This window comes from Lytechinus pictus, chromosome 2, assembly GCF_037042905.1.
Source record: "Lytechinus pictus isolate F3 Inbred chromosome 2, Lp3.0, whole genome shotgun sequence".
In the NCBI taxonomy this organism is placed as follows: Eukaryota; Metazoa; Echinodermata; class Echinoidea; order Temnopleuroida; family Toxopneustidae; genus Lytechinus; species Lytechinus pictus.
The window spans coordinates 26,631,151-26,747,886 of NC_087246.1; the positions used below are offsets into that span (position 1 = coordinate 26,631,151).

Here is a 116,736-nt window from a genome sequence, read left to right on the forward strand (position 1 = left end):
AACGTGGACGCAGTTTGGGGGCAATTTACGGATTTAAGTTCAATTACTCTTCCAAGATTCCTGGGAAAAGATGGGTAGACTTGAACAAGATTTTTAATGGTAGGTTGGGGAAGTTGACTACAGGAAATAAAAAAAGACAATTAATATAACCCAAAATTAGGTTGATGGGATAAAGATATTGTCGAGTTTACGAACTTTTTTTTTATTTATTTGGAGTGTAACAATTACTATAAAAAGGAAAGGAAAACATGATTTTAAAATCTCAATATTTTTACACATAGTCACATATTACAGTATCAGTTGAATAATTTGAACAGGCTACGACTTTATTATTAAATCATCATTAAAATACTAGTACTTAATATATCTTTTATGATTTCTTGACTTCATGTAGATTTTCTCTCTATCACACCGAATCCTCATTTTAATCTTGTTCACTGCAAAAACTGGTGTTGATTTAACACCAGCCCGGGATCTATAGACCAGAGAAGAGTTAAACAACACCAGTTTTGTTTTGGTCTAACTCCAGATAGGTGTTTATACAACACCAATTAGTATTAAAACAGCATCGGTTTGATTCCAAACTGGTGTTGTTTCAATACTTTTCTTGTGTAGACATATATAGATTCTGGGCTGGTGTTAAATCAACACCAGAATTTTTGCAGTATTCATCTCAGACAATTCTCTAATCTTTTCCACCTTGCTTTGCATTTCCTTTACACCAGTCCTTATAATTATGTTCCTCTCTCCTCTAAAAAATAATTCTGATTCTTGCTTTCTCCTCTCTATAAGAATCTGTCTTTCTACTGTATGATTTCTCTTTCATCTGTACAGACTTATTTTTTGCCTTGTTTGGTCATAAGACGATGGTATGCTGGAATCACTAAGTATGACAAATGTGCATATTCTACTCCTAAGCATCCCCTAAATTGAGCTAATGCTCAGGGCGTTTTCTCGGAGTTTATGCTTGTTAATCAGGCAGGTTTCTACCTGAGCAAAGGGGGGTTATCTCTCAGAGGTAAAAAATCCAAAGACTCCAGAAACCAACTATCCATCAAACTTATGAATATTAGATCAAGAGATGACATACACGTGTCCGTGATGCATCCATCATTAATAGCATATTGAAGTCTGTATGGTATCAAATTAAGATATAAATGAACAAAAATATTTTTAAAAGGGTTCAATAGTTGTAATGAATGGACATCATGCGCACGGATGATAATCTTTTAATTTTCATGTTTCTTTTCTTTTTTATTATTGAATGCATAATTCAAACTTTGAAATATTGAGTGAGAAGCCTAATTTGAAATAGTTAAATGGTTAAGAATGTTTCATGCAGACCAAAGATCAAAAATACATAATTGATGTTAACTGCTGAATTCCATGTACATGATAAATTTTCCCAAAATCTGTCAAATGCACAGGTAATACTTAATGTAATGTATTATGATGTTAAGTGTAAAGTGATTATATATTAGAATGTACATTATAGGATACAAGCAGTTCTGTATAGCCCCTTTCCCCTTTAACCCAAACCATCCTTGCCCTGGCCCATGAAAATAATATTCTTTTGAATCAATTAGAAGCCTAAAACTTAAAATTATGCAATATACTGTACGTATCAAAATACCAATTATTGACTATTCATGATCATAGATTAAATTTACTATCAAGGAAAATATATCAATTCAAATGAAATTTACATTATTTGATATCAAAGTGCATGTTTTGAAATATATACAACTTCATAAATCAAATCACCTCAAAATGTCAAGCACTTATACAAGATGTAAATGGGTAAATGAATTATGACAGAAATTAGACTGCAAACAGCGCAGACTGATAAAAAAGGTTAAAGTATAAAATATATTGCACTTTTTGTCTTTACAATAGAAATTACATTTTGGAATTATAATACTTTAAATCCATATACTTTTTGAATATCATAACATGATTACTAATACTCTATTTTGGGTTGATTTCGTCTAGACATGAATGAAGACAAAACAATGTGAGACAAAAACACCAGATATAAAAGACAATACATTGCGTTTAAATTTGATTAGCCTCAAACATATAATAACAATTGCAGTATTGACATTACTTGAATTCAATTAAAAAGACATAATAACATGTACACAGAAGGATCATGTGCAATTATTTCTTTAAACAGCTGGTGAGGTATAGTTTGCTGAGGGTTGATGTCTAAATGCTGTACATTGTTCAAGATATGACAAATACTTACTTGTTTTTTTAATGATTACTTGTCAATACAAATCAAATCAAGAGAAATCAATTTCTACAATCTTTATGAATTCATATATTTTCAAAGCACTTTGATGAAAAGAAGCTAATTTCATTTTGTTCGATTTAGTTTTTGAATATAATTATTGTAAACATTATTCATACTGGATTAAGGCACTTTTTCACCTGTTCATACATGTATATCGCATTATTACTGAAATAATGCAGTATTTTGACCGATGATCGATGTGTATCTAGATCAACAGGGCTCAGCCAGAATGCCATATCTGCACACAGCCAATGTGCATCTTCTACCAAAACCAGAGCATCATTCCTTAACACCACAAATGAAATGATGGTGCATCATAATAGTGATCTTGCATATAAAGTGAGAGCATATTGTTTATCTGCAAAAAAGCTACCACATTTGCATCATGTCAAATGGCATATATAAAAAGGATATGATTTTTCTTTAGTAACAGTATTTTGTTGTAGGAGCTATCCACAAAATAGCAGCAAAATAAGCGTGGAAAGGAGTAAGCAAAATACAGGTAAATTCATTGATTCCCATTCATACATACACAAACAACAGACTACATCTGTAAATTAGCCACAACATTTACAGTTTTTTTATCGGTATCATGTTGAATAGGTAATGTCAACAGCAGCTAAGTACTAGTGAACTAATCTCATTAATTGAAAAGAATAATTTTTCCAAATATAAGGAAAACAATGGAGTGTTATGGCTTCATACTTGTAAATCATCAACGTCATGGCACAAGGGCACTTACGATTCAAATAGTTCATAAATTTGTTGGGCTGCTAGACTTGGACCTATTTTGTTTGTCATCTCTTGAGGAGCTGGAGAGCAGTCTCTGACTTAGATTGCCCAGGAGTTCTTGAATCACCGTAAAGGTATCCATCAGGACTGGGTCCTTTCAAACTTGGTAACGACTTGGGCTTCTTCTTGTTCTGTTTAAGTGAATCATTCTCCTCCTTAAGAACGTTCATTTCTCGTCTCATCTGAACGAATTCCCTGAATCCCACCCTCTCTGGAACAACTAATTGCTTCTCCTGATGCCTCGAAGCAAGCTCTTCTTTCAATCTCCTGCATTCCTCCTGCAATTGCTGCAAGAAGATCAACAGTTTCTCCTTGGTAGAAGCCTCTTGATCCCGCTGACTAGTTCTTTCACCAAGTTCTTTCCTGAGGTCACTCACCATATCCTCAAGCTCCATAATCTGCTTCTGGTAGCCTGCGATCTCCTTGCCAGCCTGCTCCAGTTGGTGTCTAAGTTTTGACTTCGCGGAATGTCTCTCCTTGGTTTGTTGACCAACAGCACTCAACTCTTCCTCCAGGACCTTCACCCGGAGCTCAAACTCTCTCAGTCTCTGCTGGACTTCTTGAAGTTCCAGCTCCAATGTCTCCTTCTCCCGTTCCACCCGCTCGATCTTCTCCAGGTAGGTTGAAGCCTGGTTGTTCTCCTTCTCCTGGAGCTGCTCTATCTGTAGGTTCAGCTGCTTGTTAGTTTCCTTCAGCTCTATCATCTCTCTCAAGGATTGATCAAGGCGCTGATTAACTACCTTAAAATATAGAAAATTGAAGAAGATGAAAGGGTATGCACATTTTTATCAGGGGGAGAGGGGGGGGGGGGGGCAAACCATACGAATACTTGCAAATGGGGACATATGACCTAACATGCCTTGATAAGGGTTGCATCATACTACAGGGCTTATACACTTGGTAAGGGCATAAAAATTACAAAGAAATTACAAGAGGATACATGATATATGAATAGGGTTATTACATTATCTGAAGAATTATACACACTCAGGGGCAGATGGATTTGTAAAAGCTGTGGTGATGAATGTGCCCGGGGGGGGGGGGCAGCCATGGAGGGGACCCCTATTTTTACACTTAAATTTCCTTTCCAAGGCATAGCATTTTTGTCTTATTGAGAAAAAGAACAAAGAAAGCCGCTCCAAAGCAAAGCATTTTCTTCTTATCGAGAAAAAAGAAGAAAGAAATCCACTCCAAAGCTTCGCATATTTTTCGTTACGCCGTTCCGGTCGCATTGATATGCTACAATGAGCTGCAATTTTGGTGAAAAGCGGCCGCAGAGCGCTGTCCGACCATCGCCTCTGCGCGAGCGCACCCAGCGGCCGTGCCGCCGGGCTAGCTGCATCATTCACGCATGCCCGTTCCATAGGGATGCATACGCACTCACACGCTGGCAATCCGTTCCAAAGACCCCCGTTTTCACAAACATTTGTAGTTCCGAGGACCCTCCTTTTTACAATAAGCCCGCTCCAAGGCCCCCGTTTTTTGTCTCGCCTGCGGCACACCCCTACCACTTTTTTGGTCGAGTACCCCCCCCCCCCCGGGTGTATGTGTACACCAATATGGGGAATGCCCCTTTCCCCATCTTGAATATCAGTTCACTTTGGAGTTGAATGGAACAAATATGGAAAGACCAAATACAAACCTGATAGCTGATCTGAATAAGTTGACCTAATAAGTAATAATTTATCAGATTTTTTTACATTTGATTTCTAAAAGGTAAAATGTCAAATGATCATGCTTATAATGTTCACTTAGCATCACAATCTTGACTTCAAAACTCAAAAGAAATCAGAAAATGAATGTCGAACTATTTTGAACATGTACCCGACTCTATGGAGATACAATTTACAGTTTGGTTGGAGATGGGTTGCCTATTAAGAGCCTGTATTGTTTTTCTTGAAGCTGTAAGTTACAGATGCTTGTTGGATTTTTCTCTTTTTATTCAAATTAACGTTTTGTTGGGGTTGGACTTGTCCTTTAATATACCGGCGAGTGAACTTACATCTATTTTTATATCATGTTTCTTCAGTGCTTCTAGCTGGTCAGTTAAAACTGCATTCTGCTTTTCATACTGCTCTACAAGCTGCTGAAACTGTATAAAGAAATCATAGAAACAAGAAAAGAAAATGATAAATTTAATTGAAAAATTTGCTTTTTCATTCAACACAGACGTTTTTTATATATAATTTTTTATTTGAATACTTTGGAATAATAGTTTTTTACCATAATACACTACATAAAACCAATCCAAAGACTGGATAATCAATGTATTTTTACTTAAAAAAGAATGGCTGTTGTCTTCCAAGTTCAAGAATGGACCTCTGCGTGCCTGATACAAATGGTTGGTGAGAAAGGTGGTAATTCTAGTTGAATCAAATATCTTATTACTCATCCATGAAGCTGGTTCTGTTTTGCATTAAAATTCTGAATTCACTTGGTAGAAACCGAGAGTATCAAATCAAGAGCGACGATGAACAGCTACAATGATCAAGTTTAGAAAAGAAAGAGACAAATTCCCCATTTTCACGACTGGAAATGAAGAACAATTTGATTTTTTTCAAGAGAAAACATGGAATGGGGTGAATAAAAGTGTTTCCCCTCATTAGTGTCAGTTTTTCCTCCAGATTTCTTGGTGCGGATGAGCCAGAGTCACCTGTGTGCGGGGGTTTCAACTCGTAACAAAGATTGCCAACGTGTTTAGACAATTAAGAGAGGAAAGAACACATGTCACTGGGAGAAGTTTCAAAAGTAGACAACTATCCCATGTCTACTATCTTTACTTTAGATCATATCATAGAGTATCTGGGAAAGACCAAAGCTAGTTAGGACTGGCTGGAGGGTTTCCAAGGAGTGTCTCACTTGATCATCAATTACAAGATTCTCAATTTTGATTTTGTCAATTTTACTACTTAAAAAAAAATAATTTGAAGGAGCTGGATGAATTGTCGGAACATACAAAAAATATGAAGTCATACCAACAACAGAATAATAATAATTATAACACAGCTCTTGTATAGCGCATATCAAATTATGTCATAACGTCCCTAGATGCGCTTCCAAAGGACTTGGATATTATTACCCTGGCTTTAGCCCCGCAGCCTTTTACAGCACGGTGGCATTTCAAGGAATAAATTCCTGCCGGGTACCCATTCACCTCACCTGGGTTGAGTGCAGCACAATGTGGATGAATTTTTTGCTGAAGGAAATTACACCATGGCTGGGATTCGAACCCACGACCCTCTGTTTCAAAGTCAGAAGACTAATCTACTGGGCCATAACGCTCCAGAATATCAGATATTCCAATGAACTTTTTATTTGGTTCATAAATCAAAGAAAGGGGACTTTGGAAAAGAAACATGCTTTGCGATATCGTTACATAAACACGTCTCTCTCGTCAGGTTGCCTGGTAATTCTCATCCCCATGACCTCCACCTGTGGCACTTTTAGATTTTCATGAACATTAATTATTTAATTATTTATATCACACAAAATTCTATTATACATATAGATTCAAGACATTCATATCATTTTCTGTTAAGAAATATGCTTACTAAATTATGCCAACCCTTCAAAGTATTGTTAAGACTGCAATACTTATTACATGCTGTTTCATTCTAGATTTCAATATAAAACCTATACAAAAGAGGGTGCAATTAAGGTGGGAAATGATTCAATCGAGTAACTGGAGTATACTGTTTTGCATAAAGTTGTGCTCAAAAGTTTGTGAACCCCACCACAAAATGCACTCCTTAATGTTGAGTGTTGAATGTACACAACACTGAGCCCAGAGAAACAAACTTTATTGAACATCTTGCATGTAATATTTTACCACCTGACTTCACAATTAAATATCTAAAACATGGCCGATTTTCAACACTTTAAATATGTTCATTTTCTGGTGGGGTTCACCAACTTTTGAGCACCAATTTAAATTGTTAAAAGTTTTTCATCAATGTATACTTTTATTAGCAATCAATTTGAGCTTACTTGCTAATATACAATGTCAACAAGTGTTTTTCCCCCATGCAATCTAATCAGGAGTTTCCATTTATCACACCTTTGCTGAATATTCTCAATTCACAATTTGTCACTCATTTCACGTCAGAGATTTTTTTTCTCAAAATATGACATGAGATTAGAAAATCTTTGAGGCCTCAAGGGAGAAACATAGATCTTGTAGATCAGGAATGAGTGATTATGATCTCTGATCATATCATGTAGGAAAAGGTATGTTCACCGAAAGTAAACAAACACCAACTTATAGATCATGTTCTTGAAGAATGGCGAAAAAATCAGTAATGTGACCTACATTTTACAAAGGACACAGAATATAGTTTTGACAATTAGGCCTACCGTATAAAGAGTTGGAATATCAGTTCTGATAATGAACCTCCTTTAAACTGCTCAGACTACATGTAACAGTTAACTACATATTGTCTAGTTTTGACAATTAGGCCTACCATATAAAGAGTTGGAATATCAGTTCTGATAATGAACCTCCTTTAAACTGCTCAGACTACATGTAACAGTTAACTACATATTGTCTACTTGTATTTCTATTCATTCATATTTGATTTCATAATTGATAAATATCAACTTATTTTGGGGAAGTCATCACATATACACTATAAGTTGTTGATATCGAAAGGAACCTTTTTTGATTAACTTTGACTTCAGCTAATACAAATTTTTATTTCTCTGAAAGCAACTACAAAAATCATTCACACATATTGGCTATTTGGCTTATAACTGATGTAAAGAAGTTGGCCCTCAAACAGTGACAGATTCTCCACACACAAAACCTCCCCTCTCATTTTCGCAAAACCTTGTCAAATTCTAATAAATCATCTAGAGTCTCCGCAAGTGTGAAAGTACAATTTTCACACAAAAAGAAGCCTCCTTATTGTCTAGAACGTCAGAATGTCTGAGAGTTGTACAAACAAAAATATCTTTTGTAAAGCAATCGTAATTGTTCTCTACGGTTCGATGCAATTAAATATTTCTAGAGCTGCTTCCATGTTAATGCTCATTAAAAGTAAGTCTATACCTAAGCAATTTTCACTGTTTTTTGTTTGTTGGGAGTCTATTCTTCAGCTTTACACTCCTCCAAGGACTTTGGGTTCTCAAGAACTTCTTTCTAAACATGGATATTTGGTAGGGGCTTAGGATTAGTACAAATGAAATAAAGGGCGGAGATTATACCTGTAGCACGAGAACGCTTGTTCAGTGGGGATAGAAAGAAAATGAGGTTATTTATAAAGTTTCTTCAAGTGAAATAACAGACCAATCAATCAAGCACAAATCCATCTATGAATGGTTGTCTTTTTGTTATTAGTTTGGAAAGTTATTTCTGTATAAATATTGACTTGACACAAAGATAATACATGTACATGTATTTAAAATGTCTATTACTGGTAGTGAGACTTGATTATCTATCAGATTTAGATATGGCATTCTCTAAATATGTAGGCTACATGGAGAGAAATCACTAAAACAGTTAAAGGGGAAGTTAACCCTGACATAACGTTTATTGTAAAAATTATAGTAGAAAAAAGCTGAAAGTTTGAGGAAAATCCATCAAAGAATAAAAAAGTTATTAGAATTTTGATAATTTGATTTGTGACATCATATGCGAGCAGCTTTCCTATATATGGTAAAAATCAATGAAATGTCATTTTCTCAAAAAACTGGAAAAAAAAATTCTGTACTTTCAATATAACAATAGACAAATTCATCGGGAACCATTATAAAATTGAAATTTATGCATTCCATATTACATAACATATGGGACAGCTGCTCGTTTATGACCTCACAAATCCAAAACTTTAAATTCTAATAACTTTTTTAATCTTTAATGGATTGTCCTCAAACCTTCAACAATTTTTTAAAATCATTTTTTCTGCTATTTTTACAACAAACTTTTTTTCAGGGTGAACTTCCCCTGTAAGAGATTAGAAATGCACACACACATAAACAAGGAAAACAAACTAACAATAAATAAAGGAAAAAATGTCAAGAAATGAAGATTTGTAAATAATACATGAAATCTAATGTGAATTTCTGATATCTGAAGAGCATAATCAATGGTTTGAATAAGTCCATGATATGTTGATTGCACAAAATCTTGTACGAAACATACCTGTTTTGATTGGATATATTCATGCGCACTTGCTTTCCTTGTTCAAAGGTAAGTTTTGTGCAACTCTGACATCTGTTGAAAAAATCCCCAAAGGCTGTGTCTACCAAATTAATTTCTATCAGCTCAAAGCAGAGTACCATGGCCAGGTACTCATACACAAAATATTGCAATCAATCTAAAAATGGCCATAGCCAATGAAGATCATTATTTTGCCCATATTAATCAAGAACCAACGTTTGAGTTTCAAATTGATTGCAAATGTTCATGTTTTGGGGGCTCAAATTTACAACATTCTGCAGCAAAATATCAAACGCAGATCAGTGAACTTTTGTGCTTTCAGGTGGTTCCGTTTAAAATTTACGGCATAGTCAACAATTACACCACTCACAGGAGCATTACTGTTAATGTGCTTAATGGTTCCTAGTTTCATTAATTCTGCCAATTTCCAGACACAATGTGTGGGGTCTTTAAGGATCCAGACTAACATTAATGTATTCTCTCTTTTGTCACCTGTTACAAAATCCAGCGATAGTAAATTACTCCTAAGCTGTTTGAGAGGTCATCTCGAAATTAACATAGAGGGACATTGTTTCTCAAATATCCTCCTGACCTCCCATCAACTTTGGTTTCCTAATAACACTCAATCATGAATGTTTAATAGGGAAACATGGGGGGGGGGGGGGGAGGACACAGTGTCAATAATCACGATAGTCTCAAATATCAGGCAGCATTTACATATTACATATTGATATAACGAGTTGTGATTAAACATATATTCATACAGTGTATACTCAGATATATATACAAATCTATTTTAAATTATAATACAAATCAATGTTAGATACAATCAGCTAGATATTGCATTTTCTATGATTATAATACAAAACTATTATCATTAGAAGACAAGTAGGCTATTAGAGAAAAAATTAGAGTTGAATTTCAAGTGGAAAAATTTCCTCTGGCCAATTTAAATTGATGAGTAGTCATCCACAGCCATATGAAGTATCAAAATGGTATATTTTTATGATTTATATGACTATGAGATGGTCTATAAGCAAATTCATAATAACTGTCATCTTTACAGAATATTTCCTTGTAAAAGTGGCTGATTTTCAAGTGATAATTCCATATGGTTTCATTAAATTCTAATAATAAAACAATGAATTATGAATTATCATTATTTTAAGATATTCGTTATTCCCTAAATATTCTTAAATTCATTATTTAAATATTACATTCAAGGTTCGATCCCCCTGATGTCTGTGGGTTAATATTGGTGCTTATTGGGATTTTTCAAAAATTATTTTCTATCAATAAAATTGTAATCTGTCTAGATTTTACTTGAAACTCTATTTTTCTCACAAATTTTGGATGAACTTGTCTAGAATATTTTTCTTTGTCCAATACATATCTGTATAAGCCGCTTACAAGTGTTCATATTGTTGATTGTTTCTATGCTGAAAAAAAAACAAATTAATCAAACTGAAATGAGCTGATAATTTATTGGTTATGACTGGTAAAGAAACTCACCCGTTCTCTTTCTTCTAACCAATCGGTTTCTGCCTGTAGCTTGGCACTCACAAGTGACATGACCTTTAATTAATTAAATGAGAAAAATGATTAGAAATTGTGTTATTATCATATATATCCGACTGATTATTATGATAGGCTTACACTTCGGTGACAACATTTGCTCTGGGTCTTATTTCTTCTAAGATATAGGTTTAAGGTTGCAAGTTAGGGTTTTATGTTAGGTTTAGGATAGGGTATAGTGTTAAATCCAGGATTGAAGTTGGTCATTCCATATATGTGTGGAATTTACAGCAGAGCAATTGTCGCCAGAGAAAATGTCATGGAATCTACACTTCATCATAATGTACACTGTCGTTCCATTTCATTCAATGTACATATACATTAATTTTAACAATTACTCTTTCAGATAAATATACAAAATTAAACAAATATATATCTAAAAAAAAAAGACTTGTACAATAATATACTTGTATTTCATGGCTCAACACAAGATGGCAGCCTTCTACAAAACTACACAGATCATTCAGAAACATACAGAAACTGCACTGATCTGCACAAGAAAATTAGACAGGTCAGTGACAAATCCTCTTTCTAAATAAAAAATATCACTTTTTACAAATTCATTGAGATTTTAAGAATTCTTTTGTTTTCATTCTATATGCTTGGTCTTGTGTTTTCTATGGATAATCCATTTAACTGGTTTGCTAAAATGCCCCTTCTCTACAATTTTGAAAATCTTTGGTGTCAATTCTAGAAACTATAATATATTGAACACATGATGGCAGCATTCCACATTTATGTTCACTCTTCAACAATATTCAAATCAAAGGAGATCGCTTACATGCCAGAATATAAAAAATCAAACAAATGAGGGTTCAAATCATATGAGGCAAAATGTCATATAAAAATAAAAAAACAGAAATTAAGCATTCATTGTATTTATTTAAATATCTTGAACATGGTGTCAGAATACATGGGCTGATTGCCTTTAATTGTTTTTATGTTGAAGAGTTAAATCTTAGACTTATTGTCAAAATTTTTCATTTTGATGACCTCGTGAAATCTGGTTTGATTCTGGATATACAGTTGGGGATATGAAACCCATTTCATTACATTCTTGAGCTCGGTGAAGCCCTTGATATTATGCAAATCAATAATCACACTCGAACGATGAATATAAATAAGGAATATCTCATCAATACTTCTTGGCTCGCGGATAGTGACAAATGGCTTTACGTGGGGTAATTCGAGACGATTCCTTGAGTACTGACTAAAATGTGTGCATAAACCACGGTGCTGATGAAAAAGGGCTCAACCATGTTGGAACTTCATTGCAATACATAAATTCACTCCATAACTCGGTTGAGAAGGAGAGGGCTGTCGATGGGTCCCGTGTGAGTGTAATTATGCATCATAGTTAATTGACTCACAAATTATCTTGAGTATAGAGTAAACACTCCAAACTTGCCCATTAAAAAATGAAGAGGATGATTCAACGTGAACCGCTTGTGAATAACGTTAATATGAAAGTGCCATCTATTGATTACTTATCAAAATCAACAAAAAATAAAGAATATGTTTTCTTCGTATTTCCACTTGTGAAAATGTAAACATGACCTTTAAAAAGGTAAGTTCACCTTGACAATAAATTGGTATATAAAAGGCAGAAACCAACCTATAATCAGGGTAAACTTCCTGTGTAATTTAAGATTTTTTTCTTCTTTTACCTCTTGACCTCAGAACATATGGTACATGTCTACACTCAAATGTCTGAATAGCAGCGATGGGAAGAAAGTGAAAAAAAATTACCATATGATCATAATATATGTATCGTTTTGTCATGACCACAATTGAAATTACTTTTTTTTCCTTTTTTCCCCCTTCCACAGTAAATAAACATGTATATACATAATTCCCAATACATAGACATATAGTCAAACTGACTTAGTATACAATCAATAAGCTGTCACAGCCAAAGCAAATTTGGCAAGAAAAATAAGAGATCTGATACATATATCTAAGAAATAAATATTGGTAATAATTATGTTTGTTAAGTTGACAGATTGCCAGCTTGTTTGAAAAAGTTTCTGAAACGAAACCATTTCTTTCTGAAATTATTTGCTTTGAAATTTGTTTCATATATATATTTCTCCATTTCATAATATAGTTTTAATGCGGACATAATTGTGGTAAATGAAGGTAACTCTTTTCTTAATTTGGCTAAATATATCTCTTTTCTTACAATCACAATAGCAAGTTATACTAGTTGATCATAATAAATGAATGTTAAGTGCATTTGGATAAGCAAAAAAGAAATGAACTAAAATGCAGTAGCTTGGGTATGCTGTACTATGGTAACATGAAGCCTTCTGCATGGATTGGAATGGATTTGAACTTTCATCAATAATTGTTTTCACAATACATGCATACAAACTTCTCAGGCACAGATCCAAATACATGTACTAGGAGACATGGGGATTCCCCCCCCCCACCCCTTGAATAAGAATTGTACATAGGCCTACTGCTACTCCCTTTTCATCAATAATTGTTTTCACAATACATGCATACGAACTTCTCAGGTACGGATCCAAATACATGTCATGAATATGTGAAATGTCCCCCTATCCTGGTCCTTCTGGAAATGAATTTGCCCCCTTCTCTTGCAGTGAAGAGGCAAATTAAATCTTTTCAATGTTTTTTTCAGTAAAACAAAACCAGAACAATTCCTGCACCCTTAAAAAATTTATGAAATCTTGAACCAATCCTTGGCCCTTGACTTGATAAATTAATGATTGTACTTGTGATGAAAAATGTTACCTCTTCTTTATGTTTCCTGTTCAGTTTTTCACTGTTCCTGTCAATCTTTTTGAGACACTCTTCTTGTGCCTGTTGCTTGAAAGCTTTGGCATCCTTCGCGATCTGATGATATTCTTCACAATGTGACAGTTCATCCTGGTAAGTGTTAAAGATGACAAAACAGATTCAAAGTTGAATTACATATCATTAGAATCAGAATATATTGAAAATAATGACCGACTTTGAATTATTATAGAGTCAGTGAATTTCTTTATACTGGTACATGTATGTGACCAAAAAACAAACTTGATAATGCTACTTCATGTACTACTACTACTACTACGGTACTATTACTACTACTACCACTATTACTACTACTACTACTACTACTACTACTACTACTACTACTACTACTACTACTACTACTACTACTACTACTACTACTACTACCACTATTACTACTACTACCACTACTACTACTACTTCTACTACTTCTACTACTACTACTACTACTACTACTAATTATACTACTACCACTACTAAGTAGGCCTACTACTACTACTACTACTGCTGCTCCTACTTAGTACTACTAGGCCCCTACTAAAAATTATGATGACGATTTTAATAATAAATATGTCAAACGTGTATAGACTATAGTCCACTTTGCAGAGGGCTCAAGGCTGAATGAGGAAATATAAAGGAAACGCAAAATAAGAAAGACTCAGTTTATAGAAAAGCATTTTCACTCTCCAAGTAACTGTATTCATAATATCCATTCATTATTCATTTTTTATCTTCAAACCAAGCTTATTTCTTATTATTCATGTTATTAGCCTTACACAATGATGTTGCAAAGTGGTAGACCGAAAGCGTCAGTCTCTACCTGTGTCGCTGCTGTTTCGCTGAGACTATGGTGTAGCTACACTGTCCATTTCCCTCTCGACATGCAAGATCTCATTGAGTTTTCATTTTTGGTGCACTTAGATTGTTTTATTTTAACTAATTAATGAATTAATTGGCAACCAAAACCTATCATTTTTTGTTTGCTGACATGGCTGTTACTCTATATAATCATGTGATTGTTTAGGCCTTATAATTATAGCAATTACGAGTCACCATCTTATTTGATAAATTGGAGAAACGAAATAAAGCATTTTGACTTAATTTGAGTTTGTTATACACACCTGTAATTGCTTCAGTTCTTTTTTTAGCTCCTCATTTTCCCGATGAATATCTTGCATCAAACTTAAAGCTTGAATATGTCGGTTAGTCAGTCTGTTTTCCTGCTCAATATATTCATCTTGGCTTTGGTTTCTTTTCTTGTTGTAGCAGTTGTCTGACATCTTGAAGACGACAAACGAAGAATGTATTTGGAAGTAACACGGGTATGAATATGTAGGGACTACATGGATTCCCTAAAGTTATATCGCACGCACAGTATATATCATAGGCAAGGTGTATAATACTACTATTGACTATAGCTATTGACCATCAAAAAGCGTCCTTCACAACGGGAATTACCCGGCGTTACCAATGCATCCCGATGTGGTTGTGTTGACATGTGGGAGATGGGAGGTCGACTGGTTTTCACACCACCAAGTGCGTTCAGGCGGACGGTATCGGCGATTGTTGAGTATTCCGTGGTTTCACTACTACAAAATGAAGGTCTATTTGTTGTCCCACATAAAATTTGACAAGCAAAAAAAAAAAAAAAAAAATCCTCAATTGTGAGTGAGCGACATATTCCCATTAAAAATATTTGCATCGACTCTAGTTCAAGGGAGGGGGGGGGGGCACAGTTGTGTATGAACGGCATATATTTACATAAAAAATATTGAATGACTCTCAAGGGGGGGGGGGGCTTAGACCGGATGTGCCCCCTAGATCCGCCACTAAACTGTACATGTGGTATTTATCCAGGCCGAGGGGCCACTTCTTATGACGAGTGGATACCATGCGTGACCATGGGTTTCGAAAAGTATATTCCCTGAATTGACCCCCTCAACAAGTACGACGATATCTTAATTATGTCAGGGACGTGATCACGGAGGTCGGCTTTACCTTGACTTTCATTAGGTTTACCACCCCTCACACCTCGCTAAAATCGGACCCTAAACACGTAGTGTTGTGGCAAAAAGTACATACTTTATAAAGTATTTTAGTCTTTTTATAGCCTCGCAAATTAGACCGTAAACACATGGTTTTCCTAGCGAAATATATACCTTTTTAAAAATATTGTTTTAGTGTTTTTGACACCCTTATTACGTAACATACCCTATCTTGAAAAAAAGAGATCCTTTTTACGTGTTTTTTTTTTTGGTCATGCATGGTATCCACTCTTCAATGGAAGTGCCCCCCCCCCCCCCGATGGCATGTCATATTTAGTAACCATATATCCATATGATTGTGGTGCTTGGGGATGGATGATCATGAAGCATAACTTGGCAACCAAAGGAGGGCTATGAACTAAATTCATTAATAAATAAGTCAGGCGTGTACTCTTCATAGGCCCTACTTCTGTTCTTCAATTTCTCTAATCATATACTGACTAATGCATTGTTTCAATTTAGATATGTAATTTTATTTTGTATTTTTGTCAAATGAACTAACAATGATGATGATTATGATGATAATAATAGTATTAATACATGTTAGTGTTCTAATCTCTGTTTCCGTTACTAAATTATGTTTTCTTTGCCCCTCCACAACTATTCCCCGACCACCATTCTTTCATATCCCTAATTGGTTTTCTTCAACTCTTTGTAGATCAACCATCATATCAGTTTTTGTCTTTAAGAAAATGTTTTGATTTAGATTGAATTATCAAATGAATAAAGAAATTTATACATACACGTACACACATTTTTTTATTGATACCAAACAAGGCACCAATAATATCTATATATATATAGATATATATATACATATATGTAAATATATATATATGTATATAATTGGTGCCTTGTTTGGCATCAATAAATAAAATGTGTGTATGTTTTTTTTTTGGGAAGATAATGAAGAACCAAGTTATTTCAACTGCCATTTACCTTTTCCTCTCTCCAAATGTGCTCGGATACACAGTGTTATTATGTATACGCCTACATGTATAATTGATTGTTATAATTTCTAGTTCAAGTACATATATTAAGTCTTTTTATGCTTCAACCTTGAGGCAATATATAGGATTTTATCAGCAGAATCATGGTCATCAAATAATCATCTCACACAATCACAACTGTCATCAGTTTCTTAGTTATACCATCACATGATCTTCATAAACATATCATCAACAAAATTAATTTATCAACAATTATAATATTATAGCCATCTTTTCAAAGTAGATATATAACCAAATTCACACCATTATTGCCAATATAGTCTAATCATATCCCCATTATCAACATCATAATCACACCGCTATGATAAACCCAAACTATCTCATAATCACCAATACCATTTCATTATCTTCACCATCTTAATCAGGAAGTTAATAATAACCAACATAATCTTATCATTACTAGCATTACCATCATCTTATAACCATTACCATCATCACTACCACCATAAACTCTTTATCACTATCACCATTTTAACATTACCATCACCATCATCATCATCAGAAGTGGATCTAAAAAAAATCCGGGGACCATTTTTTTAAATCTTATCTTTTTTTTTAAACTTGTAATTTTATTTTATTCTATTTCTATGTATTTATTTTTCAAAAATTTTCCCTACTGTGGGAGGGGGGACACCCCCCTCCCCCCTTGCTCGCTCTGCTCGCTTGGACTCGGTCGCTACGCTCCCTCGCATACCACCCCAACCCCCCCCCTTTATAAAAAGCTGGATCCACCCCTGATCATCATCATCAATAATCATCATCATCAATAATCATCATCATCAATTATCATCATCATCATCACCATCATTTTTATTAGAAGCATCAGATTATCCCTGTTATCCTTCCTGCATCCCAAATACACAAGAAACCTTTCATGAAGATACCTAGCGACTGTTTCACATAGCTAGATTACCTAGTTATAAAATTACACCTGACTATCCAAACGACAGGAACTTGTTCTTGATTGCAAAGTGAGATTCTCAATCATTCTTATTCTCATCAGGTATTGTTGAAAAATAATCTTTGGAGATAGATATACTTGTTACGAACAAGCATTTCAATTTTATATTTTCATTTCTAAATACCATTCTTTTAAAATGTAATCAATGGTTACAAGAACACCTGGGGAAATATTAGGGTATCTCATTTAGCAAGTGAACATGGTCCAGCCATTAAGTTATCTGTAACTCTACAGACTGCTTTATGAAAAACCCCTCCTGAGAACTTACATCAAATACAATGAATTTTAGATTTTATTTGATGTTAAAGGTCCCAGGACCATGTAACCTTAAAAGATACGATCAATATTTGCAGTCCATCATCTCTTTAGTATGCTATCCTATAGAACTGTACATGAATACAACGACAACCAATGGACTGCAAATATTCATTGTAATGCTTAAGGTCACACAGCCATGATATGACGTTGAATTCCTAATTCCAGCTCTCTTTATAATTTTCTACAACAAATCAATTTTGGAGATTCAATGACCTTCTGATACTGAGATTCTACAAACAAGAACAACTTCTGGTTATCACATCAATTAATTCGTCTGATACACTGTTTCATTCATTTGTTAATTATCATCTTTAATTTCACATATTCTGTACAGCAAGGACAAGGTTTATCTTTATTCAGTCTTGAACCTGAAATATATTCCATCAGTTAATGTAAAATCAAATCACTGTCACACTTCCTCCACTGTAAGACATATTGCATGACATTTTTTATTTTAAATATGGTGTGGGGAACTATTTTATAGCATAGCACAATGGAGGTAACATTAAATGTCAAAAGTTTCACTCATCCATGACAAATGAATAAATATATGACAAAGAGGTATAGATATATAAAATCACTGCTATCCATATCATGAAATTACGAATACGAACGAGAACACAAGCTATTCCCATTCTATGATAAAATCATTTCACACAAATAGGTATTCTAGACATGTTCTAGACACATATTCTAGTTGATTTGGAATCAACTGTGTGAAAATATCAGAATTGTTTCAAACTGGCACAGTGTAATTCAAATTCACATTGTCAACAATATAAGATAAAAACCTTGTCCTCCAAAAGACACAACTAAATTGACTCTAAAGCTATATTTTGCAGTGATAAAAACAATCATGAAGGAAGGGCTTCCTTGGGAGGAAGTTTTCCTTCTGCTATGAGCTGCCTTTCTTCCTCAACCAGTTGGTCCCATCGTGCTTGCTCCTCCGCTAACCGCTTCTCTCGCCTTGCAAAGTAATAGGGATATCGGGCCTTCTCAATAGGATGCCAGTGGTTCAGAACCTGGACAAGAAAATGGTAAAAAAAATTATGTGATTTATCATATGTGACATGAATAAAAAAAATAAGTGACATGTTGGATGTATTCAATGTCATGATGATGAAATCATTCTTATACTAGTAGTGGAGTATTACGTATAGGATTGAGGGCCAAACACAAAGAAAAAGAGCAATTGCTTGAAAGCTTTTGCTTTCAACACAGGCACAAGCAATACCCGTAGCTTATGCCATACCAATGCACTTGGTTTTGTTCACATCATTGTGACTGTTGATGAACTATCCCCCCCCCCCTCAAAAAAAAAGCTAGCTAAAGGCAACTAACTTGCCTCAGCACAAGCATGCTTACAACATACAAGTTAATTCTACTTCACAATTTGTTTGCCCTGAGCAAAATTTGCTTTTGGCTTTCAAATGTAACGCATTGCAATACAATAAAATGCGTGTGCCATCTGAACTCTGGCAAAAAACAGTTCCTACTGTCATATTGTTATGCAAAATGATTGACCATACGTGTACACTGTGCCCGAGCGCCACCCTTGAGCACACTGCGTGGGTGGCCCAGCAAACTATTACTTGGCACAAAGATACCATGGTCCACATTCTGAAGTCAGGTTTGAATTAGACCACTGTCTAACTCTGTCTTATGAGAAGCCAAATATGTCAATTTTTTTTCCATTGTATGTTTGAATTGTTTACTGTGATCTTCCCCCAAGTCTTTGATGGTGAAGACAACTATCTTGTTTATCTCTCATAAATACTTAAAAAATGATTTGCGAGTCAAATAAGCTGATACATTGAACCTCTACTCATAGGAATTTATGCAACCATTGGCTATCCTTAGCTAAACCACAACTTTAGACCAGGGGCCTGTAACACAAATCTTAGCAATGATCGTAGACACATTTTTATACGATTGATTCCATTGACTACAATGTACGATCAATCAAAAAAATCAAGCATACAATTAATTGCTAACCTCTGTGTTACGGGACCCAGAGTCTAAATTAAACTGGAGTACTGGACTTCAGAATATGGGTGCATGTCTCCCAGAAGAATCCACAATATGGTCATACTAGTACAAGTGCTACAACATGTAGGTTGTACTGTTTTCACGCAATCATAGATATATTGATTATTGACCACTTCGTGTATGAAGTTCTAGCCATTCCTGTCTGACCTAGAGGATTGCAATAATTATTGAATTAGCAGCTAACTTGGTTTTTATTCTAAATCCTGGTGGGTGTTTCATAAAGCTGTTCGTAAGTAAGAGCGACTTTAAGAATAACTGGTGATCCTTTCTTACGCGTTAAATAATCACCAATGAACATTTAATGGTGAATATCATTTGCCACAAGAAAGGATCACAAAATTGGCATTTACACCCACTCTCTTTTAATTTGTTCTCAATACTCACCCACTCTGGAGCAGGTATGTTACGCTCATATCTAGTTCCTCCAAATGAATCAATGACTGCAAAAAGCAATGAAAAATAAAAAATATGTGTTATGATAATCTAATTATGAGCTTGTAAAATGTTGCGTACTCCTATAATTCATTGTCAAATCCATCAATGAGAAATGTGTAAAAAACAATGTATTATTATCATTGAATTCATTTTGAAGATGTAAAATGTAACGTGAAATTCTCCTTCAATTCAGGCCTAACTTGCCATCAATCGCTGATAAATGTAACAACATTTTCTTATAGTAAACTCTTCTTCACACTTAAAACCTCTTTTTTTTTTTCAAGAGTTAATTGCAACACTTTAAAGACCACATCTACTTAATAACCATGGATGCATAAGGTGAAATAAATTTCACACAAAAGATAAACAACTTACATATGTATGGTTGTGGATGTTGCTTCTCCCAGAATTCTTCTTCTCCAGCTTGTAAAATCTGTGCAGCTTTCTGCATGTTGGCCTCATTTTTGTGTTCATCAAATCTTGCACGGAGAACCGTTGCTTCATATCTAAAAGATGGCCTAAAATAAGCATTAAAAAAAGAGTTGTACATAATATAACTTGTTTGTATTTTTTTTCATCGATCATTTTCCAAACAAAGTGACACTCTTTGTCAACCTGGTTTAGAACTTCTGGATTCATTATATAAATCCTAACCAGGTAAACCAGGTACTGAAGTTTTGTTTTATTATTGCCCACTAACTGTTTGTTTTCTTCCAAACGAATTGCATGTGCAAGGTAACAAGTCAGGATGCTAAATATTAAATCACTTGTCTGGAGAAAAAAAATCACTAAAAATAAAATAAATTAACATAGCAGCCATTCCATGTAACTAGACACCCTAGGCTTCTGTTTGAATGAAATTTGGCCCATTTTACTGTATAAAATCATGATAATTTGTTCAACGTATAGTCCAAAATGATACTTGTCATGCGAGTCGCATTTTCAAATGGCAATTGACTCAAAACAAAAAGTCAGGCGTTAATGACTTTTTAACATAATTTTTCCCAGATCTTTCAAAATACTCTCCAGAAAGTTTTATGAGAATCTGGTGAGAATCTTTTGAGGATATTACAGACAAATATAATAAGGTCAGGAATCTTCAATAGTAGGTAGAGGCTCACACAGGTCAGGAATCTTCAATATTAGGTAGGACAAAAAAAGAAAAAAGAAACAGCATTTCTACTAAAATGCATTACCTAATTATATTCTTTATTAGCATTATTATCACAGATATTGCTCAAAACTTACCTAAAAATTTTCTAAATAGTGAAAAATAAGGCTTAAATACTCCATAAAATCATGTATGCATATTGGTCCATCCCTACATGCTATAATGTGTGGGCTAGTGGCTAAAAATCTGCATTTTAAAGTCTTTATGCTGACCTAGGACTGTGTGAGCCTCTGAGAGGAGCCGTGGAAACATGTCACATCAATAGATAGAGTATAATCAACTTGGCTGCCAGATTATGTGAAAATGTCGCTAGTTTAACTTCATTTTTCACTCAAAATATAGAAAGAAAATTTGAGGCCAACTCACCTATTGACTTTTTGGACATATGTCTACAGCACGAATCTAGTGACATTGCCTAGCCTATCAATAGTGTCGCGTCACACGCAGGGGTCACACGAGTTACAACAACTTGAAAAATATCTCTACAAAAACGACTATAGTGAGATCTAGATCTTTTACTAGATCTAAATTCAAAATTTTGGTTGGACAATTATCATTAATACTTTGATTGAAATAAATAGAAAAAACAAGTCTGCAATATATGATTTTCAAGTAATTAACATTGATTGAGAAGTTGAAATTTTGTGTAAATATCAATGCAAGTCACAATCAATGGAATTGGAATGGCTGCTACTGCCAGATTCCCTAGAATTTTTAAAATTTTAATATTATTAATGACTAACACAATGCAATGCAATATTTTTTAACAAAAAAAGGTTTATCTAGGGAGTAGGGGACATAGTCAAGACATGAGCGCTTCTGCCTCAGCTCATGTATCAAGAGCCAAACCTTTTTCTGTTTTTATTTCAACGTCAACATGCAAGTTAGTTGCAGCATTTTGATGGAAGTGGGAGTTGCGTGACAGCCTAGGGAAATCACTGTTTTTGTCCTTTTAAGTTTATTTTTTCCCGTTTTGGTGCATTTCAGGCCAAAACAGAATAATAATCTTTATTCTGGTCCAGTTCCTTTTTATACCCCGTATATATTTTTATGAAATGAAGACAAAAATCGATGAGCCCCGTCGGGGGATTTTGCATTGTTAATCCCCTAATGGCGGCTGCACGATTGCGAGCCGTCTGTGTACGGTACGAGGAGAAATTTAAAAAAATTGAAAATTGAAAAAAAATCCTCGAAACAGACGGCTGGCAGCTGTCTAAGGCTAAGCCATACTCATACTAGCAAGTAGCATAGATAGAATCATAGATAGAGATCGAGCCTTACCCTTACTTAGCACGACAAAATTTGGAATAGGTGGGACAACGTTATTTCCTTTTTATGCAAATTACAATTCAGAGATGGCTAAATTTATTTACTTTTAATGACCTTAGAAACAATCTATTTCTTATGTAGAATGTATCAAAGTATTGATAAATATGTAGAGAGTTCAATTTACCTATCAGGTATCCATGATTCCAAATGCCGTACAGACTTTTTGTACAATCTTAACACTCGTTGAGCGTGTGAAAGAGTTCTGGTAGCCGACATTTTGCATACACAGACTTCGCATAGGCGCAGGCGCATGCGCGACTACGGAAGGGGGGGGGGGGGGAGCTGAGGGCTGATCATATGAAATAAAAATGTAGCTCAACTTAAAATCCGACAGTCACAGGATACATAGCAGGGGCCGCGGAACGGTTTTCAGAGTGGGGGGGGGGGGGGTGCTGACCATGCAAAAAATCACAATCATATGGTCATTTTTACGTTTTTGTACACGGTTTTTGAAAAAAAGTGGGGGAGGGGGGGGGGGGGGGCTGAAGCCCCCAGCCCTCCGCTTCCGCGGCCCCTGCATAGGATAAACGGACTTCAATATTTGTAACCGTCTATAAGCCTACCTTCCCCTAGCTACCATCTTTATCATTTTTTTTTCATAACATCTGGCCAAATTTATCACTAAATTATTTGAATTTAGTGGGTCTCTATTTAGTTACTTTATTTGCTGTAATTTCTCCCACATGCTGTAGGCATATAGGCTATTATGATTATCAGTGTTTAGCATCCTGATTGATTTATATTCCCCTTTTTGAAAAGGGGAATATAATTTGTTACAGACAAAATTAGGTGCTACATGTGAGCACTATCCGCGACCTTAATATTTATTTATATTTACTTGGAAATGGGACACTTTTAATAAGCACAGTTAAAATCAATGAATAAGAAAAGTATTTCACAGAACAAAATAATGCAAGCGCAAATCACGAGCTGACTTTTTTTGTACTAACTTGAAAAGGGTTGAATCCATGGGGTGACACAACAGCTCCTACTATTGCTCTGGTCTCAATATCTCATACAGGGGCCGCGGAAGCGAGGGGGGGGGGGCTGCGGGGCTTCAGCCCCACCTTTTCCAAACCATGTACAAAAACGTAAAAATTACCATAATTATGATTGTAATATTTTGCATGGTCAGCCCCAGTGGCGTACCTAGGATTTTCCACAGGGGGGGCAAAATCGGCCGCCAAAAAATTTGACAACCAAAAAAAAAAAAAAAAAAAAAAAAAAGGTCTTCAATAAAAAAAAAAAAGGTTTTCGTACCAGAAAAAAAATTGACAAAAAAAGGGGGGGGGCAAAAAAGGTCTTTTAAGCTCGTCAGGGGGGGGCAGGTACATGTCTTTTGTATGGGTTGTGGCTCGTCAGGGGGGCAGAGTGCCCCCCTGCCCCCCCCCCGTAGGTACGCTAGTGGTCAGCCCCCCCCCACTTTGAGAATCGTTCCGCGGACCCTGACTTAGGGCACAGGGTTATTTGGGTTGTAATAGAGTTTTGGGTTCAAAAGTATATAAAGATAAGGATTAGGGCTTATTTAGTTTTGGAGGGTAGATTTTATGTTTGGTTGCAATTTTTCTATCTGAGCAATTGTCGCCGGAGCAAATGTCATGGAACCAAGCATGGATCTCACCAAAAATATATATATACATTATTATGGTAGCGCTACGCGAGCTGAAATTTGTTGGTATATAGGCCTATTCCCCCCCCCCCAAAAAAAAAAAAAAATGGTTCATGATGATGATTAAGGAGTGTTTATCTTCATGAACATGATAGGCCCACTTGTCTCATTGATTTATGTTGACACATTGACCCAAAAAAAAGGGAATTAATGAACAGGATACGTATCTCCGAAATGAATATAATGCTAGCGCGAATATAACTGTTTATTCTCTTATTGTTTTATTTTTCCTTTCCTTATTGGGCCCACCTCTGCTGCTCCCCCCCTCACGCAATATTTTTTTTCCCGTTTCTGGGCAAGTGACTACCCCTCCCACTTCTCGTGGTAATAGGCCTATGCTGCGGACTAATAATGGCTATGTCCTTGTCACATAAATACATTTCCTTTATTGGCAGTTGAAATGGAATGCTTATTCGCGCGTGAAGCGCGGGCCAAAATACTCTTCCCAAACCTTTTTCCTTTCCTTCTTTGCATCTTTCCTTTTTTTTTTTTGGGGGGGGGGGAACACTTTGACACGGAGGCGACTGCAACTCCTCTTTTTCGCGTATGCCCCTTATTATATCATTGTGAGAGAATATCTCCCTTCCCAAATTATATCCGAGGAGCGTTTCATCAACATTTCCGTCCGACATGTTGTCAGGGGCCCGTTGCAGAAAGAGTTGCAATCAATCGCAACTCTAAATATCATGCGCAACTTGATTTTCAACCAATCAACAGCGCGCATTTGGGACTTGCAATTGATTTTTTGACTTGCGTTCAAACGCAACTCTTTTAGTAATTGTGTTTTCACTTTCAGTTCCTTTGTTGTTCTTTTTCTGAGATATCTTGTATTTCCCCCTTCTTTCTTAGCGCTTTGAAACTTTTGTATAAAGCGCTCTATAAATTTTGTATATTATTATTATTAACTGTCGGAAGAAACAAGACTTCGGGAAAGACTTGTCGGATAAAACATCTGACAAGTCCTTTCATGAAACACTACCCAGATCTGACAACTTTCCTTGATTTTGATTGGCTGAGAAGCACGGTTACTATGGTAACTGTCGGAAGAAATAAGACTTCGGGCAAGACTTGTCGGATAAAATATTTCATTTCATTTCGTTTATTTCCATTTTCAACAATTACAGTTTGTTTTGTACATTTTGACATATAAATAACAACACATATTTCAAGTATCCATGCACAAAAATTATATTCAAGATTATTACATATCAGGTTGGAAATGGAGGAGGCTGCTAAAAAGCGGAGCTTGTAGAGTGCAGCCTCCTAATAAATATTCTTGTAGTTACATAGCATATAAAAATAAAAATAACAACTTGAGCATAAACCAGTTAGATTAAAAAGAAATGTATGTTCAAAGTTGTCAATAGCTTTTGTCAATAAATTAGAGAGTGGCAGGAGAGGTATTATGTTTTTGGCGAAATTCAAATTGAAAATCAGAAATAATATTATATTTATTCAAAAAATATATCAATCTTGTATAGATCACCCTTTCCATAACTTTAGACGAAGTAGGCAATAAAGCTATCGGTCTATAGTTACATACATTAATTTTTTCTCCTATTTTTGTGCACTGGTATTATCTTTGATATTCATATTGTCAGGCACGACACATTACTTAAAGAAAAGTTAAATATGTATACTAATGGATCAACAATATATTCTATAACTGTTATAGAATATATTGTTGATCCATTAGTATACATATTTAACCTTTCTTTAAGTAATATCTGATAAGTCCTTTCATGAAATACTAAGATGTTTAATTATTTTCTAGGTCTATTTGAGCCCAGTGTATTGATCAACAATTAGGGGGTCATCTTTCTCGATTTGAGTTTTGTCATCTGACGTGCTACTTCGTAGAAATAAACAGTCATAAGTCCATAGGTCAACATATTGTATAGAAGGTCTCCACGTCCATTTTGAGGGTAACCTTACAGGATGACGCTTTATCAGGTAGAACATTCGATCAGATCCAAAGTTTGATGAACTTTACAGGTCATATGTACGAACACAGCTGGTCGCTTGCACCTTCGTGATCGCACTATACAGTTTTACTCCGTGATAATGACCTGACTTATTTTCTGTACTTGGCTGCTGCCAATTTCCGTTATCCTGGGCGATACGTCCTGATCGAACGTTTATATATTTTGTTTATAACTCAGAGGTGTTGTAAAACCGATGGCACTGTTTGGATCACTGTTTCGTTTGCCAAGACGCAGAATGGCGGGAAAACGCATGGTTATTGGAATCTTGTGCACTGTGTGCTTGGTCCCTGGGGTGTACATCAAGTTCTTTAATCACGAATCATCGGATAATCTTCTCTCGGCCAATCGACAATCTGTTCAAGGTGATGACGCCATCGTTGTAGCTGCTAATAAACCAAATTTTCATCGGATAGGAACAAATAATAAGATAAATGAATTAAATAAAGACTTTCACGAATTTGTTTCAAAGGAAAGAGCAGACAATTTTGAAGCGGAAGAAATCTATAAAGATGACACTCGTCAAGGAGATGATGGTGAAAATGTGGTATTAGAAAAAGCAGAGCACAAGGACAACGAAGAAGATGAAGACGTACATGAAGAGAATAAAGAGGATGAAGTGAACGGAGGCAATGAAGAGGAAGGGAATGAAGAGAAGCTAGATGAATGGGCAGACGATCACCAAGAAGAAAATCCAAACGACATCAGGAAAGATGAAACGAAAGACTATCATGATGTCGAAGAACAACCGTTTGATGTCAATAGACCAGTTGAGCGTCTTGAATGGGGAGAAGACGAGGAGGAAGGAGAAGAGCTTCGCAATGCAGGTGGAGATGGGGGTGAACGAAAAGAGGAGGAAGAAGAAGAGGAATGTGATGAGGAGGAAGAAAGAGAGAACAACGCGGATGAGGAGAATAAAGACGAGGAAAAGAAGGACGAAAATGAAGATGCCGTGAAGGATATTGATGAGAAACATACTGGACGTGGTCCACACGGTATAAAACTATTTGACTGGAATAACTGGGTGAAGGAGAACCAGTTTGTGGAGCTTGGAAATGTATGGGGATATTGTGGTAAGTATACGGGTATGTTTACCATCCTCCACCACCACCACTACCACCATCACCATAATCACCACCACCACCACAACCACCATCATCATGCATCATCATCATCATCATCATCGTGCACCATCACCACCACCACCACCATCATCATCACCATTGTCATCATCGTTATCATCAACATCATCATCATTATCACTATCATCATTATCATCATCATTGTCATCATGATCATTGTTATCAACGTCATCATCATTATCATATTCCGCTCTTTCTTCTTCTTCATCATTACGACCACCCCACCAATCTTGCACCACCATCATTGTTATCATCATCATCATCATCATCATCATCATCATCATCATCATCACCACCACCATCATCATCATCACATCATCAATTACTGCATGATAACTATTATTATACAATTATGCGTACGTGTAAATCTACCTTATAGGGCCTTATTGTCACTAAAATATTCACAGGGACATGGAGTCTCCAATCTGACACAGTGGTTCTTATTACACAGAGATGCCTTTGAAAATCCATGTCTATATTGTATGCTAATTCAGTATTCCTGGTAGTTAGTTCCTCACGAAAAATCACAAGGGATTAACAATCATGTTTACCTATTAAAGGGCAAGTATACATTATCGACCAATATGAGTACAAGCCCATGGCATGGATCGGTGTTCCTTTTGTTTTAGTGTATAGGCCTATATAATGTGCACATTTATAAAGGTATTTTGTTTTGTTTCGGTTTTTTTTTTTGCTTTTCGATCTGAAGCATTTTTGTCCTATATATCCGGTGCCTCGAACTTTCCAAATCCCGTGATCTCTATGAGATAAGCTTTCTCACTATATTCCCGGTTATTGTCTGCTGTGGTTTTATTAGTAAGGGCATGGAACTAGGTCCCCTAGATCCATGGTAAGGGGAAGGTGGTGGTGTCGGTTGGGGGGGGGGGGGTGATGAAGTCAGTAATGCTTGTGATTAGAATATATTCACCAACAAAATAGAAAATTGTTTTCAGGTATTTTCCCCGGGAGTATTTTGCTTCCATTATTGATTGAATGTGCGTATGGTTGTAATTCCTGAGGTTCTAATCAGGGTTTCCTGTTCATTTATTAATTTCTAACCAAAACTGATATACCTGGATGTAGCCGTTGCCAACTGGAAAATGGTACAATGCCTTGGGGAATTGCATAATTCAGTACTTCCGCAGGCTTAATGATCTTTATATTTTTTTCCATATACATCCCTACCATGAACATAATTTAGACTTACAATAGGTGTCTTTAAAAGTATTATCTATACAATCTTTGGTTGTCTTGTTCTTGTTTCTGAGCCAGTGGTGGAGTGAGAAAAAACAAACAAGGGGTTGAGTTTTTTAAGTATATACAATGCACTATAACTATTTTTGCGAGTGATCGACGCGAGAGAGCTGGATTAAAAAAAAAATGATTACTTAATTCTGATGTTATAGAATTTATATATAGGCGTATAAAAAAAGTCAGATTGGGAAAACGTGGCAAATATGATCGATTTTAAAAAACACAATCAAATTATTTCCTAACCCTCCATGTTTGTTTGTGATATGGGGGTGGGGTGGGCCGGGGTCAGTCCTTAACTATTTGAATTTATTTATTACCAAATATATCACTGTCAGGTACAATTACAAGGAATAGTACATCACATATAAACAAAACATTTGGTAATTGGAGCTAACATAATAGCAAGATGTTAATCGAGGTTAGCCCCAAATAATGTAATTATTATAGTTTAAACAATAATTTTAACTAAATCTCAATATTGTACATCAAATTCAGTACTAATTCTACTTATTAATGTTGCAGAAATTTCGATCATTTTTAGTGAACATATTTACACTATTTACAAGAAAAAAATATCTTAATTATTCACAAAATCTTTATATAGAATTATTTGTTTTCAGGCAGTATTTTGCCATACCAAATTAATTATAATCTTCCAGCTGCATTAATTTTACCGATTTGCTAAATATCTTGCGACTGGGGGTGTTTCTAATATTACTTGGCAGATGATTTTATAAAGTAGGACCAGAAAATGAAATTGATTGTTTTCCCAAATTGGTATTATTTTTGTCAAGGTTAACATTTCGCTTTTCTCTATTTCTTGTATTGTAAGGATGGTCTATAAATGAAAAATAATCAATAAAACTATGCGGCAACCGATTATTGATTAAATCGTGCACAAATACTCCTAATATTGGTATTGTTTGAAAATATCGAGAATATTTAGATCATCAAATAAAGGAGCAGAGTGATAAGTATGATGGTTGAACGTCATTATTTTAGCTATTCTTAATTGAAGTAATAATATAGGGTTTAGGGTTGTTTTGCACGTCCCACCCCAAACTTCCATACCATACGTTATATGTGGTAAAATAAATGAGTTGTATTCAATTTTCAATTCTTTTATTTCATTTCCATTCAAAACATAATACAAAGTAATATAAAGTAATACAAATCAAGTACAAATTTACAGAATATGTATAACATAACTAAGATTCTCTTTGTTACATAATTCCTCAATATATAAAGTATTCCAATTTTTTTGCTTAGCACATTGCATACAATGTCAACCTGTTTCTTCCATGTAAGGTTTTTGTCGATACATATACCAAGAAATAATGTTGATTTCACACACTCTAGAGTTCCCTTCAGTGACATTGTCCTGATATTAAAACATTTTTCGTCTATTTTCAAACAACATATATTTAGTTTTCGTAACATTGATTGTCAAATTGCTGGCATTGCACCATGCTATTATATTGTTTAAATTGAGACTAATTTCTGATAAATCAATATGTTGTTCATCACAATTGAAAGTATGAAATAAATTTGAGTCATCCGCAAAAAGACGGAAATTGAAATAATTTGATGAGTTTGCCAGATCGTTTATATACAACAAGAACAAAGTTGGACCCAAAACTTATCCTTGTGGAATACCGCATGAAATCGACCTGTATTTGGAATTTGCACCATCATAATTAACAAATTGCTTTCTGTTTCGTAAATAACCATTAAACCATTTTACTGCTTTACCACGAATGCCATAGTGTTCTAGTTTCTTAATGAAAATAGAATGATTAATCGTATCAAAAGCTTTAGCAAACTCGATGAATATTCCTACTGTCACCTTTCCTTCATCAGGATATCTTGTAATTTGATTACTCAGATTTATCAGTGAAAGTTTCGTACTGTATCCTTTTCTAAAACCATATTGGTGTTTATACAATATTTCATTCTTTTCTATGAATTTCATCAATCGTGCATTCACTAATTTTTCAAATATTTTGCTAATCGCGGGTAAAATCGATATTGGTCTATAATTTCCAGGTAATTCTTTATCTCCCTTTTTGAAAACTGGTGTAACTCTTGCAACTTTTAATTTATCTTGAAAAATGCCTGTGGTAAATGATAGATTGAATAAATGCGATAGAGGTTTGCAAATACAATTCATATAGCATATATCAACAGTCGAACTGATATGTCATCATGGTCACTTACTTTAGATTGATCAAGAGTGTATAACATTTCTTTAACTCCTGAACTTGTTATTGGCAGGAAGAAAAATGTTTGAATAATGTATTGACCCATGAACTCTCGGTAATTAACATTTGGCTCCTCAATTTTCTCAGCTAGATTTTCCCAATAGTAGAGAAATAATTGTTGAGTGAATTTACTATATCAACAGATGAAGTAATTTCGGAAGGTTCATTTTCTTGGTTAACAACTAATTTGTTAATTTTTTAATTCAGATTCGATCCACTATTTTTATTCAAAAGTTCATTGATATGACTCCAAGTTTTCTTTTAATCTTTTTTGTCTGCTTCAAACTTATGTTCACAATGCATTTGCTTTGCTTTCCTTTAGACGGTTTTTAACTGATTTCTGTATTTTTTATATTTATTCAAACAATCTTTATTATAATTTGATTTTATAACTTGAGAAAAAAGTTTGTGCTTTGTCGATATTGAACGCTTAATACATCATGTTATCCAGGGTTTATTTTTCTTTTTCTGTTTAACACATTTTGTCTCAATAGGAGCATGTTTATTACAAACAAATAAGAACTGTCTTTGGAAAATATTATAAGCATCATTAGGCTCATACATTCTAAAACGCTTTTCCAAAAATCAGTAGTAACATGTAGATCATTACAAAATGAATCGATTGAAAAGTTATGAAAGTTTCTCCGTGTTACACTATTTTTTCTTTGTTTAACACACTTGAAGTTCTTAAAAACGGAGTAAACTGGGAGATGGTCAGAAATATCTACTTCAATACACCCTGCTTGAATAGGATAAGCATATATATTCATTAGAACTTGTTATTCTTCATGTACTGTTCTTGTTGGACTTGTTATCAACTGACGTAAGCCATAACATTCTGTCATGCGAATAAAATCACGACATCAGTGCATGGTGCTCCGAGGTCTTTCCTCATTGTTTTCCTCGGTTACACTTCGTAATTCCGAAGGTTCTTTTTTCCGAAGGTTCGTAATTCCGAAACACGCAAATTGCCTATACCTCGATGTTCGTTAATCCGAAAACGTAAAAGGGTTCGTTAATCCGAACATTTGTGGCGTTATTCCGAAGGTTCGTTATTCCGAAGGTTCGATAATCCGAAAACGAAATAAGGTTCGATGTTCCAAAGGTTCGTTAATACAAAATAAGGTTCGTTGTTCCGAAGGTTCGTTAATCCGAAAACGAAATAAGGTTCGTTGTTCCGAAGGTTTGTTAGTCCGAAAACGAAATAAGGTTTAGTTAATCATTTAGTTTTCGGACTAACGAACCTTCGGAATTACGAACCTCATTTCTTTTTCGGATTAACGAACCTTCGGAATTACGAACCACATTTCGTTTTCGGACTAACGAACCTTTGGAATTACGAACCTTCGGAAATACGAACCTTCGGAATAACGAACCTTCGGAATATACGAACCTTCGGAATAACGAAGCTTCGGAATTACGAATGTATGCGGTTTTGGTTGATAAATGTCTTCTATGATGTAAAATATAAAGATGATAACAAATAGACCTACTTCCCAAATTATCTGATCCTGATGACATTAATATACGGATGACAAGGTCAAGGTCACAACCATGGTCTTTTGTTGGGAAGATCCTGGGCCCTGGGAACGATTTTTTGAGTGAGGATGCTGAAAATCGAAGTCAAATTGGTCCCGAGCTATTTGATAAGGGGGGGGGGAGGTTTTCACCTTCAAAATGGAGGTCTAATTAGTCCTGGGAAATTTGAAAGCCCTCCTCTAAAAATAGTGATTCATTACAAAATCAAGGTCATTTTGGTTACATTTTTACATTTTACACATTTTCAAGAATTTAGGGGTGCTGCCTATATGCACAATACAATACACGCAGCACCCCAAGGAAATTTTGGGGTGCTTCATCACCCCCAGCACCCCCGCTTCCCAGGGCCATGGAAAGATCTTCAATCAAAGACATGCATAGTACGGTATACAAAACACTAAGCTTATGAATATCTCGTATTTTCTCATAATAGATGATGCAGATCCTCCTGTGATTGGTAAACTGATTCTCCTGGAAGATGAAGAATTGGGAGGCGTCAAAACTATTTTTCTTTTCAATACAACATTAGGTAGGTTCAAAATTTGGAAATTAAATAGTTCATTGAAGACATAGAATTCAATCAGTTAAGACAAATATATACGTAACAATTAAAGAAAATGTCCCAAACTATTTCTTGAGTATAGGCCTCCAATTCGTTTCATTTGTTCTTCTGTGTTAAAATCTGGAATACGCTGTATTTGCGTCCCTTTATTTTTATGTTGATATATGTTTACAACGTTAGCGTCAAATCGGATTTACTTTCGTATAATGTGATAAAGAAATAGATATTAATCTTAATTTATTTGAATTTGCGCTCCTATGATAATAATGCGAACGATCTTAGAAAGTTAGTGTATTGTTTATGGGAATCAAAGAAATGTTCCTTAAACTATCAATTAACATAATACGAATCCATGTAATCTCGACCAAGTAAATGTTTTATAATGTTAAGTGCAATCAGAAGAAGTGAACTTTATATAGATTGCTGTATGTGAATTACAACTTTCGGTACTCTTTGAAATTATTTTGATTTGATTTGATTTAATTTTTATCTATTGTTTCACATTGCACAAAAAACATACATCCTGAGCAAATAATAACATAATGACATTACTTACATTAACTGTTTTACAAAGTTGTAGAATTACTTAAAATTAACTGTTTTACAAGGTAATAGAATGACATGAAAATTCTATTAGAAATCAAAGGTTGTAAACGTAATTATGCGATAGATTTGAATTGATTTTTTATAAAATTATGTTTCTATTCTTGACAGATATAGACGTGTTAATTGGAAAGGTTGAGATTAGCATTGATTATAATGATATGCATTTCTATGAGAAAACATTTAATCTGGAGGACCTAGAAGAACAAGGCGATTTCTTCAAGGCACCAATAGTAAAAGGTATTTATCTCATTAAAAAACTCTGATCCAGTTCCTTAAACAAGTTAAAGGGAAATAAAGCATTTGAAATATGTTAGCTTGTGCGAATAAAAGAACAATCAAAGACTGAATAAGATCAATGAAAATTTGAGAGAAAACGAATTTAAACCAAAAGTTGATTGGATTTAGCAAAAATTTGATTGATAAATTTTATTTCTCAGGAAATAAAAAACAATACAAAATAAATACACGTCAATAATCAAACGTTAGAAATTTAATTAATGACATAACATACGAGTGTATGTATGTGAAATTAATTAATTAGGAAAATATGAGAAATATTGGGGAAAACACCGAAAACTATATACATGTGCAAAGAGCTTGGAAAGGGATTTCCCCAGTATATACGTCGAAATTAGCATTGAATGTCGAAAACGCTTTCACTGATGTGCTTCTTTGAATCTCAAATTAAACTTGATTTTTAAGGATTTCATTCTTCTTTATAATGAGTTAAGATCATTATTATTTTACTCCTTTTTTAATAATGGATGTGTTATTTTGCGATGATGATTGTCGATTTTTATCATAAATTCATAATTCTTTTCAAAAGCAGAGTGGATTTCAACCGTTTTTAAACAATAATTTTTACTTTTCATATTGGAGTGATTTCATCATTAAGAGAACTATTGTGGTTTCTTTAAAAAATGGCGCCCGTTTTTAAATCACTGACAATTATGGTAACTTTATATGACAACTGCCATGGACCATGGTAACAGGGCTCAGCAGCCAATCACAATCATGGTTTCACTGGCTGGTAGTTGCAATAATTAAAATTCACCTAAACTGCTATCAGACCTGATCAGCAGATGCAACATTTTATAATTGATTTTTATGTCACATCGATCCTTAATCTCTTTTGTTTCATTTCTTTGCAGGTGATCACTATTTTGTACGTGAAAAACATATATCAAGATTTGTTCCAAAAGTGAGTATACCCCTTAGTTCTCAATTGTGAAAATTATTTCATTTCAACGATGCTACTTTTATTATGATTTGACTATATAGCAAAGAATACCGGGTATAGCCTCCTTAAGTCTGTAGAACTAAATTCATATTTAAGATTTAGGATAAAATCAACAGATCTTTATACCTCAGAACTCACAAAACAAAACGATGGTTGTGAATGCGAATAGGTAATTAAAAAGTTTAATTTGTATTCAGTATATTCTTCCCAACAACGAATTGTATTTTTGCTCCATTTTGAATTGTGGGGTCAGAGATGTAATCATTCCACTGGATTAATTCTTCTCTGTTTTGTTATTATTCCAGTGTTAAATGTTCATCGCAATGTTTTTATAGTAATAGTTCTCTATTTTTTTGTTATTTGAATATATTTTTACTTTGATTTTTTTTTAGGGCCATTACTACGGGGAAGCGAGAATGACTGATCAAAATGAAAGAGTAATTATATGTTCAACAATGAATCTACATATGAAATGACGAATGTTCAGTCATGTAAACTTGTTTCGAATGAGAGATATATACGAAAAAAAAAGACGTCGGGCGTCTTCATTTTACGGCGATACCGATTACGACGTCGATGATGATGTCGACGGCGATAATGTCGTGCAATATTAAACTTCAATGGAAGCATTTGCATTTCTCCACATACCATATGTCAATATGGATGTCATACCAGTGGCGTATCTATAAGGGGGTGCATGGGGCGGCCCCCTGGAGGAAAAATAATTGGAAACATGGTATTACCATGCTTCATCTGATGTAGTCAGAGGGGGAGGGGGTGGGGTGATTGGAATGAAGTTGTTTTTGTTTTGCTTGCTTGTTAAAATAAATTGGAAGAAAAAAATGACCCCGTTTTGACCATTTCCTATATTAAATCCTGAATATACCGTGTCAAACTACAGGTTTTTGGAAGTCATATATTTTACGTTGTGCCTTACCTGAGTTATTTAACTGCTTTGTAATTTTTCCCATGCACTTTCAGAAAACCCCAAGTCCTTCAGTTGATTAGTATAGCCTATACAACTGTTGATTAAAAAGAACAAAATTGCAACTGCAGATATTTTTCTTATTCAATAAAGGTTAATTAACTTCGTGAAAAAGTTCCCCGAGAGTTCTTGTGGGATTTAAACTAAAAACTAGAAATCCTCTTCAGTGATGTAAAAAAAGGTCCTTTGATGTACTAGTATTCCTCGCTTCAGACGCACAAAGCATTGTCAGAAAGATAGGTATCCTCCCATCCTCACTATCTTGCTATCATCTTTATTTATATTTTGCTGTTTTGTTAGCTAGACGATGTAACCATGCGGTTCATGTTATTGATGGAATAATTCAATTTTTTGATAATGTTCTTTCTTATATTGATAACTGAATATAAGGTGATCATTACACTGTACTAGCATTACTTCGGTGAATCAATATTGCAAGATTGTGAAAATGTTTGTGTGAAGCCATCACACTTGTCTATATTTTCCATTATCTTTTAGTCTTACACAGGGTTTAAACGTAATCAGGTATAACCTTTGTACCCCAAAGATGTGCCTCTTCTGATGGCATCTAGCTCTGATTAAACAGACATCTTTGACTAAATTAGGTTATCTAGTTATGCGCTATTAAGTGGTTATCATTGTTTTATCGTGTCACGCCATGCGACCTTTAACACGAGCTACCTCTGTACATTGTAATTGGTATATGTTTTGTGCTTTAACATCTTTGAATATAATTGTTAGATAATTTTATTTTTGTAGATGAGTTATTACTACAATTCGATTATCATAGTGCATTGGTGATATCGTTTTGTAATATTTGTTAATTTTTTTCATCTTGTTATCATTCTATTGACGAGTGGAAGCCATGCGCGACCCCCAAAACACGTAAAAAGGATGTCTTTTTCAAAAGAGGGCACGTTACATACGTAACGTAATAAGGGTGTCAAAAACCAAATAATGAAAAAAAGGGTATTCATTTCACTGGGAAAGCTACGTGTTTAGGGTCAAATTTGCGAGGGTATAAAAAAGACTAAAAATGTTTTACAAAGGATGTAGGTGTGGGAGGTGGGGCCGTACTTTAAACCGACGTCCGTGACATATAACAAGTAAATTAAATATCGCTGTACTTGTTTAGGGGTTCAATTCAGGGAATACCATCCAAGGGTATCGTTTTGTTTCCACTACTTGTTAAGGGTAGGGTTTCACGTGCCAATACTTGTTAAAGGGTGCATTTTTAGAATTTGGAAAATACTTGTATAGGGTGCTTTTCGAGACCCCATGGTCGCGCATGGTATCCCCTCGTCAATGGAAGTGGCCCCCAGGGATTTCCCCCTCCTCTTTCTTCTTCTCCTCCTCCTTCTTCTTCCTTTCTTCTTAATTCTTCTTCTTGAAGCCCTCGTTTACTGAAGATGTATATGAATGTCGTATACGATATGTATTATGTGCCAATAAGAAAAATAAAATCATATCAATATTTTTGCATCATTTTTTTTTCATAAAAGCGCTACTTAGTCGGTGTATCTATCCATGATTTTTGTTGTTGCCAATTTTGCCTGTACCTGACCAAAGATATTTTTTTTCAAATTAAAATCAAATTGAGTTTTCGTATAGTTGTTCACTCTGCCCATTTACTTCGTCTCAAACTAACTTGTGTGTATGGGATTTTTTTTTTTTTTTTTTTTTTTTTTGGGGGGGGGGGCAATAGGTAAGAAATTGCATGGGTTAAGACCTGCAATTCAAGAATGGCAAAATTTAGTCATGCACTGATTTAAATCATGTGAATGGGAACACGTCGGATTAATAGAGTCTAGCCTAGATGAAATTGAAACAACAGACACACGGGGGGGGGGGGATTCGGCACCCGCTAATCGTTCATGCTTTAGTATGCTCTATAATAACAGTGTGTTGATAAAGCTGTATTTTTGTGGTTTTACATGCCAGGGATAGCCAGAAAGGAATCACATAAAACCCTTGATTGGTTTCTATTGTCACTACTGGCTTCCATATTTTCATGTATGATCTATCGGTTGTAATAACCCATAGACCCTAAAGTTTTTTTTGGTATTTTTTTTAAGTACAATAAATTTTCTTTGAAATGATTTAATTAAGGGAAAACATATTCCGTCCTCTTCCACGTCAAAAATTTGCTTACAAATATTAAAGTACGAGGATTAAATACAGGGTATTATCTACTCAAATTTGAACAGGTATGTTTTATCATTGGGCATATTTATACACTCTAAATTACAGGGATTTAAAACAAGTCCACATGGACTGTAGTTAGGGACCAATCGAATTCCGGATTTAGTTTGAATCCTTAAGATTCATTTTTAAATCTCGAAAGATTTAAATTTAAATCATTTGAGATTTAAATTTAAGTCGTTAGGATTAAAACTAAATTCAGAAATCGATTGGTCCCTAGCTACAGTCCATCTGGACTTATTTTAAATCCCTGTAATTTAGAGTGTATAAAAGAGGGAATGATTTCTTGTCAAAGTGACAAGACTCTTGTCACAGGAGAATCTGTTTATTTGAACAAGGATCTTTTAATATTTGTGTGTGTAATGTCGTAATGTTAATCACTAATTTCGATGTTCTTTTGTATGAATAAGCAATCTATGCTGACCAAAATGTCTGTGATACCGTTTCTATGATAAACACTATGCAAAATATTAAATTGATTCCATTTTGTTCTTCTTTCGTGATATTTCTATAAAATAGTAGAATAAAAAAGGTTTAATTGTTAAAAGTGTACTGTCACAATAACAAGTTTGAACTTTTGAAATCGAATGTTCATAGAAAGGTGGGGCATTTTCAAAAGTGTTTGGGGGCATATTTATGGGTATAATAGATAATTAGCCTATCAAACAATAATTAATGTTCGTGTGTGTCTTAAGTGCTGAATAAAAAAAATCATTCACCTAAAAAAAAAATCATTCATATATATATATATATATATCACGATAAAAATGGGGATGATACAGCTATAAAGGTAAATTTGGGTGAAACATTGAGAGAAACAGCTTTTCATATTATGTCATACTTGCCCCGCCCGGGAACTGGGTCCGTTGGTGGCTGGTGCGCGTTCAGGGTGAAAAATGACCCGAAATATGGTCCGATATGACTCAGATAATTATGTTTACATCAGACCATATTCTGATTCATTTTATTCAGGATTTTCTCGAGTGAAGGAGGCGCCATTTTACTTTTATTCTTAAAGGACAAGTCCACCCCAACAAAAAGTTGATTTGAATGAAAAGAGAAAAATCCAACAATCATAACACTGAAAATTTCATCAGAATTGGACGTAAAATAAGAAAGTTATGACACTTTAAATTTTTCCTCAATTTCACAAAACAGTAATTACATGCACATCCTGGTGAGTATGCAAATGAGGAGACTGATGACGTCATCCACTCACTATTTCTTTTGTATTTTGTTATATGAAATAGGGAATATTCTATTTTCTCCTCATTGTCAAGTGAAACAACGATTAATTTCTCTCTGAACATGTGGAATGAGTATTGTTTAATACTATATGATTCAGTCAAGTTGGTCCTTATTGTCAGATCTATAAAAAATGAAATATTGTATAATTCAAACAATAAAACAAAAGAAATAGTGAGTGAGGGACATCATCGACTGTCTAATTTGAGTTGTGCATAAATCACTGTTTTGTGAAAAATAAGCACAAATTTCGAGTGTCATAACTTTCTTATTTTACATCTGATTTTGATGAATTTTTCAGCGTTTTGCTAGTTTGATTTTTTCTCTATTTATTCAAATCAACATTTTTCTGGGGTGGACTTGACCTTTAAACGGGACACTCTAATCATGTTTTGTAAATCCCGGTGTAAATCATGAAAAGGATGAGTAATTCGGTATCTTCCTATATTGATAATGCGAGCGCGAAGCCTGAGCAGATTTTTTTTATGTATTCTGAGCTGAAACTAGATAATTTACGTACGTTTTAAATAAAGAAGCTGCGTATCTCAATAAACATGATCTGTTCATTCTAAATACATTTCTTTTATTATGAAAATCAATAATGCGAGAATGAAGCGCGAACTTAAAAAACGATACTTCGATCTGAAAGAGTCAATTCAAGCACTACTTCAAGCACTGTGTACAGGTGTAGAGAAATTATGAAGTGGATAAAGATCTCAGATAAGAAATGATGCGAGCTCGAAGCTTTATTATTTTGACCGAGACATATATTTTGTCATCATCTAAAAATAATGGCTATATCTCTTCCTAAGTGCTATATGAAATTGTAGATATTTCATTCCGAAAAAAGGACAATTTGATTATTAGGAATTCATGAAAATTTAATCTTATTTATTAATCTAATCAGCCTATAACGAGAGCGCGCGAAATTTTAAGCACTTTTGTCATTATGAATAGAATGTGAGCGCTAATCGAGAGCCGAAATATTTTTTGAATTGCCATGAAAAGGGGATTTTCAGTAGTTTGTTAGAATTCATATATATTTTTTTAATTGCCATTAAAAGGGGATTTCCAGTAGTTTGTTTGAATTCATCCTATTCAAGTCTGGTTGTCAAAACGTATATCAGCTGGCGCATGTTAATCAATCGGTGAGTTATGTATAATAACTCACCAATCAAAATGCGAGCGCGCAGCGCTTGCTGATGCGTTTTTACAATCAGACCTGAAAAGGGATTTTTGAGAACTTTATGGAAAACAAGGAGAGAATTTCAATAGGTACTAACTTGACATATCAAATATTGCGAGCGCATGGCGCGAGCTGAAAATGGTAATATTCAGACCATAAAACAGACATTTTACAGAGCACTTATTAGAAATCAATTTCTAAATCAAACAAATCAGCAAATCAGAGAATTTAATTGAAATCCAAAACACAGAGGGAGGGATATTCCATGGTCTCAACATAAGGCACAATAATTTATTAATACCTGTACATACAAAATATATAACAAAAAGGTGTATTTATAACTCATACCTTAAAGTTCACCCTGACAAAAACTTTATTGTAAAAATAGCAGAAAAAATAATATGAAATATTACCAAAAGTTACAGGAAAATCCATCAAAGAATAAAAAAGTTATTAGAATTTCAATTATTTGATTTGTGACGTCATATACGAGCAGCTTTCCTAAATATGATCGTATGGTAAAAAAATCAATGAAATGTCATTTTCTCAGAAAAGTGAAAATGGTTTTTATGGTACCTTCAGTATATCTTTACACAAATCATTTCACACACACTCCTAAAAAGAAAATAAAAAACAAGACGTCACAAACCATTGAAAAATGAAATTTATGCATTAATACTTAACACATGGGGCAGCTGCTTGTTTGACGTCACACATCAAAAATGTCATATTCTTATTGCTTTCTTCATATTTAAAGGATTTTCCTCAAACCATCACCTTTATTTTTTTCTGCTATTTTTACAACAAACTTTTGGTCAGGGTAAACTTCCCCTTTAAGATTGTAATCATGATAAGATTCTGATCATATCAAATATTACAACAGTATACAATGATGAGTTCTATTATTGCTTCATAGATCAAAACATTAGAAATCAGTAAAGAGATGAGCACTGAATTATCCATATCATTATAAGTCATTGGTAATGACATGAACTCACCTAATAAAAAATTATATTCTGCTTTTATCAACATATACAGTATGAAAACCGTGCGAGGCATTTTATGTTGAGTTTTCACTTTAGACTTAAGTTTATACTGGAGGTCTTTCAAGTTTGTGCCCCTTGACCAAAAAAGGAGGCCTTGACCAAAATTTGATAAAATTTGAGGCATATATTTGCGCATCACATTATTACACTGGAATGTCATTAAAGAATAAAGAGCTTACAGATTTATTATTTCCCGTCGTAGGTTGTATGCACATTGTTCCAACAATGAGCAGTCAAGTCATTCAAATGGCTCGGCCATCAGCATTGCTTTTTGCATCCAACCAGGCAACCGTTTAATACCTGGGTGAAGAGTGGCAATTAGGTGTAGATTGACCCCTTGACAAAGGATGTTGGTGCCATGGTGGAATTTCATTTCTTTCTCATTACAAGGCGAGAAGCAGAATCATCCACCATGAACTTGGATGTTTTTTTAATTATGATAGTAGCTGTTTCATACTGTTCTCAAGACTTCATTGATACAGGGAGTTCCTGATTGATTAGCTTTAAATTTCACAAACTGGCCAAAGATGTGCAATCAATTCCCTTGATGCAGTATTCTCCTCCTTATTCAAGCTGATTTCCCCAAATCAGAAGACTCTGCATCAAGGATGATAAATCTAGAACTCACTATAATTGTAATCCCCAGGAACACCAAACCATATACCATATAATGACTGAATGAATCCCATGACCGGGGTAATAATATATCTGTAAAGCGCTTAGACACGTCGTTCCGATGTATTAAGCGCTATATAAAAAAGGATTATTATTATTATTATTACCACAGTTTAGATCTTCTATTGTACATTCTTCTAGTCTACAATCTTTTCAAAGTACTATTTCAATACTACTGCTTTCAATGATAATTTCCGTCCCTGGTCATTTTGTTGTTTATGCAAGACTATGAAGACTCTTTATCATACCGGTATTTATTGGAATGGTAGTAAGTTGTGCCAAACTGAAGAATGAAAATCTATCACATCTTGCAAATTCTTCCAGCTTCACTGCTCTGGAAAGCGATCCTCCATATTCACACAACATCAAGTTTGAAAGTGAGATCCACTCACCAATCTTGAGTTTGAGATCATAGTACAAAATATCAAGTCAATATGGAAGTTGTGCTAAAAATGTACTGTTCATGTCAATCCTTGGGTGTGATTTGAAAATAGAAGAGGGCGTAAATCAACATCACTGCTGCTAGTAATGACAAAATCACGAGAAGAGACTCCTGAAAATGAAAAAGAAAAAGGTCTGACTATCTTTTGAACAGTGATATCTTATTTTATAAAAGTATGCTAGGTAAAGATAATTTCTTTTAATACTGAGCACTCAACCTAATTTGGTTATACATTCTCCTCTTCCCCTTTCCCCTCCTTCTTTTCTTCTTCCTCTCCTTCACTTCCATGGTTGTGGTTGATTAAAAAAAATACTTATTGGTACTACAGTACATATATTGACTAGTTTCAGACTATCATTGACGACTTCTTCTGTACATGGAATAATCATTTTCTTCTATGCCGTTCTGTTTAAAATGAAATTTTCCTAATATTGTAAAATATGGTAAGTACTTCTATGTAATAAAAGACTAGATCTATTAACAGATTCTTTACCTGAAATCCAAATCCTCCTTTCCTGATCTGTGCCTCATTTTTCATTCTTTTGACATCCTTCTTTGTTCTCTTCTGTTCCTGTTTTCCAATACTCTTCCTGTACTGATCAACAGACAGGTGTGCTCTTTGAGATGCATCTTTCTTCCCCATCCCTGCTGGAGAAATGTTAAAATATATTCAACAAAGACATATTACGCATGCCGGTACATGAAAGAAAATCTGGGTCTTTGACCTTGTCATTTTTTTTTTACTAATACTACATTTATTCAGTCTGGGGAGCGTTTCATGAAAGGACTTGTCAGACATTTTATCTGACAAGTCCCATTTGATCCGACAGTACTATAGTAACAGTGCCTCTCAGCCAATCAGAATCAAGGAAAGATGTCAGATCTGACAACTTGTCAGACAAAAATGTTGATGAAACGGTCCCCTGGTCTAACATTAGTTACGATTAGACAGGAATAACCATCGTTTCTGGGGATTTACTTAGCAGTTTCTGACATTTTTATATCATCCCCTGCCATGATGTATTGGTGAGTGGAGCCAACATGGTTCAGCAGAACAACCAACTTACAAAGACTCTGAAGCTTTTTTTTTGTCTAATTTATGATATCATAGCGTCATACTTTTCATGATACTTTTCACTTAATTGACAAAAATTCATCATGATTGAGACTGTCCCTCTGTGTGAATTGCTAATTCTAGTACGACTACGAGTATAATCCATCAAACATAGGGAAAAATTATCATAAAAAGTATGACAAAATTCATTGAATCACCAAAGATTACCAAAATAGTCTCAATCATGATGTTTTTTGTCAATTAAGTTGGTTAATTAAGTAGTAGATCTAGTACTACGTGGCAACAAGTAAAACGTTACATAGAATTGAGTTAGTGGTGCAACAGTTAAACTGCAAATATAATTAAGACCGTCGTCTGCTGCATCAAAACAATATTTTAATCATTAATTATTTACACGTAGAAAATTAAAAATCGTGTATAAACTACTAAATCTATACATAGATATACGATGAACTATTACATACCTCTTAATGTTTTTCAGAAATTGAAAAATATGACAATTCTACACCTCTGTCATTCTCTTTCCTAACGCCTCCTCACCTTCCGCATCAAGCTCTTATCATATCATCGATCATCAACAACTAAGTTTGTTTCAGGCCAGGCAGTAGATCAAGAGTGATGAAATGAAAGCAGTTTTACTTTTAGTTGACTTTACTCCGATTTCTGTTTTCGTTTCGTAAAATATCAGAAGTTAATCAAGAGCCAGTCTAAAGCAGTCAGGTACGGTATGTAATACTGTGCGATCTGGGAGACTGTGAACTTTGATTATGATGTTCTTTGTCAGTTTGTGGCTCAGGGAATCGGAGCGGATCTCCGCCCCCGAGATTGGCTCTCGGCCGTGGCCCGTGGTTCCCTCAACCTCCGGCTCCGCGTGATCCTGGCGCAGTTTGGAGGTGTGTCCGAACAGGTCGTGATTGACTCGTGTAGCCTAACTCTCCGGACAATCGATTTCAAACAGCCATTTAAAAAATTTTGCAGGCAAAGTTTCTACAATTTTAAAGTGCAGTTGAAAAAGTATGATCGTGAGGCAATAATATAGAGAACTTATGACGATTACAATAGGCCTAACATCGATCATGCCTAACGACAACATTATTATTTCAATCATAGTTTTTGTTTATAAATCCAAAAAGTCAAAGATAAAGAGGAGGCCTCGATAGACAGACCGTGACTGTAGAATAGTGAGACCACCACATCTCATTTTGAAACCATTCACCTGGCGTGCATTAAGATTAATTAAATATTTTCACAGATACCGGTATGATGCTTAGTTAGAATTGCATTGGTTGATGAGGGGTAGTTCTAACCTTACGTCATGGACACCCAATCTCCCATCCTACTTTAATTGGGGGTAGCTACTAGCTTGGAGGCTCCTAGCAGAAGTAGTCTAATTATCATTCACTTATGAGGTAACGTGAGCTTATTATGTTTGGGGTTGGATCGGATGAACAGAAATAAATCCTGCCACAACTCATTATGTTATTGTTAGTCAAACTTCATTATTTTTTAAACCTGATGTTAGAAATAATGTACACAAGACTTTGATTGAACTTTTTATTTTGTTAACAATGTTGATCTCCAATTTCTCCATGTCAAAATGTGACACTCCTAACATAAAGTTGCAGTCAAAATGATGCTTTGAAGCTTGTAACTTTTCTGTAGAAATTCTAGAAATGCTTCCAATCTTTCTGTGCAAATTATTCTTATTCCAAACTATGAAAGAATATTCTAGATAAAAAAAACCTTACATTGAGTAGTTGATGTGTTGCTAATGTCTAACTCTAAATTAGTCATAGTTTTGGTGGCAAATTTGAAGAATTTATATTTTGCTTGGCATTGAAGATGTTGAAGCTCCTCCAAAATTTAATGCAGCACATAATCCTAATTGTTCTAGAGGAGGCCCCAACTTTTTGTGACATCCGGGTTCTCTTTGACCTTTGGTCATATTATAATGAGGTGAATTATTTTGACAACGAATCTTCACAATAAAAAATTATGCTATTAATATCATGATTCAGTCATATATATGTCTTGTATTAGTATGCACACATTGTATTTGCGGAGAATCACATTGCATTTTGGAAAATAAGAATCTAAAGTGTTCAAAAGTACATGTGCACTCGATAGGCCAAGCAAAGCCATGATAGATAGCGAATTTGTTGATTTTGTTGATTTTAAAGGACAAGTTCACCCCCAACAAAAAGTTGATTTGAATAAAAAGAGAAAAATCCATCAAGCATTAACACTGAAAATTTCATCAAAATCAGATGTAAAATAAGAAAGTTATGACATTTTAAAGTTTTGCTTAATTTCACAAAACAGTTATACATGTATGCACATCCTGGCTGGTATGCAAATGAGGAGACTATGAAGTCATCCACTCACTATTTCTTTTGTATTTTATTATATGAAATATGAAATATTCTAATTTTCTCCTCATTGTCGAGTGATACAACAATTCCTCCCTGAACATATGAAATTAGCATTGTTTAATAATATATGAATCAGTCAAGTTGGTCCTTATTGTCAAATCTATAGAAAATGAAATATTGTATAATTCAAACAATAAAAACCAAAAGAAAAAGTGATGGACATCATCGACTGACTCACCTACATGTAGTTGTGCATATCACTGTTTTGTGAAAAATAAGCGAAACTTTCTTATTTTACATCCGATTTTGATGAAATTTTCAGCACTATGCTAGTTTGATTTTTCTCTATTATTTCAAGTCAGCATTTTCCTTGGGTGGACTTGACGTTTAAATATTATATCCTGAGTTCCTGACAGGTGATTTTCAGTTAAATAGGGCATCACAAATCCCGGGTTGTTATGCCTTTGTGTGAATCATGTATGCAAGATGTGCATAGTAAAGGCATATGGGAGCTTTGTATTTATTAATGATAACTGACCCTACCAATATAAGAGGCTCCATACTGAAATATAAAAAATGTTGGTCATACATATAGGATCAATGGTCTAAATACACCAGTGATGATAATGAGGCTCATTTTTTAAATTACATTATGCTTTGATTTTTAAGAATCACTTGATCTCGGTTCATGAATGTAGCCGGTGAGAGTTGTACTTCGTGTATTGTTTACAAACTTAAGGATTTTTATTTCATTTCATTTTCTCTTCTCTTTCCTTACAGGCATCTATAGGCAAGATCCCCCATCATGAGGATGTATACAGGCATCCTGTTACCATGGAAACACATCATATCACATGTGAGACCAGTGTTTCCAAAGAGATACTCATCTGGAGGGAGATCAACCAGGACTCCTTTCATCCAAGCAATCAAAGAGAGATATGGAGATCGAACAGCATTAGTTGACACTCATCAGACATACACTTATAGAGATATCTTAAGCTGGAGTATGGTTCTATCGAGACACATTCTCTCCAATACCAAAAGAGATGAAGCGCTTGCAAGGCGAGGGTCAAAGGTCATACTGAACGGTGAGAGAGTAGCATTCCTGTGTCCCAACGATGCATCGTATACGATTACCCAATGGGGTGTTTGGATGAGCGGTGGGATGGCTGTTCCTCTATGCAAGTCACATCCAGAGTCGGAGTTAGAATACATCATCCAGGATTCGCAGAGCTCCCTGGTGGTAACAACTAAAGAATTCTCGCAGAAGATCATACCTATCGTTGAAAGACACATGATCAATTACATGGTTATAGACAATCAGGCTTTCCATACTCCAGAACAGGGTGATGGAGTTGATAGGGAAACTCGGGTCGGGGTACAGGAAGAGCCACTCCTGCAAAGAGAAGATGCTATTGGGGACAATCTTTCCATCATGACATTCAATCACCACACCGATGATTTAATCCCAATGAATAGCCTAACTGAGAAGTGGAAGCAAATACGTTGGAAGAATCGTGGCGCCATGCTGATCTACACGAGTGGTACGACAGGGCGACCCAAGGGTGTCTTGATGACCTTTGGTGCTCTTCAAGCTCAGATTCAGATGATGATATCAGCCTGGGATTGGACGTCCAGTGATGTTATTCTTCATGTTTTGCCATTACATCATGTTCATGGTGTGGTTAATGTTTTAGCGTGTCCTCTATGGTCGGGTGCTACGTGTGTCATGCTTCCCAACTTTGACGCAGAAAAGGTAACAATGATGTAGAATTCTTAAACAATTCTTTAAAGAGAAGGATCTCGCAAATGTCCTTGGAAGCCTTGTCTTGGATAAAGATTTGGCTTGTGTGAGATCTACATTAGGAGGACTTTCCTTAGGACTTTCCTTGTTATCTGTGCTTTTAAGAGTTTTCTCTTAATTTACTTACTAATACTGTGTTGAGAATTCTATCTCTGAGGTGGACTTCTCCAGTACTCGTAAAATAATATTATCCCACTTTTTGATATCTCTAATACCTTGTAAAAAGCAATACAAGGAGAAAAAGGAGAATACAATGTTTTCAAGAATAGGAAATGGCATGAACAAATATATTTTAAGAATAGAATTTTTCAAGGTGTGATCAGTTTCGAGCACTTGTCATGAAGAAGACAACTATTTTGACAATAATTTTGACTATTTTTTCATTCTTGTTGGTGGTGATGCGCTATTTGTAATATATGTGCTTTATAAAAAAAGCTACATATATTGTTTATCGCTAGTCAACCAATGTTTTCTTGTTTCGCTTCATTGTTTGACAGGTTTGGCAAATGCTCCTTGAAGACCATACACCTAGGGTGAATGTCTTCATGGCGGTACCTACTGTCTATGTCAAGCTTCTAGATTTCTATCAACTCAAGTACACCACGCCAAAGGTTCAAGCTTTCATTAGAGCAACATTGAAAGAAAAGATGAGGTAAGTTACCCCCCCAAAAAAAAAAAATGGAAGGATGATTTGAATAGATACCGGTAATGAATTTGAGGAAATCAAAGTCTGTAAATTTCAAACTGACCTTGTGAACTTCCAGAGTAGATGCTCTCTCTCATTCCCCTCAATTAAATGTAAATATCCAAACATAGTCCTGACAATTAGAGTGTTGGTTGTACAGACAACAATCTCAATTATTCAATGATTTCAAGTTTTCGTGAAGTTTTTTGTGAATAATTTCAGTTAGTAATGGATTTAGATAGGAGGGGGAGGGGGGTTCATCTTTTTTTCCTGCACTCTCTATAGTTTGGTAAGTTTCTTTAATTATACTTCAAATCTATTTCCACTACATCCAAAATGTTTTGAGTGTTAATTCTTAAATTTACAGGAATGTTAGAACAACAATTGATATCATGTTATCTCAGCAATAAATGATTTTATTTTTGAGAGAATTATTAATAATCTTGCAACTTTCTTTTAGATTGATGGTGTCTGGTTCGGCTGCATTGCCTCAACCTATTATGGATGAATGGGAGAAAGTATCGGGTCATAGATTACTAGAAAGATACGGGATGACGGAACTTGGTATGGCTCTTACCAATCCACTCATCGGAGAAAGAAAACCAGGTAGCCGGGCTTCTAAGGAAGTTTGCTGATTGATGTCAGTTGATTTGATGAGTTGAAATATTTGGAAAAAGAGAGAAAAAGGAGGTTTCGGATTAGAGATTGACTTTATTCTTTGATTGATTTCCATCTCCTTAAAAGCAAAGATATTCATCATTCATTTTCTAAACTTGCATTTCCTTCTTTAAGAATAGACATATGTTCTGATTGTCGGATGGAATTGTGGAAACAACTGCCTCAGCTGATTTGGATATCTTTTAATGATAATGTCCCTAAGACTTATGTGGTGAGATTTTGGAATTGTGAAAATGATCTGAAATTTAATGGATTTTGTTGTGAATCACAGGCACTGCACTCATTGTTATCTGAACGAGTTTTCCCTTTTTTCAAATCTGAAAATGTTTCTCAATCATTTTAAATAGAATCATTGTAATTGTGTGTCTAACAGGTGCAGTAGGGAATCCCTTCCCAACCGTTGAGGTGCGAATCATGTCCTCCACCAACCAAGTCATTGCCAGGGGCAACTGCTTTCACAGTGAGGTCGTACCAGGGTTCGAAGGTCAACCGGGTGACCTGCAGGTCAAAGGTCCAGCTGTTTTCAAAGAATATTGGAATAGACCTGATGATACGAAGGACAGTTTTACTGACGATGGTTGGTTCATGACTGGTAAGTTTAATTGTTTTGTCACTGTCTCAATGAGTGCTCTTAAAGTCTATGTCAAGTTTTGGTTGGGTGCCTAGTCAAAAGGACTTTTTTCTTTTTGTGTTTTATATGATACTTCTTCTCAAGCATTGAGACTTTCAGGATATAATAATCTTTGTCTGTAACTTCCTGATATCCAATCACTATATTTTTAAGATGCAGTTCAAAGTGCGATTTTCAAATAGAAATAAAGATATAACTGTGGTGTTACATACCTAAAAAAAAAAATTCAAAATTTTACAAAGAATCAAGAAGTGAAAAAAAAAAAATGGCCACTATGCTTTTGTGATATTGGAATATTAGATGTTATAAATCACATAAATCACATTTGGACCCTTAACCATTTGAAGCTTTCTAAAGGTTTTAACGTATTGAATACCGTTTGATTTCAGTACAATGCACATTTTACTTATACTGTACTACTGCCTCAGTTATCTTGGGCTTAGAGCTACATGAAGAAAATGAATTAACCTATTTTTGAATGAATAAGATTCTTTGATTTCTATTGTCATGATATGTATGATAATTTTCCCTCTAAATGTAAGTGAAAAAAAGATAACATAGGAATCCCAATTTATTGATGAATGAATGATTGTTTGATATTGCTGATTCAAACAGGAGACACGGCATGCTTGGATGATGGTGTGTTCAGGATCTTGGGAAGATCATCGGTGGATATCATCAAGTCCGGAGGCTACAAGATCAGCGCCCTCGATGTTGAAAGACATCTCCTCTCCCATCCCATGATCGCCGAGGTTGCTGTGGTAGGTCTCCCAGACATCACTTGGGGTCAGAGGGTCACTGCCATAGTAACGTTAAAGGCAGGTCAAAGGTTAAGTCTTGGAGAACTTAGGAATTGGGGGAAGGATAAGCTGCCATCGTATCAGATTCCTACAGAGTTGAAGATCATAGAGGAAATACCGAGGAACGCGATGGGGAAGGTTAATAAGAAGCAATTAGTATCTCAATTATTTGGGATTGAATGAATAGAAATTCAATGGGGTAAATTGCAGTATACTCCTCAGGGATTGGTGATTGGGCAAGCCGGAATCTTTGTTGACTTTGGTAATCGTAGGTTTGTAAAGTACTTAAAGAGTTTATTACATTGTGATAAGCATTACATGACATTCAGACAGATTTTTATATGTCAAAACATCTTGCTTTGAGATTTACTGTATTAGAAAATGGTGCTCGCAAAGTTTATCAAACACATCTAACATTCAGTTACATGAATGATGAATGTGAAAAAAAAGTCATTGAAAAGTTGTAGAGAAAATAGACTTGTGAGCATAATAGACACGACTTGAAATCAAATGACCATAACTTTTTTTATCTCTTTCTAATCAAGAGAATCCCTGCGAAATTAGGGATTGATTGATGTGTATACCTTGATTTAGTACTAATGAAGCCTTTAGATCTGAATTTTATCATAAAGTAAATATTTCAGATCAGTTTTTAATTCAATTATTATTATTATTTGTTTGGCGTCACCTGTGCCTGGGAGGCGAAAAGCGAACTGAATCACTATGACCCGCAGGTCTCTCCTCCCGATATAACCGATTGGGGGGAATGCAGGTGGACCACTACACCGGGATTTCCCCCTACTCTTATACGAATAGTGCAGACACCGGGATTTCCCCCTACTCTTATACGAATAGTGCAGTGGGTTCTTAACGTGCAAAGGTGGTGACGCTCCTCTACACGGGGCCTCTATTTAACGTCCTATCCGAAGGACGGAGTGTTTTCCATTGTAACATAGCCTGCATCTATGAAACATGGGAGAGACGTTTACACACAACGCACTGGCTTCAGTCATCCACCCGGGGTGGACTCGAACCCACGATCTTTGGTTCGACGGGCAGACGCGTTACTGACTGAGCCAACACCGCTCTCATTCATTCATCAGTAAGAGATCACCATGATGTGTAAAAGACATGACACCCTAAACGTGACACGACTTAAAAGCATTCAATTACAAATGTAAAGCTTATGTCAGTAATTTTAGTCCTACCCGTACCATAAACATCTATGAAATTAATTCTGAAGTTAAATGTAGAATAAATCTATTCAAACATTGCAATCCCCCCCCCAAAAAAAAAAGTAGAAAATTTGCAAAAAGACATTTGCATTTTTGGAAGAGAGGTATGCCTAAATTTACTTTAAATATATTTAGATACCACTCAAATTAAATAGCTTGATGAGTTTGATTAATTGATACTAAATTTGTCACTTTAGCACCACACATATTGTTTGAGTTATTACAGAGGAAGGGTAACACTTTTTTTTTAATTATTTTTTTTTGTTTGGGGGGGGGGGTAGGGGGACTTACCCAGAAGCTCTTTAATATGGAGTCTTTGACTCTGTAATGTAATGTGGTTTGGATTAATATCGCCCTTGTATTTTTATTTTTGTATCAAGAAAACTTTGGCCATTTGCAGCTGCATGTATAAAAGCATTTTCTAAACAAAAGTGTGTGTGTTGGTAGGGTTTGATTTCAAATCAAAAGGATTAATTAAAAAAAGAAATTTAAAAAAGTTTCAAGTAATTCTGTAAAATCTGTTGAGGTGAATTGCCAGGAAGATAGTAGTCCATAGGAATTGGAGGTGACACTTAGTAAGTCGTATCTCTTTGGATGAACATGAGGATCGTATGGAATTTCATTATTTATACAAACTTGTGCTTCATTTTTCAACATGTTAAATCTGGATTTAACTTGTTGTTATGGCATGATAGTGAGCTCTGTGCTCCATTATAGTCTCAAAGAATCGAAAGTCTTGCCAAGGCCAATCAAATTTGCAGTTTCATGTGCATGGCATTCACCATGCCCAATATTAGCCAATCAGAATCATTGTTGCAAGGGTGGGAGTGATCACAAATTAAGCTGAACAAAGGCTTAAAAAAGAGCTCGGCCTCCCATATATTTTTTGTACAGAGGAGAGCTAAAATTAGCTTCAATTAAGCTGAAAATCAAAAGCAAATATAGCTGAAATAGCTTAAAAGCTAAAATCTCTTACCCCTGGTATTGGAGGAAACTTACAAATGATTGCAAACTTCGGGGCCAACATACTCATTCTTTGAAATGAAGTATGTCAAAACTAATTTGAATCAATAATTACTTGTTTATATAAGCTTTGGCGATTTTTTTTTTATTCTTGAGGAGTCTTCCAAGATGTACTTTGATATTAATATGTGCAATTATGAGATCATGATGTGAAAACAGGATATTATTATTATATTATTATGTATTAAATACATGTCATTAATTAAAAATGTTATCTGTTCAGTGTCATTTTTGTTCTCTAGCAATAAGTGATGACTTACATAGTATCAAACAGATAATTGTGAAATGAGACATCACTGTATTAAAAAAAAAATTGAGAAGGAACCGAGTTAAGCTAGAATTTAATCCTCTTTCATACTTTTGTCATTAACCCATCAAACCCTGCATGTATGCCCAAGATAATGTGGGGTAAGGTATCTGGTAAATGTGCATTATATTGAAATCAAATTGCAATCAATCAGTACATGATAGAATGAATATGTGAATTCAGTTATTCAATGTTGGTATGCGATTATTAAGAAATGCATCCCACTTGTGCATAATTTGCACTGATTTATTTTCTTACAACCATTCGTCAAGGTGATTGGAATCGCAACTTATTCATGATGCCATTTTGTTCGTGTTTGATCTTGTAAATTTATTTTGGGAGGTCAGATATTTTACAGATGAAAAGTTTTAGTGAGATTAATTTCGGGATGGTTGACTGTAAAGTATTTACAAGTTGGCTATTATTATCACCATCTCCTTATCCTTTGCAGTACAACCGTCATCTCCATCACTAGATCAGCACCATGGTAATCATGCCCTTTGTCAGTGCAATCATTTATCACCACCTTCAAAATCATCAGTATCTCTAAATGCTGTCATCATTATGATCTTCATAATCGTCTCCACCATCACAAATTCACAATCAACACAATAACCATCATTGCCCCCATGGACCCAAGTCCATGGTAGGCCCCACTCTAATCATTATTTGTATCGCTATCTCTGTCTCTTAATAAATATTGCCATCATTACTCTAATCAAGATCACCACTGTCATAATTACCACCTCTACCATCACCACAACCACCACCATCATTATCAACACCATAACTCCATCATTCTCATGAACTAATAATTATCGATATCAACACTACCACCATCACCACAACCACCATCACTGTTATCAACATCCATCAGCAATACCATCATCCTCATGAACACATAATTATCAACACTACCATCACACCTGATCTCAACATCCATCAGCAGTACTGCCCACCTCATGCAACTCCTAGTCATCATCACCACCACTACCATCACCACGATTGTCTTCAACATTGAGATCACTGTTGTCGATTATACCACTACTAAATTAGAAAACAAGATAGCGTTATTCTTGTACTCGTGCACCTCTAGATTCGTTTAATACAAATTATAGAAAAATTAATACTACATATCAAAAGGAAGCATAGTTAATTGTGTGGGTGAGGATACAGAACAATTCATTTCGAACTTATCTTTATTACGTTAAGACCATCCCAAAAGCAATTTGATTTCAATTCAAAGAGAAAAAGTAAACAAACTGGACGTAAATAAAGAATAGAGAAACTTTCAAGTAATACCTCGGTCACATTTGCTCCACGGCGGCCGTACGGCGAGTCGAAAACAGCTGTTTCATTCATATTTTTCAAACCATGTATATGTAGCTATGACAAAGAAATGTAAAAACGGCTGTTTTGGACTCGCCGTACGGCCGCTGTAGAGCGAATGTGACCGGGTATAAGTCACAATGAAGTACAAATAATGGTGATTTCACATGTTCATGGACCAGCAAAGAAAAATGAATATTTTTCAAGATTCATATATACTACATATGTCAGTCATATTATGTTTTGTGAAATTAAACAAACTTGTTGTTCTTGATGATTTTCTTTTTTTTTTCCACAGATTTATCTGGTTTTGGGTGTAGACTTGACCTTTTACCAGCATATCGGTAACAAAAAGGAATTGTACACAAAAGAAGTTGCTACACAATTAAATATATTGGACATGTGAAAGACATAATGTAGTAAAAAAAACCTTGAATACATACATCAGTGTCCTATAAATCGAAGGGGAACACAGTCGGCCAACATCCCAACTATTCATTTGTTTATACTTGATTTGAAACAAATATTCCTTTCAAATGGCAAAAAATCAATTCATTGGATACTTGGTTTTAAAAATTTCTGGACAATTAAATATTACCAGACTGTTTCATGGAACAATCACATGTGTATCATGGAGCATAAATCAATTTTAATAAAATGAAAATGCTTCCAACAGAAGGTGAAAATATTGAAATATTTCCAGCCTATTCATAGAACTCTTGCAAACAGTGCTTTTAAACCATATAAAAATGGTTTTACCATCTATTTAAGAACATCTCCCGTATATAGATTAACAAATCTCAGATTTTGTTTCCAATCAATTCAATCAACGATAAAAACTATCTGGGTCTCTGTCATTCATAGGAGAGAAATATGAAGGGTACATAGGTACATGAAACAAGGTGATATGAAAACGGGTGTACAAGTTCACTGCAACTGAATAGTCATGCTTCAAGCAATAGATATTAGTTCAATAATTCCTGAAATGAATGCTTTGAGCTAACTTACAAAAATATCTGTAAAAAAATAAAGTTCACATATATAATCTAGTCATTAAATGATCAACAATTCAGTACAAAACTACCAGTTATACATAGCCTTCTGCTCTATTAAAAATAGGATAAAATAAAATGGAATGCTAAGTTAATCAGTTTAGTAACCTAATATATACAGACTGAGGTGATACAAAAAATGATACATATCTGTTCTTGAATACTGCTATAAAAAAGCACCACTCTGTCACGATTGTCAAATGGGTATAAAACATGCCCTAATATTGTTTAAATAATGAAACACACAAATATAGTTCAGGCGCGGATCCAGGGGGGAAGGGCTTAAGGTGTGCGAGCCCCCTGTAGGATTTATAAAAAAAAATTAAGAGACGAATTCACCTTACATATAGGTGAAAACCTTTTTTTTATTGTTAATTTTTTGGCAGATGAATTATTGACCTTAAATTTAGGTGACAACCCTTTAAAAAAAATGTTGCTTGTCAAATTTCCAAAGGGTAGAATTATGCCCCCCCCCCTTTAAAAAATCCTGGATCCTGTAAAATTTCAGCTCTGGATCCGCCCCTATAATTGAATCGAGATGTAGATTCATCATTCTTCATTTTCATTTCTGATATTCAAGATACACTAAATGACACTTAATTCGAGATTGACAAACTCGCCCTTCCCTGACATCATTACCCATTTAATTATGACAAGTGAATGAGTTGTCTAAGGAAGCTTACAATTATTCTATGATGACAAGGTAATTCAGAAGAAAGCAAGACAATTATTCAAAATGGGGAACGTAACATGAAGCTTTACGTTGGTTGTAAGGCTGATTCTTGCGGTTGAGTACATAGACCACGATAAGAAAATTATCGTAAAATCAACTGTACAATTAATTGCTAAGCTTTGTGATAAGGCGCCCGGTGGGTGTTCCATAAAGCTGTTTTTAAGTTACTAGCTACTTTAAGAACTGGTGAACCTTTCTTACGCTCTAAATAATCCCCAATGAACATTCAATGGACAATATCATTTACCACAAGGATCACCAGTCGTTCCTAAAGTCGCCCTTAACTTACGATCAGCTTTATGAAATGGCCCCCTGGTGAGTGTTCCCACAAAGCTGTTCGTAAGTTACGAGCGACTTTACTGTTAAGACTGGTGATCTTTTTTTTTTGTGCTTTCCGTCGGTGTTGATTTAGTTCTTGAGAAAGGGTCAACAGTCATTTGTAAAGTCGGTGGTATCTTACAAACAGCTTTATAAAACACCCACCTGAAACTGGGGGCTATTACATTGACTTGGTCAGGATGACAAGACATCCAAAACCTTCTGACTGAAGGGAGCAGGAAGGAGGTTGGAGGATTTGGGTAAAAAAAATCAATTTGTTTTTGCTCATCACCAAATTTAGAGGAGTGAGAATGTACAGATAAATTTTATGATAATAAAGGCCATCGCACATCTTACAATTGGTCTGTGACCCAAGTTTAGAATATAATTAATGTAAAATTGAATGAAAATGTTGACATCTCACTATGGAAAAAATACTTAATTAAATGAATAATCGAGTTTAAATTCATGACTATATGACTACTGCCCTTAGAAGAAAAAACATAAAAAACATAATTTCGAATTTTTATGACACCACAGCAATTGTACAATTGGCTACGATTTGAAACAATTACTATAGGCTTGAATTACCAATGTTTCAGTTGAACCTCAAATATGAGTATCACATTTGTGTATATTTTCAGGGAACATTTTTTTCTAGAATCGAGTCATAGACTAATCGAAAGATATGCAGTGGCATGAAAGCTTCCATTTTCTTTGCCTTCCTTCTTTCAATTATCAAGACCCAGTATTGCATTGTCTTGACTCATTTTCATGCATTTTTCTGAAATGTCTCACAACTTTGTTTTAATCTAAATCTTCATAGAATCCTGAGTTGGCTTTTGGAAGTGAGAGGGTTTCAATGAATGGATTAACCTGAGGATGTATGCTGATAGACAAGACAGTCCCTAGTAATCATCCTGGGGATTCTTCTCCAACAATCTCTTAAACTGATCTTGGTAGATTTCGTCAGGGGTAGATGCTTCTATCACAGCCGGGTCTTCTTTCATTCGAGCACAGTATCCCATTAGCTGGTACAGAAAAAAAAAAATCAGAATAAAATAATATTAGTTCAAGCAAAATCAATGAAAATTTTACATGCAAAATTGTCGGTATGAATAAATTAAAATTGTCAATAAACTTTTAAAAACTTGAAATAACAATACTGCAATTTTATTTAAGCTTTTGTTTGCCAATTGTATTTTTTAGATTGCCAATTTCCCCTGAAAAGCTCCCACTTAAACTTTTTTACAATTGTCATAGAGTCGGTCATATTTAAATTTCTTATCTGTGGAAGTGCTTCATTGTAATGATTGAAAATTAATGGGCTCAACAATGGAATTAAATCATGAAATACATTGTTTATACCCCCAATTACATCAACGCTACAGCAACGCTGATGTAGTACGCACAGGGTGATATCACATTTATTGAAAACCCCAAAGTTGGTGCTAAATCTAAAACAATTTCTTAAAATTTCAAAAACTACTTCCAGTGTAAAAGGGGGGGTATTCCACTTACATTGTAAGGCAACATTTTTTATATTTTGGAAAAAGCATATTCAACATAGCCCCATTTACAGTGTCCTTGTTATTTGTTTTATATGATTTCTAATTTCACTTTTGTTTGTATATTTCGTATGTTCTACATTGTAAAGCGCTTTGATATGGATTTCATGAAAAGCCCTATATAAGACTAAGTTATTTTTTTTGTAATTCATGTTTTATTGATCCTTTTCATAAAAATATACATAACAAAACATACATGATATAATGGATCACATATAAAAGTTCAGATGACGTTGGCATATAAAATAACATGTCTAACATACAGAATAGTATATAATAAAAAAAACATATGTTTGTATACAACAACACAAAAAAAATCAGGCACTTGGCCTATATAAAAAAATAAATAAACATAACAAAAACAGCCTTCTGCTTTATCGCCTCTTTAAAGTATTCAGAATGATAGCCCACTTGCCATCATGTTTTTCTAATTTGCATTTCCTTTGTGCTATGGTATGTTCAACAGTTTCAAATGATAAAAGAAAGTTACAAAAATGGGAGAGAGTAGGTTTTGTTTCGTCACATCGACATCTAAAAATATATTGTTTACCTGACAGGAGCAGAAAGTTCAATATAAATATATATCTGGGAATTTGGGGCTTACAGATACCAAAAAGAACATATCTTTCTGAGAGGAAATCAGGAAGATCTAGTGAAGCAAAAAGTGTACCAACATTATTCCAAAATTGGTTAACAACATGGCAAGAATAAAAAAGATGCACTAGAGTTTCTGGTGATACTTTACAAAATGTACAAAGTGTATCAGTTACCTTGTTAATACGGAATAACCAAACCTTAGTAGGAATCAAATTATTAATAATCTTGAAATGTAAAGCTCGAAGTCTTGTATCTATAGTAGTACGTAGAGGTAGTTTTAAGAGTTCTCTTACTTCTTCTTGTTGAAACCCATAAGTGTCTTTTAAACGTGTAAATATATTCGAAATTGATGGGTTATTTTCATTCATAAAAAATGTGTAAAAAATATACTTTGGTACAACCGTTACTTCTCTAGTGATGCCATCAATAGTTAAAGTTGGAATCAATGAAATGTTGTCGACAATGGGATGAAAGTTTTGAGATAGAAAAAATACTTTCCATTTTGATGGCATAAACTTGTAACAATCAAGAAGCAAAAAGTATTCAACAAATGTTAAGCCTTTATTTTTGGCATCTTTCCATCTTAATGGTCTGCCATACTCATCCAACATATGTGACACTTTAACAAAACCTTTGTTTTTTATCTCTGGCTTATAAAAAGATTTTCCATTTTGTAATATGCATCTATTATTCCATAGCATTTGGTTACATATTTTTATGTTTTTTTGAAATACTGTGCTCCAACTAACCATGACATCTTTATACCATTCAGGAATTGTCAGGTTTAAAATATTAAGATCATAATTACAATGGAATATAAAGTCACCACCTACATTTTGAAGCAGTGTTAGCAGGATAATCTTCCATCCCTTTGAATTGGATGTAAAAACTCTTTGTATCCACTTGACTTTTTGCACTTGTAGAAGAGATTTTAAGCATATCATTTTGAGCCCCCCATCTTCATACTGCTTAACAAGTATCTCCCTTTTGATCCTGTCAGGGCCGTTCCAAATGAACCCAAAAACTAACTTATTAACTTCTTTTATATAATAATCTGGGATTTTTGACAAACTTGCAAGGTAAAGTAATTGCGAAAAGGCAAAGGTTTTGACAATTTGTATTTTGCCTATTAAAGATAAATGACGAGATTTCCATAAATTCAACTGTACTCTAATTTTATCAAGTGTTCTTTGCAATTGTAAAGAAAAAACATTGGGTGAATAAGCTATATCTACCCCAAGAATTGTCAAAGACTTCTCAAACTGGATATTCTCTAGTGAATGTTGATTATCTTTACAGGCTCCTATCCACATTGCCTTTGTTTTGAAAATATTGATAGAGAGTGATGATTCCTTTCGGAAATTCTGAAGTGTATTCAAAAGGTGTCTAAATGAAATATTGTCTGAAAGGAAAACCGTTATGTCGTCCGCATACAGCGACAATTTCAATTCTAAATTGTCCGATATTTTTAAACCATGTATTGTCTTGTTTTCACGAATATTTATGGCAAATGTCTCTATAGCTAAAACAAATAAATAAGGACTCAATGGGTCTCCCTGCCTAACACCTCTTTCAACGGGAAAATAACCCGATGACAGACCCCGATTCATTACCGCACTTTCTAAATTGGTATATAAAACTTTAATAAAGTTACAAAATCCTTCTCCAAAATTGAATGATCGGAGGACGTTTAACAAAAAAGAATGGTCTAGTGAATCGAATGCCTTTTGGAAATCCAAACTTAATAATATTCCGGGAATATTTTTCAAGTCGGAAAAGAAAAGAGCATCTTTAACTGTCCTGACAGCTTCTCCAATAAATCTGTCCTTTATAAATGCTACCTGATCTGGGTGAATCAAATCAGGCAGAACTTTCTTTAATCTTTCTGCAAGAGCTTTAGAACCAATTTTCAAATCAACATTCACTAGAGTGATGGGTCGGTAATTTTCGATTAACATTTTGTCTTTCCCTTTCTTTGATATGAGTGTAATTAAACCTTGTCTTTGTGAACTAGAAAGTTGACCTTGTTGAAAACTGTAGTTAAGATTATCTACCAAAAGCTGTCCAATTTTACCCCAGAACTTGCGATAGAACTCAACCGTTAGACCGTCGTTTCCCGGTGACTTGTTTTTTGACATAAGTAATAGGGATGATGTACATTCCTCTAACGTTAACGGCAAGTCACATTTACTCTTGGAGTCCGAGGGTAATTTTGGAATATTTTCTTGTCCTAAGAATAAGGAGTTTTGCCTCGAGTCGACATTAGGCTTTTTATATAATTGTGTATAGAATGATTTTATTTCTGAATTAATATTTTTCATATCTGTAAGTATACAATCGCCTTGCTTAAGTTTAAAAATTGACGATTTATTTTTGTGGCCTTTTTCTAAGTTAAGAAAAAATTTAGTATTTTTCTCCCCAAATTCCATCCAATTTGCTTTAGACCTTAATATGATGCCTTGTGTTATATAATCTAAATAAGACTCATATTCTCTTTCAATCTTTTTATATTCCTCAGCATGCCTTTCACCCTCGGAATCCAACAGAAATTGCAACCTTTTTAGCCTGTTTTCCAGTTCTCTTCGCCTTTCTTTCCTTTTCCGTGCCTTTTCAATACTGTATTTACGTGAAAATAGGCGAATATTATACTTGAGAAATTCCCAACCTATTCTCATATCATCAAATTGTGAAATATCTTTAATCCACAGATCTAAATTTTTCGTCATTTCAGAACAAAACACTTCATCCTCGCATAGGGTGTTATTAAATTTCCAATTCATAGCATTACATCTTGTTTCTTCTTGTACTTTAAATTCTAAAATAATAGCCAAATGATCAGAACCCACTCCGGGTATCATATCTACCTTGCTAATATAATCCTGCAGGGTCTCGGAGACAAACCAAATATCTAATCTACTTTGGATTAAAGGCCGCAATTGTTTCCAAGTATATTTACGCGTAATGGGGTTACGTACACGCCATATATCAATGACATCTAAATCACTCTGTAATTTTTTAAGTTGACTGATTACTGCCTGCGAGGTTGTTGGATGACCACCTTGTCTGTCAACATTCATGTTTAAAATCACATTAAAATCGCCCCCAATTAATAGAGGAGTAGTCGCAATATCATCAAAAGAATTTAAGGTACATAATAAATGGTCAAAAAATATTTTTTGTTCACGTTTCTTATCAGCTGTTGGTGCATAAACGTTACAAATTATAAATTCATTGCCGTCTATAATAATTCTTAAAACCAAATATCTACCATTACCTGAAACATGTTTAGAAATGATTTTATAATCTAGTTTTGAATTGATAAGTATCATGACCCCACTACTATGAGGAGATCCGTGACAAAAGAGTACATCACTGCCCCATTCCGAAGACCAACTACTTTCTACGTCTTCTGAACTATATGTTTCTTGTAGGAGAGCAATGTCGATTTCTTTTTCTCGTAACCAACCAAATACCTTTTGCCTCCGAAACCCTGATCTTAGACCTCTCACATTCAAAGACAAAAACTTCATGCTCGTTTCTTTAAAACCCATAGCAAGGTATCATATCTGTAACTTTGATATACATGTACCAATCCACAAACACATAACCGTGCATCCTACATGTACATGTACTTATGACAGGTGTCAGATGTATTGCTTTGGCTTGCACCTGTAACATATAGAAGCCTAAATATAACTTTCCACTGTTGCAAACACCATTCCTCAGTACCGTTACTATAAAGGCTAATGTAAATTTCAAAATTGTACATTGAGCAACTGCCCTAACAGTAGTTGTTTTCCAACACTTGGAATTTGTTTTGCTTTCAGCTGACGCAAGAGAACTATAAAAAGAACATCTTTGGCAAAGGCAAACTATGTACATAGAAACAATATACAAAGAAAATTTAAATGTGTAACACTTGTACACGAACAAATACATTAATAAATGTGAAAAAATTAAGACACGTCTGACTGATCGAATGCTAGACATGAGGAACATGTCAAAGACATGAAACCTTAAAGGAGCTAACAAACCCACCCTTTAACATGTTTACAAAATTCACGAATATTACTGGAGGGAGAAACCACAATGGTCAATGTGGCAGAAAAAAAAATAAAAAATTCTATTCAATGCAGTATATAGGGCAAATAAATATCAGTATCAAAACAACTGATCAAAAGTTGTGTGTTCATTTCCAATGTCAATAGCACTTTGCGTTCAATAAAATAAATGAACTTGAATTTTGTTCTCTGTAATTGTAAATGAAATGAAGATCGAGAATGCAAGACCGCTATTCTTTATGTATTTCCCATTTCTGGGTTCCTTTTTCTCTGTAGAAGAGGACCACTTTCGCTCTAACAACCGTTATTTTAGTAGACAGCTTCTTTTCTTTTCTCAACTTGTATGCAACTTTGGCCAACTCACTGCGTGTTGCCTTCAGTGCTGGAGGCAAGTCTGTTCTCACTGTAAGCCTAGATGTTTCTTGTGTAACAGGTGGGTATCTCCATTCGACTCCTGTGGTGTTTCCAGTCGAAGCATCTGTGGCGACTCTCTTCTTGTAAGCTCGCTCTTCGAACGCAGCTAAGACTCGATTACGTTGTGACATATAGACAAACTTGGCTATGATAGGATGGGGGACACCTTCTTGTGAGTGGCGTTGGGGTAGCCTATGCACATTGATAAGGCAAACGGCCTCCGCTTCCTCTTTGCTCAAACCAAGTAGAGTAAAAACATGGCGAATCACGACATAGACATTTTCTCCTTGCTCCATTTTGACCCCGTAGAATAAGAGATTATTCTTCCTCTGGTATATCTCTGATTCGATGAGCTTTGTACGAAGTTGATCAACCTCCTTCCTTAGGTCGCTTTCAATCTGAGGAAGCTTCTCTTTCTCGATAATGTCGACCTTCGATGCATTAAAATCAACTGCTGCTTCTAAGTCATCCACTTTCGTCTTGATCTGATCCAAATTGTGTTGTAAACCATCTAATTTTGCACAGACTCTAACTTCAGATTCCCGTATAGAGCGCATAACATCTGCGAGCGTGAATGCACTCTCCGGTTCACCCGTGCCCTCCGGCGTTGGTGTACTGGTTTGTGCCGTTGACGTTGACGGTGTAGATTGTTTGGTGCGTTGGCCCTCGGACGACATGGTTGCACTCCTTAAGAAATAAGACTTTTCCATTAGAAGTGGTACTGAATGCTGAAAAAATGTGTACAGTTATTCACTAATAGCAAAATAATTCAATGTTTGAGCTCACCAAAACAAAAGAGTCCCTCCAAAAAAGTAAAAAAAAGCAGCGGGGTCGAGAGCTCCCAAAATTACACGTCCTCCATGTTTAAAGCCGTGACGTCATAAGACTAAGTTATTATTATTTTGTCTTTCCTCCCAGAATAGGAAAAACATCACCCATTGATAATGGAGTCTTTGGGCAAATTTTCAGAACAAAATGCAGTCAATGAAGTAAAAGTTGGCATCTTTTTATCCAAACTCACCGTAGGATAATTGTCTCGTTTGAACTCTTCTCCAAAGACAGTCCACCTTTCAAACCATGGCCACATGATGTAATCAACTAATCCTGGCCTGTTGCCTATATAAACACAGAAAAACCAGTATTTATTCATTAAACTTTAAATTCACCTTAATGACATCCATTAAAATAGGAGCAAGAAAACAAGTGAAGCTTGAAAAAAACATTGTGCATTGAAATAATAACAAAAATTAAAACAACAACAAACTCAAACCCACTCACACACAGATAGAATAACAAAAGAAGAAAGCATTTGGTGCCTCTATTAAGCTCATCTTCAAGAAAAGTTTCTTCTGATATTTGGTTTAGTCTTCCATGGAGGATTCTGGTGAATGAACACACCAACACACACCCACATCCACTCATAGACTTCACAAAGAATGCAGTACCATACGTTCATCTCCAAAAAGTAGAGTTCCCTCTGAAAGATGTCTAGATATAGTCTACCATTTAGGATTCTGGTGGATCGACACACACACACAAAAAATGCACACACCCACAACCACTGTAAACTTGGGTTTACATCTGAAAGTTGGATAGATGGATTCTTATAAAATGAGTCTGGTGGATTAACACGACTTACCAAAGAAGAAAGCAGTGCCTCTTTTCTTGAGCTCATCTTCAAGAACATAGAGCTCCTTCTGATAGATGGCTAGATAGTCTTCAGTAGGGGATTCCGGCGGATGGTACGTGGCCTTGAAGAATGGTGGACTTATCTATGATCAGAGAGAGAGAGATGTTTGAAAGACAAATAACTACCATGCTATACCACAGTGCTATATCATCTTTAAGACGTTCCATTTGGGTATTTGCATTCTCTTTCTTAGGTTTGGATAGGTGATGATGATTTTATGTAACGAAGAATAATCACCCGATACATACATATTTGTAGGTATGGAAATAAAGTAAATGTAATTGACATTGAAACACAAATAAGTGGGGAGGATGGAGGGGAGGAACAACAAGGAAGAACTGGTTGAACTGCATTTATTAGGTGATCTTCGAATTAGAAACTTAAAGTACAAAGAGAACTTCCAATCATTATGTCAAGGGATAGATAGGATATTACATGTATAATCCACTTAATGAACAGGCGCAGATCCAGGAAGGGGGGGGGGGGGGGGCTGAAGGTGCGCTAGCCCCCCGTAGGATTTAAAAAAAAAAAAAAGAGACAAATTTACCTTAAATGTAGGTGAAAACCATTTTTTTGGGCTTAATTTTTTGCGGACGAATTGACCTAAAATTTAGATGACAATCTTTTTTTTTTGGGGGGGGGGGGGGGGGGGGGCTTGTCAAATTTCCAACGGGTAAAATGTGCCACCCCTTTTTAAAAATCCTAGATCCTGTAGCATCCCGTAAAATTTCAACTCTGGATCCGCACCTGATGAATATAGTTAACTGAAAATTAGTTCATTTGTTCTTTTATATATTTATATGTGAACTATTTCAGTACAAGATGTAAACAAGCATTTAATATATATATATATATATACACCCAAAACAGAGATGGCCAAGGTACCTGAATAATCATAGCTTGGAGCCCAATGAGCACCAACAGCAATTATAAAGCTCCTGATAACAGGAGAGATCTTACCTTGCTCCCAAAGTAATCCAGAAGCATCTTATCCTGAGCCTTTCTGTATGGATCACTTGGCCATAAGTTGCCATGATCAGGGTAAGCATCATTTACGTATTCACAGACAAGGGTAGAATCTCTCACAATCTTCTCATCATGTTCAAAGCATGGGGTAGTTCCAAAGGGATTCTTTGAGAAGTACCATTCTGGTTTCTTAGTGAGGCTTATGTTGACCAATTCATAGCTGGAAAGAAAACCCAATGCAATTTGACATTCTGGGTCCCGTAACACAAAGGTTAGCAATTGATCGTATGCTTGATTTTTTTCAATTGATTGTACATTGTAGTCAATGGAATCAGTCATAGAAAAATGTTCTACGATCATTGCTAAGTTTTGTTATGGGCCCCTGGTGTAATCCAAATATCTTACACTACAGGTTCATTTTGTTTGATATTCAAAATATCAACTTGGAATACTCAGTCACAGGTTATTTCTCAATGTCAAGTCTACTCCAACAAAGAGCATGATGAATAAAAAGGAAAAAATACCAATTACCATAACTTTAATAGTATCACCATGTATAAAGTCATTTTAATATATTGTTTTATTTCATTTCTTTGTCAATTTTCAACATACAAATCAGAAATACAGATCAACGTTCAATGAGATTTGACAATTTGATTATATTTTTAGTGTTATGCTTGTCTGACTTTTCTATATTTGTTTACATCATTATCAACTTGTTTTCCATTGAATTAATATAAACAAAACTCTTGAAATGAAGAATGATTTATAAGACTACAACTGAAAAACTCTATTCATATATACCAATGTTTTCAATCTATTTTTTTCAATAACACAGATATGTTCATTTCAGGCACAGGTACTGTACATAGATTAGATGTATATGAACATTGTTGGTTAACAGAGTTGCTGGGGTATGCTGTTCTTAAATCTCTCTAATGCAAGTAAAAAGAAGATTTGATTTATCTATTAATATTATCAAACCAATATGTGATACATATAAAATAAATCTTCTTTTTACTTGCATTAGAGAGAATTGTTGCTGGAATAGTGCCACAAATGTCCCCTGACAGTTTCATGGCTCAAGTTTACACTGTAATTATTCATTTTATTTAATATCCATCTATATAAATACAATACAATATTTAATTACTCTAACATACTTTAATCATAGTTTGGAATTATAAGTATCTTCTTGATTACAGACTTCAAATTTTAGGCACTAGCTTGCTTATTGCTCATCATGTCTACACATGTATCATATTCACAATGAAATCCAACAATTAACAATTCAACTGAATGGAAAGAAAAATGTTACATGTTTTCAGAACAGTATTCTGAATTCATGAAGCAACAATGTATACATTGTCATCATTTTCAAAACACATCCTAAGAGGCTCTGAAATAGATATTCAGATACACATGTTTTATAGTACAATATCTTAATACCAAGTATGACTCTAAAATTTTGTGTGAGATAGATATCACAATCTAGTTCAGGTATAAATTGGTGAAATGCTAATTGATGAAAAAAGACCCTCTAATTCGTACACATCACATAATCTCACTGATTTCAATCATTTCACTCCCCAAAATTTAGTGATATACATGTAGATCCAAAGTCTACTAAAGTTTTATACTTTTGATGTATGTTGCAAATGCTAGACATTAAAAAAATCATGAAATACTTTCACTGCTTATTAAATATCGTAAACTGAAACTGTGGATATGACTAAATAAAAGTGGATATGAATAATGCATACTCAACATTCTTGGCAGCCAGCACCAGACGAGCTCTATGAGCAAAGGGGCAAAACCGGTAACTGTAGAGACGAGGAACTCCCTTCTTCAGAGGTGGGAGTGGCTCTCCTGTGAACACCAATAGATAATTCAATCATATTATCATTCAGAGAAAATCAAATATACACCAAAAGAAATAGTGGATTATCATCAGCTTCCTCATTTGTATAAGTAGCAATCATGCATAACAGTTTTGTGGAAATACATGTATATGTAATTTATAAGATAATATCTTCATCAGTTCTTTAAATGGCATGCCCTTCGAATCTTTTGGTAAATAAATACTGGTATAAGTTTTCTTGAAACAAAATTATTATTTCTAATATTCAAGAAAATGACTTAGGGAGTCATGCAGTTTGTTATGTTGTTGGTCAAAATGAACTGATAGTACGGTTCACATAATGTTGCTTATATTTGTTGTTAAAGGTCAAGTCCACCTCAGAAAAATGTCGATTTGAATCAATAGAGAAAAATCAGACAAGTACAATGCTGAAAATTTCATCAAAATCGGATGTAAAATAAGAAAGTTATGATTTTTCAAAGTTTCGCTTATTTTTAACAAAATAGTTATATGAACGAGCCAGTTACATCCAAATGACAGAGACGATGATGTCACTCACTCACTATTTCTTTTGTTTTTTTATTGTTTGAATTATACAATATTCCAATTTTTAGGAATTTGATGATTAGGACCTCCTTGCCTGAAGCACAGAATGATAAAATAATGGAATTCCACGTGTTCAGGGAGGAATGAAACTTCATTTCACATGACAATGACGAGAAAATAAAAATATTTCATACTTCATATAATAAATTACAAAAGAAATAGTGAGTGAGTGATGTCATCAGTTCCTCATTTGCATACCGACCGAGATGTGCATATAACTGTTTTGTGAAATGAAGCGAAACTTTAAAATGCCATAACTTTCTTATTTTACATCCGATTTTGATGAAATTTTCAGTGTAATGCTTGTTGAATTTTTCTCTTTTTATTCAAATCAAGTTTTTGTTGGGGTGGTCTTGTCCTTTAAACATTAGGCATAAGAATGGGCTTAGAAAAATGCAAGTGTACTAAAAACAACCACATTTTTCAAAAGTCAAGGCTAAGCATTCATTATCAGATTATTCAGAGTGCTACCCCCCCCCCCTTAAAAGAAATAAGAGACCATGATCCATCCATCGTTCCATATTGAGGAAAGTTTTGACCCATACTTGTGATGTTGCTGGTAGTAGTAGACAGCGTAGTATATATGGATGGTATTCCCTGGTAATAGGGTATATATATGCTGGTAGGCAGATCGAGTAGCAAATAATACTTCCTTGATGTGATATACAGCTTGGTAGATTTAAACATTGATGGGCGTGTTGGTGACTTTGGGTGTGTTTAGACTTAATTTTCAAAGGCAATGTGAATTTTGGAATGCAAATAGAAAAAAATACATATTTGGAGACATAAATAGTTAAAATAAATACCATAAGTGCCTTGAGTGGCATCATTGATTGATATGTCAAGTGGAACATCATCTTTTTAAGTGATATGACATTTACAACTGTATACAAACCACATGATTTTTCATAAAAATAATCACATTGGATCCTTTGATTTCCTTCTCAAGAAATGATGTAACTTGGTTTTACAAACTTTTTATCTAAGGCAACCTATACAATTAACAGTCTTAATGTGCACATTCATATTAAGACATCATACAATGAGGAATGCAGAATAAACTCTCCTGATAAAAGATGCAGTAAAGACTTTAAAAAGAGTGACTAAATAGCTCTCTTGGCTCCTAAATTTTAGAGTGAACTCACCCTTTGTTGTTAGCAGTGTTTAACTCTTAATGTACCAAACAAATACATTAATTTTGCATACTACATTATTTGATTAAGTGTCTAAATAGCTCTTTTGGCTCCTAAATTTTAGTGTAAACTCACCCCTTTTCATTTGCATGGTTAAGTCTTAGAAATAAAAATGATTAATGAATTAGTTTTGCATACAGTACTGCAAGCATCATCATTGCCAACTGCTGACTAAGAGGCTGTTCTCACTACGTTCCTAAACTAGTTTAGTGGAAACTAGTTTAACGCGTAGTGAGAACGGTCAAAGCGGTCTTGGAAGCGATCTTCCAAACCAGTTTGAAAAACCACTTCGCGATGTAGTTTTCAGGATCGCTATGCCTCATTAATCTGGTTTTAGCGTAAGTCAAAACGGTCAAAGCGCGACTACACACGACACAACCATTCTTCGGGAAGCGATCTTCACACATTTTGAGCGCGCTACTCCACACGACAGGTGTAGAATACCTACGCTGCGGTTTCGAATTTCGCGCGAAACGTGTCACCCCACTGAGAGCGTTTCCATAGCAACAAGAGCGCTTTACGTGAAGTGATTTTGAAAACCACTTTCGTGTGATCAAGTGAGAACGCTAGCAAAGCGATCTTCCAAAGTGGTTTCCTGAATTGGTTTCCAGTAAACTAGTTTTAGAAAGCGTAATGAGAACGGCCTCAAAGGTGTCCTATTGGTTAAAACAAAGTAATTCCTGAGGGTATCCTTTGTGTTTGCTTTAGGACCAGCAAGATTGAACGGCCTTATGCCCGCCATGGTTTATATTATGGGATGGGTGAAACAGGGAATTATTATGGGATATCAGGTTTGAGAAAGAGTAAGTCAGCTTGCAAATTAAAAAAATGTTCAGATCTGGTTTTGAGGTGAAGGAGGGCAGCATAAAAAATGTAGACCGGGGGGTTTCGTGCTGCACATGCCTGAGTGCCCTAATTCAGGGGAACAGAATGGGTAAGTGCTTGGTACCGTAAATGTGACAGTGTGAGGCTGAAGCAGTATAGTGAGTGTGTTGTTTATCTAGTCAAAGCATTACCAAACAAAATAACCACATTAAAATAAATTGTATTTGTCTGTTCTTAATTATTATGGCTTTATAGTTTTATGCTGAATACAGATTACAGTACCGACTACCGGTACGTATTGGGTGTCTGGAGAAAAAAATTATTTTTCTTATTTCAAGGAAATATCACATTTTCTTTGTGAATTTGAAGAGAAAAAACCTTCAGACTGACAGAAATGTAATATTTTTTGAAAAAATCCAATTATTGGCTGCAAAAAAGAAGATTGAAATTAGGTCCATTTTCAGCATTTCCCTGCCATAGACTGTGTAGTTAAGAAATGGACACACACAAATCCTAATTTTTAGCTTCCGAGAGCTGTTATAAATTTATTATTAATGCCAAAAACTTGTCCATAAAGTGTCTAATAGGAATTTTTATGCTCTTTCCGATGGTATGATTTTTATAAAGATTTGGAAACCAGATCACAATGAAAAATTGCGACAAAGTGAAAAAATTTGTGCAAAACAGAATTTCATTTTCTCATAGAAAACGCATGGGGAAATAACAATCTCAACACACACACAAATAAGGGTTTGCAATTTAGCTCTAAATCCTTATTTCAAATAATCCTATAAACTTGTCCTTACTGTCAAAAGAAGCCCCTGAATTTTCTCTTTCCATACATGCCAAACAAAAGTTAATAATCAATTCAGATCACATTTTTTTAGCAGCATGAATTTCCCGAAAAAAGTGTGCCATATTTTCCCCTAAATCAGCCTGTTTTAAGCTGACACTTTTCTGTGTGGCTTCAGACAATTACTAACAGTAATACCGGTACTATATTTTAATTGAAGTCTATAAGACTATATATAAAATGGTGATTGCTCACATTTCTGTACTACCTGTAGTAGGAGCCATATGCGAATTACATTTGACAGTGGCATTTATTCTTGTCTAGTGGCAAGAAGTCTAGAAAGTCATGAATATTCACATTGATGTCTAACTTATACCTTGGTCACATTTGTTCTACGGCGGCCGTACGGCGAGTCGAATACAGCCGTTTTAACATTTTTTTTGGTACCAGCTACATATAGGTGGTTTCAATAAAAATGAATAAAACGACTGTTTTCGACTCGCCGTACGGCCGCCGTAGAACAAATGTGACCAAGGTATAACTCACTCTAAGTCTAACTTTGCAACTGCGGTGGGGAAAATAATTTCGCTGCCTGGCGCCGCGCCAAGGCCTAGGCTGCACTCCCTACCGTACACTCCCTTGCAAGAGCAAGATCGAGATACGGTACCGGTATATATTTTACGGTATTTCGCAAATGAGGTAGCAATACGAAATTACGAACCTTGTACAATATGCTTTGGATTAGGCTTTGGAGACGGAGTCATCCTCACAAAAGAAATTCGCCAAACTCAATTCGGGAAACTGACTATTTATCTCGGTTTAGGCTTTAGCTCCACTGTACTTTTCGCCTTCTTTTGCTTCTTTTCCAATAAATGCAGATCATCGATCTCGCTCAAAGAGGCTATCAGATGAGACATTTCACATTTGATTGCTTGCGTAGCATAGACCTGTGTGCGGGATGAATTTGTCGATGTATAGTCATATAATTATAGAGATATAAAAAAATACAAAAATAAAAAACACGTATCTCTATAATTCCATTCATGTCGGCGTCAATTGCTCTAAAATCAAAGATTTTGCTACTTGTAGTCTTGTATTCAAATTCGAAAATATTCTCGCTCGGTCGCTAAACGCTCCCTCGTAAATTCGCAAAATATCATCTAAGTACAGAATATATGCGAGTTTATATATAAGAAGTCAATGATCTGCAAGACTGGGAAACTTTTTTTTCCAAATTAAGTAGGCCTACCCTATATACTTCACCCACCACGAATATATATACTAATGCCATAAATGAAGCTTTAACTCCAAATCTCTCCCCTTCTCTCCGTGTTCTGTCAAAAGCGCTATGAATTGTCCTTTTTTCTGATTTTTTTTGAGGGGTGAAGACAATGTCCACAATTTTCGGCGCCAAATTATAATGCAAAATTTTGCACGTGAAGCACGCCGAAAAATAGTATTTTGATGTCAACATTGATGGTTTTATAGCACTTTCAGATCTTTTTTTAAAACTCAATTTGCAAAATTAATGGGCAGAGCAAATTGGGCAAATTGATATGCTTTGCCGCATCCCCAATTGCGATCGCCCCCTGCCGCGCCCCGCCCCGCCCCATGATAGAAGCAAGAATGATATGATTCTGTTCTATACAATACTCTGTTGTGTAGACTTTTGTGTTATACAGAGCAGTGATCATTGGATCATATTCTTTTGCAACCTTTATGCATGAGTATCCCATTTAGTATGTTGCAAAATTAATGTACACTATTTTGAAGTTCATAAAGTTCTCCAATTAAATGTTAGGTTTACGGTGAAGTTAAAAAAAAATTCTCCTTGGTCACCACATCACTCTTGTAACATTTTTAAGGGTTATCATTGACATTAAGACTCCATCTCCTGTCATGTAGTTACACCTTTTGTTTACGTAAAAAAAAAAGCCTGGAGAGAGTACCAACGCGAACCCATGCATTTCATGATGGGTCTAACCCCCCCCCCTCCCATCGTTAAAGGACAAGTCTACCCCAACAAAAAGTTATTTGAATAAAAAGAGAAAAATCTAACAGACATAACACTTAAAATTTTATCAATATCGGATGTAAAAATAAGAAAGTTATGACATTTAAAATGTTCGCTTAATTTCACAAAACAGTTATATATATGCACATCCTGGCTGGTATGCAAAATGAGGAGACTATGACGTCATCCACTCATTATTTCTTTTGTATTTAATTATATGAAATATTCTAATTTCTCCTCTTTGTCAAGTGATACAACGATTAATTCCTCCCCGAACATGTGGAATTAGCATTGTTTAATTTGGTTCAGTCAAGTTTGTCCTTATTGTCAAATCTATAAAAAATGAAATATTTTATAATTCAAACAAAAAACAAAAGAAATAATGATAGACATCATCGATTGACTCACCTAGTTGTGCGTATCACTGTTTTGTGAAAAAAAATAAGCGAAACTTATAACTTTCTTATTTTACATCCGATTTTAATGAAATTTTCAGCACTATTATATTTATAGGCTACTTTGATTTTTCTCTATTTATTCAAGTCAGCATTTTCCAGGGGTGGACTTGACCTTTCTATATACTGTTCATCTATAACAACGATCAGGCCCTGATGCATAATATACTAGATGAAAAGCATTTTGAAAATGTGATCATTTTTTTCCGGCTCGGTCGCTACGCCCCATCTCGCAAAATACAAGACATATCTTTTTTTTTATAGGAGGGGGAATGGGGACTAGCTGCTTGACCAGCTAAAGGCTATATCCACAATTATAAGTCATTTTCATTGTATTGAATAAACAATCGTCTAAAATATACTCAATCAGAAGCCCCCCAAAATAGAATGTATATAGATTTTTGCACGTTGCAAAATTAATGGGCAGCGCAAATTGATATGTTTGCCGCATCCCCAATTGCGATCGCCCCCTGCCGCGCCCCGCCTCATGATAATAGAAGCAACATATCATGCCAAATGATTTGATTATGTTCTATATACTCTGTTGACTTGTATAGACTTTTGTGTTATACAGGGCAGTGATCATTGGATCATATTTTTTTGCAACCTTTATGCATGTTGAGTATCCTATTCATTATGTTGCAAAATTAATGTACATTTATATTTGGAAGCTCATAAAGTTCTCCAAATGTTAGGTTGCCCTTTCAAAATTTTCTCCTTGGTCACCACTTTCCCTTGTAACATTAAGGGTTATCATTGACATTAATACTCCATCTCCGGTCATGTTCTATTACACCTTTTACGTAAAACAATAAAGCCTAGAGAGAGTACATACGCCCCAAGCAAACCAATGCATTTCCTGATGGGTCCCCGGCATTATATTAGGGTGCATTTTTGAGGGAGTTGGACACGGGTGGGTATAGCAGTTCATGAGAGTGACCCCCCCCCCCAGGGATGGGTCCTACCCCCTTCCCCATCGTTAAATGTCATCATATATATACATCTATTACACCCATCAGGCCCTGATGCATAATACATGAAAAGGCTATATCCACAATTATAGGCAATAGTCAATCAGAAGCCCTCAAAATATAATCTAGAACCGCGCCTGCTCTCTCTCTCTCTCTCTCTCTCTCCCTCTCTATCTAAAGGATTTGTATATTCTTATATTTAAAAAAAAATGACTATGTATTTTGTTGGCTTTAGCAATCACAAACAATATAGGGTTTCATTGCATTGTAACAATTTCAGAAAATAGAGGTAATAAGGGAGCAATATAGTAGGTCTCATTAATCAGGGGCGGCGGGATGTATTTTCGTTTGGGGGGCAAAGCCAAAAAGGGCACTCATATGTCAAAATGGGCATTTTGGTGCAACCCGCTATTTTCTCCATGAGAATGTCATCTGATTGATGAGATATGTTATTTGTGCTTCATTTTTCTGCGAGAGAGCATAGCCTGCGAGCGGTTTGGAAAAAAAATCAAATCTGAAGTTGCAAAACTCGCTTTTTGGTCAATTTTGGCGCTACCTACTGTTAAAAGGGCATGCATCTTTGTATTGCGAGCGCGAATCGTGAGCTCAAACTTTTGAACAATAAGACTTAAAAATTAAACATTCTGAGCAGTTTTTGCAATTATGAAAAAAAGCGCGAAGCGCGAGGCCAACTTTTAATAAAATTACCAGAAAAGGAGAATATTAAGGGCCCCGGAGGGAGGGGGGGGGGGGGGGAGCAGTCACATATATTGCTGCACACATGCGTGACAAAAACAAATCGGTTAAAGGGGTGTTTTTTTTTCCATTCTTGGAGGCGGGTCGCGCGTGCAAAAACACCGATTTAAAAAAAGGTGGTTTTCAAAGACTGGTCAATGTTCAATCGCGGGGTCAAACGTATTTAGGTTTTTTCAAAGCTTTTTTTTAGACTATAGCCAGACGTGGTGGTATTATGTTTCCCCCAAGATTTTCCCCTGGGTGTTTTCTCCTCGTTTCTGACAAGTGTTCGGGTCATTCTTCCCAATTGTAAGCAACGACCCCGTGAACGGGCCTGGGAATTGGGAGAACGGTTATTTACCAAGTATACAAAAACTTGTTTAGGGGCCAAAATGTGTAAATGAAGCCCGCGAAAAAAACTTGCATTTTGCACGGGTGTTTGGAAATAATTTGGTCACACATACATATTTATACAGCAATACATTTGACTGCCCCCCCCCCCCGGGTTAAGGGCTGCATTTAGTGACACACAATAATGCGAGCACAAAGCACGAGCTGAACATTTGTGACATTTCCAGCCTGAAAACTGGATAGTATATTTTTTGGTAACAAGGAACAGAGTGATATACTGAACAATAGTTGAAACTTTGTGCTGTTCCAATCTGTAAACTGGACATTCAAACCCGGCATCCAAAACATGAACAGGATGAGTACTTGATGCAAGCGCGAAGCGTGCATATGAGCCAATTAACAAAAAAGTGATTTTCTAACTTTAAAATATGTCATGTTTTACTTCAAACATTGAAAAAGGGTACATTACAAGTTAAAAAAAAGGCATTTTCCGTTTTGGAAAAGGTCATTTTTTCCTATGAGGATTTTGGGGGGAGGGGGCAATTAAGTGCCCCCTGCCCCCCCCCCCCGGTTCCGCCGTAAAGAGTGATAAGATTTTTAAAAAATGAAGCCATTGCCACCGCATATTATTTTGCTAAAAATATTGTGTGTGTGATTGAGCATGTTTTTGCTTCTTAATTCTCAACATTTGATTATAGACTAATTTATTTACACATCGCAATATCAAAATTTGCACTAAAATGAAAATAAAAGGGAGAAACCAATGCCGAATCACTCGAGCTCATTTGTATACAGTCATGACTTACCGGTACAAGTGCTTGTTCGTGTTTACAAAGATACTTGTGTTTATAGCTATAAGTGAGCACTCTCCGCAAGTTGGTTGTTTGAATACACGTGAGGAGCTCCACCAACTTGGCCTTGGAATGATTTTACGTTACATTTGAATTATTTATTATTGTGGGTGGGATTGTTAGCTAAGCCTATGAGGTCAGCTTCAGGAGAAGGTACGTTATCTTTCATTTCTGATATGTGACAGCACTGTTTTGAATTCGAAGAATCTAAGAAAATGGTAATTTAAACTTGCGGTACGGTACGGTACCTGCGGCTAGGTACGGCAACCATGAAACTCTCCGATCGGGAAGCTCCCGGGGCGTGCGGCGTCGGCGGATCGGGAAGTTCAGCTACCAGAGGAGAGCGCTGGACCTAGTCTAATCTAGTCGTGTTTGTGCGTAGTCTGCAAATTTGACACTACCAATGACCATGTGTAGAGCTAGATAAAACTTAGACCAAAATTTTCGGTCTCTGTTATGTTGGTCGTTCCGCTGAACTCTGTCGGCTCCACTCACCAACGGCCAACACAACAGTAGAGGCGCACGGCCAATATGGGAGACTCTCCAATAATTAGGGGAGACAATCTCCGGAGTCCCACATTGATGATTGGAGACTTGCTTTGCAAAAGGACAAAAGAAACAACACCAACAAAAGCATGATTTTTTCCACCCAAAATTTGTGATTTACAACAAAAATCCCTATCAAAACAAAAGTAGACGGTGAATTTTTAAAGGGGTAATTTTTCATGAGGAATCTGCTCATCACATTTTTTATTTGCCGCCAAGGTAATCCTATTGCAGCAAATGTAAACAAAGGAAATTGGACTCCAAAACTGGAGACTGTCTCTGAAATTGGATACCCAAATTCTTTACCAAAGTCTCTGAAGAGTCTGATATTGGAGACAGTCTCCAACATTGGCAGTGCGCTAAAAAATGAGAGGTGATGAGGGTTACAGTGATGTGTGTTAGTTGTGATGGCACGAGTGGGTTAAACTTACAAGTACAACACTGACAAGGGTTACGACTCACTAATTCACGAATGTGTTACCGACGGTACAAGAACAGTGACAACAACTTATACTTACCTGACACTTGTACAGACGATTCCACACGGTAGATACACTCCGGTAACATACGACTTCTAATAACAGCTAGGTTGCAGACCATGGCGCCGAGTGGGGAGCTACTGGGATGTCCTCACTCGATGGCGTCTCGGGGTCTTTTTTCTGTGGTGTCTGGATCCAATCTCTCTCATACTGCCCAGGCACCAACTTGTGTACGTGCTGTGCAACGCACACACGTAGCAGGCGTAGGAGCATATCAAGGCTGCTCCAATCAGAGCGCTCCTCGCATGCACATAGCACACACACAGACTTAATATACATGAACATAGATCAATACATAGACTAATACACAAACTAATACATATAGGGTACTACAGGTACATGGCAAATTTACTACATTCCTCCCGGTTCCATCAGATTGCGACATATATTGACAAATCCATGAATTGGCTATATTGTGCAATCTCAATAGATAAAACAGATATGAAGAACTCTGACAGAAGAATGTAATATATGCCTATATGATTAAAACTGATTAAATACATGACATCAATAAAATACCTCAGATACCGTACATAAAAAGTGTGATCTGAGGACATAGAATTATTCAATAACAATTGTTCATTTAAAAAAGATTGCTGGTCCAGCAAAATTAAATCTCTTATCACTCGAGACCAGCAAATATATACTTGGAGAAACAAGAACAAGCTAATGGTAAGTAATCCGGCCAGTCTGGCCCAGTCTTGTCTATGTACTGATACAAAAAATATCAGTGTTTTATATTACCGGTAAGTTGTATATTGTTATTAAAGGAATGACAATTAAAGCAATAAAGCCTACCGGTATTTGGCTGGAGCTCTACTACCAATATAGGCCTGTACAATGTGACCTTTACAAATATGATGATTGGTAATATGTTTGTGCTCTTAAAAAGCATGTACATGTAAGGATATTTCAACCAGATCTGGTGCAAATAAATATAACAACCTGGACTTGAAATACATACATAGTATTTTCCCTTGAGAAAAAACTACTACTATTTCAACATCCTGTATGACAATATTTCCAGGGTTGTTTATAAAGCCTTTGCAAACAAGGGAAAATATCTACGGTATATCTTATATATAAATATAAAAGAGCTATCTATTGCCTAAACAGAGTTTGCACCTCTAGAGATAAAAGCTATTGAAAATAAGAGGTGTGCCTTCACCTTCTTGATTGTGTTCATGAAAGAAATTATATTGTATAACAGAAATTTCAATTGCCGGACTTTCAGCAACTGATCAAGGAGGTACTTCTCCATTCTTGAGGTGGTGGCCAGGGAGGAAGGAGCCACAGACAAGATAAATGGAATTGGCCGTTACTTAAACTACAGACATACCTCTGGTTCCACCAGAAAAGAGAAGTGAGGAATTCAAGGATGGACAGCTTAGGAGGGGTACTTCCCCAAAGCAATTGCTCAAGATAACTCTGCCCATGCTTGGTATCCTCAGTAGAGGCTCGACTGTCTTCTGACACAGTTACAAGACTTACATTATCTACACCTATGGTATTTACTGTAACATTACTTACACATGTAGTATTTACAGTTACATTATCTACACATGTGGTATTTACAGTTACATCATCTACACTTAAGATATCTACATGTTTTACTGCTAAACGTTCTGGACAGTTCCTCTTAAAGTGTCCAGATTTGTTGCATGCAAAACAAACATCACGACAAGACAACTGGGATTCATTGTCTTCTGTCGAAGGAGAATGTGTATGCCTATTCAGCTCTGGGACAGCAGTTTGATCTGGATTCACACTGAGTATAAGATGGTTTGGAATCCTCACTAGTATAGGGAGTACCAGGAGCATATCTAGAGTGATCAGTATATTGTGAATGTCTATCCTGATCAACGTTGGAAGAACCATATGACCTATGACCAAAATTCCTGGAACAATCTCCATAATGATCAGTCCTAGAATAACAAGATGCATCAGGATGCAAATTATCAGCCTGAGGCTTTCTACCAGTATTGGGTTCAGCATATTTATATTGGCATTTATCAGCACATTTATATACAAGATCTGTTAAATCGAGATCAGATAAATAATATATCCTTGAACAATCAAACCTCTCATAAACAAATTCATCTACAAAATTTCTTGGATAACCAAGCTTGTACAGATTATTTGCCAGTGAATAATCATATAAGTATCCATTACTAGTATTACGACTGTCTATAATGTCTTCAACTAATCTTTGTTTTACTCTGGTAAATCGGATTTTGATTTTTTATTATTTTTTTATATTCATTTTTTATTTGCCGCCAAGGTAATCCTATTGCAGCAAATGTAAACAAAGGAAATTGGATTCCAAAACTGGAGACTGTCTCTGAAATTGGATACCCAAATTCTTTACCAAAGTCTCTGATGTTGGAGACAGTCTCCAACATTGGCAGTGCGCCTCTACTAACCAAAATACACCAGGGGCCCGTTTTAGTCTTGAGGACGCAATGATGATAATTTTTTATATACTGTCATATACTTCTTTATCATTGACGTCTTGACACTTTTCCCATAGTGTCTTAAGCGAAAGACAATAACAAAGATGGATTTCCCTTGGAAATCCATCTTTTAAAACCTAAATGAATTTTGATCTATAAATTTTATTAATTTTTACACCTTCCTACATGTACGCCTAATGCGTAGGAAGGTTTTAAAAATTTTCAATAGAAAAGTATAAAAATTTAAGGTTTCTTACCAGGCTGATGTCGTGTAGATCCTTCGCTCCACATGTACACAGCGCAAATACAATGGCGATGACCCTTGAACCGCTTATGTATGACGTACATACACGTAGGTAAACACAGAGAGAAATAGTGCGCATGTGTAGCTTATTGTGCTAGAACAAGATTCCTGGCCGACGTCGTGCAGAGGTCAAACGTTCTTATGTTAATGACGAGTTTAGCGCTCCTAATCGCGGTATGCCAGTTTGATTTAGTAGGAACAAAATTAGGAGCGCTAAACTCGTCATTAACATAAGAACGTTTGACCTCTGCACGACGTCGGCCAGGAATCTTGTACTAGCACAATAAGCTACGCATGCGCACTATTTCTCTCTGTGTTTACCTACGTGTATGTACGTCATACATAAGCGGTTCAAGGGTCGTCGCCATTGTATTTGCGCTGTGTACATGTGGAGCGAAGGATCTACACGACATCAGCCTGGTAAGAAACCTTAATTTTTTAATACTTTTTTATTGAAAATTTTTAAAACTTTCTTCTGCATTAGGCGTAGGAAGGTGTAAAAATTAATAAAATTTATAGATCAAAATATTTTTTTTAAAAGATGGATTTCCTAGGGAAATCCATCTTTGTTATTGTCTTTCGCTGAAGACACTATGGGAAAAGTGTCAAGACGTCAATGATGAAGAAGTATATGACAGTATATAAAAAATCATCATCATTGCGTCCTCAAGACTAGGCCCGTTTCTGAACACATGGTCATGGACAAGTTAGTCATATCTTTATCCACCAACTTCAACCACGGAGTTAGTTCCAATCTTACTAAACCTGTTTCTCGAAAGGCTTCCAAACTAGAATACCTTGATATCGATACTATCGGTAAAAAGAGCAGACAAGACATAGCCTTAGTCACAAATAGCACAATTAAAAAAAAAAATTATGACAAAATTGCAAATATTGTGATGAATTGGGAAATAAATCTTTTCAAAATAATAGCATAGGTGAATTATGTATCATACATACTTAGACCATGAAGACTGGAACATTTAATTGCAGAGAAAATTAAATTAAAATTAATTAATTTCATGACTAGAAAATCACTTGTTCAGATGGGTACCCCCGGGATATCAAATTTTAATAGTTTACGAAAGTAAAGCATAATGGTTTTCTTTGTAAAATGATGATAATCATAAAGCCTTTTGTGATGAATCCAAACATCATCAAAATATAGTTTAACACAAACTTTTAAAATCTTTGATACCAAAACATACAATTTGACAAATTCTATGCATAATTTAGAGCTAGAATGTTATCAAATGTTAATAGGTGTCTGAAAACGACAAATATGAGTCCAGTTATGGATGGCCTAACGTGGTAGAATCTTTATCGATTAAATTATTATACAATTTTAAAATTAATTGTTTTGTGGCGTTTAACCAACAGTTTTTATAGTTTCTTTGTATTATAATTATCATTGAATGCATTATCCCACTTATTTTTTGATGTAATTCAATCCTTAACCCCCTCCCCCGGCCTTTCAGGGTTAATACATGTATGCCATTTTCATTTGTAATAGTATAAAAGTTAAAGCACATTTTACGACTGGTCCAATTTGATTTTAAACTTAATCCTTTTTGCTAATTTTCTGAAAATGTGAATGAATATTATCTTTTTATTTAAGGCTATTTATACCTAGGAGAATTATGTGGTCAAAGGTCATCTAGGGGTAAAAAGGTAAAATGATATGAGGTCATGTCCATCCTTTTGAATTTTTTGTTCAACTTGCTCTCATTTCTTTTATTCTGCATCAATTTTGATCACCCTTGGTTCAAATGATCCTTGGGTAATGTGTGTTCATGAGGATGATAAGGTCAACAGTCATCTAGGGAACAGATTATATTGCATATTGATCGCGAAATCAGGCGAGACTCGTGGTTCGCGAACCACCTTGTTAAGTACCGTAATTAACGGTCTATTAACCGCACCTTTTTCTCGGCGGGATAGAAGCAAAAGTCGGGGGTGCGGTTTATCCACGGTGACGGGTCTGAGCCAGCCCGTCGTAACCCTTCCCGAACATGTAAGACGTCTGCCAGTTCACAACACATCGAGTGGCCGGGCGTAGCCGCCCAGGGCAATGTCGTTTAGAGGGGTATGAGCCGCGGGTAATGAGAAGCGATTATTAAACGCACCCACCTTCATGACACTAATTTCGACTTTTATTCTCGGTTCAAAGCAGCGAAGTTCCCTGGCTAGCTAAGTTCAAAGAGAAGCCAAGCATACCCGGTACTCTGTAATATTTTGTCACAGCTGAGCGAGCGCGAGAGTTGAGTTAGCTGAGCTAGCTTGCGTTGTATTGTGGTTATAGTGCGACTTAAGCTGGCGCTATTCATTTTAACCCTCGATCCCCTCCAAAGTCCCGTTTCGCGCCAGCTTATTTTTTCTTTCCCGTTTGCTTTTCATAAGATACCATGTACACCACGCAACGAGAGAGATGGCACGAAGCTGTCAAAACAACTGTAAAAAATGCCAATTTCTTTGTTTCTTGAACCTTCCTGTAATCCCGTATCCAAAATTCATGCTAAGACATCGAATGCTAGACAAATTCTGAAAGTGATTGTGAGTTTGTGATGCAAAAAATGTGAATGTTTCTTCCTCCTACGGCGGGAAAGACACAGATCATTATTTGATAAGATGTACTGTATCGTAGTTTGCAATGTACAAGAACGGCAGTGCTGTGTGTGTGTACACTGTGACTGTGAGGTGTGTGAGTGTGTAAGTGGCCAATATTGTCGGGACCTTTCTTTCTTGCAAACATTTGTAGATGAATTGATCAAGAACAGCAGATTCCCGCATACCGGTAATCTCTTTGGATACTTTGAAATCTTTAACTTAGTTTTTGTTTCTTCGTACCTCAAATATTATAATGTAAGGATTTTTTTTGTTGTTTTTTTTGTTTTTTTTGTCCAAAGTTGGGGGTGCGGTTAATCCACGGGTGCGGTTTATAGTCCGTTACTTACGGTATTGCAAGCCGTAGTATCGTGGAGTAAAAGGCCACATTTGTTTTAGATCATGGCAAATTGTAGGATTGCTATGACATCATTATCATGACTAGATATTCATTTCGCTTTTATTCCAATATTACGATGGTAGCATACAATAAAGTTGAAAAGAATATTCATACGATGATATATAACTTCAAACAAAAGTAAACTGACATTATTGTGTATCGATTTCTTTGTTCTTTGTAGGTCTTTGCAGTTTGTAGTGACTCACCTGTACATGTATATGTATGTGTGACCTGTAATAACCAACATTAGCATGGCAAGCTGCAGTGTAAAGCTACTGGACGCAGTCAGGCATTCTACTCTTCAAACCTGCCGGATATCATCAGCAACACAGTTGACATTTGGACCCTCAAAGGCCTCAAGGTAGGTCTAGGCCCTACAACTATGATCTAGTCTAGACTAGGTCACCTAGCACTAATCTTTTTAATTGAATTGCTGAGAATGATTTGAAACTATAGAATTATTATCATTTAGGATTGAAAATAATCATGGAAAAGGATATCGAGAAAATTACATTAACTTGAGCCATTGCCTGTGTTCATTTTTCTCACTTTTTTTTTCTATGATTATATTTATTTTATTCTTTATCAGTACATGTCCCAAGTACATGTCATTTTATATGAGATATTGTTATATAACAGTCTGTATGTACTTACAAAGAGTTGTGATATGCATTCTAATTCTATAAAGCAAAATCAGGTTGTGATTTAGATCAGTCATAACTTGGAGTTTTATTCGAATAGACAGTGGTGCTAAAAAGTTAGTGAACCCCTCTAGAAAATTAACATATTCAAAAGTGTTTAAGTTCTGCCATGTTTTAGATATTTAATAGTGAAGTCATGTGATAAAATATTACATTCCATAAAGTTGGTTTCTCTGGGCTCACCCAACATTGTAGTCTTGTTTTCTACAATCAACACTCAGCAGCATGAAGGAGTGCATTTTGTGTTGGGTTCACTATTAACTTTCTAGCACCACTGTGCATGGTTAGCAACTCTTTGTAAGGCATACCAGGGGGGTGTTTCACAAAGATTTAAGTATGACTTAGAGTCGCACTTAAATACCGAGTTGCGTGCGGTATGAAAGGCTTGACCGCATTGGTCAGATCGTGTCATGAGGACGCGCACTACTGCGTATCTATCAATTAGATTGCGCGTTGCATTTCATGTACGCGTTGGCATTTAAGTGCGACCTAAGTCATACTTAAATCTTTGTGAAACACCCCCCAGGACAGTATGATGTCCAATGATATTGAAATGTGATGACATCAAATCTTTTATGAATGAACTACATGTATATGTATGCAATGTATGAAGTCCCATTCATGCTTTTCGGTTTTCACTTCATGAAATAATTTGCAGACTTTCTAATGTTTTCAATATTTTTTTAGCGCAAGGCCACTTTTCAAATATTTTCATATTATAGCACAAATTTTAAGATGTCACACAAAAACATCTGGGGACATGTGCATGTCAACCGAACAACTAGGCTTTCCAACACCATGGCACAAGATAATGGCATTGGATGGCACATACCTGCCAACCATTCCGATTTTGGCGGAATTATACCGATTTTTCGACCTCCATTCCGAATTCCGAATTTTAAAACAAAAATTCCGATTTTTGGGTTAATCAATATAGTGTTGAAATTATTGAAACGGCTGTATAATGCGACTAACGCATGCACGGCTGTAATATGCGACTAACGCATAAACGACTGGAGCGCACGGCTACGCAAATGCGCTAGCTACACGATATACACAGAGAGCGACTTTAAACGGCGCGCGAACACTGCTAAGTGCGCAGTTCCATTGCAAATGCATGTGAAAATTAACGAGCATACTCGCAACGGCAGCACTTAGGGCGCTACATTTTGAGGTGTTGTCGTTAGCGTTGACTTCCGGAAAAAAATGGCGGCTGACATTGACTAGCGAAAGAGCCAGTTTTTAGTGAGGACATGTTTTCATAATCCACGAACATCAAAAAAACCGTGAAAGAGTAACCTTTTTAGACCCCTTGTTTCCTAACTACGATGTTAAGAATCACCGATGGTGATATTTTTGACGCGAAACAAGGTGATTTAGGTAAGAAAATTTCACTTTTTATTTGAGGTTTTGCCCATGTCGCCGGATGATTTTGTAGTGTGGGAGTGAGTTAGTGATGTATCGTACATATCTAGAGTGTGTTGGTGATTACAGCGGTATATCGCTGAGTCTGCTGATGATATGAACGGCAGGTCGTAGAACACCGGCCGCGTACCGACGCAATTAAGTTAGATCTATCCCTACGCAATTTAACATTGATCTGTACATTATTTTTCGAATAATTGTCAATTTTTTGAGGAAGAAAGATGATCAACTTTCGATCTTGGGTTGTGCCTTCGGAGCCAAACGCCAAATCTACTTTACTTGCTTCTCTTGCCTAAACCTAACCCAGAGAGCTCCCGCCCGCATAGCGGGCGGGAGCCCAGAAGCTTACCGTGTATTTTACCATTGTCACCGGACTAGGGTGATTTATGGTCTAAATATTTCTCCAAATGAATTGTGAAAACGGAAAGTATACAATTACCACGATTATATGGATGAAGGTCTAACGAGTGGCAGATTCCTGACATCTGGGCACAGTCTGGAACCTCAAAAAAACGAAAGGTTCTCTCCTTCTACCCAGTCTCGATCGGCCATTTTGTTACGATTTTTAACAAAAATGGCCGATCGAGATAGGCTGGATAATAAATGTTTGATTTTTTTTGGCTTGTCAGTTTTTAATACAGTAGGGATAACTTTTAATCTAAATTCATCATAAAATCTTGAAATTATTTTTTTGTCTAATTGAAAATAGAATGTGTGGAGATGAAGATCTGCATCAATCTCACTTTCCACCAATAGAGGGCCTCACAAAAATATGCTCAAAATCAAAGTTTTTCGAGAGCTCTGATGAACAAATAAAATTATCCTTAAGTCTATATAGATATATCACACCTGAATGAAACTGGGTGGTTTATGTCACAAAAGTGATATTTTAAAGACCTTTTTTTAATTTTTAATTGATAAATAAAGGTAGACTCTACATGTAGGTCATCCTCTGGTGTGGTAATGAGGGTAAATTTGCTTTTAAAAGTGTAGGGAAATGCTACTTTTACATGCTGAAAATGCAAAGAGTCCCTATAGGCTATACCGTTGGAGCGGACCGGACACCCGCTCGGCGCCCTCGGAACTTTGATACTGATTTTTTATTATCAAAGGTTGGCAGGTATGGATGGCATATGTAATTTCATTGAACAGTTCATTGTGAGCTAAACAATCATGGTCAATTGAGCCAGCTTTTTTTTCCATAGTTAAATTTTATGACCAGGGAGTGTTTTTCACTGACCATTTTCTTTGAGCTAAACAGTTTCAAGGGAAAATTGTAGTTTATTACAAAAAGGTGAAAAATCACCAGTAACTGGAGTTTGATCTTACCAGGGAAGGGGTCTTGAAAGTACCTAATTTATCATTTTTTTTTTTTACTGTATTCCCTCCTGATGTAAAAATGTATATATGTGGTACATATATGGTGAACTACCATTGTTTTTTACTTTTTGCTTGGCATACATGTAATATATTGCCTTTTATATCTAGGTTTAAATTATAGTAACATTGAAATTGGTGAATCCTTTGTATATTATATACCTTAGTATATTATATTTATCAGTTTATTTCAGTGTTGGATTTGAGACAGTCTCAGACAATACCTAAACTACTGCTCAAAGGTTTGACATTAGGTTTTTATTGTTTAATGTACCGATGTACCAATACCTTTGAGCAGTGTAGTTAGAGCCAATGATTACTGTTTAAAAAGCTGGGATTAGACAATAACACCTAAGTCAAGAGACCGAGACAGAGACACTTGTGTCTAGATTTAGCAGAGACCAACCTATGTAATTTCTAGACCTGTATAAAGACAACAGGAATGGACAGATTTAATTATAGCAGTTAAATTTATTTGTCAAAATTGAGCCCTTTTTCAGTGTCTCACAAATTTTTCAACCTCGGGTATATAAGATATGTCCCTTTTCGACAGTGACCAAGATGTTAGCATTCTAGACTGAGGTAAGATGAGGTGAGACGCACAATCACTGTCAGGATTGTGGTGCCAGGTACATGTAAGATCTTGAACATTTTATTTAAAGGGTTTGGGCTCCTCTATGAAGAAACAAAAACTCCGGACCTTTTTAAAAAAATGCAACCCTTAGGCCTAGAATTTTGTTCAAGTCCTCGATATTTCAAACAGTGGTACGTTTGAACAAGGAGGTATTGTGTGGAATCACTGCTCAACTTTTTTAAAAATTATTTTGGGATGGGTGAAGAGCCAATGTACCCACAGGATGTCACGGAGAATCTCTGTCACTTCATACCTCCTTGCATAAAGCTGACAGAGATCGCGGAAGACCCTGTTGGAGGCATTGTTTCCTTCTCCACTCAACCCTCCCACTGTTCCCGGTTCCCTTTGATCCTCCAAGATCTCCTTTACATGCTTGTGCAGATAATTGAGCCAGATTGCATGGGAAATGTGTCTTCAAAAGATTCCCCATACACACTGCATTGTCTTTTTTTATCTAGACTTTTATCTCAGTAAAGATGAAATCGTTCGCATATGGAGGTAGTTTTTTTTTAAGGAAGACAATCCATAAAGATTTAGGGGTTCGCCTATGCCGATGTTGTCAATATTTTTCGGTATATACTACTGTCGACTTTACAAAATGGCAAAGATTAGTTAAACAGAAAAAATATTGTTGCATCAATGTCGCTCAATGTTTGTTCATTCTTGACATGTGTGTCAAGGATATTGTTGAATTTGTCCTGCACTTCCAATTGTCATTCTTCAAGTGTAAAAGAAATCGAACTGGGTGTAATAATGATTTCTCCATTTTCTGTATCGAATTGTCTGAAATGAACAAAGGTTTGTCCTCCGAATGTAATAACGCTTATGAATTTGAAAGGACTCAATGGAAATCTTCCCTCTCAATGGGTAGTATAACATAGCTCCCATATGCAATGTCGTGAAGCATAAGGATTATCCTCCGAATGTTATGTCGCTTATGAATTTGAAAGGACTCAATGGAAATCTTCCTGTCTCATGTGGGTAGTATAACATTGCTCCCATATTCAATGTCATGAAGCCCAAGGATTGTCTTAAGGACGTTCCACAGTTATATTTGTGCGCATTATGATCTGCGCATAGTTTACACTCTGCGCGCTGACGTCACAATGGATGAACAGGTATTAATTAGCTGCGGGTATGAGCTGATTTTTCTCATCTTCTGCACTTTAACTGCAGATCCGATGCGTTATTTCATGAAGCTAAAAAATGAATTATTCCATGGACCATTCCAAAAAATATTTTCTACAATTTCAAAATACTTTACTCTGCAGTGCTGCCAAGAATCACGAATATTAGCCCGAGTTTGAATAAATGGTAGAGTGGTTTTGATTTTTTCTTCACATAGATACTAAGCATCCGGCCCATTTTTGGTGTTTTAAAAAGCACATTTGCTCTAATAAAAATGCTGATAGTTTAAAAACAAGCACATGAACCCCTATTTTTTAATGTTTGTACCTCTTAGGTATACCTTCCTCTACAACTCTGCAAATTTTGGTGAAAATGACATGGATTTTGAATAAAGTGCAACATTTATTGTACGTTTGTAGTTTGTTACTAAAATTTTACATTTCTCAGATTGGGATTTTGTTATCTTTTACGCCATTTTTAAGAACTGACAGTGCTGTTAAACTTAAAATTGCAAACAAATAGCACTATTAATAGATTCTCCATTCTAACGATACAATTATTAACTCTCTTGCGAAATTTGATGACTTTTTCATGTATTTTGAATGAGTGATGGAGGTTTAAACTCATTGTAGTAATCTTGGGCGGTCTAAAAATGCCAAATTCTTTTGAATGCGCAATTCTTAAGAACATCAATTTGGGTGAACTTTGAAGCTCTATAGCAAAAAATCAAGCACATGGACCTATGTTAATTTTTGCATATTTCGAATATTAAGGTTCTAAAGTATCTATGTGCAAAGTTTGGTGAAAATGACATGGATTTCACTTTAACTGTGGAACGTCCTTAAATGACCAAAGGTTTGTCTTCTGAATGTTATGACGCTTATGAATTTGAAAGGACTCAATGGAAATCTTTCTCAATGGGTAGTATAACATTGCTCCCATATTCAATGTCATAAAGCCCAAGGATTGTCTTAAATGACCAAAGGTTTGTCCTCTGTAATGACGCTTATGAATTTGAAAGGACTCAATGGAAATCTTCCTGTTTATAACATGCCGGGTAGTATAACAGTGCTCCCATATTCAATGTTGTGAAGCCCAAGGCCCTTTTCTGTTAAATTTTTTATATCAGTGCCTAACTGATATTTCATCTCCTTCCTTCTCTTTGTCGAGAACCATTTCTTATAAAAAATTCTCAACATCATCATCCTTGAATATTTGAAAACAACGTATCACATATCTATTCCACCACAAACTTTGACCCACCCAAGGCAAATATATTTCCTAAAACGCATAATTTGATATTTTTCTTGAGGTGAAAAAAAATCAAATATTGGGTATTCAAACTAATACCTTGTGCTTCTTTTCTCTCTTTGAAACAATTATATTACTATAAATACAAACCATTAACTTTTATGATGCTACCCACGGGTAAACAATGCATACATATTTTACTATCTTGAACAGATTAAGTCATGAGATAAGCCACAACAACAAGATAACAGGGATGTGTAGAAAAAAAAGACAATATCTCTTTCCCTCTAGTCCCTCAACAAGGGAGAGTATGACTTTTCAACTCACGAAGAGGGAAGATTTTTTTAGGGTAGCTATTGTGTACATCATCAATATGCTGAAGCTTGAAGTAAGAGAGATGGACCATATTTTCGAAAGGTGTTCTGGAACTCTGGAAGGTCATTTCAATGCTCCTCTGTACTGCGTTTGGAATCGAACTGGCGTCCAAAATCATACAATTGCGTTGTTCGCACATTTCAATACAAGACTATTGGGTGGTGTTTTTTTTTGTTGAAAATATGGTCCAACTCTCTTAGATGGTAATCCACAGACATGTAAAAGTCGGGGGCGTCGATCCATTTTTCAGATTGGGGGGGCAAAATCATTAACGTTCCAAAGGCGCTCGATCGTACAAAACACCCACCCGCACACACACACACACACACATATATATATATATATATATATATATATATATATATATATATATATGACTCATGAGACACAGACACGTATCTCACTACACAGATAGTACGAGTGCCGAGAGTGAGCTCAAATTTCTTTATATTCTGAGCTGAAAACTTGATATTCTAAGCATTTTTGGTACCAATGATTAAGATTTGTATCTAAAAGAAGAATAGATGCGAGCGCAAAGCGCGAGCTGAAAATTTTGATATTTCGATCTGAAAAAATGACAGTTTACTGGACGTTTTTGATAAAGAACAAGCTATAAGAAAAGATGATTGCAAATTGAAGCAGTTCTTTTGAGGCTTAGAACTGAAAACGGGACATTTACATTCACCAATTTAATCATGAAAAGTATGGGTTTTTGCTACAGAAATGATGCGAGCGCGAAGCGCGAGCTAAAAATCTTTATATTCCAATCTGAAAAGCGGACATTTTGAGCACGATTTTAAATAAAGAACGAGTTGTGTATCTCAATCTCGCTTGCTGAACATTACAATCTTGTTTTTTTTTATGCATATCCGGAATTATTGGGGGGGCAAAATGATATGTTTGCCCCCCAATATTTTCATTGGTGGGGCGATCGCCCCCCCCTGCCCCCCCAGGATCGACGCCTCTGGTAAAAGTGTAAATGAAAAACGACTCTGCAATATTTACATCTTCATTTATACCAAGGTGTTCAATACAAACGAGCTAATTCAGCGTTGATAAATTAAAAAAAAATCACTATGAATAAAAAAGACGTAAACAAACTACACTGTTCATAGTTCCATGCGGTCAAACATCGTTCTGCCGATGGTTGCACGGATGAGCGGGATGAGTTTAGGTATGAGTCTTCCGTTTTCTTACATTTCGATGCACAAGCGTGGTTCGATCAAGAAAAAGTTTTGGATCTTTTCAAGAAGAATGGTTATGAAGTTGGCGTCAAAATAGGCTGGGGTTGTTGTAGGAGAAATGTCTTTTACCGCGGGGATCTCCTTCCATCTCTTGACAAGATTTTCCCGCTCAAAACCTACATGTACGTCTAGCTGAGATGCGGCTTAAATGACGTACATTTCTTTTTCGTGCGCTTCGCCGTCTAAACAAGGATGTGTCTTAAAAGACCCACTACGTAATCACCGACTCTGTTTCCTAAATATGAAAAGAGATAAAAAAAGAATAATTACAAATGTAGATTATCATACAAACAACGACAATAACAAATGAATGAAAAAATAAAAAGAAAGAAGAAAGATTCTCTGATTGTTATCTTTCTTGGTAGTAGGGTGGCTCTTAAAAGAGCCTTTGGATTGATTGCTGGTAAATCTCTATAGATTGATTGCCACGCACCCATCTTCTAGCGTGAGGTATATGGTTTTTGCAACGGTTGGCTGGGTTGGAGCTTCAGCAGGCATTGGGGTGGGTCCTTCAAGAAATTCGCAGCCTCTTCCACCTCAGTAGGTTCTGAACCCATGGCTACATTTCTATTTCATAATCCTTTCCCGGGTAGTGCAGATGGAAAACATTGACAATATTGACACCAGCCATCTTGGTATAGCGATGGCAGCAAAATTCCCCCACCTCTTGTTGAACGATTTCCATTTTATAATCCTTTCCGGGTTGTGCAGAGGGAAAACATCGACAATATTGACACCACCACGTCGTCATCGGGTTGAGAAGACCCTGGTTGCGTTAGCATCACCACGTCGTCATCGGGTTGAGAAGACCCTGGTTGCGTTAGCATCACCACGTCGTCATCGGGTTGAGAAGACCCTGGTTGCGTTAGCATCACCACGTCGTCATCGGGTTGAGAAGGCTCTGGTTGTGTTGGCATCACCACGTCGTCATCGGGTTGAGAAGGCTCTGGTTGTGTTGGCATCACCACATCGTCATCGGGAACTGGACCATCTACGAGCGTAGAGTCTCTGCTTCCCATAACTTCTAATAGATTCCCAATTTGGGTCCTTTTCTACCCTGGCTATCCCCGTGACTATCGCTCGTGCGCAACATATTTTTTCATCGCTTCTATCAAAAATACGAATGACAGATCTCTTAACCTTTAACCTTTCAGCATTTTCCAACCATTTTCTCTTATACCCACCTCCCTCTGTCATTTCCATGTGTAAGACATTCAAATCGACATTCTCATCCAAAGAAACCTGATGAGATTGTAAAACACTCTCAATACGATCGAGTAACATATCATGGTTATATTGGTCACGCCTTACAAAGGGGAGTTGTACAGGCTTGTCTAACTGAGGTGCATTAAATACAACCCTTACCATATCCCTACATGTATCTCTTGCCCCGCTTAAAACGTTATCTACAATTTCTCCAAACATGTCCCGAACACGAGGTATCATATTTATCAAGGGACCCTGTTGATCCGGTGCTCTAAATGATACAGTATGATCAGTAAGTGAAGCCTTGTACTTTTTCACATATTTATGACTGACCTTCCTGATGTGATACATTGATTCATCGTCACGAACTGCCCCATCGTTGTCGGTCATGTCATCGTCACTGTCGTCTACACTCTGGTAGCTTCTTTTGCCTGGCACAACACCATGAACACCTCCAGCTCGCCTTTCTTCGTCCGCAATGACTCCACGGGATGTGCTGGTTCTGTCCAACACAGACTCACGTTGAAAAACTTGTTGTTGCTCGTCATCCTCCTCCTCCATCGTGTCCGGTGTTATCGTCTCATCAGTCCCACCACCCATCTGATCAATTCGTCCCTCCTGTTCCTGCTGCCCCGTATGATGACCAATCGGTCCTGCCGCATGATAAAAAAAAAATAATAATAAATTAAAAAAATCCATACATCATGATACACCTCACACAAAATCTCTCGAATATAAGAACGAACAACGGTAGGGGAAGGCGGGGTAAGTTGTGACACTTTTTGCATTTTGCATGATAGAATTGATATGACTAATAATATTGTAGAAATAAGTACCTTGCCTTTAAATATGATTCTTGGGAAATCTTTTTCACCTATATACAACTTTCTACCCCCACACTGAAAGTCGTTGTGACCTTTGAAAAAAACGATGTCAAGTGGCACAACTTGCCCCATCTATGGGGTAAGTTGTGCCACCTTCGAGGGTAAATTGAGCCACAAAAACTATGTACAAAATGTATGCGGGAAGAACCAGCATGTCAATTTTTATTTAAAGTCTTTTCACTTGCTAATTCTCTAAAAATACCAACATTCTCTAAAAGTAAAAGAACTGTCATGTGAATTTGCTCTTTTCTGCCTGCATATCGATGGCTTTTTAAGGTTTGATTGTGTTTTTATTTACATTACCATAAGAATTACCAAGGCTCAACTTGCCCCATGTTTGCTGGCTCAACTTACCCCAGTCCGAACTTAATGCGATAATTTCGCATCCACACATTTCTTATGTATCCATCATGTAAAAGACTGTGACAAGAATGAAGATCCATACCTGGACTGACAATGTTGTTCTTATGCTTTATTATATGTAAAGAAGTGTGTGTGTAAAAAACACTTACCTATTTCACACCCTTTTTTACTTTTTTGGCTGAAATTTGTATTTTTCCATCTAAAAATATACTTTTTGTTTCAAAGTTGAAAACAATGTGGTGGGGTTAATGGTTATGTAATGGGTCATCAATACATGACACCACCATAATGTCTGACTCATTCATTATTGGCCTGGGGGCGGTGGCTCAACTTGCCCCTATGCTCAACTTACCCCGCCTTCCCCTATTCATCAACACATGGTATATCGTAGTTCAAACAACATATTTTTTTCTCACTCACACGATATAAACCTTGCTTTTGTAAAATATCTCCCAAAAATGCATGTTTACTCACCTTCCGTTTCAACCGACTCGATCCAACTGTCTTCCATTCCATTTGCACGACCATCGTCTACATCTTCCGACCTCAATATCTCGGTCATTCTTTCAAATATCATCACATGGTGCTCCGGTGTTAAAAAGTCCTCCAATGCTTCACGAAGCACGGATAAAGCGACCAAGGTAGTGCACTTGTCAAACACCTCTTTTAATTCCGTCGTTGATATCGCTATTTTGATTTTTTTTAAATATCAAATTTGAAGGTAAATTAAATACGTGTGTCGGAGCATGGACCTACATGGTCCATGGTCAAAGAGATGCAATGTTGCATGACAGCTGACAAAAGTGAGAATGATGGCCTTGATTGAAGCCCCATCTTTATACCCTTCACCTTCCTACCTGTCACTTTCTCCACCATGAGTATGGATTTCACCCTTGTACCTTCACAATCTAACTCCATACTGTTAACTTTTATGATCATTACCCCATCATCCCCTCTTTTTACACGTTACAATCGAAACCATTTTACGCTCATTGAACATCATCACCGTTCTTACCCGCTACTTTTATGATCCTGTCAACGTTATACCAACGTACCTCCATCCTCCCCAATGTCATGGTCCTCCAACTACCCGCATCTTCTAGAAGGTCGCCGAACTTCAACATCCATCAACTTTTACGACCGGGGGGTGTTACGTAATATACAATAGGTCGTAAAAATCTTACCTATACTGCTATACTACTCTTCTGACAATATTGACACCAGCCATCTTGATATATAGATGGTAGCAAAATTCCCTGCATCTTGTTGAACAATTTCTATTTTATTATCCTTTTCGGGGTAGTGCAGATGGACGTAAACAAACTACACTGTTCATAGTTCCATGCGGTCAAACACCGTTCTGTCAATGGTTGCACGGATGAGCGGGATGAGTTTAGGTATGAGTCTTCTGTTTTCGTACATTTTGATGCACAAGCGTGGTTCGATCAAGAAAAAGTTTTGGATCTTTTCAAGAAGAATGGTTATGAAGTTGGCATCAAAATAGGCTGGGGTTGTTGTAGGAGAAATGTCTCTTACCGCGGGGATCTCCTTCCATCTCTTGACAAGATTTTCCCGCTCAAAACCTACATGTACGTCTAGCTGAGATGCGGCTTGAATGACGTACATTTCTTTTTCGTGCGCTTCGCCGTCTAAACAAGGATGTGTCTTAAAAAACCCACTATGTAATCACCAACTCTGTTTCCTAAATATGAAAAGAGATAAAAAAAGAATAATTACAAATGTAGATTATCATACAAACAACGACAATAACAAATGAATGAAAAAATAAAAAGAAAGAAGAAAGATTCTCTGATTGTTATCTTTGTTGGTAGTAGGGTGGCTCTTAAAAGAGCCTTTGGATTGATTGCTGGAAAATCTCTATAGATCGATTGCCCAAACCCATCTTCTAGCGTGAGGTATATGGTTTTTGCAACGGTTGGCTGTGTTGGAGCTTCAGCAGGCGTTGGGGTGGGTCCTTCAAGAAATTCGCCGCCTCTTCCACCTCAGTAGGTTCTGAACCCATGGCTACATTTCTATTTCATAATCCTTTCCCGGGTAGTGCAGATGGAAAACATTGCCAATATTGACACCAGCCATCTTGGTATAGCGATGGCAGCAAAATTGCCCCACCTCTTGTTCCATTTTATAATCCTTTCCGGGTTGTGCAGAGGGAAAACATCGACAATATTGACACCAGCCATCTTAGTATAGCGATGGCAGCAAAATTCCCCACATCTTGTTGAACAATTTTTATTTTATTATCCTTTTCGGGGTAGTGCAGATGGACGTAAACAAACTACACTGTTCATAGTTCCATGCGGTCAAACACCGTTCTGCCAATGGTTGCACGGATGAGCGGGATGAGTTTAGGTATGAGTCTTCTGTTTTCGTACATTTCGATGCACAAGCGTGGTTCGATCAAGAAAAAGTTTAGGATCTTTTCAAGAAGTATGGTTATGAAGTTGGCATCAAAATAGGCTGGGGTTGTTGTAGGAGAAATGTCTCTTACCGCGGCGAACTCCTTCCATCTCTTGACAAGATTTTCCCGCTCAAAACCTACATGTACGTCTAGCTGAGATGCAGCTTGAATGACGTACGTTTCTTTTTCGTGCGCTTCGCCGTCTAAACAAGGGTGTGTCTTAAAAGACCCACTATGTAATCACCGACTCTGTTTCCTAAATATGAAAAGAGATAAAAAAAGAATAATTACAAATGTAGATTATCATACAAACAACGACAATAACAAATGAATGAAAAAATAAAAAGAAAGAAGAAAGATTCTCTGATTGTTATCTTTGTTGGTAGTAGGGTGGCTCTTAAAAGAGCCTTTGGATCGATTGCTGGAAAATCTCTATAGATTGATTGCCCAAACCCATCTTCTAGCGTGAGGTATATGGTTTTTGCAACGGTTGGCTGGGTTGGAGCTTCAGCAGGCGTTGGGGTGGGTCCTTCAAGAAATTCGCCGCCTCTTCCACCTCAGTAGGTTATGAACCAATGGCTACATTTCTATTTCATAATCCTTTCCCGGGTAGTGCAGATGGAAAACATTGCCAATATTGACACCAGCCATCTTGGTATAGCGATGGCAGCAAAATTGCCCCACCTCTTGTTGAACGATTTCCATTTTATAATCCTTTCCGGGTTGTGCAGAGGGAAAACATTGACAATATTGACACCAGCCATCTTGGTATAGCGATGGCAGCAAAATTCCCCCGCCTCTTGTTGAACAATTTCTATTTTATAATCCTTTTCGGGGTAGTGAAGATGGAAAACATCAACAATATTGACACCAGCCATCTTAGTATAACAATGGCAGCAAAATTCCCCATCTCTTGTTGAACATTTCTATTTTATAATCCTTTCCGGGGTAGTGCAGGTGGAAAACATCAACAATATTGACACCAGCCATCTTGGTATAGCGATGGCATCAAAATCCCCCGCCTCTTGTTGAACAATTTCTATTTTATAATCCTTTCCGGGGTAGTGAAGATGGAAAACATCGATAATATTGACACCAGCCATCTTAGTATAGCGATGGCAGCAAAATTCCCCATCTCTTGTTGAACATTTCTATTTTATAATCCTTTCCGGGGTAGTGCAGATGGAAAACAATCGACAATATTGACACCAGCCATCTTAGTATAGCGATGGCAGCAAAATTTACTGCATCTTGTTGAACAATTTCTATTTTATAATCCTTTTCGGGGTAGTGAAGATGGAAAACATCAACAATATTGACACCAGCCATCTTAGTATAACGATGGCAGCAAAATTCCCCATCTCTTGTTGAACATTTCTATTTTATAATCCTTTCCGGGGTAGTGCAGGTGGAAAACATCAACAATATTGACACCAGCCATCTTGGTATAGCGATGGCATCAAAATACCCCGCCTCTTGTTGAACAATTTCTATTTTATAATCCTTTCCGGGGTAGTGAAGATGGAAAACATCGATAATATTGACACCAGCCATCTTAGTATAACAATGGCAGCAAAATTCCCCATCTCTTGTTGAACATTTCTATTTTATAATCCTTTCCGGGGTAGTGCAGATGGAAAACAATCGACAATATTGACACCAGCCATCTTGGTATAGCGATGGCATCAAAATCCCCCGCCTCTTGTTGAACAATTCCTATTTTATAATCCTTCCGGGGTAGTGCAGATGGAAAACATCGACAATATTGACACCAGCCATCTTAGTATAGCGATGGCAGCAAAATTCCTCGCATCTTGTTGAACAATTTCTATTTCATAATCCTTTCCGGGGTAGTGCAGATGGAAAACATCGACAATATTGACACCAGCCATCTTGGTATAGCGATGGCAGCAAAATTCCTCGCATCTTGTTGAACAATTTCTATTTTATTATCCTTTCCGGGGTAGTGAAGATGGAAAACATCGACAATATTGACACCAGCCATCTTAGTATAGCGATGGCATCAAAATCCCCCGCCTCTTGTTGAACAATTCCTATTTTATAATCCTTTCCGGGGTAGTGCAGGTGGAAAACATCAACAATATTGACACCAGCCATCTTGGTATAGCGATGGCATCAAAATACCCCGCCTCTTGTTGAACAATTTCTATTTTATAATCCTTTCCGGGGTAGTGAAGATGGAAAACATCGATAATATTGACACCAGCCATCTTAGTATAGCGATGGCAGCAAAATTCCCCATCTCTTGTTGAACATTTCTATTTTATAATCCTTTCCGGGGTAGTGCAGATGGAAAACAATCGACAATATTGACACCAGCCATCTTGGTATAGCGATGGCATCAAAATCCCCCGCCTCTTGTTGAACAATTCCTATTTTATAATCCTTCCGGGGTAGTGCAGATGGAAAACATCGACAATATTGACACCAGCCATCTTAGTATAGCGATGGCAGCAAAATTCCTCGCATCTTGTTGAACAATTTCTATTTCATAATCCTTTCCGGGGTAGTGCAGATGGAAAACATCGACAATATTGACACCAGCCATCTTGGTATAGCGATGGCAGCAAAATTCCTCGCATCTTGTTGAACAATTTCTATTTTATTATCCTTTCCGGGGTAGTGAAGATGGAAAACATCGACAATATTGACACCAGCCATCTTAGTATAGCGATGGCATCAAAATCCCCCGCCTCTTGTTGAACAATTCCTATTTTATAATCCTTCCGGGGTAGTGCAGATGGAAAACATCGACAATATTGACACCAGCCATCTTAGTATAGCGATGGCAGCAAAATTCCTCGCATCTTGTTGAACAATTTCTATTTCATAATCCTTTCCGGGGTAGTGCAGATGGAAAACATCGACAATATTGACACCAGCCATCTTGGTATAGCGATGGCAGCAAAATTCCCCACATCTTGTTGAACAATTTCTATTTTATTATTCTTTTCGGGGTAGTGCACTTTTTTTACACGGGGGCGACGGGCGATTTTGCCCCCATGACAGCCCAAATCGCCCCTAAAAATTCTCAAAACCCAATGCTTTGGGGCGACTTTTATTTCAGAATCGCCCCAATAAAATACCATCGACAATGTAAAAAATACTTCACATAATTACGTTCTCCAGCGGGGAACGAGAGCATCTTTTATATCGCCCTTGCTAGCTTTTAGTTGAACGGTCGATGCAATATCCGAACCTTCCGTAACACCGGAAGCTTCGCGATTGTAAAATAAATGCGCAATGCAATATGGGATGCGGAGTATGCATAGTCTTTAGCACGGGGTTTTTAGAATTATTGACGCACTTGCCGCATGGCTTATGTACATGTACGCGTGCACGATTAGACTGCACAGCTGGTAACGAGACCACGTGCATCGTACGGTATATTATGTGTACTATAGGCATGCACAGAATTGTATGCGATCAGCTGGTGATTGTGACAGCGCTGATTATCAACATCGTCGAGTCGGAGTGCGAGATGGATAAGTTTCTAATACGAGTTCAACCTGGCTCTGCCAAACGGCCCGAGCCAGCGCCAGAAGCCTCTCCAAATCAAGATACTGTTGAGAAGGATAAGCCAAAAAAGAAACCATACTGTACAGAGACAATCAACAATAAAGTCTTTGGGCTTCGATTGGCTCGAATCTGAAGTGTGTGAAGCTGAAGCTCTGGTGCACTAGCGTACCTACGGGGGGGGGGGCAGTCTGCCCCCCTGACGAGTCACAACCCATGCACTTTTTTTTTTTTTTTTTTGCTTGTAAAATTTTTTCTGGTACGAAATCTTATATTTGTGGTTGAAGACTTATTTTTTTTTTGCTTGTCACATTTTTGGCGGACGAATTTGCCCCTCCCCCCCTGTGAAAAATCCTAGGTACGCCACTGCTCTGGTGGGATCACTGTTGTTTATTGTAAGGCCTGTAAGCCTAGAGTAATTACAGTTAAAAATGTTATGAGCTTTTAGGCATCACATTGAGTCTGGGAATGTCAAAAGGTAATTGCTGATATGCGATAAAAAAAGTAGCCCCATGAATTAGACAATAGCCCCAAGATATTCAGTGGTAGCCCCAATGTAAAAAAAAAAGTAGCCCCTTAAAAAAAAAAATTAATTCCTACCCTGGATGGACGTAAACAAACTACACTGTTCATAGTTCCATGCGGTCAAACATCGTTGCCGAGGCCAGCTCCACTATCTTCCTTCGCAATACTGCCCCTAATGCTATGAGCATTAGGGGGAATACATCAATATACACTTCTGACTCGATTATTGAGGTAGGCATCGGCTCGTCGTCATCGGGTTGAGAAGACCATGGTTGCGTTAGCATCACCACGTCGTCATCGGGTTGAGAAGACCCTGGTTGCGTTAGCATCACCACGTCGTCATCGGGTTGAGAAGACCCTGGTTGCGTTAGCATCACCACGTCGTCATCGGGTTGAGAAGACCCTGGTTGCGTTAGCATCACCACGTCGTCATCGGGTTGAGAAGGCTCTGGTTGTGTTGGCATCACCACATCGTCATCGGGTTGAGAAGGCTCTGGTTGTGTTGGCATCACCACATCGTCATCGGGAACTGGACCATCTGTCCCTAACTCTTCCTCGAGGGGGCCCTCACCTCGTCTAATAGGGGTCTTAAACACCTCCTCTTGCCGAACATCTCTTCCTCCTCCTCGTCACTCTCGGGGGAAGAGATTCTACGCCTTCTGCGGCTTTCATTCCTCTTCCCCCCTACCCTTGTCAAGCGAGGATCGCTGGGTCTCTCCTGCCTTCGCATAGGAGAGACTCTTCTCAGAGGAGGAGTCGAGAGATTGCTCGGAGAGGAGGCGGGTGTGGGAGCAGGGGTCTCATCGTCGCTATTAACTTCCAGCTGATGGATAGAACAAGGACAAAAAGCAACAACAATTACTAGATGTGTACAGCCAAACTTTACACCTATCTTTATCCAACCCCCCCCCCTCTAAGTCCCGTCTTTAAACAAGAGTTTGAATTCTCTATCACAAGTCAACCATCTCCCCAACATTTTTTTTTCATGACAACCACCTGTCCAAAATGTATACCAAATTAATCTAGACAAAAATTCAAATGTTTTTGTTATTTGCTTTTTGATCGCGGTGTAATTGATTTTTCAGTTTCAAGAAGAGAAGCGCTTATTGCAGATCCCACTTTAGCAAGCTCCTTCCAATTATCCGCTGTAAAATTAATCCCCTTTTTACCCGGAAACATTTTTGTACCCATCCCTTTCTTTTGATAATATTCCCTTATATTAACATACGGCTTCCCACAAAATGTTTTCACGACAACAAAACGTGATTTCCCCAAACTGAATGCTTTTTTCACCCCATCTTCAAAGATATAAGGCTTTTCTAATGGCTGCTTTACACTAGATGCTGTTGACTTTTCCTCCCTATCCCACTCTTTACAATCACCCTGACGTAAAAAAAAAAGAAAAAAGAAAAAATGAAACCAATTATTCAATTTTGTTTCTGTCAGACACTCGTAAAGCTTAAGATACAGTACATCATTATAATCCAAACTATACACACACTTCACACGCAAACAAATCCAAAAAAGAAATCTAAAAAGCAATATGTCTTACCTCGTACACACTTTGTATAATGTTGTCAGCTTGCTCTCTCGCCTCAACTTCATCCACGATGATTTTCTTGGTTGGTGGAGCCATTTTTTTTAATTTTACAAATTTCAAATTGAAGACTTATTTAAATGAATTTAAGACGAAGATATAACAGTAGCACAAAACGATGAATGATATGAATTGAAGACAAAGGTAAATTGTGTTGAAGATGTAAGAGTAGCAAAAAGAAAACGATGATCGAGATAAAGTATTTTGAAGATGAAGGTAATTTTTTTAGGTGATCAAGATGAAGACGTCTGTGTCGAGAGAGATGCGTATTTGACAGCTGTCAAAAGTGAGAATGATGGCCTTGATTGAAGCCCCATCTTTATACCCTTCACCTTCCTACCTGTCACTTTCTCCACCATGAGTATGGATTTCACCCTTGTACCTTCACAATCTAACACCATACTGTTAACTTTTACGATCATTACCCCATCATCCCCTCTTTTACCCGTTACAATCGAAACCATTTTACGCTCATTGAACATCATCACCGTTCTTACCCGCTACTTTTATGATCCTGTCAACGTTATACCAACGTACCTCCATCCTCCCCAATGTCATGGTCCTCCAACTACCCGCATCTTCTAGAAGGTCGCCGAACTTCAACATCCATCAACTTTTACGACCGGGGGGTGTTACGTAATATACAATAGGTCGTAAAAATCTTACCTATACTGCTATACTACTCTTCTGACAATATTGACACCAGCCATCTTGATATAGCGATGGTAGCAAAATTCCCTGCATCTTGTTGAACAATTTCTATTTTATTATCCTTTTCGGGGTAGTGCAGATGGACGTAAACAAACTACACTGTTCATAGTTCCATGCGGTCAAACACCGTTCTGCCAATGGTTGCACGGATGAGCGGGATGAGTTTAGGTATGAGTCTTCTGTTTTCGTACATTTTGATGCACAAGCGTGGTTCGATCAAGAAAAAGTTTTGGATCTTTTCAAGAAGAATGGTTATGAAGTTGGCATCAAAATAGGCTGGGGTTGTTGTAGGAGAAATGTCTCTTACCGCGGGGATCTCCTTCCATCTCTTGACAAGATTTTCCCGCTCAAAACCTACATGTACGTCTAGCTGAGATGCGGCTTGAATGACGTACATTTCTTTTTCGTGCGCTTCGCCGTCTAAACAAGGATGTGTCTTAAAAGACCCACTATGTAATCAACGACTCTGTTTCCTAAATATGAAAAGAGATAAAAAAAGAATAATTACAAATGTAGATTATCATACAAACAACGACAATAACAAATGAATGAAAAAATAAAAAGAAAGAAGAAAGATTCTCTGATTGTTATCTTTGTTGGTAGTAGGGGGGCTCTTAAAAGAGCCTTTGGATTGATTGCTGGAAAATCTCTATAGATTGATTGCCCAAACCCATCTTCTAGCGTGAGGTATATGGTTTTTGCAACGGTTGGCTGGGTTGGAGCTTCAGCAGGCGTTGGGGTGGGTCCTTCAAGAAATTCGCCGCCTCTTCCACCTCAGTAGGTTCTGAACCCATGGCTACATTTCTATTTCATAATCCTTTCCCGGGTAGTGCAGATGGAAAACATCGCCAATATTGACACCAGCCATCTTGGTATAGCGATGGCAGCAAAATTGCCCCACCTCTTGTTGAACGTTTTCCATTTTATAATCCTTTCCGGGTTGTGCAGAGGGAAAACATCGACAATATTGACACCAGCCATCTTGGTATAGCGATGGCAGCAAAATTCCCCCGCCTCTTGTTGAACAATTTCTATTTTATAATCCTTTCCGGGGTAGTGAAGATGGAAAACAATCGACAATATTGACACCAGCCATCTTAGTATAGCGATGGCAGCAAAATTCCCCACATCTTGTTGAACAATTTCTATTTTATTATCCTTTTCGGGGTAGTGCAGATGGACGTAAACAAACTACACTGTTCATAGTTCCATGCGGTCAAACACCGTTCTGCCAATGGTTGCACGGATGAGAGGGATGAGTTTAGGTATGAGTCTTCTGTTTTCGTACATTTCGATGCACAAGCGTGGTTCGATCAAGAAAAAGTTTTGGATCTTTTCAAGAAGAATGGTTATGAAGTTGGCATCAAAATAGGCTGGGGTTGTTGTAGGAGAAATGTCTCTTACCGCGGGGATCTCCTTCCATCTCTTGACAAGATTTTCCCGCTCAAAACCTACATGTACGTCTAGCTGAGATGCGGCTTGAATGACGTACATTTCTTTTTCGTGCGCTTCGCCGTCTAAACAAGGATGTGTCTTAAAAGACCCACTATGTAATCACCGACTCTGTTTCCTAAATAGGAAAAGAGATAAAAAAAGAATAATTACAAATGTAGATTATCATACAAACAACGACAATAACAAATGAATGAAAAAATAAAAAGAAAGAAGAAAGATTCTCTGATTGTTATCTTTCTTGGTAGTAGGGTGGCTCTTAAAAGAGCCTTTGGATTGATTGCTGGAAAATCTCTATAGATTGATTGCCCAAACCCATCTTCTAGCGTGAGGTATATGGTTTTTGCAACGGTTGGCTGGGTTGGAGCTTCAGCAGGCGTTGGGGTGGGTCCTTCAAGAAATTCGCCGCCTCTTCCACCTCAGTAGGTTCTGAACCCATGGCTACATTTCTATTTCATAATCCTTTCCTGGGTAGTGCAGATGGAAAACATTGCCAATATTGACACCAGCCATCTTGGTATAGCGATGGCAGCAAAATTACCCCGCCTCTTGTTGAACAATTTCTGTTTTATAATCCTTTTCCGGGGTAGTGCAGATGGAAAACATCGACAATATTGACACCAGCCATCTTGGTATAGCGATGGCATCAAAATCCCCCGCCTCTTGTTGAACAATTCCTATTTTATAATCCTTTCCGGGGTAGTGCAGATGGAAAACATCGGCAATATTGACACCAGCCATCTTAGTATAGCGATGGCAGCAAAATTGCCCCACCTCTTGTTGAACAATTCCTATTTTATAATCCTTCCGGGGTAGTGCAGATGGAAAACATCGACAATATTGACACCAGCCATCTTAGTATAGCGATGGCAGCAAAATTCCTCGCATCTTGTTGAACAATTTCTATTTCATAATCCTTTCCGGGGTAGTGCAGATGGAAAACATCGACAATATTGACACCAGCCATCTTGGTATAGTGATGGCAGCAAAATTCCCCGCATCTTGTTGAACAATTTCTATTTTATTATCCTTTCCGGGGTAGTGAAGATGGAAAACATCGACAATATTGACACCAGCCATCTTAGTATAGCGATGGCAGCAAAATTCCCCGCATCTTGTTGAACAATTTCTATTTTATTATTCTTTTCGGGGTAGTGCAGATGGACGTAAACAAACTACACTGTTCATAGTTCCATGCGGTCAAACATCGTTGCCGAGGCCAGCTCCACTATCTTCCTTCGCAATACTGCCCCTAATGCTATGAGCATTAGGGGGAATACATCAATATACACTTCTGACTCGATTATTGAGGTAGGCATCGGCTCGTCGTCATCGGGTTGAGAAGACCATGGTTGCGTTAGCATCACCACGTCGTCATCGGGTTGAGAAGACCCTGGTTGCGTTAGCATCACCACGTCGTCATCGGGTTGAGAAGACCCTGGTTGCGTTAGCATCACCACGTCGTCATCGGGTTGAGAAGACCCTGGTTGCCTTAGCATCACCACGTCGTCATCGGGTTGAGAAGGCTCTGGTTGTGTTGGCATCACCACATCGTCATCGGGTTGAGAAGGCTCTGGTTGTGTTGGCATCACCACATCGTCATCGGGAACTGGACCATCTGTCCCTAACTCTTCCTCGAGGGGGCCCTCACCTCGTCTAATAGGGGTCTTAAACACCTCCTCTTGCCGAACATCTCTTCCTCCTCCTCGTCACTCTCGGGGGAAGAGATTCTACGCCTTCTGCGGCTTTCATTCCTCTTCCCCCCTACCCTTGTCAAGCGAGGATCGCTGGGTCTCTCCTGCCTTCGCATAGGAGAGACTCTTCTCAGAGGAGGAGTCGAGAGATTGCTCGGAGAGGAGGCGGGTGTGGGAGCAGGGGTCTCATCGTCGCTATTAACTTCCAGCTGATGGATAGAACAAGGACAAAAAGCAACAACAATTACTAGATGTGTACAGCCAAACTTTACACCTATCTTTATCCAACCCCCCCCCCTCTAAGTCCCGTCTTTAAACAAGAGTTTGAATTCTCTATCACAAGTCAACCATCTCCCCAACATTTTTTTTTCATGACAACCACCCGTCCAAAATGTATACCAAATTAATCTAGACAAAAATTCAAATGTTTTTGTTATTTGCTTTTTGATCGCGCCGTAATTGATTTTTCAGTTTCAAGAAGAGAAGCGCTTATTGCAGATCCCACTTTAGCAAGCTCCTTCCAATTATCCGCTGTAAAATTAATCCCCTTTTTACCCGGAAACATTTTTGTACCCATCCCTTTCTTTTGATAATATTCCCTTATATTAACATACGGCTTCCCACAAAATGTTTTCACGACAACAAAACGCGATTTCCCCAAACTGAATGCTTTTTTCACCCCATCTTCAAAGATATAAGGCTTTTCTAATGGCTGCTTTACACTAGATGCTGTTGACTTTTCCTCCCTATCCCACTCTTTACAATCACCCTGACGTAAAAAAAAAAGAAAAAAGAAAAAATGAAACCAATTATTCAATTTTGTTTCTGTCAGACACTCGTAAAGCTTAAGATACAGTACATCATTATAATCCAAACTATACACACACTTCACACGCAAACAAATCCAAAAAAGAAATCTAAAAAGCAATATGTCTTACCTCGTACACACTTTGTATAATGTTGTCAGCTTGCTCTCTTGCCTCAACTTCATCCACGATGATTTTCTTGGTTGGTGGAGCCATTTTTTTAATTTTACAAATTTCAAATTGAAGACTTATTTAAATGAATTTAAGACGAAGATATAACAGTAGCACAAAACGATGAATGATATGAATTGAAGACAAAGGTACATTGTGTTGAAGATGTAAGAGTAGCAAAAAGAAAACGATGATCGAGATAAAGTATTTTGAAGATGAAGGTAATTTTTTTAGGTGATCAAGATGAAGACGTCTGTGTCGAGAGAGATGCGAATTTGACAGCTGTCAAAAGTGAGAATGATGGCCTTGATTGAAGCCCCATCTTTATACCCTTCACCTTCCTACCTGTCACTTTCTCCACCATGAGTATGGATTTCACCCTTGTACCTTCACAATCTAACACCATACTGTTAACTTTTACGATCATTACCCCCATCATCCCCTCTTTTTACACGTTACAATCGAAACCATTTTACGCTCATTGAACATCATCACCGTTCTTACCCGATACTTTTATGATCCTGTCAACGTTATACCAACGTACCTCCATCCTCCCCAATGTCATGGTCCTCCAACTACCCGCATCTTCTAGAAGGTCGCCGAACTTCAACATCCATCAACTAACTTTTACGACCGGGGGGTGTTACGTAATATACAATAGGTCGTAAAAATCTTACCTATACTGCTATACTACTCTTCTTCTCACTAATGTTTCAACCTCGGGTATATAAGATATGTCCCTTTTCGACAGTGACCAAGATGTTAGCATTCTAGACTGAGGTACATGTAAGATGAGGTGAGACGCACAATCACTGTCAGGATTGTGGTGCCAGGTACATGTAAGATCTTGAACATTTTATTTAAAGGGTTTGGGCTCCTCTATGAAGAAACAAAAATTCTGGGCCTTCTTAAAAGGGCAACCCTTAGGCCTAGAATTTTGTTCAAGTCCTCTATATTTCAAACAGTGGTACGTTTGAACAAGGAGGTATTGTGTGGAATCACTGCTCAACTTTTTTTTTATTATTTTGGGATGGGTGAAGAGCCAATGTACCCACAGGATGTCACGGAGAATCTCTGTCACTTCATACCTCCTTGCATAAAGCTGACAGAGATCGCGGAAGACCCTGTTGGAGGCATTGTTTCCTTCTCCACTCAACCCTCCCACTGTTCCCGGTTCCCTTTGATCCTCCAAGATCTCCTTTACATGCTTGTGCAGGTAATTGAGCCAGATTGCATGGGAAATGTGTCTTCAAAAGATTCCCCATACACGCTGCATTGTCTTTTTTTATCTAGACTTTTATCTCAGTAAAGATGAAATCGTTCGCATATGGAGGTAGTTTTTTTTTAAGGAAGACAATCCATAAAGATTTAGGGGTTCGCCTATGCCGATGTTGTCAATATTTTTCGGTATATACTACTGTCGACTTTACAAAATGGCAAAGATTAGTTAAACAGAAAAAATATTGTTGCATCAATGTCGCTCAATGTTTGTTCATTCTTGACATGTGTGTCAAGGATATTGTTGAATTTGTCCTGCACTTCCAATTGTCATTCTTCAAGTGTAAAAGAAATCGAACTGGGTGTAATAATGATTTCTCCATTTTCTGTATCGAATTGTTTGAAATGAACAAAGGTTTGTCCTCCGAATGTAATAACGCTTTTGAATTTGAAAGGACTCAATGGAAATCTTCCTTCTCAATGGGTAGTATAACATAGCTCCCATATGCAATGTCGTGAAGCATAAGGATTATCCTCCGAATGTTATGTCGCTTATGAATTTGAAAGGACTCAATGGAAATCTTCCTGTCTCATGTGGGTAGTATAACATTGCTCCCATATTCAATGTCATGAAGCCCAAGGATTGTCTTAAATGACCAAAGGTTTGTCTTCTGAATGTTATGACGCTTATGAATTTGAAAGGGCTCAATGGAAATCTTCCTGTTTATAACATGCCGGGTAGTATAACATTGCTCCCATATTCAATGTTGTGAAGCCCAAGGCCCTTTTTTGTTAAATTTTTTGTATCAGTGCCTAACTGATATTTCATCTCCTTCTCTTTGTCGAGAACCATTTCTTATAACAAATTCTCAACATCATCATCCTTGAATACAACGTATCACATATCTATTCCACCACAAACTTTGACCCACCCAAGGCAAATATATTTTCTAAAACGCATAATTTGATATTTTTCTTGAGGTGAAAAAAAAATCAAATATTGGGTATTCAAACTAATACCTTGTGCTTCTTTTCTCTCTTTGAAACAATTATATTACTATAAATACAAACCATTAACTTTTATGATGCTACCCACGGGTAAACAATGCATACATATTTTACTATCTTGAACAGATTAAGTCATGAGATAAGCCACAACAACAAGATAACAGGGATGTGTAGAAAAAAAAAGATAATATCTCTTTCCCTCTAGTCCCTCAACAAGGGAGAGTATGACTTTTCAACTCACGAAGAGGGAAGATTTTTTTAGGGTAGCTATTGTGTACATCATCAATATGCTGAAGCTTAAAGTAAGAGAGATGGACCATATTTTCGAAAAGTGTTCTGGGCGTCGATCCATTTTTCAGATTGGGGGGGAAAAATCATTAACGTTCCAAAGGCGCTCGATCGTACAAAACACCCACCCACACACACACACACACACATATATATATATATATATATATATATATGACTCATGAGACACAGACACGTATCTCACAACACAGATGGTACGAGCGCCGAGAGTGAGCTCAAATTTCTTTATATTCTGAGCTGAAAACTTGATATTCTAAGCATTTTTGGTACCAATGATTAAAATTTGTATCTAAAAGAAGAATAGATGCGAGCGCAAAGCGCGAGCTGAAAATTTTGATATTTCGATCTGAAAAAATGACAGTTTACTGGACGTTTTTGATAAAGAACAAGCTATATATCCAAGAAAAGATGATTGCAAATTGAAGCAGTTCTTTTGAGGCTTAGAACTGAAAACGGGACATTTACATTCACCAATTTAATCATGAAAAGTATGGGTTTTTGCTACAGAAATGATGCGAGCGCGAGCTGAAAATCTTTATATTCCAATCTGAAAAGCGCACATTTTGAGCACGATTTTAAATAAAGAACGAGTTGTGTATCTCAATCTTGCTTGCTGAACATTACAATCTTTTTTTTTTTTATGCATATCCGGAATTATTGGGGGGGCAAAATGATATGTTTGCCCCCCAACATTTTCATTGGTGGGGCGATCGCCCCCCCTGCCCCCCCCAGGATCGACGCCTCTGGTAAAAGTGTAAATGCAAAACGACTCTGCAATATTTACATCTTCATTTATACCAAGGTGTTCAATACAAACGAGCTAATTCAGCGTTGATAAATTTAAAAAAAATCACTATGAATAAAAAAGACGTAACATAACTACACTGTTCATAGTTCCATGCGGTCAAACATCGTTCTGCCGATGGTTGCACGGATGAGCGGGATGAGTTTAGGTATGAGTCTTCCGTTTTCTTACATTTCGATGCACAAGCGTGGTTCGATCAAGAAAAAGTTTTGGATCTTTTCAAGAAGAATGGTTATGAAGTTGGCGTCAAAATAGGCTGGGGTTGTTGGAGGAGAAATGTCTTTTACCGCGGGGATCTCCTTCCATCTCTTGACAAGATTTTCCCGCTCAAAACCTACATGTACGTCTAGCTGAGATGCGGCTAAAATGACGTACATTTCTTTTTCGTGCGCTTCGCTGTCTAAAAAAGGATGTGTCTTAAAAGACCCACTACGTAATCACAGACTCTGTTTCCTAAATATGAAAAGAGATAAAAAAAGAATAATTACAAATGTAGATTATCATACAAACAACGACAATAACAAATGAATGAAAAAATAAAAAGAAAGAAGAAAGATTCTCTGATTGTTATCTTTCTTGGTAGTAGGGTGGCTCTTAAAAGAGCCTTTGGATTGATTGCTGGTAAATCTCTATAGATTGATTGCCACGCACCCATCTTCTAGCGTGAGGTATATGGTTTTTGCAACGGTTGGCTGGGTTGGAGCTTCAGCAGGCGTTGGGGTGGGTCCTTCAAGAAATTCGCCGCCTCTTCCACCTCAGTAGGTTCTGAACCCATGGCTACATTTCCATTTTATAATCCTTTCCGGGTTGTGCAGAGGGAAAACATAGACAATATTGACACCACCACGTCGTCATCGGGTTGAGAAGACCCTGGTTGCGTTAGCATCACCACGTCGTCATCGGGTTGAGAAGACCCTGGTTGCGTTAGCATCACCACGTCGTCATCGGGTTGAGAAGACCCTGGTTGCGTTAGCATCACCACGTCGTCATCGGGTTGAGAAGACCCTGGTTGCGTTAGCATCACCACGTCGTCATCGGGTTGAGAAGGCTCTGGTTGTGTTGGCATCACCACATCGTCATCGGGTTGAGAAGGCTCTGGTTGTGTTGGCATCGTCATCTTTATTGGGAACTGGACCATCTGTCCCTAACTCTTCCTCGAGGGCCCTCACCTCGTCTAATAGGGGTCTTAAACACCTCCTCTTGCCGAACATCTCTTCCCCCGCGGTGTCGACGGTGAGGTTCGAACACTTGCTACAGGACTTAAAAACGACGCAATAATTCGGGATATGTTCCCCCGTATCCTGCGTACATTCGAAATAAAAAAAAGATGAAATTGTTTGGCCCTGCCGCATCTTGCAACACGCCATCATCGTCGTATTCCGTCTCAATCACAGACTTTTGCATGAAACATTTGTGATCTACCCCATCAAAGAATTTGCAACGTCGGCAGAAAACCTCCCCACAAATATGATATTTCTTATGGTATTCTAACAATTTCCTATTGCACAGAATATCACACTCTGTGCATCTGAACTTTTGTTGACAAACTTTGTTCCGGTAATGATTCTGTAGACAGGTTTCATTCTTGAAGCTTCGATTGCAGGTTTCACACCGTATATAGCAATGATTGGGACTATTGGAAGGACAGTCCTTCCCCATGCATAATTTACAAGTGAATTCGCACTTATGAGAAAACTTGTTATCGTAACCTACCATACAAGAAGTGCAAAAATATGCCCTTTCCATAAACGCATTGATCTTCACAATGAGATCGTAATGAGCATCGTGGTGGTATAAAAATTTAGTATGATCTCGATCCTCGGGTCCAGCGTATATGATGTGATCAAGATGTTCTTTCGATAACACAACTACCCTAAAATGGCGCATTTGAGGCGTATTCTCAAACATCTTGATCTCATCAATACCTCATGGACCCAGGGGTACACCGGCTGCACTATGCAATTTACGAGCGTAGAGTCTCTGCTGCCCATAACTTCTTCTAATAGATTCCCAATTTGGGTCCTTTTCTACCCTGGCTATCCCCGTGACTATCGCTCGTGCGCAACATATTTTTTCATCGCTTCTATCAAAAATACGAATGACAGATCTCTTAACCTTTAACCTTTCAGCATTTTCCAACCATTTTCTCTTATACCCACCTCCCTCTGGCATTTCCATGTGTAAGACATTCAAATCGACATTCTCATCCAAAGAAACCTCCTGATGAGATTGTAAAACACTCTCAATACGATCGAGTAACATATCATGGTTATATTGGTCACGCCTTACAAAGGGGAGTTGTACAGGCTTGTCTAACTGAGGTGCATTAAATACAACCCTTACCATATCCCTATCTCTTGCCCCGCTTAAAACGTTTGCTACAATTTCTCCAAACATGTCCCGAACACGAGGTATCATATTTATCAAGGGACCTTGTTGATCCGGTGCTCTAAATGATACAGTATGATCAGTAAGTGAAGCCTTGTACTTTTTCACATATTTATGACTGACCTTCCTGATGTGATACATTGATTCATCGTCACGAACTGCCCCATCGTTGTCGGTCGTGTCATCGTCACTGTCGTCTACACTCTGGTAGCTTCTTTTGACTGGCACAACACCATGAACACCTCCAGCTCGCCTTTCTTCGTCCGCAATGACTCCACGGGATGTGCTGGGTCTGTCCAACACAGACTCACGTTGAAAAACTTGTTGTTGCTCGTCATCCTCCTCCTCCATCGTGTCTGGTGTTATCGTCTCATCAGTCCCACCACCCATCTGATCAATTCGTCCCTCCTGTTCCTGCTGCCCCGTATGATGACCAATCGGTCCTGCCGCATGATTAAAAAAAAAAAAAAAAAAAAAAAAAAAAATCCATACATCATGATACACCTCACACAAAATCTCTCGAATATAAGAACGAACAACGGTATTCATCAACACATGGTATATCGTAGTTCAAACAACATATTTTTTTCTCACTCACACGATATAAACCTTGCTTTTGTAAAATATCTCCAAAAAATGCATGTTTACTCACCTTCCGTTTCAACCGACTCGATCCAACTGTCTTCCATTCCATTTGCACGACCATCGTCTACATCTTCCGACCTCAATATCTCGGTCATTCTTTCAAATATCATCACATGGTGCTCCGGTGTTAAAAAGTACTCCAATGCTTCACGAAGCACGGATAAAGCGACCAAGGTAGTGCACTTGTCAACCACCTCTTTTAATTCCGTCGTTGATATCGCTATTTTGATTTTTTTTTAAATATCAAATTTGAAGGTAAATTAAATACGTGTGTCGGAGCATGGACCTACATGGTCCATGGTCAAAGAGATGCAATGTTGCATGACAGCTGACAAAAGTGAGAATGATGGCCTTGATTGAAGCCCCATCTTTATACCCTTCACCTTCCTACCTGTCACTTTCTCCACCATGAGTATGGATTTCACCCTTGTACCTTCACAATCTAACACCATACTGTTAACTTTTACGATCATTACCCCCATCATCCCCTCTTTTTACACGTTACAATCGAAACCATTTTACGCTCGTTGAACATCATCCCCTCTTTTTACACGTTACAATCGAAACCATTTTACGCTCATTGAACATCATCACCGTTCTTACCCGCTACTTTTATGATCCTATCAATGTTATACCAACGTACCTCCATCCTCCCCAATGTCATGGTCCTCCAACTACATGTACCCGCATCTTCTAGAAGGTCGCCGAACTTCAACATCCATCAACTTTTATGACCGGGGGGTGTTACGTAATATACAATAGGTCGTAAAAATCTTACCTATACTGCTATACTACTCTTCTATTGATTGCTGGTAAATCTCTATAGATTGATTGCCACGCACCCATCTTCTAGCGTGAGGTATATGGTTTTTGCAACGGTTGGCTGGGTTAGAGCTTCAGCAGGTGTTGGGGGCGGGTCCTTCAAGAAATTCGCCGCCTCTTCCACCTCAGTAGGTTTTGAACCCATGGTTACAACTAATTATTATCCCCAACACCCTTTTGCTATTTAACCTCTCTGGATAGATCAAAAAGGCGTTAAAAAAGCTAAAGACCTAGAATATCAATTTGATATCATTGACTCATTAGAACCTAAATTAAAATGAAACGAGATACATATCTGACCTTGAACCCATCATTCATCGTTCAAAGAGCCTTCGTGATGCCTCAAAGTCTTTGGACTGGATAAAAAATCATTTGTCAATCGAGACAATCTGCTGGTAGATTGTGTGTTTTATACAAGGTAGTGAAAAAAAAAATAAATAAGTAAGAAACGGTATCATGTATGTGTGTTGCCAGATTTTGGAAACAAGAAATATTAATGGACGTAGAATGGATGTAGAACGTAAATAGTTGTGACCATCGGGCTGCATCAGGTATGGCTCCTTCAGTACTTCGACAGGTATGATAGGGTTTTTTTTTCTTCTCCCTCCCACGTACATTTTGATCTGGCAGCAAAATTCCCCTGCCTCTTGTTGAACAATTTCTGTTTTATAATCCTTTCTGGGGTAGTGCAGATGGAAAACATCGGCAATATTGACACCAGCCATCTTAGTATAACGATGGCAGCAAAATTCCCCGCATCTTGTTGAACAATTTCTATTTTATTATCCTTTCCGGGGTAGTGAAGATGGAAAACATCAACAATTTTGACACCAGCCATCTTAGTATAGCGATGGCAGCAAAATTCCCCGCATCTTGTTGAACAATTTCTATTTTATAATCCTTTCCGGGGTAGTGCAGGTGGAAAACATCGGCAATATTGACACTAGCCATGTTAGTATTGCGATGGCAGCAAAATTCCCCCACCTCTTGTTGAACAATTTCTATTTTATAATCCTTGCCGGGGTAGTGTAGATGGAAAACATCAACAATATTGACACCAGCCATCTTGGTATAGCGATGGCAGCAAAATTCCCCACCTCTTGTTGAACAATTTCTATTTTATAATCCTTTCCGGGGTAGTGCAGATGGAAAACATCGACAATATTGACACCAGCCATGTTAGTATTGCGATGGCAGCAAAATTCCCCCACCTCTTGTTGAACAATTTCTATTTTATAATCCTTTCCGGGGTAGTGCAGGTGGAAAACATCGACAATATTGACACCAGCCATCTTGGTATAGCGATGGCATCAAAATTTACCCGCCTCTTGTTGAACAATTTCTATTTTATTAACCTTTCCGGGGTAGTGCAGATGGACGTAAACAAACTACACTGTTCATAGTTCCATGCGGTCAAACACCGTTCTGCCGATGGTTGCACGGATGAGCGGGATGAGTTTAGGTATGAGTCTTCTGTTTTCGTACATTTCAATGCACAAGCGTGGTTCGATCAAGAAAAAGTTTAGGATCTTTTCAAGAAGTATGGTTATGAAGTTGGCATCAAAATAGGCTGGGGTTGTTGTAGGAGAAATGTATCTTACCGCGGCGAACTCCTTCCATCTCTTGACAAGATTTTCCTGCTCAAAACCTACGTCTAGCTGAGATGCAGCTTCAATGACGTACGTTTCTTTTTCGTGCGCTTCGCCGTCTAAACCGTCTAAACAAGGGTGTGTCTTAAAAGACCCTCTACGTAATCACCGACTCTGTTTTCTAAATATGAAAAGAGATAAAAAAAGAATTATTCCAAATGTACATGTAGATTATCATACAAACAACGACAATAACAAATGAATGAAAAAATAAAAAGAAAGAAGAAAGATTCTCTGATTGTTATCTTTCTTGGTAGTAGGGTGGCTCTTAAAAGAGCCTTTGGATTGATTGCTGGAAAATCTCTATAGATTGATTGCCACGCACCCATCTTCTAGCGTGAGGTATATGGTTTTTGCAACGGTTGGCTGGGTTGGAGCTTCAGCAGGCGTTGGGGTGGGTCCTTTAAGAAATTTGCCGCCTCTTCCACCTCAGTAGGTCCTGAACCCATGGCTATATTTCTATTTTATAATCCTTTCCCGGGTAGTGCAGATGGAAAATATTGACACCAGCCATCTTGGTATAGCGATGGCAGCAAAATTCCCCCACCTCTTGTTGAACAATTTCCATTTTATAATCCTT

General features: G+C 36.7%; 6 protein-coding genes across 8 annotated transcripts; 2 read left to right on the top strand and 4 right to left on the bottom strand.

The window, feature by feature from the left end:
* Window positions 1-305: 305 nt before the first annotated feature.
* Window positions 306-15,328, bottom strand: LOC129282208 (cingulin-like). Its single transcript, XM_064114399.1, has 5 exons — window positions 14,741-15,328; window positions 13,578-13,712; window positions 10,758-10,820; window positions 5,091-5,180; window positions 306-3,828 (listed from the first exon to the last, which is right to left on the bottom strand). The coding sequence occupies exons 1-5, from the start codon at window positions 14,897-14,899 to the stop codon at window positions 3,094-3,096; spliced, it is 1,182 nt and encodes a 393-aa protein (XP_063970469.1). The 5' UTR covers window positions 14,900-15,328; the 3' UTR covers window positions 306-3,093.
* A 1,471-nt stretch (window positions 15,329-16,799) lies between these two features.
* On the bottom strand, window positions 16,800-23,169 carry LOC129273251 (NADH dehydrogenase [ubiquinone] 1 beta subcomplex subunit 9-like). The gene is made up of 4 exons (XM_054910279.2): window positions 23,062-23,169; window positions 20,813-20,955; window positions 20,387-20,442; window positions 16,800-18,975 (listed from the first exon to the last, which is right to left on the bottom strand). The coding sequence occupies exons 1-4, from the start codon at window positions 23,151-23,153 to the stop codon at window positions 18,808-18,810; spliced, it is 459 nt and encodes a 152-aa protein (XP_054766254.1). The 5' UTR covers window positions 23,154-23,169; the 3' UTR covers window positions 16,800-18,807.
* A 3,430-nt stretch (window positions 23,170-26,599) lies between these two features.
* LOC135157720 (uncharacterized) lies at window positions 26,600-37,785 on the top strand. The gene is made up of 5 exons (XM_064114414.1): window positions 26,600-27,661; window positions 33,218-33,313; window positions 34,061-34,189; window positions 35,104-35,153; window positions 35,585-37,785. The coding sequence occupies exons 1-5, from the start codon at window positions 26,785-26,787 to the stop codon at window positions 35,666-35,668; spliced, it is 1,236 nt and encodes a 411-aa protein (XP_063970484.1). The 5' UTR covers window positions 26,600-26,784; the 3' UTR covers window positions 35,669-37,785.
* Window positions 37,786-40,995: 3,210 nt separating this feature from the next.
* LOC129273241 (triple QxxK/R motif-containing protein-like) lies at window positions 40,996-44,901 on the bottom strand. The gene is made up of 3 exons (XM_054910269.2): window positions 44,513-44,901; window positions 43,467-43,618; window positions 40,996-43,084 (listed from the first exon to the last, which is right to left on the bottom strand). Exons 2-3 carry the CDS (start codon window positions 43,614-43,616, stop codon window positions 42,998-43,000), a joined length of 237 nt encoding a protein of 78 aa, XP_054766244.1. The 5' UTR covers window positions 43,617-43,618; window positions 44,513-44,901; the 3' UTR covers window positions 40,996-42,997.
* Window positions 44,613-53,728, top strand: LOC129254490 (malonate--CoA ligase ACSF3, mitochondrial-like). 3 transcript variants are annotated; one of them, XM_064114430.1, is made up of 6 exons: window positions 44,613-44,941; window positions 47,201-48,176; window positions 48,722-48,876; window positions 49,370-49,515; window positions 49,961-50,179; window positions 50,834-53,728. In XM_064114430.1, exons 2-6 carry the CDS (start codon window positions 47,226-47,228, stop codon window positions 51,199-51,201), a joined length of 1,839 nt encoding a protein of 612 aa, XP_063970500.1. In that variant the 5' UTR covers window positions 44,613-44,941; window positions 47,201-47,225; the 3' UTR covers window positions 51,202-53,728. The 3 variants fall into 3 exon arrangements, with proteins under 3 accessions (XP_063970500.1, XP_063970505.1, XP_063970494.1); XM_064114435.1 differs by having other exon boundaries at window positions 44,613-44,773; XM_064114424.1 differs by having other exon boundaries at window positions 44,613-44,768.
* Window positions 53,729-55,205: 1,477 nt separating this feature from the next.
* Window positions 55,206-72,483, bottom strand: LOC129254489 (glutathione S-transferase omega-1-like). Its single transcript, XM_064114448.1, has 7 exons — window positions 72,311-72,483; window positions 68,075-68,180; window positions 66,306-66,531; window positions 65,295-65,427; window positions 64,677-64,771; window positions 57,892-58,046; window positions 55,206-56,264 (listed from the first exon to the last, which is right to left on the bottom strand). The coding sequence occupies exons 1-6, from the start codon at window positions 72,351-72,353 to the stop codon at window positions 57,924-57,926; spliced, it is 726 nt and encodes a 241-aa protein (XP_063970518.1). The 5' UTR covers window positions 72,354-72,483; the 3' UTR covers window positions 55,206-56,264; window positions 57,892-57,923.
* Between the last annotated feature and the right edge of the window lie 44,253 nt (window positions 72,484-116,736).

Coding starts and splice junctions, on each gene's coding strand:
- LOC129282208 (XM_064114399.1), bottom strand. CDS start 14,899: ATGTCAGACAACTGCTACAACAAGAAAAGAAACCAAAGCCAAGATGAA. Junction 13,713..14,740: donor AAGAACTGAAGCAATTACAG/GTGTGTATAACA, acceptor AACACTTACCAG/GATGAACTGTCACATTGTGA. Junction 3,829..5,090: donor AACATGATATAAAAATAGAT/GTAAGTTCACTC, acceptor CTATATTTTAAG/GTAGTTAATCAGCGCCTTGA.
- LOC129273251 (XM_054910279.2), bottom strand. CDS start 23,153: ATGTCGGCTACCAGAACTCTTTCACACGCTCAACGAGTGTTAAGATTG. Junction 20,956..23,061: donor GAATCATGGATACCTGATAG/GTAAATTGAACT, acceptor TGCTTATTTTAG/GCCATCTTTTAGATATGAAG. Junction 20,443..20,812: donor ACATCCACAACCATACATAT/GTAAGTTGTTTA, acceptor TGCTTTTTGCAG/TCATTGATTCATTTGGAGGA.
- LOC135157720 (XM_064114414.1), top strand. CDS start 26,785: ATGGCACTGTTTGGATCACTGTTTCGTTTGCCAAGACGCAGAATGGCG. Junction 27,662..33,217: donor AAATGTATGGGGATATTGTG/GTAAGTATACGG, acceptor TTCTCATAATAG/ATGATGCAGATCCTCCTGTG. Junction 34,190..35,103: donor CAAGGCACCAATAGTAAAAG/GTATTTATCTCA, acceptor ATTTCTTTGCAG/GTGATCACTATTTTGTACGT.
- LOC129273241 (XM_054910269.2), bottom strand. CDS start 43,616: ATGGGGAAGAAAGATGCATCTCAAAGAGCACACCTGTCTGTTGATCAG. Junction 43,085..43,466: donor AAGGAGGATTTGGATTTCAG/GTAAAGAATCTG, acceptor TTTCATTTTCAG/GAGTCTCTTCTCGTGATTTT.
- LOC129254490 (XM_064114430.1), top strand. CDS start 47,226: ATGAGGATGTATACAGGCATCCTGTTACCATGGAAACACATCATATCA. Junction 48,877..49,369: donor ACATTGAAAGAAAAGATGAG/GTAAGTTACCCC, acceptor ACTTTCTTTTAG/ATTGATGGTGTCTGGTTCGG. Junction 50,180..50,833: donor CGATGGTTGGTTCATGACTG/GTAAGTTTAATT, acceptor TGATTCAAACAG/GAGACACGGCATGCTTGGAT.
- LOC129254489 (XM_064114448.1), bottom strand. CDS start 72,353: ATGACTCCGTCTCCAAAGCCTAATCCAAAGCATATTGTACAAG. Junction 65,428..66,305: donor TGGATTACTTTGGGAGCAAG/GTAAGATCTCTC, acceptor CTCTGATCATAG/ATAAGTCCACCATTCTTCAA. Junction 58,047..64,676: donor AACGAGACAATTATCCTACG/GTGAGTTTGGAT, acceptor TTTCTGTACCAG/CTAATGGGATACTGTGCTCG.